This window comes from Typopeltis vanoorti, chromosome 21 (genome assembly GCF_054136105.1).
Source record: "Typopeltis vanoorti isolate ZY-2024b chromosome 21, IOZ_Tvanoo_1.0, whole genome shotgun sequence".
In the NCBI taxonomy this organism is placed as follows: Eukaryota; Metazoa; Arthropoda; class Arachnida; order Uropygi; family Thelyphonidae; genus Typopeltis; species Typopeltis vanoorti.
The window spans coordinates 78051195-78173090 of record NC_143569.1 but is presented as its reverse complement, the minus strand read 5'-3'; the positions used below and the strand labels follow the sequence as shown (position 1 = coordinate 78173090).

Sequence of the window (121896 nt, the reverse complement as noted above, 5' to 3'; positions counted from 1 at the left end):
ATGGCCAGAGGCCTTCAATGTTTTTTTTCCTGAAGAAACTGGAATAATCTCTTTTGTTTCTAATGCAACACTTTCTAGTGACATTAGCAGCATCGGATTTTGATCATCATATCGTATACTTTAAATCCTTTCAATAATTTATTCTTGAGAGACACTTGTGACATTAAATTAAGAATTATAAACACGTTAACACAAGAATATTTTAATGTTTGCCAAATATTTCAGTCTGAAACTAATAGACTATTCTCAGTAGCTTGATAGGAACAGTTTTTACAAGGTAGAATACAAACAACTGATCATTCAAAATAAATCGTTCTACTTTCGATTCTTGTGTTAACATGCTTATAATTCTTTCAATAATTTGACTCATGGGTATAAACGATGCCCTTTAGTTGGAAGGCCTTGGGTTGAATCCCATCCAGGATATGCAGAACCTTTATATGGGCTTTCGAATTGAAGGCAAGTAAGGCAGTCTTGTAAGAAGGTTGTACGTCCCTATCCCTTGAAATCAGCGTTGTTTTAATTTACAAAACAGGCAAACCGCCAGAAGAAAACAAGCAATTTACAGACTTAATTCACTGGCCTCATAGCCTTAATTGCTGCGACATCCAAAACAACTAAAACCAAAATTAAAAATCTGAGTTATGGATTTGGTTTGAATGGATTGAAGCACAAAACTGAGTATATTTAGTCTGCTATTTGTGTTTGGAGTATTTCGCATATTTTGTGGGATAAGAAATCTGAATTTCGATCCTGTCCATCCGCTTCACTATAATGGTAATAATATTACTTTATTTTTCTTCTTGGAAGCCGATTATTAAAAGAAAGGATATTCAATTATTGATTTTGTATATTTTTTATCACTGCGGGATTTACGGGAACAATGCTTCCTCACACATTTCAATTTTTGATTCTTATTTGTATTGGAGTCAATAAAAATCTACTTTTGTTTCGTAAAATTCCGCAAGGCGCTGACTGTATTAGTGTCAGTACAAAGATAATCATCGGCTGTTGTGTTTCAAATTTTTCACATTTAATATCTAGATGTCGGTATTATATTAGTGAATATGATGGAGTCAGGTGAGGAGGATTTACCGGATGTGAAACCTAATCTTCTTACTCTTCAAGATGCAAAGCCTCAGCTTCTTTCTTTACAGGATGTAAAACCTCAGCTTCTCTCTTTACAGGATATAAAACCTCAGCTGACAGATGAAACTGATCATGAGAAGTTTGATTATAATCGAATGAATAATATGAAATTCGAAATCAAAGTTGAAGTTGTAGAGACTGAGGGTGAAGGATCCAAATCCGAAAGCAACGAGATTATCGATCCTTATGAAAAGAAATATTACGCTCTGCTTAGACGATATGAAAATATCCAGCTGGTAAGGTATTTAAATTTATGGTCAAGTTCTTAAAGGAGGTGTACTAAAATCAAATTGCTATAAACAGTATGTATAACAATAAAACAAAATTTTTAAGCCTGTGAGATTTAATGTTTTTGCTGAGGTGTATGTTTACGTACTATTTGGATAAAATGGAGAATTTAAGTTACGTTAACTGGATATGCGGACTTGTTTGGTGCATTTCAGTTTTGAAAAGTGTTTAATCAAATGAAATCAAATATACCATATAAATGGGCATTGTGGGAGGATTTGTCATTGTAAAAAAATTATGGGAAGATTTGTCATTCAGTGATTTTTTTCATTACCATTAAATAGTTTATCATGTGATATATAGAGTTGGAGAGCCTTTTACTTATCATTATTTTTTTATTTTTATTAGAATGACACAAGTTGTCAAATGGGATTTAATCATTTTGCATGTTATTGTGGGTAGTGGAAATTATATTCTCAATAGAGAGTGATTTAGAAAATATAATTTTTTTCTGAAATATGATATTTGATAAATTTACTGACATATATAACTAAATTGCATGCATTTTGTCATTATCAAATATATATTTAAGGATTTTTTTAAAATATAATTAATACACCACTGAAAATCTGCAAGTAATGGAAACATTATATTAAAACCAGGAATATGAACATAATATATACATAAACTCAGAGTTTGCAAAATGTCAGTGCCAGGTGTGGACAAGTGTTTTAAGAAGGAAGGAAGAATTCCCCTATTAAGGAATCAGCTTGTTTCTTGAAGAGTGGCTGGAGTCCTTAAAAAAATGGGAAAACATAAAGTTTAGTTTGGTAGATTTAAATATATATATATGTGTGTGTGTGTGTGTGTGTGTGTGTGTTGACCCCCACACACGAGAGGGCCACAAGACCAATAACACAGCAGTACCATGTATGGGCAAGTGATTAAGGGGAAAGAATTTATTAACAAGTTTCTGGAAAAGCTGGGGATTGCAGCTATGGGAAAGGCTGTTCCAAAAAACAAAGGTGATGGAATGAAGGAAAATGAGATGTTGGTTTGCTTTGCTTGGAGTTGAACTGTTTGCAGATATTGACCAGTGTCTACTCTAGTGTTTACATGATCACAAGAAAGTGGAAGAATGATAGTGGAGCATGCACATTGAATTCCTAAAAGTAGAGAAACAGTACCTATGAGAAAGTGACTAGAGGAGTTTAATGAGATTATCTACTACTTGGTGTTGTCTTCTTCTTCTTCTGTATACATTAGGGAGGCTATGAGTGCCTACCCCAAATAGAACAATGTTCTAAGGTTGACTGGATTGGAGATTTCTAAAGTGTTAGGAGTTGAGAAGTAGAAAAGTAATGTTTAATTATTATTATTATTATTATTATTCAGGCCTCCATGGAGTCAAAAGACTCATCATGGGAGGTCCCTCATAGAAAACACAAAGTCTATCATACCACTCCTTGAACTCATTGGCCGTTCATGCACTCTGTCAGGCAATGCATTCCACTGTCCAACCACTCTCCATGCAAAGAAACCACTACTCACCCTCTTGCTCACTCGAGGGATGGCCCCTTGTCCTCGCTCCCCCCCCTGCAAAAGAACTCCACAGTGTCAATCCTGTATCTACCTCTCAACAGTTTGAAAGTCGCAATCATATCGCTTCTCCTTATTCTATCTAGAAATCTCTGCAGTCCACATTCTCTCATCCGATCCTCATAACTAACATTGCACAGTCCTGAAACTATCTTTGTTATCTGCCTCAGTATCCTTTCCACAGTTAATTTATCCCATTCAAATCCTGGAGACCAAATTTGAGAACAATAGTCCAAGTGTGGTCTGATCAGGGTCTTATACAATGGAATGATAACTGTTTATCTCTGCAGGTCAGCATCCTTCTCAGTATTGCAGCAGTCCTCTGGGTTACCTTCACCACCTTTGCAATATGTTCCTTGAATTTCAGGTTTCTATTAATCATCACCCCCAGATCTCTTGTCTCCTCCACGTCCTCCAGTACAGCTCCTGCATGCAGTCTCTCATCCATGTATCCCAAACCTCAAGACTACATTTTGCTGCATTAAACTGACACCCCCTATTCATTGCCCATCTGTCGAGTTTATTCAAATCCTCTTGCAGGGTTGCCACATCTGCACGATTACTAATAATCCTGCCTATCATCATCATCAAATTCCTGATTTATATACCCTCAAGGGATGTGCAGGATATGATAGTACTACATGAAAAACTACATCATTACTAACTTCCTATCTACAATCTACAATTTTCCTCCAAATCAGTCTGTAACCTGTCAACTCCAAAATTATCAGATCTTATATTTCTATCTTCTAAGACACTTTTTTATTATATCAATCCACCTATGTTTTGGTTTTCCTCTGGGTCTTTTCCTGCCAACCTAGCAGAGAACACTTGTTTTACTAATCTTTCCTCTCCCATTCTGTTTAAGTGACATTACCACTTGAGAATAGCTCTGCTAACGCATTCCCGGATGCTGACAGTGTCGAGTTGTTTCCTAATATCCTCTTTTTAAATATGATATTGCCATTGATGCCATCTGTTCATGCCCCTAATCTTTCTCAGGACTCTCATATCAGCATATCAGCAGTCTCTAGTCTTTGGTCAAGTGTTTTACTTCTGACCCAGCTCTCAGTTACATAAGTTAAAATTGGCTTGAATACTGTCTTGTATACAGCTAATTTAGTGTTTTGGCTAATTTCTCTCTTATTCCATATAAATTTATTCAGTTGACTTCCTACCATACCATATTTGTTGATTCTGTTGTCTATTTACATATTTAATTTAATATCTACAAGGGGGGTGATTATGAAGAGCTCAGGAGACAGCTTGCAGGTGTAGCATGGAATGAGGAGTTAGCTGGAAAAGAGATCAATGCAGCTTGGGGGATTTTCAAAAAATATTTAGTAGATGCAATGTCTAAATGTATACCATGGGTGAGAAGGTTAAATAAGGTAGGTGTGAGATGGATGAATAAAGAGATTAAGCATGCAATACAGAGAAAAAGGGCATTGTGGAGGCAGCATAAGAGAAGTGGAAGTAACCAATTTCATGAGGTCTACAAAGACCAGGCAAGGAGGGTGACTTGGTTGGTGAGAGTAGCTAAAGAGAGGTATGAACAGCAGTTAGCTAATGAAGCTAAAAAGAATCATAGGGAGTTCTTTCGATATGTAGCCAGCAAAAGAAAGAATGATTATGGAAGGATGACATTGATTGGCGAAAATGGTATAAAGACAGCTGTTGCAGAATGTGTGGTGGAGATACTTAATGAGCAGTTCATAAAGATCTTTCAATCTTGTGAATGTGACTTCATGGAGAGATTGAAAGCAGTTGATGATGGGGAGGAGAGACTGACTGTAAGTGAGAAAGAGGTGTTTGGGGAGTTGAGTAAACTAGATGTAAATAAGGCTTTGGGACTTGATAATATATCACCGCGTATTCTGAAGGAATGTGCCAGAGAGTTGACACCTGCCTTGACATATTTTTTTAATACGAGTCTTGCACTCAGTCAAGTCCCTAAAGAGTGGAAGGAGGGCAAGATTGTGCCACTTCATAAAGGAGGTGATCGAACTCAAGCATCAAACTATAGGCCTATCTGTGTGTCAGGTGTTGTGGTTAAGTTGTTGGAGAAGCTTGTGAGAACTAGGATCCAGAGTTGGGTTGACAACAATGGTATAATCTTTGATGGACAGCATGGATTTGCTAAAGGGAGGTCATGTTTTAGTAATCTACTTACTTATTACAATAAAGTGACTGCTTCCTTGGACAGAGGAGAAGGATATACAGTAATATACTTGGATTTCGCAAAAGCTTTTGATAGAGTACCTCATGATAAGTTGACAGTCAAACTAGAGCAGATGGGGTTGGATATTAGATTAGTGCATTGGATTGGAGACTGGCTATCTGATAGGTATCAACAAGTTGTGTATTGGGGGTGCAATATCCAGGAAAAGGAAAGTCACTAGTGGAGTGCCTCAGGGATCTGTTTTAGGGCCATTACTATTTAACTTGTATATTAATGATATTGGCGAAGATTTAGATGGAGATATTCAGTTGTTTGCAGATGATGCAAAGTTGGGACGAACCATAAAGAGTAATGAAGATGTTGTGGCCTTGCAAGAAGACTTGAATAAATTGAGTGATTGGGCAAGCAAATGGGGATGTGAGTTCAATGTTGCAAAATGTAAGGTTTTAAAATTTGGAAAACAAAGATGGGATGCAGAATTTATGCTTGGTGAGAATATATTGTTGGAAGTAGAGGAAATAAGAGATCTGGGGGTGATAGTGGATAAGGATCTAAAATTTAGGGGACACATCGCCAAAATTGTGAAGACAACAGAAAGACTTCTGGGAATGATGCGGAGGACACTGACGTGTAGAAGTAGGGAGATTCTTGTTCCATTGTATAAAGCTTTGATTAGGCCACAGATGGACTATTGTGCCCAGATTTGGTCACCTGGTTTTCAGAAGGATGAAGAGATGTTGGAAAGGGTCCAAAGGCGACTGACTAAGGTAGTTTCTGACCTCTGGAATGTCGAGTATGAGGAAAGATTGAAAAGATGTAATTTGCAGAGTCTAGTGGAGAGAAGGAAGAGGGGAGATATGATAGAGACCTACAAGTTGGTAAGGGGTTGTTATAGGATCAATGGTGGAGAAGTTCTACAGAGAATAGTGGGAGATCAGGGGAGAACCAGAGGTCATCCCTGGAAACTGTATAAAGAGGGTGTGAGTAGGGGAGTGAGAGGCAGGTTTTTTTCGTGCAGAGTTGTGAGTGATTGGAATGCCTTGCCTGAGAGTGTGGTGTCTGCAAGGAGTTTGAATGTTTAAGACGCGGTATGATGAGATGTGTGTGAGATAAAAGGACCTCCTAGATGAGTCTTTGACTCCATGAGGTCTTGTTTAATAATAATAATAATAATAATCTTCACTAAAAATCGTGCCTAAGTAGCTGGAATGTTTTACTTGTTCTATAGGTTCTCCATTCACAATGTAGTTGATAATTTCAATGTTTCTGCCTATTTTCTTTGTCTTTTTAATGCTGACCTTCATACCATATCTATTACAACAGTTATTCAATTTAGTCCGGTAATCTTGCAGACTTGCAGTGGATTTATTTAGAAGTATAACATCATCCACATAAAGTGAAGAGCTGAGATTAACATGTCCAATTTGTGATATCAGGTTTATTACCACTTTCTTTCATAATGTGATCCATATAGATAATGAATAACAGAGAGGATGATGTACATCTTTGTCTGACACCAGATTTAACATTTAACCACTTTCCTGTACTTCCTTGAATTCTAACTGCTGACTTACAACTCAAAGACTAAGTATTGCTTGATATAATGTCCCATTGACACTATATAACTTCTCTCGAATAGCTTCTCTCTTGGCACCTTGTCATAGGCCTTTTCCAGATCTACAGAACTTAAATACAGATCTTTGTTATATTCCCATGATTTCTCAACTATCTGTCGTAAAGTGAAAATCTGATCCTGAGAGCTTCTATTTGGCCTGAATCCAACTTGTTCTTCACCAAGCTTTCCATAATTCTTCTTAACTGTTTCTCAAGTATACTTACATATATCATACCAGGGACACTCAGTCGAGAAATACCTCTATAATTCTCATATTCAATTTTATTTCCCTTTTTATATATGGGTACTATGAGAGCTCTACTCCAATCATCTGGAATTTGTCCCTCTGTCCAGGCCTTCTGAACTATGTAGTGCAGCCACTGTAAGACTTTTATACCTCCATACTTGAGCATTTCTGATCGAATATCATCTGCTGCTGCTCTCTTTCCGCATTTCAGGCTTTTGATGGCTTTTTCTACTTCAAGTGTAGATATGTATTCCTGACTGCATGCCTGGTCAGTGTTTTTTACCACTGCTTGTTTCATTTAGCAATTTTTTTGAAGTAATTACCCCATACTTCAAGGATATCTTTTTCTCCTGTTTTCATGTCACCATTATCATCTCTAATTCCCTTTACCAGCACTCTTTCCTCCATTTCTGAGCTTTTTCAACAACCTCCAGAATATCCTAACTTCACATCATCTGGAAACAACTGAATATCCCCCTGCAATCCATTAACACTGTCATTGATATAAAGGTTAAATAATACAGGTCCCAGTACTGAACCCTGTGGGACCCCCCCACTTGTAATCTTTGCCTCCTTGATATTGCCACACCACACACAACTCTCTGATACCTATCAGATAGCCAATCCTGAATCCAGTTGACTAACCTGACATGTAAACCCATGTGCTGCAACTTAAATATCAGCTTATCATGTGGCACCCTGTCAAATGCCTTTGCAAAATCCCAAAAAATGGCAGAATATGCCTTTTCTCTTGTCAACTGCTCTTGTCACATTATTGTAAAAGGCAATCATATTATTAAAGCAAGAGTGCTCCTTAACAAATCCATGTTGACTCTCGCAGTTAACATTACCCTCATCTGCTCAACGCTGTATAAGGTCCCTCACTAATTTCTTCAAGATCTTAACAACTATTGTTGGATCGTCCATCCATAGTAGTAATAGTACATCCTGTCTTTTGATCTGCCATCTTGTTTTAATGTTGTTCTTAATAAGGTTAATTAATTGTATGTTGATTACTAATCCAAATATAGGGAAATTTCTATTATACTGCGCCACTCTATATTCAGATTAGTCTATGCAAAATAGTGGAATCAAGTATCAGTTAACTTTAGCAGTCTAATTTTTATATATAGGCCGAGTTTAACATCAACATTAAGGTTCCCGCTAGGTCCGATAATTTTATGAAACAGTACAGTGAAAAAGAATCAGGCTAACAACAAATTGAAATCAGTAAAACAAAACATTTAATGCAGGGTTATATAATATAAACATAAGCATACTTTGGATATAAGATAATGCAAAAATAACTCTGTTCAATAACTCATAACATTCACTCAACTCTTGGTATCAAACATTGAGTCTTTAAAATCTGATTTCTCCCTAACAAATAAAGATATTTCTAAAGTTCAATATCACTGAAATTCACAGCAAATATTTTCACAATTGTATTCTCTAATTATCCTTTAGTCAGAAATCACATAGTTCAGTCAAGAGGTAGTTATCACTTTAAGGGGGGAAGACTATTAATCTTCTAGCTTCGGTTAATTTCAGCATAAGCACCACAGTTAATATTAGGATTTAACAGGAGGAGTTAATTCTTATATCTTCATTCTAAAATGCTATAAATTACAACTGTTCTTACCAGAATAAATCCTTGCACATATTATTCACTGAGGCACACTTAAAACCTTAGTTAACTATCACACTGGAGCTACACATTTCAAAAGTAATCTTCTTTAAAATAACTTAATCATTAATCTCAGCACATCACAAATGCAGACACACTTGTACTAGAAAATTCACTTATTCCTAATATACTATTTTGCATTAGAATCAGCCTTCCACTAATCTTCCTTGGAAGCTCTGGATTTCAACATTAACTTCAGAATTCCTTATCAATATTCATCATCATCAAATTCCTGCCATGTACCCTCAAGGGGTGTACAGGATATGACAGTACTACATGAAAAATTTTCATCATTACTAACTTCCTATCTACAATTTTCCTCCATATCAGTCTGTTGCTTGTCAAGACTCCGACATTATCAGATCTTATATTTCTATTGTCTAAGGCACTTTGTACCGTATCAATCCACCTATACCTTGGTCTTCCTCTGGGTCGTTTTCCTGCCAACCTGGCAGGAAAACTTGTTTTGCTAATCTTTCCTCTCCCATTCTATTTAAGTGACCATACCACCTGAGATTAGCTCTGCTAACGCATTCCTGGATGCTGACAATGTCAAGTTCTTTCCTAATATCCTTATTTTTAATATGATATTGCCATTGATGACGTCTGTTCACGCCTCTAATCTTTCTCAGGACTCTCATATCTGCGGTCTCTAGTCTTTGGTCAAGTGTTTTACTTCTGACCCAGCTCTCAGATCGATAAGTTAAAACTGGTTTGAACACTGTCTTATACTAGAAAATTCACTTATTCCTCATATACTACTTAAGCTAATTTAGTGTTCCGACTAATTTCTCTCTTATTCCATATGAATTTATTCAATTGACTTCCCACCATACCAGTTTTGTTGATTCTGTTGTCTATTTCCATATTTAATTTACCATCTTCACTAAAAATCGTGCCTAAGTAGCTGAAATGTTTTACTTGTTCCACAGGTTCTCCGTTCACAACGCAGTTGACATTTTCAATGATTCTGCCTATTTTCATTGTCTTTGTCTTTTTATTGCTGACCTTCATACCATATCTATTACAACAGTTATTCAATTTAGTCAGAGAATCTTACAGACTTGTAGTGGATTTATTCAGAAGTATAACATCGTCCACATAAAGCAAAGTACTGACATTAACATCTCCAATTTTGATATCAGGTTTAATAGCACTTTCCTTCATAATGTGATCCATATAGATAATGAATAACAGAGGGGATAATGTACATCCTTGTCTCACACCAGATTTAACATTAAACCATCTTCCTGTACTTCCTTCAATTCTAACTGCTGATATACAACTCAAATAAAGACTAAGTATTGCTTGATATAATGCCCCATTGACACCATATAACTGCAGTGTTTTGAATAGCTTCTTTCTTGGCACCTTGTCATATGCCTTTTCCAAATCGACAAAACTTAAATACAAATCTTTGTTATATTCCCATTCTTTCTCGACTATTTGTTGTAAAGTGAAGATCTGATCCTGACAGCCTCTTTTTGGCCTGAATCCAGCTTGTTCTTCACCAAGCTTTTCTTCCGCAATTCTTCTCAACCATTTCTCAAGTATACTTGCATAGATCTTGCCAGGAACACTCAGAAGGGAAATACCTCTGTAATTCTCACATTCAGTTTTATTTCCCTTTTTATATATGGGTACTATGAGAGCTCTACTCCAATCATCGGGAATTCGGCCCTCTGTCCAGGCTTTGAACTATGCAGTGCAGCCACTGTAAGACTTTTATACCACCATACTTCAGCATTTCTGGTCGAATATCATCTACTCCTGCTGCCTTTCCACATTTCAAGCCTTTGATGGCTTTTTCTACTTCAAGTATGGATATGTATTCCTGACTGCATGCCTGGTCAGTGTTTTTTATCACTGTGCTGTCATCACTGCTTGTTTCATTTAGCAGTTTTTCAAAGTAATTACTCCATACTTCAAGGATATCTTTTTCTCCTGTTTTCATGTCACCTTTATCATCTCTAACTCCTTTTACAGCACTCTTTCCTCCATTCCTAAGCTTCTTCAACAACCTCCAGAATATTTTGCCACCTTCTTGATATTTATTTTCTATATTCTTGCCAAAGTCCTCCCATGACTTTTGTTTAGCTAGTTTTACACATTGTTTAGCTTTCTTACATTTGTCAATATCAATATTCTGAGTAGTCAATTTATATCTCGATCCTTCTTGATCTAATTACAGCACTTAATTCCTATTACTATAGCCTCTTACTTAACTCTGTGCTGCTAATAAATAATTTCCTCATTTATATTGTACTGTTCTGAGTTCCGTTGCTATGCTGAATGTACCAACTGCACTCAGTCCCTAGTTCCCCAGTTCTAGTGCTGACTCCTGATTGCTCGACTCTCCGACTCCCCTGTTTTTTCTGGCTTTCCATTTATATACCTTCACTCCTTTTTCCTGCCAAAACTTGTTCTCACCGTCTAGCTTATATCAATTCCATCCTACGTCCATATCTCATGCGCTACCACGCTCGCGCTTTCTACTTTTAACTCCGTCTCCATGACAACAATTAGAGCAGTACATAAGCATAAGCATTACATAACATTTTACCTGGCTTTTCAATTCAAATAATATACAATTAAATATGATGAACACAAATTCTTCTACTATATATATAGGAATAAATAAAATAATCTGAACGTTATTTTTATACAGAGTTCTTTTCATTATTTATACATATCCTAGATTAAATAATTAAATAAAAAAACTCAAAAGTAATTATGAATAATAGTTTATAACAAGAGATTTACATTAAATTATATCTACAAATGTAGTCTTTGATATGGTGGATTATGTTGGATTCTGAAGGGAGTATTAATAATTTTAATTTCTCTTCATTCAGAATCCAACACTATTGATGAAACACAAACTCATCTATACTTTGACACTTCCAGTCTGCTACTGCCCTTATGCAATGGCACTATCTTACCCTCCTTCCATTCCTTGGATACCTTTCCCATAGCAAGACTTTCATTGAAAAGCCAGGTGAATGGAGCTGTCAGTTCTTTAGCTCACTCTCTCAAACCCCATGACAAAATTCCATCCAGTCCCAAATTTATTAACATTCAGAGTACTCAGTATTTGAAACACGCTCTTCTCTTGCACCTCTAAACCTCGAACCTGCCCTATCCCTTCAGTATTAAAATCTACTTCTGCACAATGAAATACTCCAATAAAGTGTTCATTGGACATCTCCACTGAAAAAAAAAAATTTTTTTTTAGAGGCTGAGAGGTTTGTAATATGTGTATTCCAGGATAAGCTAGATGTGGAAGTTAGCTCAAGAAGGAGAAAACTGGTCTTTAAAGAAAATTGCAACATTATCAAAAGTATGAGGGACTAATGTAGGATCTGGGTAATATGACAGGACTGTGTTTTAATGGCATTGTCTATATTATCTTTACCCCATTTGAGAGGATAGTGAAGAGATTAGTATTTAAGTAATTGGTTATGGAAGATCTTAAGGTTTCTATTATTTCATGACAACAATGGTTTCTCAAATGAGAAAGAGGAATGAAGAGTACTGTCATCAAAATTATGAATAGTATTTGAACTCAGAGAGGTTATTGTTGATGCAAAGAAGTGCATGGGTGAGATTACAGAACCTGGGGTACTGCAGCATCGATAAAGAAATCTGATGAGAGGAAGCCATGCACCATGACATGCACTACACCGACCATTGAGGAAGCTGGAATTCTAATTGCAAAGTTCAGGAGGAAAACCTAAGATTGTAGCTTGTTTAAGAGGCCTCATTGCCAGCGATAGTTGAATGCTTTTGAAATATTAAGAATGACCAGATGTGTTTCTCCAAATCTTTCCACGTCCTATATCCAAAGGTGGGTGAGTTAGCAAGGTCAGTTATAGAATGAGAATGGCAGAATCCATATTGGTTTGCTAATTAATCGATGAGTCTCCAGGCAGTGAAGAAACTGATTATTCATAACCTTCTCCATCACTTTTGCAAATATTCAGATGAGAGCAATTATTATTGTTATTATTATATGGGCACTTTCATGGAGTCTGAAGACTCATTGCAGGAGAACAAATCTATCCCTACAATCTATCATACCTCTTCTTCAACCCATTAACAGACAGAACACTCATAACTGACTCTAGCAACCCATTCCACTCATTCACCACCCTCCAAGCAAAAAATCTAGTCCTCACATCCCTACTGACCATACCTTTATTCAACTTCCAGTGATGACCCCTTGTTCTGGTCTCTCTAACCAAGTACTGAAACATTTCCTCTGCATCTGTGCTATAAAATCCTTTAAACAACTTAAATGTTTTTGTCATATTCCCTCATTTTCTCCTATCAACTAACTTCTGCAATTCACACACCTTCGATTCTGCCCCTCCATATACCACTTTTTGATTTATGTCCAGTAGCCACCTTCTTATTCCTTTTAACACTTTCATTGCCAAGCTGAAAATTGGAATTTCGTGTGGTGGCCAAATTTTTAAAATTTTTTTATTTAGCGACGTCAATGCGATAACGCATGATTAGCCGTTTGGTGAGAACTTGCATCGCGCGATATCGCGTGATTGGCAATGAATGTGTTAACCAGTGCCATACCCATCCAGAACACGGGGGGGGGGGGGATGGGGGATGGAGTAGCATTTGTTTTGAATGTAAAGGTTAAAAATTCAGTCGAAAAAATAATATATAAATGTGGCAGGGTGATTATGATTAAACTGAAAGCAAAGCCTGTGGACCTAATGATTATACAGATATATATGCCCACAAGTGACCATGATGAAAATGAAGTAGAAGAGATATATAATCAAATAGAAGAGATAATGGAAGAAGACAGAACTAAAAGGTGTACCATCTGGATGGGATACTGGAATGCGATGGTAGATGAAAAGGTAGAGAAGGGAATAACAGGAAGATATGGCCTTGGAAAAAGGAATGAGAGAGGTGAAAGACTTATAGAGTTTTGTAAAAGACACAAACTAATCATTGGTAATGCGTGGTTTAAACTTCCAAAGAGAAGAAGATATACATGGAAAATGCCAGGTGATATCGCAAGATACCAAATTGATTATATGTTAATACAAAACAGGTATAGAAACAGTATAAAAAGGATATCAACATATCCAGGAGCTGATATTGACTCAGACCATAATTTGCTTGTTATGGAAAATTAAGAATATGATATAAGAAAATAAACAAAGGTAAAAGCAAGAAAAAGTGGAATCTAGAAAAACTCAAAGGAGATGCAGGTAGGAAATTCAGAGAAGAATTGGAAAATGAAATAAGGAACAAAGAGAATATATCTGAAGAAACTATGGATGTTAATGCAAAATGGAATCAACTGAAAAACTTGATATATGAAACAGCTGCTGAAGAGATAGGTTTTGTGGCAGGGAAAAGAATTAAAAAGCTATGGATTACAAATGAAATGATAAGAAGAATGGAAGAAAGAAGACTATAGAAAAATGTAAACACTGAAGGGGGAAGAAGAAAATACAAAGTATTAAATAATGAACTGAGAAGAGAAACTGATAAAGCAAGAGAGGAATGGTTAAAAACAGAATGTAAAGAAATTGAAGAAATGGAAAAAAGGGGGCGATATGATAAAATGTTTGAAAAAGCAAAAGAAATTACAAATATTAAAAAAAAAACATAAGAAATCTGCCATTAGAAGATAAGCAAGAAAAACTGATTTATGATATTGAAATACAGGGTGAAAGATGAAAGGAATGCATCGAAGAACTTTACACAAAAAATGAAAGACCAACAAAAATTGAATTGGAAGAGCAAAATGAAATCTCAACATAAGAAAGAGGTCCTGAAATACTAAAGAGAGAAGTAGAAACAGCAATTAAGGAATTAAAATGTGGAAAGATGGAAGGAGTGGATGGAATACCTAGTGAAATCCTAAAACAACTGGAGAACAAAGGTATAACAGAAACATGGAAACTCTGCAACCTCATTTCCAAAACAGGAGTATGGCCTAAAGATTTCACAAACAGTATTCTTATACTTTGAAAAGAAAAGCAATCCTGCTAATTGCAGTGACTACAGAACTATAAGCATACTCTCACATGCCTCCAAAGTACTGCTAAGAAGATTAAATCAAAGATTGTATAATAGAGTGGAGTATTTTCTGGGGGATGATCAATTTGGATTTAGAAAAGACAGAGGAACCAGAGCAATTGGAGTAATGAGGACCATATGCGAAAGGAATATTGAAGTAAATAAAGAAGATCATCAACACTAATGATGATGATGATCCATCCCCATTTGTTCTGATTTGTGCAACAGTGTTCCACGTGGTATTCTGTCAAATTCCTTTGCAAAATCATCGTGTAGCCATTTCCTTTATCAAACTCGGTTGTTATTCTGTTATAAAAAGTTAGTAAATTATTAAGGCATGACTGATCCTTCAGAAAGCCACATTATTCTTATTATTATTATTAAGAGGGAGGCTCATCGAGGGAGGCCACATACTGCACACACACACCAGTTGTCATACTTATTCTTGAATTCATTCACACTTGCACTCACAACATCCAATGACAGTGCAGTCCATTCCAATCGCACACCACCGTATGAGAGAAAAATCTAGCCCTCATCCCCCGCTTAATGGCATGACTGATTGTTTCAACCTAGCAACCCCTAGATCAGCTGATTTTGCTCTTTGCAATCACCCATCTTACTCTGTAAAATTTGAAAACTTTTGAAAAATGCAATTTACTACTACAAAACAATTATATGTGATAATAAAAATGCAGTAATCTGTCAGTTGCGTGGTACTAAATGGCTGAAGTAATGTGGCCATCGTGATGGGCTAGAATAATCAGAAGCTCAAGTGTAGAGAATGAAATGTAAGAAGACTTAATGGCAAGCAACCATTAAGGAGTTATTTGAATTATATAAAGAGTTAAGTTAGATGTCAATAAGGCAATGGGACTTGATGACATATTACCACGTGTCTAAAGGGAATGTTCCAATGAGATAGCATCAGCCTTGGCCTACCTGTTTAACAAGAGTCTTGCAACAGCACTAATTCCCAAAGGAGTGTAAAATTGTTCCACTTCACAAAGATGGTGATAGAGCTAAGGCTACAAATTATAGGCTGATCTGTGACAAAAGTGGGTTGATAACAGTGGTATTCTTTATGCTTGTCAGCATGGGTTTGTTAAAGGGAGGTCATGTTTTACCAACTTGCTTATGTACTATGACAAGGTGATGCGTGTATTGGACAAGGGAGATGCATTCATGGTGGTATACTTAGATTTTGCAAAGGCTTTTGATAGATTGTTTCATCACAAGTTGGTAACTAAACTGAAGCAGATGGGATTGGATGATAGGAAACTGGCTCTCAGATAGGTATCAGCAAGTTATATATGGGGATGCCGTGTCCCAGAAGAGGAGAGTCACTAGTGGTCACAGGGGTCCGTTTTGGGACTATTGTTATTTAATTTGTATATTAATGATATTGGTATGGGTTTAATTGGTGATATACAACTGTTTGCAGATGATTCAAAACTGGGGAGAGTGATGAGGAATTGAACAGATTGGGGCCTTATGGGAGGACTTGAATATGTTGTATGAGTAGGCAACAGTATGGAACTGTCACTTCAATGTTGAAAAGTGTAAGGTTCTGAAATTTGGTATGCAACAATAGGATGCAAAGTATACACTTGGAGGAAGTTGAGGAGACAAGAGACCTTGGAGTGGTCTCTTGTCTCCTGGGCAAGGATCTGAAGTTCAGAGATCACATTGCACAAGTTATGAAGTTGTCACATTTTGATAATAGCATTGATGTGGAGAATCTTGATGTGCAGAAATAGAGAGGTTCAACTTCCATTGTTTAAGGCCTTGCCAGGCCTCATATGGATTATTGTGCACAGATTTGGTAGTTTTCATATGATGAGGATATATATTGGAAAGGGTCCTTATGGGAAGATTTGAATATGTTATATGAGTGGGAAACAGTATGGAACTGTCACTTCAATGTTGAAAAGTGTAAGGTTGGGTAGGCAACATGAAATATGAGAAGAATGACTAAGATGGTAAATGGCGTTTGGGATTTGGGTATGAAGACAGATTAAGGGAATGAGTTTGCAGAGCCTGGTGAGTAGGAGGAAGAGAGAGGATATGATTGAGGCATTTAAATTTGATCAAGGGTTGTTACCAGGTTAATGTGAAAGAAATTTTTTATAAAATGGGGACATGGGATAGGACAAGGGGTATCCCTAGAAGCTGTATAAAGAGAACACAAGCAGGGCCATAAGAAGCAGTTTCTGTGCATGGAGTGTGATTGGTGAGTGGAATGCATTGCCTGACATTGAGGTCAATGTAGATTGAATGAGTTTAAAGCACGGTTTGATGGGCTTTGTGTTCTTGTGTTTCTGTCAGCTGCTTCTCTATCTCCATAAGATCTTCATTGGTTAATTCTTGTGGATGGGATTCTAGTAAGTCAGTGACATAATTTTCATTGATGTCCATTTGCAGTGCATTTCCACTATCCACCACAGCTTTTCTGGCTTTGGCGATGTCGTCTTCTGTGAAGCCACGAAAATCATCATAGAATTGTGGGCACAGTTTGTTCCACACACTCCTTTAATTGTTGATTGCTTCACTTCCTCCCAAGAATCAGCAATGTTTTTGATGGCATCACGGTTGTTATAATTCCTCCAGAACTCTCTCAAGGACATCACATCATCTTCTGTAGCCCTGACTGCTTGTGGGGAAGTGCACCATAAGTAATAAGCCTTAAATGCAGGAACAACTCCTTGGTCCATTGACTGTAGTAACGATATAGTGTTGGGTGGTAAAAATATGACCTTTACATTAGGGTAAAGGTCATCTAAAGATGTTGGATATCCAGGAGCATTGTCTAGCACAAGCAGAGTTTTAAAGGGAATTTTCTTTTCTGAACAGTAATGTTCCACAGCAGGAATAAAACAGTTCAAGAACCAATCTTCAAACATGGCAAGTGTGACCCAAGCCCTTAAATTTGACTTCCGAATAAGGAAGAGCTGCTTAAATAATATGGTGAAGTGTGGGTTTGTTTACATGCACGAAAGAAACTAGTTCCTGAATTATTAATTATCCTTGTGGGGAGCCTTAGGAACCCATTTGTAAGTACGGAATGCCGTGAGTCGGGTCGTCTGTGACCTGGAGACTGCCTATATATACAATGAAATATATACAACCCTAAATTATATAAGATTAAAAATATTGCGATTACAAAGCCAATAAGGGTGATCCGCTATTATCACAAATCAAGAGGATTACAACAAAAAAAAATGCATAATTTTCTAGATGACAATTCTAATTACCAAATCGCTGATCAAGTCCTCACTATATCTCAAAAGAAAAAAAACAGGTCGTAAATTACTGAAAAAAGTTACTCTTGGTCTAAAGAAATCATTGACAAATTAAAATTTATTCATAATTAAACCACCCTGTATTTATGGGACACCTGAAAATCATAAATCACCTATAAATCCAGTACTTTCCTGTGCCCTATAGTTAATATTATAGACAGTCCAATTTATGAACTTGCTCAACAGTTAATAAAATCACTTCCTCCCCCCCCCCCCTTTGCTGGTAACTCCTCTACTTTTATAAAAAATTCTGTCAGTTCAGGTGACTAGTAAAAAAAATCACATCCTTAAAAATTCTGAATTATTGTTAACTTTGATATCACTTCTTTAATTACTAAAGTACCACTAACAGATATTATTGATTTATAATATCTAACCCCCCCCCAACACACACACACACACACACACTGATATTTTTGAGTTATTCAGATTTATGGTGTATGTGTATTCAGGTTACTTTACTTGGCAGGAAAAATCTATCAGCAAATTGATGATACTGCATTGCCCCCCCCCCCCCCATCACCGAGCAAGCCTTTATGTGGAGCATTTTGAGAACAAAGTACTTACCAGATAATTTCATAGTCTGGTTACATTTTGTTACTGTTTTCTATTTGGTTCTATGGACAAGACACTTTGGATTCCTTTGTAATTTACTTTAACAACCAATATCCCAAAATTCATTTACATTACAAAAAAAAAATGAACATAATAAATGTTTGCCTTTTCTTGACACATTAATCACTTGCTTTTCAGATGGTTCACTATCTTTTCCATTTATGGAAAGTCAACACACACACACTAGAAAATATCTACATCATCAGCCAGTCCAACAGTATAGAATTCTCCAGGGCTATTTGTTCTAATGATGCATCCCTTTCCACAGAACTCAACTATCCTTGCCATTCTTTCTTGGGCAATAACTACAACTCCTTCAAAATAGATAAACTATTACATGACCTTCCTACTTCCTCCTCCTCATACATACAAGAACAAAATACCACTATTCCTATTCCATATATCTGGGATACATCTAAAAAGATAGCTATTTTCAAAAGTTATATAATGTGGTATAAACTGTGCTCTATTAATTGCTGTTTATAAAGCCTGCATAGTTACTGCGCCTTTGAAATACCATTATTCTAATTAACAGTGTGCACTTTCTCTCTCATAACCTTTCTTGCTTATACTATTGCATACAGTTTTTATCTACCTTTTGCACTACGAGTTTTATGCCTATGGATACTAGAAAATTTATTTTATTGAGACTGTGCCACTAATATCTTTTAATTGACATAAAACTCAGTAATACGGCCGGTTCTCTCTCTCTTTCTTTAACACAATTTCCTTCAGTAAAACTTTACACAAACAGTCGTGGTCTATTTGCACTTAACTGTACTCTTCGGCTATCTCACTTGGTTTCCCGCTCACAAGTCTGATAATTTTTTTTAGAAACAGTACATTGTAAAATAAGCGATTAGGTGGCACTCTATTGACATATAATTAAAACACATTTTATTTACATTAAAAATAAAGTACATTAAATAAGCGATAGAGAGGTTACTCTCTCTCTACCTATCCTTTTGGTATAAAGAAACACGCTTTCTCTTTTCAATATTAAATGACTAAACAATATATTTACTCTGTTACTTCTCTGCTTAAGAAAACCAAATTGATGAGACTAATTTACTCATAAAGAGATTAACTAGCTATGGCAAGTTATCTTACAATTAATATTCCAGTTAACAACAATTCAGAGGACTCTCTTATAATATTTCTTATTACTATTTCTTATCAGTCCATCTATGACATATCTCCTAGATTACAAAAAGAATGACATTAAAGGGTTGGAACACACTTACAGAGGCTCTTTGTCACAACATCTTCCAAAGGTCTTGCATCAAAGTCTCTATGGTTCTTCTTTCATCTTAGACCTTGCTTCAGGGGCATTTTGTCGGAGTATTAGCGGTTCTTGGACTGCAATTTTCCTGGTACTAAGAAGTTTCAGCATACATGCTTGAAGATTGTTCTGTGGCTTTTGGCTTCAGTTGACTTCCCAGTTTTTTTCGTCTGGTGTGGGTTCACCGTAAAGTCTGTTTCTCTGGGTCAGTATGCTTCTGGTTCTCCGCTGACTGCCTCTGGCTCTCTTCGGTAACAGCACTTCACCTCTCCTGCTTCAGTAACTGGACCTCGCCTCTGCTCTCTTGGCAGCTGGATTTTGCCTCCCCTCTGTCAGCAACTTGACCTCGCCTCCTCTCCACTGCCTCTGGTTCTCTGCCAGAAACTGCCCCTTGATGTTCGGCTCAGTCCTCTTTTATTTTTGCCTTCCCGGGACCTTGCACCAAGGGTTGTAAACCCAAAAGAAATCGGCAGTTCTCCTTGATCCTTTTGTTAAGGCCAACCCGTTCTTTCTTCTCCTCTGTGCACTCTTTTTTCCTTGTCTTGTCGGGCAGCGGAAACTTTTGATACTAGCTTTTGAAGGTGTTCATGCGCAGAGCTTACAAACAACTTTCTCGCACACTTAATCGTAAACAACTTTCTTGTGCTCTTATACATAGCTATTATACAAAGTTCCGATGGCAAAGCATTGCCTTTGTTTTTGACATTCTAGAAACTAGTTAAAGTGGTAAATACAGTCAATTCCCATAGGGTTATTTATATTAATAAAATACATAGAGACGAACAAGGTTATTTTTGTAACAGTTCTCATGAGACTTGATCTCTGTAAAAATCGATGTAAAGTGCTTTGGTATTTTTAAGCTACATCAAGTTTTACAGTAGTGTGAGGGTTGTGTTTTAATAGAACCTTCATACTACATTAAAATCACTGTCAAATTAGCAACTCTGATCCACTCTCCTAAGGATAAACTCCACCCTCTAGCACATCCTGGAGTGTGTGAAATTCCTTATGACTGTGACTTGGCCTACTATGGACAGACATGAGCTTTTACCATCCAGCTTGGAGAACATAAGAAATACATTTACTACAATTATTATGGAAAGTCAGGACCCACAGACCACACTTTGGATACCCAGGATTAGATGGAAGAAAAACAAATGTGCTACATAGCAGTCATTACAGGTCAGAGAAACTATTTTTAGAATCATCAGTGGCTATGAAGCATTCTCCTAACCTTAACAAGTATGATTGCATTGATCACCAAAAATTTTGGACATAATCATCTTAAGATCAACTTCTACACAGTTGTAATGACTTCTTTTTTATAACATTAGAGAGCACCAATTTAGTACTTTAGATCTTGTGTCTGTTGCAATTTGAATTATTTCAAATTATAATGCACTCATTGTTGCATATAAACGATGTTTTGTTTCAAACATACCAATTTGAAATCCAGCGAAATATAAGATTGTTATTAAACATTCGTTTATAAATTTAGAGTTGTGGTGTTCTAATACCATTAAAATTTATGAATAACGTCCAACACCTAATCCTGTCAACAAGATATGTGCTAAATATGTGACTGTAGGCAGGCAGGTGGTAAAGTGGTAAAAGAGAATACAAATCTTTTATTGCATTTATTAATTTTTTGTTACGATATTCAGGTACGCTTTTAAATGTCATATTATAGTGTATGCATCCAGAATGTAAGAATATATTATTTTATTTATATAGAGTAATGATCAACTTGTAAATAGAATCTACCATGTAAAAAAACTTCGAAGAAGACTTCAGAAAGAAAGGAAGTAAGTTCATTTATAGATTAATTCATACTCATAAATAATGGTGTAATAGTTCCATTTGAGAAGTTAAAACATATTGAAATATATATTTTAAAAATATTCCTAAGAAATTATTCTATTGATACAGTGACCTATTAGAAAATGACAGAAGCACATTAGAAGGAAAAAAGCTAATTTGTTTTTCAAAATGATGATGAAATGTTCTGAAATTAAAATAAATAATTGCTTTTATGCCTCCAAAGCATATCTGTCAAGAATGTTTTAAGAAGAGGACATAATTTCTAATTAGATGTTGAGGTGTAAATGTTCCTTAGAAATCTTTTAAGCTGTTACTGTTATATTGCTATTTATTGTAATGAATTGCATAGTTCTGTGACCATTCTGGTCTTATCCAGTTTTAGAAATTATTGTTGAAAGTATTAAGTTGCTCATCAACATTTTATAAATAATAAAATGCAGGGCCTCCGTAGTGCAATTGGAAGAATGATGGTACGTTGCGCCCTTCAATTGGAAAATGCCTAAGCTTGAGTCTCGTCATGATGGGAGGAATCTTTATATGGACCTTTTTCAATCGAAGGTGAGTTAACCAATCTCATATGGAGGTAGCAGGGTTTTTTCTCCCCGGAAACTCGGGTTTTTCATCCCGCATACAGACAAATCGGCCCTTCAGAACACACGCAATTTACAGACAAAAAATAGTAGCTGTGGTTGGTGGTGAGCAGTAGATGGCACTGATGTAGATGATTGGTAGCATATGTTAGGTGTAGTGGTAGAGACGGAGAGTTGTACAATAGGTGTCCTCCCGCGATGAGTCTTCGGACTCCTTGAAGGTGTCATGAATAATAATAATAATTAATGAGCAATAGTGGGCGAATATTTTAAAAACTTGTTAAATTTGTATATATTACTTTACAAATTAACACCCCTTAATGGCCTCGATTTGTTTACATGTCAATAATTACAAAGCCCATTGAAATAAATTTGGATATTATTAAAATAACATGAATATAAAGCATAAATTAATTGATATATTTCATCCATATGGCTGTTTTGGTGGTTCATAGAGATAAAGAAAAGCAAAGTATTGTTAAAGAGCATTTTAATATAGGAGATATTGAGTGGGAGAAGGAATCAGTGGATAATATGGTGGTTTGGTAAATTTTTGTAGCAACTTTGTGATAGTTATTTGAAGTAACATGTACATGAATCTACTGGCTATAAGATAAGATCTTGGATTTCCTAATAACATCAGAGGAATTGGTCATGGAAGCTGACTTATATCTCTGTCATCTCCTGATAAACATATAGCTTCTTTAGCCTCAAAGAAACTTTTCTTCTCTCAAGGCATTACTTCTCACTTTTATAACTTCTAACATTGGTTAAATCTAAAATCTTCTCAACCTTGAAATGCTGCTAACCCATTTGGAGGTGGTGCCTCAAACCTCCCTAATTGCTTGGTACTATCCAGAAGAGGGCATTCCAATTAATCATTGATATTTCACTGAGATGCACTACAGTCACACTCTTATGTAATTTGTTTCTACCTTATGATTCTTCTTTAAGTATCTCTATAGACAGTATTAGCTGAACTGACCACTATTTCTCCATTTTCCTCCAAGACTGTAAGAACACAAGCAGTTGCTAGACAACATCCATTTACTGTCCAACTTTAAATTTACAGAACCAGTAAATTTAGAGTAAATTCAGTAAATTAATACCCAAGTCTGAGACTTGGGGTGTTAGTTTTCCTCAGGATTTTTTTAGTATTTTTATTACAAACATGGATTGGTGAATGTTGTGTAACAATACACATCAGTTTGGCCACAATTCAGTCACAGTACATTGGTTTCTCCCTCATAAACATAAATCTGATCTCGAATACATTTGGTGGTAACTGTGTGGAAAGGCTTTTCCAGATGTTCTATGTAGAAGTTGACTAAGGGGGAGAAAGAGGGAATCCCATAGCTGTCCCATCTAATTGTTTGTATATTTTCCCTTTCCATGTAAAATAACCTGCCTGTATTGTGAATTTCAATAGCTGAAATATATCAGGGGGAAATTGTGAATTTAGTAAGTTAAGTGTTTCAATCAGTGGTACATTAGTGAATAATGAGGTGATATCAAAACTCACCATTAAGTCTGAACTATTAAAGGTGTGGTTTTCTAAAATACTTTTTAGGTGGGTAAATTTGGCACAGCAACTGAATAGGTTAGCCTTCTTAAAAAGGTGCCGAGATACCAATTTGATACCAAACTGTATAAAAATTAAGAATAAATTTCACTCGGCCAAAGCCCAACTTATTTATAAATGAGTGAGTTTAGCACTTTTATGGGAACAATTATACGCTACTCGCCGAGAACTTCATAAAATAAATTCTTCCATCAGTGCACTACGTGATATACTATCTAACATTTTGAACCCGGAGCTATGGGATATCCTGGATAGAATCTCCGACTCTACAGCCAACAAAGAATTCGCCAAGGTTAAAAACCGACACCAGAAAAAATTTGAAATCCTCCAGCAATGCATTGCTACATAGCTGCCGCAATTACATCAAGATGGCATCGTTGTGAATTTATCATCGGTAACCTTAACCAAAGAAGCCATGAGTGCCTTAAGTCAGGGACACAATTTTACCATTACTCCTAAAGAAGTTCCGAAAACCAAAATAATGGCTTCCGTTGAACGTGGGATATATGACCTGCCTCCAGCAATAGCCAATATTATTCGGTTAGATGTGGCTAATATCCTAATCCATTCTAAGTCTCCCAAAAATAATATCCCACATAAAGAAATAATGGCTCTAAAAGAGCTATGCAATAATAACCACATTACAATAACCAAATCAGACAAAGGAAATGCAACAGTAGTAATGGATACAACAGAATATGGAAGCAAAACGCAAGCACTTCACCAGTCAACATATCAAATTATAGATCGAGATTCCACCAACTCACAAAAAAAATAAGGTGTGCAAGTTATTGAACAAAGTCACTTCCTGGCCAAAAGAAGCAGTCAAGAAACTCAAACCCTTTCACATTAAAACACCCAGGATATATGGAGCTCCAAAAATCCATAAACAAGATACACCTTTACGCCCTATTGTAGATAGTATAAACAGTCCTACATATAAACTAGCTAAACATTTAGCCAAACTACTAGCCACTTGCACAAACAATTCTCCCTCTTTAGTTAAAAATTCTACCCACCCAAAAAGTATTTTAGAAAACCACACCTTAAATAGTTTGGACTTAATGGTGAGTTTTGATATCACCTCATTATTCAATAATGTACCATTCACTGAAACACTTAACTTACTAAATTCACAATTTCCCCCTGATATATTTCAGCTATTGAAATTCACAGTACAGGTAGGTTATTTTACATGGAAAGAGAAAATATACAATTAGATGGGACAGCTATGGGATTCCCTCTTTCTCCCCCTTAGTCAACTTCTACATAGAACATCTGGAAAAGCTAGCTATCAACACAGCCACTCTCAAACTTAGTCTCTGGCTACACTATGTTGATGATGTGTTTGCTATTTGGCTACATGGCCCAGACACGTGGAATACATTTTTAGCGGATCTAAATTGTTAGCACCCTAAAATCCAGTTTACAATGGAACTAAAATCCAATGCCCGCATGCCCTTCCTTCCAGAAGGTTCCCTATCATTCTCGGTTTATAGAAAACCCACACATACAGGGAAATATTTACAGAAACAATCACACCATCACCCTTCTCAATAATATGGTATCTTAAAAACACTAACCCATAGAGCTAGAACAATCTGTTCCAATGACATTGCTCTCACTGTTGAACTTTCTCGCCTGCATCACACCTTCCTGACCAATGGCTATAATCTCCATAAGGTAGATAAAATACTAAATGCTACCCAGAAATCCCCCCCTCCCCACTATCTAATCTACCACAGAAGACTACAACAAAACTATCATCCTCCCATACATTAAAGGCACATCTGAAAAGATATCTAGGGTGCTTAACAAACACCAGCTGTGCATCGTATTTAAACCTTATGTGAAATTGTCAACTCTCATCCATTCACCCAAGGACAGATTCACTCCTTTATTACATCCAAGAGTCTATGAAGTGCCCTGTTCATGTCATCAAGCCTACTACGGACAGACAGGAAGAACTGTGGACATCCGCCTCAGTGAACACAAAAAATATATCCAGCACTTTTGCTATGGTAAGTCGGGTCTGGCAGACCATGCTTTGGATACCCTAGCACACAGGATCAATTGGACAAAAACAAAAGTACTGCACAGAAGCTTTTACAAGTCATAGAGGTTGTTCCTGGAATCAACAGGAGCCTTAAAACATACTCCAAACCTTAACAAGTATGGCTGTATAAATCTACCAAAGATTTGGGAGACAGTCATCCTAAGAAATTAATATTTATTTATTTATTTTTTTCAAAACTTTGGACTACTACTTTTCAAAACTTTCAAAAACTATTTGGACTACTATGGTAGAACATGACAAAATTCCATGCCGGCTCGGGCATCGCCTGGTTAAACAAGGCCCCCGTTGTTTTCGTCAGGGAACCAGGGTGAACAGCGAAAAGTCAGCTACTGGAACAAATCTGAAAACACACCCCCAACTCAACATCACCAGAGTTAAAGATCGGTACTATCAACATAAGAAGCTTGAATAGCAAAGAAATGGAGCTAGCTGAGGAATTAGATAAGTACCAGATCGACATAATAGGGGTGACTGAAACAAAAAAGACAAAAACTGGTGAGATCTTTCTGAGAAATAAATACAAAATGTTATATACAGGCAATGACAATCAAGGAAAAGAAGGAGTAGCCATAGTATTCAACACAAAATATGAGGCTAATCTTCTTGAATGGCAGGCAGTCTCAAGTAGAGTAATGTGGGCAAATATGAGAATGGGGAACTGGACAATGAGACTTATTTGTGCCTATGGTCCCACAGAAGGTTCTACTAAAGTAGAAGTGGAGGAATTGTTTTGAGGCTTTAGAAAAAGCAACTGACACAATGAAAAAGGAAAAGTTGGTCCTTGTTGGGGATCTAAATAGCAGTGTAGGAAATGATTGTCAGACATACAAAAATATTTTGGGAAAATTTAGAGAAAAGAGCAAAGCTAATAAAAATCACAAATATCTGTTGGATTTCTGCTCAGGACATGGACTGGTCATTACTAATGTTCCAACATAAAAATGTCCACAAATTCAAATGGAGAGAAGGGGCAAGGAATAAGAAAAGTCTCATTGACTATGTTATTGTTGATAGTGATGTTTTTTTCTCCAGTGCAGGACACCAGAGTGTACAGAGAATTTGAAATTGGAAGTGATCACAATTTAGTCTTGAGCAGAATAAAATTGAATTTCACATGGAAAACAAGAACATGTAAAAAAATTTTAAAGCGAATAAAAGTTGAGCAGCTCTCAGATGTGAACTGTAGACTAAAATACACAAAGATTATTGAAGAAAAAATGAAAGAGTTTGAGAACAGGAACCAAACCTTGGAGATTCAGTGGGAAGTCTTGAAGAAAACCCTGATTGATTCAGCCAGAGAGGAATATGGTGAAGTTGTCTGCAAGGATAGGAAAATTAGAACTCCATGGTGGACACAGGAAGTTAAAGAGGCAGTGAAGGAAAAGAAGAAAGCATATGAAAAGTTCCTGGCAAATAAGTCAGTTTTTTGCTCTTAGAGAATACAGAGACAAATGTAAGAAAGCTAAACAGTGTGTAAAACTAGCTAAACAAAAGTCATGGGAGGACTTTGGCAAGAACATAGAAAATAAATATCAAGAAGGTGGCAAGATATTCTGGAGGTTGTTGAAAAAGCTTAGAAATGGAGGAAAGAGTGCTGTAAAAGGAGTTAGAGATGATAAAGGTGACATGAAAACGGGAGAAAAAGATATCCTTGAAGTATAGAGTAATTACTTTGGAAAACTGCTAAATGAAACAAGCAGTGATGGCAGCACAGTAGTAAAAAACACTGACCAGGCATGGTCAGGAATACATATCCATACATTATTATTATTCCTGAAACCTCCAAGGAGTCTGAAGACTCATCACGAGGGGACACCTACAACTTTTTCTACTTGAATTAGAAAAAGCCATCAAAGGCTTGAAATGTGGAAAGGCAACAGGAGTAGATGATATTCGACCAGAAATACTGAAGTATGGTGGTATAAAGGTTTTACGGTGGCCGCACTGCATAGTTCAGAAAGCTTGGACAGAGGGACGAATTCCCAATGTTTGGAGTAGAGCTTTCATAGTACCCATATATAAAAAGGGAAATAAAACTGAATATGAGAATTAGAGATATTTCTCTACTGAGTGTTCCTGGGAAGATATATGCAAGTATACTTGAGAAACGGTTGAGTAGAATTGTGGAAGAAAAGCTTGGTGAAGAACAAGCTGGATTCATGTCAAATAGAGACTGTCAGGTCAGATCTTCACTTTACGACAAATAGGTGAGAAAGCATGGGAATATAACAAGGATCTGTATTTAAGTTTTGTTGATCTGGAAAAGGCATATGACAAGGTGTCAAGAGAGGAGCTATTCAATACGCTACAGTTATATGGTGTCAATGGGGCATTATATCAAGCAGTACTTAGTCTGTATTTGAGTTGTAACTCAGAAGTTAGAATTGAAGGATGTACAGGAAGATGGTTTATTGTTAAGTCTGGTGTGAGACAAGGATGTACATTATCCCCTCTGTTATTCATTATCTATATGGATCACATTATGAAGGAAAGCTGTATTAAACATGATATCAGAATTGGCGATGTTAATGTCAGCTCTTTGCTTTATGCAGACGATGTTATACTTCTGAATAAATACGCTACATGTTTGCAAGATTCCCTGACTAAATTGAATAACTGTTGTAATAGATATGGTATGAAGGTCAGCAATAAAAAAGACAAAGACAGTGAAAATAGGCAGAATCATTGAAAATGTCAACTGCATTGTGAACAGAGAACCTGTGGAACAAGTAAAACATTTCAGCTACTTAGGCATGATTTTTAGTGAAGATAGTAAATTAAATATAGAAATAGATAACAGAATCAACAAAGCTGGTATGGTAGGAAGTCAATTGAATAAATTCATATGGAATAAGAAAGAAATTAGTCAGAATACTAAATTAGCTGTATACAAGACAGTGTTAAAACCAGTTTTAACTTATGGATCTGAGAGCTGGGTCAGAAGTAAAACACTTGACCAAAGACTAGAGACTGCAGATATGAGAGTCCTGAGAAAGATTAGTGGCTTGAACAGATGGCATCAATGGCAATATCATATTAAAAATGAGGATATTAGGAAAGAACTTGACGTTGTCAGCATCCAGGAATGTGTTAGCAGAGCTAATCTCAGGCGGTATTGTCACTTAAACAGAATGGGCGAGGAAAGATTAGCAAAACAAGTGGTCTCTGCCAGGTTGGCAGGAAAACGACCCAGATGAAGACTAAGATATAGGTGGATTGATACGGTACAAAGTGCCTTACACGATAGAAATATAAGATCTGATAATGTTGGAGTCTTGGCAAGTAACGGACTGGTTTGGAGGAAAATTGTAGATAGGAAGTTAGTAATGATGTAAATTTTTAATGTAGAACTATCATCCTGTACACCCCTTTGAGGGTACATGGCAGGAATTTGATGATGATGATTTTTTCAAAACTTTGGACTACTGTTTTATTTATTTATTTATTTATTTTTTAGATAACTTAGATGGCGCCTAATTATGACTTTAATTGTGTGTTGCACGCTGCAATTACTTATACTAGCCTCACTGTTACACCAGATTGTAGTTGTCTTGCTATTGTAACAAACTTTGTGTGCTCTGAGGATGCTGGATATAATACCAGTGCAATATTAGCTTTTAAGTTAATAAATAGTTATTTTCTTAACAATCTGTGTTCGTATCAATACCATTAATATCCAATTCAACATTTGGTGGTAGTTATATGTACTGTAAACATATGAAATTTAGTTAATAGTATTGCCATCCCAGAAGAACAGGTCTCTTAATAGAAGGTCAATAATAATACTGAAAGAATATATTATTATTCCCTTGTTTATATTATTACACATACTTTTCCGAATTTTTTTATTCTTCCATTTTACTAGCAATCCATTATCACGTGTCAAACAGTTATTGGCATCCGACTGTATTCCATAGTTGAGCCTTTGTAGTTAAGTCTCTATTAATGATATCCTTTGGTTGAAAAGATCTTGGAGTTTTTGAATTCCATCTAGAATTTTACCTGTTTTTGTTTTGGTATTACCAAAAAAAAAAAGGAAAAACAGGTGAGATTCTTCTAAATAACAGCAACAGTACTATCACAGAAAGGAAGATAGGAGTAATTATAATGTTCAACACTAAAAAACATGAAGGTAATAATCATTAATGGTAGGTAGTATCAAGCTAAGTGATGTGGAAGTAATACTTAATTGTGCCTGTGTTTCCACAGAAAGTTTAACTAGAGAAGTGGAGGAATTTTTGAGTCATTAGAAAAGTAGCTTACCTATATAAATAGACAAATTGAAAATCTAAACAGCAGAGTAGAAAATGAATTCCAGCCATATGGAAATATTTTGGAAAAATTTGAAAAAACAAGAGCAAAGCTAATAATAATGATAAGCATCTGCTGGATTTCTGTTCAAGTCTTGGATTAATTATAACTAACGTCATGATTCCAACATAAATGTGTGCACACGTTCACATAAAGAGAAGACACGATAAATATAGGAAATGGCTAAATATATGGTTCTTCCATTCAGAAAAAGATTACTTTTTTTTTTTTTTGTTCTATATATCAGTCCAACGTACGAGAGGTCTCAAGACCTATGACATAACATAGTACCAGTGTGGATAAGTGAGAGCTGGAAGAGGGGAATGCGTTGATGTGTTTTTTGAAAACCTAAACGTTGTAGTTGGGGAAGACTGTTTTAAAGAGCAGAGGTGTAGTAACTGAAGCAGAGGATGAAAAGTTGGTTTGGTAAATTTGGAATCAATACACTACACTACAGTCCCTACACAGGAAAGTGTAAGGATTGTAGTGGCCAGTTCAGAAGAGCAGTGCCCATGAAAATACCTGTAGAAGAGGCATAATGCAGCAACAACAGAATGTCTTTGGGAAAGTGGAGGGAGGCAGTGAGGGAGGGGTCATCAATTAAGCAAACTGCTTGCTTCTGTATATAGTCAAGCATCCTGAGAGGAGTTTTAGGCACACCACCGCAAATATTGGAACAGTATTTTAAGATTTGGGAGGGGTTGGCTTTATAAAGCGTCAGGAATTGAGCAGGAGAGAAGTACTATTTGGAACAGAAAGAATACAAAGTTTTTTGGAGGTTGAAGAATCTATGGACTTGATGTATTCGTGCCAAGATAGATTAGATGTGAGAGTTAGCTCAAGGAGAGAAAATTGGTCCTGGTTGGCAAGAGGAGTATTTTCTAAAATGAGGGAGAAAGAGTGGAATGGTCTTTCTTTCTAGAAATGAGACAGGACTTCATTTTGGTGGCATTCAAATTCACCAGGATATCCTCACTCTCCTTGAGAATGAAAAGGAGATCAGTGTTTAGGAGATTGGTTAAAGAAGATCTTGAAGAATTCATTATCTGAGCACTACAAGGTTTGGAAAATGAAAAAGAAGTGAAGAGAACTGTCATCAGCAAAACTATGAATAGAACTTGATGTCAGGAAGAGAAGATCATTAAGATCATTAGAAGATCTTTCTTGGTCATCTAATGTATAGGAGGAAGAGCATAGGTGACAGTACTGAGTCTCAGGGTACATAAGCATTAATTGAGAAATCCGATGAAAGGAAACCATCTACCATAACCTGCAGTGAGCAGCCAGAAAGGAAGCTGGCAACCCATTCTCGAAGGGAGGGTGGACTACCATAGAATATGAGGTCATGATGCTAGACTTAATCAAATGCCTCGGAAATATCAAGAGTGACCACTTGAGTTTCACCAAAATTTTCATGGCTTGCATTCAGAGATGGACGAGGTTAGCAAGGTGTGCTGTGGAATGAGAATTACAGAATCCATATTGATAATCATTAAGGTAACCAATGGGTCTCCAGTAGTGAAGCAGTTGGTTGTTAATGACCTTTTCCATTATTTTTAAGAATATTGAGCTCAGAACAATGGGGCAATATATTGATGGTTGACTTTTATTTCCTTTTTTTTTTTTTTTTTTTTTTTTTTTTTTTTTTGGAATAGGATGGTTTAGGATCAGTAGACATATTGTTATCGAGGCTACCAAGGATTTTTCTGATGTCCTTGTGGTGAAATTTCAGAGGAGGCATACTGTGGATAGTTTGTGGAATGGTAGGAGTTCTTTCTTGGTCATCTGTGCAAGAGTTGGAGGAAAAAACTGATGCCAAAAGGTCTGCTTTTTCTTTGAAGGTATTGCATTGTACCATCAAGATGTGAGAGAGAGAGTTGGAAACATGGAAGAGAAGTTGTATCCCATAGCCTTAGCAAGCAACTAGAAAGACTGCCATTAGGACAGAAGATAAGCTTATTGCACTTGGCCCTTACAAAGTCTGCTTTGGATTTGTTGATGATTTGTGGCTGAGTGAGAGAGGCTGAAGTTTTTGACTGGAACTGTTGACATATATCAAAATTTTGTTTAGACAGCTTTGGCACAGTTGTTGGAGAAACCAGGGTTTGGATAAAGGTCAAGAATTCTGAATGGAGTACGAAATAAAAGCACTCATTCCAGTGAGAATAATTTCTGTTATTAAATCAGAGTAGATGCTAGGATTGGAAGCAATAATCAGACCATGGAAACAATTCTTAAAAGTTCCAAACGTCATCTCAGTTGGCACTGTTGTAGTGCTGCAGGATACAAGGCTGTGAATGACTGGAAGACAATTGATCTGTAGCAAAGGAGATCTGGACAAGGTTATGGTAAGAGCATGGTCAGACTTGCCAAGAGGAGATTTAACATTGACGGTGTATTTCGAGGGGAGCTAGTTAAGAAAAGGTCTAAGATGTTAGAAGAATAAAGAGGATTGTCTGGAATTCTGCTGGGTTTATGGACAATTTGGGTTAGATCGTTGCTGATATCAAACAGTTATGGCTTCTTTATCAGCTTTCTCAGTGAAGTTGGAGAAGGGAAGCCAGTTGGAATTGCAGACATTGAAATTGCCAAGGAAGATTATCTCACTGTTGGGGTAGTCAGGTTGTATGTGATTGACTTTCAGGGATGGGTAGTCAAAGAGGTCAGTGCAATCATCGAAGTTTGAAGATCTGGTAGAGGCAGATCTAGAGAATACATGCTGAACTATGAGGAGCATTAAAAATATATTTAAATGATGCAGTATCACCATATGCCCCTAGAGTTCAAAGAATAAATAGGATAGAAGAAATAGATGTGCAGCCTTATTTAAGCAAGAGATTTTCAAGAAAAATATGTGGAAAGAATATTGTTTGCATAAATTAATGTCAGCCATGAAAATTATAAGGTACAGGCCAGAAGAGTTAAGAGTATGAAAAGAAACTGGCTCTTCAAGCTAAAGATAACCCAAAAGAGCATTCTGTCGCTATGCTACCGATAAAATAAAGAATGAATGTGAAAGAATAACTCCCCTGAATGCAAATGAAGATATTGTTCAACTAAGCCCATTTTGTTGACAGTTGTCAGCCTGGTGTGTGTGCAACATGAAGCTCAGTGCCAACTGTACATTGGATAAAGAAACTCAGTGTATGAAGTGGAGGCTATTGCATAAACTTGTAAGAATTTGGCAATAGGTCTGATGGAATATCAGTACTGATGCTAATAGTGTGCTCAGCGATCTAGCTGTGCCTTTGATCTGGCTCTATAATTTGGAAGATTTCACAGGAGAAAGACTGTATGGCGATCTTGTTGTCTGTTAGTATCTCTGGAGCAGTGGTAAATATTTTGGAAAAGTTGGTAAGACCTTACATGCAGATATGGGTTGACAGAGAATCTATACTTTGCAAATGAACAGCATGAGTCTATGGGAAAGTGATTTGAGTAACTTGCTCACATTTTATAATAATGTCTTGGTTGGGTTGCACAGGGGGAATGGATACATATATCTTTAGACTTTGCCGAGGCTTTTGACAGGATGAAGCATGGAAGACTGTTGCTTAAATTGGATGATATGGGATTGGATTGTAAAGTATTAGCTTAGATAAAAAGATGGATGGCTGACTGACAGATATCACAAAGTACTGTAGGGGATTCATAGTAAAAGTTTAATGGAGTGAAACAGTACTAGGAACGATTAAAAATAGTATTTAATGCTTCCAATATTTCACCTCAGTTACAGAGACATCATCAATCATTAGGGAGTACATAATGAGATGTAGTGTGTGTGCACACAAAGATAGCACAAAACTAATTGAAATGTGGACAGAAGATTATAATCCTAACTAGATGGGGTGTCTTCTATGGACACCTGTCAGTGGCCTAGGATGTACACTGGGATCTTGAAGTATTAGTGTTTCCCATATTTTGGGAAGTTTTATGTAACCATATTTATTTAAATTAGGCTGATTTTTAAGAACAGGAGCAGATTTTACAAAAAGTCTTTCTCTTCTAAATTTACTGTGATGGAGCATGATGGTCATTTTTCAATTGATTCTGTGAGCTGTTTCCAAAGCATGGTCTGTAAGGCCAGATTGACCATAGTCATGACTGCAGATGTATTTGTTATGTTCTTCCATTTGGATGGTAGCTGATCTTTCTGTCTGTCCACAGTAGCCATTTTGCAGGAACAAGGAACTCTATATACACCTGGAACTGAGAGGAGAAAGGGGTGGGGGAGTTTGTCTTTAGTGGAATGGAGTGGAGTGGTAGCTAGTTTTAAGTGGGACTTGAAGGTGGTGCAAATATTGCATTTCTGGGGGGGGAAGGGGGGTTGAGTCTGCAAGATTGAAGGTGACTAGTGATGTACCCTGGGGATTAGTCTTTGGACCATTATTGTTCAGTCTATACATTAATGATATTGGGATAGACCTGTTCCGTTATTTGCCAATGAAGTAAAGATAAACTGGGCAATCAGGAATATGACTGACATGCAACACTTACAGGCTAGAAATTTGGGTATGTGAAGTTAATTATCAGTTCATTGTTAGTAAATGTAACACTACATGCTTTGGTGTGACAAGATATCCAATAGCATATTATATTGGTAGGATTATGCTAGAAGAAACTGATCAAGCAGGAAATCTTGGAGTTTCAGCACATAGTAAATTGAAGTTCAGGGCCATATAGCAAAGATTGTGAATATAATTCAGGGGATAATTGCAATGCTTAAATGAACATTGACATGTAAGGATAAGGATGTCATTTTTTTCTTTATAAGGACTTGATACGACCTCATTTGCACTTTTGTGTACAGATCTGACTTATGAGATAATGCAGATAAACTGGAGAAAGTGCAAAGAGGAGTGTTAAAGATATTGGTATTGTGGAATCTAGATGACATGGATTGAGAACGTGTGGGTCACAAACACTAGCAAACTGGAGGAAGAGTGGTGGTATGATAGAGACCTACAAACTTCTGAAAAGGTCATATAGAATCTGGTAGATATTTTTATGGTTTATGTGAAGAGAACAGCAAGTCATCTGTAGAAGTTGAGAGTGAATGCAGTCATTTCACCTATTTAGGCACAATTTTTTAGTGAAAACGGCAGATTAAATATAGAAATAGATGACACTGGATAAGCATAACTAGTATGATGGGGAGTTAACTCAATAAACTTACATGGAATAAGAGAAAAATTATGAAAACACTAAAGTAGCTGTATGAGGGTGGTCTGAAAAGTTCTCGGCCTCGACCATAGATGGCAACACTATCTGAAAGAGTTTTTTTTTTTTTTTTTCCTAAGTTGGTACATCTGTCATAAGCATCTGTGTGAAATTGCAAGTCATTCTATCCAGTAGTTTGTTTTATACAGCTATCTGAAGCAAAAGTGTTGTCTATCCCTTGAAATGGATTAAATTATTGAGTATCGTGCAGTTATAAAATTCTTTGGTAAAAGAAGGTTTAATGCCAAAAGAGATTCATTCGAAGTTCATAAAAGTTTATGGGCACCTTTCTCCTTCATTTTCGGCAATTAAGAAATGAGCTGCCAAGTTTAAACGTGGCCATACCAGCCTTGAAAATGATCCATGGAAGGACGTCCAAAAAGTGTACACCAGAAATCATTGATCAAGTGCACGATATGGTATTGGATGATCGACGAGTCAAAGTGCATGAAATTGCTGAGACTATAGACATTTCAAAAGAATATGTAGGATAAATTTTGCATGAAGAATTGCATATGAAAAAGCTTTGCGCAAGCTGGATGCCATGCTTTATCACAGCATATTAAAAACGCACCTGCATGAAAATCTCTGAACAGTGCTTGGAGCATTTTAACAAGAATAAAACTGATTTTGTGCATTGATTATTACTATGGATGAGAATTGAATTCACCATTACACACCAGAAGCCGGTTGTCAGCGCCAAAGAAGACAAAGTCGGTTCCATCAGCAGGAAAGGTCATGGCATCGGTGTTTTGGGATACTAAAGGCATTTTGTTTATTAATTATCTTGAAAGGTGGGTAAAGCACTAACTGGGGAATATTATTCCGATCTTTTAACTAGACTAGATGAAAAAATTCATGAGAAAAGACCTGGTTTGCAGAAGAAAAAAATCATCTGTCAACAGGACAATGCACCTGCCTACAAAAGTGTTTTGGCAATGAGAAAATTAATGGATCTGCACTGTGAATTGTTGGAACATCCACCCTATTCCCCAGATTTGGCTCCCTCTGACTTCTATTTCTTCCCAAAACTAAAACTCTTCCTTGCTGGTCATCGTTTTTCTTCGAATCAAGAGGTGATTGCAGCTGTAGAGGGATATTTTGCAGATCTTACTGAGAACTATAGGGATGGAATAATGGAACTGGAGCATCGCTGGAATAAATGTATTATTCTTACGGGAGATTATGTTGAAAAATAAAAATAATTTTGAAATTATAATTTTTTTTTTTTTCATTGTAGAAAGTTTTTTAACTTGGGTATATTGTGTATTCAAGATACCAAGTAATTTTATATAAACTTGGTTTTTAATCCTATTTCCCAAGTGAGCAAACAGACAAGTAAGTGAAGTTTGCACCTGCATGTAGTGCAAGTCTGAGGCAACTCGTGGTAAAGGTGGATTAAGAACTGATCACTTTCCTTAGTATTTTTTCCTTAATGTAAAGCACATCCCTTTGCGGAGATGTAAGATGCTACGTATTAAAGGCAATGGTCACTACCCATACTGGTTTCAACCTTTATTGAGGTCTCATCAGTGGGAGCCAGACCAGACAATGCTCAGACTTGCACTACATGCAGGTGCAAACTTGACTTACTTGTTTGTTTGCTCACTTGGGAAATACGATTAAAAACCAAGTTTATATAAAATTACTTGGTATCTTGAATACATAATATACCCAAGTTAAAAAAACTTTCTACATCTATCTCTCATCCTGAGATTTTATTTAATAAGGTCAAAGCACCTTGTTGCAACTTGTTTAGGTAAAATTCATATAAGCTCTGCATTACTTCAACCTTAGCATTGTCTGGTCTTGCTCCGACTGACGAGACCTCAATAAAGGTCGAAACTGGTATGGGTAGTGACCATTGCCTTTAATGCATAGCATCATACATCTCTGCAAGGGGATGTGCTTTACATTAAGGGAAAAATACTAAGGAAAGTGATCAGAGCTTAAACAACCTTTACCACGAGTTGCCTAGAGTGGCACTATCCTTTTTTCGTTGTTAGGCCGAGAACTTTTCAGACCATCCTTGTATATAGAGCAATAGAGCTGTGTTAGAAACATAAAAAAAGTTGATTAAAGACTGGAGACCACAGATATGGGAGTTTTGTGGTCTCCAGTCCTTGTCTGAGAAGTGCACATGTAGCATCAATTGTAGAATTATATTAAAAATTAGGATATGTGGAAGGAACTTGATATTGTTAGCAGTTAAGAATGTGTGAGGAGGGCTAATCTCATGCAACATGGTCATTTAAACTGAATGGGAGAAGAAAGATTAGCAAAACAGGTGTTTGATGGCAGAGGGAAAAAAAATCAAGAATACCATGATCTAAGTGGATTCTTGCAGTTAGAAGCATCTCTGAAGACTGAAATGTGATATCTGACAATATTTAATCCCTGAGAGGCTAATTCGGAGGAAAATGTTTGACAGAGAGATAGTAATAATATAGGCTTTTCATGTAGAGCTATCGTAGCATCTTGCACGCTTCTTGAGGGATATATATATCAGGAATTCAATGATGATACTGATATATGAATGCCAAGAATCTTGGCATTCATATATCAGTATCAAGAAGTGCAAGAATTTTTATTTCCAGTTTAACATACTAGTAAAAATGTTACAATTTTATGAACAATAAGTGAGATCTTGTTGATAACCTAACAAAAATCATACATTAATTGACTTTTTTATATTAAAAGGTACTAAGTGTGATCTTGGTATAATCTATCACAAAGTCTCTTTGCATTAATGACTGTCATCATGTTTTCCTGAAATGTTCTTAAGAGACTGTGATATCATAGTATTCTGTTTAGAATACTCTGTTAGTCCAGTACAAATTTTGATTACTGTACTCTCTTCATATATTCAAAATAGTAATTATAAACCAAGTCATTCATGTAACTGATTTTCATACGTACTCTTTGTTGTTGTTGTTGTCATACTGTTACTAATGGATGGTCTACCTGCCAGGGAGGGGGGGAGAGAAAGAAAGTTATAGCAGTCACATGAATAATACTGCATGCCTTACTACAAAAAAACTTAGTTACATATTGGTAAATGAAAGCTTGAAGGAACCTTTCATTTCAGTTTTATCTCAGCTTTATCTTTTTATTGCTTTAGTGATCAGTCACATAATAGAAGTTATACGTGAATGCTTGGATGCCTTGACTACAAAAAGTTAATTACATCACTGGGAAATGAAAACTTGGTTAAAACTTTAATTTCACTTTCATCTCAACTCTTATCTTTTGATTGCTTTAGCTGGATAATCAACAAAGGAAGAATCTCTCTAATTATGGCTTCTGTTAATAACTGAAAGGCTTATTTGATGTCAAGCAAGCTTTAGTTGGTAGAAATTATCAAATTTTTACACTTTAGGAATGAACTTTAACAGCTGGCTGTATATTTTAGCACAAGAGAATGCAGGTATATTGACTTTTAACACAACATCTAACTTGCAACTGCAGAGCAGTATATAGACCCAAAAAGCTGTTTATCTAGTGAGCACATAAAACATTAGTAGAAGGGGATACCTAAAAATAACTGGAACCTAAACTTGCTGTGCATGCATTTTCTAGTTACGGATGATTCTGTTAGGTATCGTGAGTATGTAGTTTTCTGCCCCAGTCTTGCAAGTGGAGTCATCCTGTGTGAACTGGATGGGTCATTGTTCTGGCTGCTTTTTTGTTAGTGCTTACAAACAAGTTTGGCAATTTTGTGATGGCTGACCACAAGAAACAGAGTGTGCATGAAATTTTGTTTTCTTGTGCATAAAAATGCAGCTGAAACTATTGTTATGCTTCGGCAAGCCTTTAAGCACTAACGAAAAAGCACAAAACGCTAACAAAAATGGGGACATGTTAGTTGAAGACAACCATGATCTGGCCGACCTTTGACAAGCAGAAATGATGAAAATATCGAAAAGGTTTGCCAAGCAATCCATGAAGATCAATGAAGAACATGCATGGATCTGCAGTCAGAAATATATATATATATACTTAGTCCCTCATTAGGAGGGCTCAACCCATCCTAAGGAACAGGAGGAAAGGGGAAAACTCCATATGAAATAACTTCATTAACATGTAAGGTACAGGGAATTCTTTGCACCATTAAATTGTTGGCAAAATGTTTACCTTATGATAGGATTTTATACTGCAGTTAATAGCAAAAAAAAAAAAAAAAAAACCAATCCTTTAATTGCCTTTTATTCCCAAAGTGAGTCTTAACTTTTATCCATCAATGATAGTTGAACCCAAACAGATTATATATATATATATATATCTGAAACAGTGCAAGTTCTTTGGTCAATTTTCTTGATTTGTTCAGTTAAAAATCTGAAATTTCATGAGAAAGAACTCTGCTTGCCAGTGTCAAAGATTAGCTAATGGAACTTGCTGAGAGAAGGCCTAGAAAAAGCCAAGATCAAAAATAATAGCTATTTTAAAACCTGGGAAAGACCCATCTCTTGTTACAGGCTATCAATTCATTGCTTTGTTAAGCATCTGTCTGAAACTTCTTGAAAAATTAGATTTTTCAAGAAGAATTTGAAGTTGGATTTTTCCAATCATCTACAGCAAGATACCCATAGAGCAAGCTAGATTTAGGCCTAAGAAGTTGCTGTGATCGGGTGTGTTGGCCTTGGCCATTTACATTAAAAGTGGTTTTGATAAATGCCTGAAGACGTTTTTGTGGATCTTTTTACACTGTGTGGCAAGAGGAGCTAATTTTTAAATTTCCTGAAGTTATGCTTTCTCTCAAGATTGCTAATTGTATAAACAATATGTTGTCATATAAATAAATTCAGGTATATTCTAATGACTCAAAGTAAATTCCATATCCTAGGGAATGACCTTCCACAAGGATCTGTGTTAGCTCCATTGCTTTTTCAGTCTCTACACCTATGACATCTCCCCACCATCTCATGGAAATTTATGTATACAGATGACACTGCAACTCAGAACATCTCCTTTCAAGTTGCTGAGAATACACTATGAGAGGACTTATGAAAACTTGACAACTAATTTAAACAGTGCCACTTACAACCCAGTTTATAGTAAACTGAGGTCACTGCTTTCCATTAAATAACAACCAATCAAACTATGCCTGTAACGTCTATAGAGATAGCATGGTAAAATAAAAGAGAACCCCAAAATATCTTAGAGGGACTCTTGACAGATCCTTTACTTTCAAAGATCACTTGACAAGGATTGCTAGCAAATTAAAATCTCACAGTTCTTGTAGAAACTAGCAGACTTTCCATGGGGTGCAGACGCTAGTACATTATGAATGATACCTTTGGCATCAGTGTTTCCCACAGCAGAAAGTTTCTCCAGTATGGCTTAGCAGTTCTCACACTTCTCTGATTGATATCCATCTCAACTAAGCCATCTCTGGAACAGTAAGATCAACACCAATTTACTGGCTTTCAACACTTAGTAATATTGTCTCTCCTCCATTATGGTAACTTTTGGAATAAAATTATTGAGAACAGTGACTTGTCCATACATGAAGACATCTCCTACACAGCTACTCAGAGACTGGAATATTGATAGCCTGCCTTGAGAGTTGCTGTGCAAATGTTGCATGAAGCCTCTGATATCATATCAGCCTGGAAACTATACTGGCAAAAGCACACTTCTAATTTGCAGATCACTATTCCTGATCCAGTTTGAGAAGGTCAAAAACCCTTTACCAGAGTAAAGGGTTTTTGACCTTCCAAGACATTTACTACACTTAACTTAGATCAGGGCAGGACATGAGAGATGTTCCACAAATGGAAATGGACTGACTCTATACTGTGATTTTTAGCACTGTAGCCTAGACCATTAATCATTCATGGTTAATGGTCTGGGCTATTGTTAGTGAATGCTATGTTCTCTTATTCTAGAACTTATATGGACTTTTTTTTTTATGCTAAACCTGATCTGAATGTTAAACTATGATGTCTTTCCTGTTTAATATGATAGTTCCACCTGTTTATTTTCTTATCACTTTCTATTTGTACATCATTTTGCTAAATAAATAATGGAAAAGAAGTGGAAGAACTCACAGAAAAATTACCGAAGTACTAATCAGCATAAGTCTTTCTTTTAAGGTTAAACGGTGATCAGAATTCATATTTATAGATTTAGGGACACAAAAAACACACGTGTTGAAAAGATTATTTTATTAATTATTAATAAAATAACGCTTGACGTTTTGACCCCTGTATAGAGGTCATCATCATCAGGATTCATGCTCTAGCCTTGTATACCGTACACTGAATCTACGTTGTTAATTAATCTTTTTCCTAGCCTGACCTCTAGTGATAATTAAATAAAATAACATAAAAATAAATAAAATAAATAAAATAAAGATAAAAAAATAAAAAATTAAATTAAATTAAATACAACTACAATAAACTGCTGAAGTCCTCGTGTATTAATATTCTTCTGGATAATCAGCATAATGTATTACCAGTTATGTATCAAAAGTCAAATGCAATGAAAATAGGCATAAACTTAGAAAATATTAACTGAATTCTAATTCTCAGTGAAGAACCTATAGAACATGTAAAACATTTCAACACGCATTTAGTGAAAATGGTACATTAAATATGAAATAGATAACAGAATAAGCTAAGCTAGTATGATGAGGAGATAGTTGAATAAATTTATATATTCCATGTAAATTATTTATTTGGAATAAGAGGGAAATTAATCTAAATACTAAAACTAGCAGTATACAAGACAGTGTTTAGCCCAGTTTCAATTTATGAATTTGAGAGTTGAGAGTAAGATATAGAACAGTTGATCCAAGACTGGTTTCCTGCACATATGGGAGTTTTGAGGAAAATTAGTGAACAAAGTGTCAATAGCAGAATTGTGGTAAAAACGAAGGTACAATACTATCATATCCAGTATACCCCTTGAGGGTACATGGCAGGAATTTGATGATGATGATAGAAAGGAATTAAATGTTGTTAGCATTCAGGTATGTGAGAGTAGAGCTAATCAAGCATGATATGGCATGGCCACTTATACAAAATTGGAGAAGAAAAGTCAGGAAAAAAAAAAAGATGTTTTTTTGTAAAGAACCAAAAAAGAGAACTGAGATCTAGGTAGATTGATAAAGTTAGTAGTCACTTGAAAGACCAAAATGTAGGATTCTTTCTTTTAGGATTACACGGTGATCAGCATTCATTTTAAAATTTTATGGAATTTACAACCGTGTTAAAAAAACTTTTTTTATTATCCCGACGTTTCGATCTTCACATCAAGATCATCATCTGGAGCGTACATAAATATACAGGACAAGCTGAGTTACATCATTAACTGTAGGCTAGAGAAACAATGATTTGATCACATGTTATTCTACTGGCGTGACCTCTGGTGGAAAAAAAAATATATAAATAAAATAAAATAAAATAAAAACTTAAAAAAAAAATTTATTTTATTTTATTTATATATTTTTTTTCCACCAGAGGGCATGTCAGTAGAATAACATGTGATAAAATCATTGTTTCTCTAGCTTACAGTTAATGATGTAACTCAGCTTGTCCTGTATATTTATGTACGCTCCAGATGATGATCTTGATGTGAAGATCGAAACGTCGGGATAATAAAAAAGTTTTTTTCACGCGGTTGTAAATTCCATAAAATTTTTAAAATGAAAAATATAGGATTAGTTAATATTGGAGACCTAACAAGTGATTGATTTGGAAGAAACTTGTTGATAGAAAGTTGCTAATAATGAAATAATTTTGACACTCTCAATAAGCAAAAACTTGTATAATTTCTACAAATTAAAAACAAAAAAGAAAGAGAGAGGGAGAGGTTAAAACTATCCACGTTAGATCTTTAATATTCACTATTTCTATAAAAGATATCCAGTTTTCTTTATTTACTTATGCTGAAGTTTTGGTCATAAGTAGCATTTTTGATCACATTTTAGCCACCAAAAAGTCAAAATTTTTATTGCTAAAAATATATCGGTATATTTTTTTATTTTTATAGATTCCTAATAGAGAGGTTAGATCAGTATGGTGATGATTATAGAAATGTTCCTTTGACTCTCTTCACAGAAGTAAGTATTTGAATCAAGTATATGACAATATTGATTTTGTCTCTGTAATAATAACTTAAAATTTTAGTACAACATATTTTAAACTTGGCATAAAATTAATTTTTAGTATATTAGAATAACATCGATTTTTACAGAATCTCTCAAATGTTATATCACTTAACATTTCACTACCTCACGGTTTTTTTAATGATATGTACATCCATAATGCAAAAGATGGATGTTCATCTATTGTTGAGCTTCCCATACATAAACAGGTGCAAATCAAGTAATTATGTTATGCAGTAAATCACCAACAACTTGATAATGCAATATGTTATATTTCCTGCATTCGTGAGATATGCCCTCTGAGAAGGAAAGGGAAAGGCAGGAGTTTTCATCATAGGTATAGATAAAGGGATGGGGAGGTAGAGAAATAGTAGAAGAAATAGTGAAAAGGCTTCAGCATGTTTAATTCATCATATAGCCAAATACCATCTTCATTTTCTTTTCCCACGGTTCACATAGTGACTGACCAAGAAACCAGCAGAATCAGAAATCCAAAGATGATTAGCATCCAGGTAGTTCATCTTTTCTAGGTTAACCATTTCAAATTGACAGAACCTTAATGTGAATACATCTGTGGGATCGGATGGTATACCGGCACGGGTCTTGCGTGAAGTGGCTAAGGAATTATCAGTTCCCTTGACCATGTTGTTTAATCTGAGTCTCAGGTCTGGTTTAGTCCCAAAGGTGTGGAAAGAGGAGAAAATAGTTTCATTGCATCAAGGAGGATCCAAGACTATGGTTGCAAATTACCGACCGATCAGCATATCAGGAGTCGTTGTCAAGGTCTTGGAAAAAGTAGTCAAGGGAAAAATACAGGAATTGATTGATGAAAATGAGATACTGTATGGACAACAGCATGGCTTTGTGAAGGGTAGATCATGCCTCAGTAACTTGCTCAAGTTTTATAACAAGGTGACGGCTGAACTGGATAAGGGAAATGGGTTTACAGTGATACTGCTGGACCTGGCAAAGGCATTTGACAGGATACCATATGGAATTCTAATCCGTAAACTACAACATATGGGAATGGATATAGGGTTGGTGAGATGGATAGGTGGGTGGTTGATGGAGAGATATCAAAGAGTAGTTTATTCAGGAGTAGAGTCCAAAAAGACGGCCTGTGGATAGCAGTGTGCCGCAGGGTTCTGTTCTTGGACCACTGCTGTTTAATCTTTTCATTAATGATATAGGGAAGGATCTAAGAGGAACAGTTCATTTGTTTGCTGATGATGCCAAGTTTGGTAGGGCGATAGTGAATGCAGAAGATGTCAAAATCTTGCAGAATGACTTGGATAGATTGGAGTTCTGGGCTAAGGAGAATGGATGTCAATTTAATGTGACAAAATGTAAGGTTAAGCATTTTGGGATGAAAAGATTAACAGCAGTGGAACTGTACTCCAGGAGATTGATGAGGCCAGGAACTTGGGAGTGTTGATGGATAGGGAGATGAAGTTTAGGGGGCAAATTACCTAAACCTTTATCTTATGTGCAAGGTCTGCTGCCTTCCAACAAGATGAAACAAGGTAATGTTCAGGGACCTAAATCAATGAGCTGATTTAGCACATTGCAAAAGTAGCTAAATCAGCTCATCAACTCACTTGGTTGTTGAAAAATACCTTGACGAGCAGAGACAAGCAAGTTATTGTACCTCTGTACCGAGCCTTGATAAGACCTCATCTCGAGTACTGTGCCCAGATTTGGTCACCTAGGTTCCTTCTTGATGGTGGAGAGGATCCAGAGGCGAGTGACTAAGATGATAGCGGGTCTATGGAATGAACCATATGAGAACAGGTTGAAGATTTGTGGGTTACAGAAATTAGTTGATAGGCAGAAAAGGGGAGATATGATTGAGACATTCAAATTGCTAACGGGTTTCTATAAGATAAATTCAGAGGATATTTTGGAGATCCGGACTGGTGGTGGGAGAACTAGGGGACACCTATGGAAGCTGGGCAAGAGTGTGGTTAGCAGGGGTATTAGAGCTAGGTTCTTTATTTTTAGAGTGGTAAATGAGTGGAATAAGCTGCCAGAGTCTGTTGTGGGTGCTATGACGGTGAGTGAGTTCAAGGCAAGGTATGATAGATACTCTGAGAATGTCGTATAATTGTGTGGACATGATGTTTAGGGCCTCCCTCGATGAGTCTAAGGACTTCCTGGAGTCGCCTGTAATAATAATAATAATAAATTGGTCTTTGCTGCATGGGATTATCCTCCCGTCATCCCTGTGGCTAATCAAAAGACTCAATTAACATGAAGAAAAGAAATTGTCGTGTTAAGAAGAGAGAATTCAATCTTTCTTGGCAAATGTTGTATAAGGTGGGTGGTCTGTGCCACCTTTCCAGAAATTTGATATCTCCTATATGTTCCTTTCTCAGTTAGAATCTACATGCTGAGCAATATAATTTTCTTAGAATTATGCAAATTTGTAAATCATGATTTCATTGGGAAAGAAGAGAGTGGAATGCCAATATGTTTTGAGTTGAAATTAGTTTAATCTAAAAACCGTGTTTCTTTTTCTACAATTGTAGTTTATTGTTGACTGCTCAAAATGTTATCAGCTCTGAGTTTTGCATCAAACAAAAATGAATGGAATGATAATTCACTAGATAAACTTACCCCTTCAAACTTTGATCTTGTCTTAACTATACAAATGTGTAGAAACCTCTGAATAAAAAATTAGCTAGTATGTTGTTTCAACTTATTTCAACTTTAGCATATGTATTCTGTCTGGAATCATTGCATATGTTTTCTTAAATGCACCTTCACTGGATATCACATAAATACTCACAAAAACAAACAGCATAACTGCTTGGGCATAGGTGAGATCAAACCAAAATTTGATTTGTTGCAAAAAAAAAAAAAGAGAGAGCAGTAAAATAAATCCCATTAACAATTAAAAATAATGATATAAAAACTTTAAATGATCTTTGACTTCTTACTGCTCAATGTTATTTTTTCCTGTTAATATGCATATTTTACTTTATAATTTCTTTAAGTTTTTTTTTTGTTGTTGTTGAAATCAACATGAACAAATATGTTCATTTGTTTCTTGGCATAAACTTTTTCGTTGCATTGCTATCATATTAGCATCTTCAAGGTGAAAACCATTAATATTGCATTGTAGAAGTGTATATGCATATGAGAGCACAAAAAAAATAATAAATATAAAATACTGTGGATTGCTCAAGTGTTACTGCACACTCTTAATGTGCATTAGTTTACCTAGTCTAGTCATAAATACTGTTACAACTTGAACAGGGCATAAACCCTTAATCTATCAGTCAGTCATTTACAGCTTTCAGTACATACAAACCATATGTATAACGTGCATATAGCAGCACCCAATGTTCGAAATGTTCCCCTTGTGCCTTCACGCATGCCAAGAAGCCTGCAAGACCACATATCAGTAGTGGCATACACAACATCCAACGGAAATTGGATGTTGCAAGCAATGTCAAATGCTGCCATTGCTTGCTCCAAATCCACCTTCAGGCTGGGGATGCTGGGGTGTCGTTTCTTGCAGGCTACTCTCTTAAGCTTCGACCACAATAAGTTCAATGGATTCAGATCGGGATTTCCAGATGGTAATGTGTAGATGGGCATATTTGCCTCCACCCACTGTTGTGTGATCTTTACCTTGTGTGCAAGGTCTGCTGCCTTCCAACAAGATGAAACAAGGTAATGTTCAGGGGCCATAACACAGGTTCCAGCATGGTGTCTTGATACACTATAGTAGAGATTTTGACCCCATTCTCGCAGAAATGCATCTTAGGTTCCCTTGATACATCACCTCCCACCAAACCATCACTGATGCAAGATGATGACCTTTTTGAATCCTGGGTGCTTTGGCATATGCCTGATTGTTTTAGAGGTTAAACGACTCTTCAATGAATATCTTCTCATCTGTGAAGAGGATATCTCTGTGTCTGTTGTTTGCATACTGCCGGAGAAGTGCCTTTGATTTTTTTTATCACCCTCTGCCATGTAAGTTACAATGTTAGGAAGTGTCTAGTAGAACGACAATAAGCTCTCTCTCACCCAGGTCATCAGTGATATGATTGACATATGACATGATTCTCTGCCAAATGTTCATCTCTCTCTCTCTCTCACTACATTACTTTCTTACAAGATTATGACAGAGGCGGCCCTTCACAGCCCTCACAAGCTGTTGTGTCCTAATGCAGCATGGTCGACCTGTTTTTTGGCATTCAAATATGTCTGATACACAAACATCCTACTGATCCCAATTGTTTTTAGTATGTTGAAAATAATAGGTGGCTGGGCTGCATTCTAACTTTGTGAAGTGCTATTACAGCTTAAAGGTTCTCATAATCTCCCCATTGCATGTTAAACTATACAACTTGAAAACTCTCTCTCCCTCTACTGATGAATACGCAAATGTTGGCTGTGCACAGTACCACTAACAGAACTGGGCTCACACAATTCTGTGGGCAATGCAGTGGTGTGCAGAAGTTGTAACAATGTTTATGGCAGGATTGTGTAGATTTGACCTAAATAGATGTTCTCCTCTCACATGTTCCGATGCATTAATGTTTCAAATTAATGATAATTTAATTATAAACAAGTTGAGCCTCTGTGGCTCATTTGGTTTTGACAGAATCCAGGTCTTTCCAACTGAAGAGCTCTATTGAAACTAAATGAGTTAATGCCATCCAACTCAAAGGTGAGTTAACTGGTCTCATACAGAGATGGAGGGTTTTTCATCCCTCAAAACAGGCAAACCAGCCCTGTGAACACAGATATCTACAGACATGGAATACTTTTGGAAGGAAGAACATAGAATACAAGGAAGGAAGCGGGAAACAACCTTGTTCTGCAATAATTCTCTAGTAAAGCAGCTTTGCTACCCCACCAACCACGAGGTTAAGGAAAAACACAATTATAAACAGCTGTATTCAAATAGAAACACAGCTCATGGGGAAAATCCAGGCACACCGAACATTTTCCTAATATAATCTATACAGGAAATCATTATCAACATGTGATGTGCTTTTTTCAGCATTGCTAAGAAAATCTTTCTGTCCTTAGTTTTGTGATGTAATTTTGCATAATCAGCCACAGCTAATTATTGCAATTAGCCTTAGTTCATTAGGCCAGAGTAGTAATCTTCTCTGTGGTGTTTTGCTTAATGGCAGCCATCAGAATTAGCAGAAGGAACAGTTATTTAATTCATATTCCATGGAAAGAATGTGGAGAATGTGTATGCAGATTCAGCTAGGATGCATATATAATAGTGATATTAATGCCATTGAGCATTAAGTGTGTATGTGGGAAGAGAAAAGAGACAGTTGCCCAGTTGGGTCAAGCAGGCTGTAGATTTAAGTATAAGAAAAAGTAAGGAGGTAACTTATTATGTCTATACACAAATGTCAGGAGTATTAGAAACAAAGTAGTTGAGTTTATTTCTTTGGTGAATATGTTGTGGCCTAAAATTGTTGGCATTAGTGAAACCTAGCTCTCAGTCTCAGACTTCACATTAATCACCTCAGTGCAACAAGTAGCCCAGTTGTGAAATACAGATAAACAGCATCAAAAGAATAATGTGAAGATCGGTGAACAGAAGTTATAGTAAATGAGCTATAAATAATATAAACTAGAAAGTTCAACATACTTACATATCACATGCACAACTGGATATAAATATTCAATAATACGATGCCATACTGGTTGGCCATTGGATAGCATAACCGCTCTCCAACCAATAGGTCATGGGTTTGAGTCCCACTGCGGGCATGGGTATTTGCAAAAAAGCCTGCTCTTGATGAGCTTGATAGCTCCTTGAGTTTTTTTTTAAATTTAATTTATACTAAAATAAAAAAAAATAATATTCAAAGTGCATAGGTGTGTATATTGAAGTATATATTTTGACAGGCTATCACTTTTCCTTAATGAAATTTTATATTTTATGGAAGAAAAGATGTATATAAGAGAATAATTGCTAGCTGAAACAAACTAACAATGTAAAGATAAGAAGGCATTATGCCTCTTTACAAGGCCTTGATACAACCACACTTTGAATCACATGTTGATTTGGATTGCAGATAATGGTAAATAGGAGAATGAAGGATTATTATTATTTTATGGGCACCTCCATGGAGTTCAAAGACTCATCATGGGGGACCTAATCTATCCACACAATCTATCATACCTCTCCTTGAACCATTAACAGACAAAGCACTCTGGCAACCCATTCCACTCATTCACAACTTTCCAAGCAAAAAAATCTAGTCCTCACACCCCTACTAACCACACCTTTATTTAACTTCCAGGGATGACCCCCTTGTTCTGGTCCCTCTAGCCAAGTGCTAATTCAGAGGAAAAACATTTCCTCTGAATCCCCTTTTTTTTCTCCTGTCATCCAACTTTTGCAATCCACACCTTCAATCTATCATAGGGAACATTCTATAGGCCACTCACCATCTTAGTCACTCGCCTCTGAATCCTCTCCACCACTTCCTCATCCCCAAGAAACTCAGGGTACCAGACTTGAGTACAGTAATCCAGATGTGGGTGCCTTATAAAGATGAATAACAACTTCCTTAGATCTACTTGTTAATGTGTTTTTCAATAGCCAAGTAATCTTATTGGCTACCTTAGCAATAAGTCTTCTAAACTTTAACACTCTGTCTACAACCATCCCTAAATCTCTAGCTTCATCTATTTCCTGTAGTACAGGGCCATCAATGTAATACATGGCTTTTAGTCTATTTATCCCAAAATGCATAACTTGACATTTCTCGACATTAAACTGATACCCATTAACTTTTGCCCACATTGACAACCCATTCAAATTGTCCTGCAAGCTTTCCACATCACTTATTCTACCTAATTTTGCATATAGGTAGAATAAGTGATGTGGAATTTTGCATATTTGTACATAAATGTACAAATATGCAAAATTTGTACATAAATGATATAGGAAATAAACCTTTCAGGTTATTTCCTATATCATTTATGTACAAATTAAACAGCAACCACCCCAGCACTGAACCTTGCGGCACACCACTAATCACCTGTTTTCGCCTCGATTCTGCCCCTCCACATACCACTTTTTGATATCTGCCCATCTTCCCAGCAGCCACCCTTTTATCAATTAACCAGTGTCATTATCCATCACCATTTGTTCTTATTTGCATAACAGAGTTCCATGTGAAATTCTGTCAAATGTCTTTGCAAAATCATCATGTAGCCATTTCCTTTATCCAACTCAGCTGTTATCTATTATAAAAAGTTAGTAAATTACTAAGGCATGACTGACCCTTCACAAAGCCATGTTGATCCTCATACAGTATTATATTTTTATCTACCCATTCTTAAATTCTCGTTTTTCTTACCAATTTTTCTGGTACTTTTACCACCATGCCTGAGATACTGATTGGTCTATAATTTGCTATTGCAGTCTTAGAACCTCCCTTATGCAAAGGAATTATTTTGTCCTCTTTCTATTCCCTTGGAACTGTACCAAAGCTGAGACTTAAATCAGAGATCCCAGTCAAGGTCATTGACAAAGCCAGTTCCCTTTCATACCCTAGCTGATATCCCAATTAATCCCACAGCTGTATTTACATTGAGATTTTGCAATATCCTAAGAACCTCCAATTCATCCACCTCTGTTCCCACATTAGTATCTGTCACATAGGTTAAAGCAGTAATCTCACTAAGAAGATATGTGATTGCAAAGTGGTCATTCAATAACTCAACTATTTTATCTACTTCTGTCTCCTTGTAACCATCATCACTCATTAAGGTTAATCTTCCATAGTTATTCTTCCTCTTACTTGCCACATAACGAAACAACTCTTTAAGATTTCCTTTGGCCTGCTCGGCTAGGTTCTTCTCATAATCTGATTTTGTCTTCCTTGCTGTGCTGGTCACCTCTCTTGCCTGACATGAGTTTTTGTACCATTCACGAGTTTGCTGGTTACCTTTCTCTTTATATACCCTCCACAGCATTTTCTTCTTCTGAAGCTCATGCTTAATGATATTACTCATCCATCTAACTTCTACCTGATTAACCTCCTTACCCTAAGTATACAATTTAATACTGCTTTCTCTAGATGACCCTTAACTTATCTCATGCACTACTAACATCCTTACCAAGCAGTGTTTTATGCCATAGTACAGATTTAAGCTTCTTCCTAAGCATGTCATAATTGCCTACCTTGTAGTTTCACAAATACCCTTTCATGATAGAATATTCCTCATGTTTTACAATCTCCCAACTCAAGATCACATGATCACTTTCCCCAATTGGAGGCATGTTGTCTTCTGATCCTATGACCAGGTCCAGTACTCTCCCATCCTCAGTCCCCTCTATCACATGCTGCCTTAAGTAATTATCTTTTAGCAGGTGTATAAATTTTATTTCCTTGTCATGTGATCCTTCTTCCTTCCTGTCTATATCTCCATAGTTGAAATCCCCCATAATAATCACTTGACCTGTACTCGTTGTACTACTTTGGTAATCCATGGCTTCCAGTTCATCTGTGGAACTCCCTGGCCTATAGCAACAACCAACTGTATATTTTGTCTTACTTAATCTCACACCAGATTGCTTCAAATGAACCACCTTACCACCTGTCTCCTATTCTTTTTGATTTGTTCAACAAAAAAGTCGAACCTTTTGCCTATCATCAGCAGTACTCCTCCCCCAGTCATATCTTCTCTATCTTCCCAGAAAATACAAGACCCTTCACATTCAATCCCTGTAACTACATCATCTGCTGTTAACCAAGTCTCACTAATGTCTATAACTTTTGACAAGGTTGCACTAACCAATGCCATAAATTCTTCCCTCTTGTTCCTGATATTTCAGGCATTAGTATATAGAAATTGCAGCATCCCTTTAATCCCCAACCTACCTTTACTTTCTGAATTGACTAACCTATTCAATATTTTTGCTTGACAGACTAGATTCCTCAGTCATTCTCACACTCACTCGCTTCATGGGTGCCTTCATACAAGCTCACTTGCTTTCACCCTAATTGCTTAAGTTTCCCTGAATTTGTACTTCAACATGCTCAGTGAACAAAGCTTTCTTCATACACCTAACATCAAAACCATTTAGATGTAGTCTATCAGCATTGTACAAATTCTTCTTTCTGTCAAATAGAGACCACAGATCCACAAATTCTACATCATACCTTTTACACAATCTGCGTTTAGACTCATTAGCTGTCAATGCTCTCTTCCTCAGTTTGCCTCTATCATAGCTTGGTAGGAGACTTATAATCTTCACCTTCTTACTCTTCAGTTTTGCTCTTCTAACAACTCCTTTACCTCTTCTCTCATAGAATATTTCTTACCTCACAAATCATTTGTATCAACCAACACAATCGTTTCCTTAGACTTACCTTTTTGCATCCGGATGGCCTGGCTAATATCATCTCATCATATCATCCCATATGATTGGGATGATATGATAGAAGCCTATAAATATGAAAGGGTGTTATAGGATATGAATTGAATAATTTTTCATTATTTGGTGGTGAGAGGAGAAGGGGACATCCATGAATGTTAAATTTGTGTGCAGTTAAAAAAGGGATAAGAGCTAGATTTTTCTCTCATAGAACAGTGAGTGAGTTGAACCTTTTGCCTGTTGAAGTGGATCTAGCACATCCAAGAGTGAATGAGTTTAAAAGAAGGTATGACAGCTGATGTGGGTAATGTATAACCTCTCAGTTGACAAGTCCTTGACTTCATGGAGGTCTTTGATGATAATAAATATGAGGAAAAGATGGTTTTGCAGTTGAGAAGCTTTCTGATCAACTGTAGAATTAATTATATCGATTGGGAATGACCGACCAGTCACCCAAGTGAATTCTAATTGAGTAATTAGAAGTCATTCCTGTTGGTTAATCATATCATTTTTGAAGTGAAGAAATTTGTTTCAGACTAGTCCATTAAAATAGAAAAACAGTACATATATGCAACTATTTCTTAAGGTTTTTTGAGCTCATAATAGGATATTTGTGTCTGTTATGATCCTGTTTTGTAACTTATATGAGAATCATGTTATTTAATAACATTATAATAAGAATGTTTAAACAACTCAAAGTATTCTTTGAGTTGTTTAAACATTCTTATTGTTTAAACAATTCAAAGTAACAATAATTTTTACTGATCTTTTATGTAATATTACATCTAATGCTTTTAATAATATCACATTCAGTAATTATGCATGTATACAGAGGACCGATGTGCATGACTTAAAATGGAGTCTGAGTTATAGGTTTGTTTGGACTTTCATCTGTATCTAACATTTGTGTGAGCTTGTTCTAGATGTAAATTAAGCATTAAGCATTGCACAGTTTAGCAGTGTTCTTTTTATTCAGTAATAATTACTTTAAATCATAAAACATGATTGAAGATACTGAAAGATAACAAAAGTAATTAAAACTTTTGCATTACTTTATTCTTTGTTATTGTTATTGAACTCCTCATCTTCTTTCAGGAAGACAGTACATCTATAATTCCTACTGGATCTTTGTGTTTATCAAAGCTTTCTTCAAGTAGCACAGTTCCTTCTAAATCAAAACATATAGTAGCAGCAAGTACAGGACTAAACACAAAGAAGAAAATCCGTCAGGATAAAGAAAAAGATCCCAATGCACCAAAAAGGCCTGCAAATCCTTTCTTTTTGTTTTGTCAAGAACAAAGGAGTTCAGTAATGGAAAGATTTGGACAAGAACAGAAGGTAAAGAAATTGTATTTACAGTATATGGAAACCACAGGTAATTGCTGACGAAAATTAATTTATAGCAGTTATTTCTTTCTTGTTTACTTTTTAAAAATGAATTATAATTATGAATGGCTGGCATATATATATATATATATATATATATTTTTTTTTAGAAAACCAACACACACAGACAGATACCTTCATGCTTCTTCCCATCACTACTCTCTGCAGAAATTTGGAATTATTTCAACCCTGGGTTGAAATAATTCCAAATTTCTTTACTAACAGATGAAACAGAGATTGAAAATGAGCTTAATTTACTAAAAAGGACTTGTCAACAATGGTTTCTCTCTTAAGAAAATTGATAAATTTATCTCTCACCGTCGTTCTCCTACTATTGAAGATTCTTCTTCCCCAAGAGCATTCATATCTTTACCATACATCAGCTCTCTCTCCCCCCAAAACCAGCAAAAATTCTTAGGAAATTCAACATTAGAACTTGTTTCACTACGTTTCCAAACCTTCAATCAATACTAAGTAGACCTAAAATAAAACATGTCCCTCTCCAGCATCCAGGTGTCTATAAGATCTTGTGTGAATGTGGCAAACTATATTATGGTCAGACGGCTAAATCTATCCTTTTATGTATTGAGGAACACAGAAGAGACATATCCTACAATAAGACCAGGGCCAGTGCTCTATCAAACCACGTTCGCTTCTCTATTAACTCAGATGAAGGCCTTCAACACCTCATAGTCTGGCCGCAAACTTATAATATTCATAGGTGTTATGATGAGCTGGAAAGGAAGATAGTCGAATCTAAAGAAATATCCCTTGCTTCATCCCATATAAACAACAGCCTTAGCTGCAATCTTTCTGATGCACACATTGCCACTGTCCAATACTAGCGCTCCCGTGGCAACTCTCGCATGTAATCAACTTTAATTGGAATTCCAGCACGCATTCCTGTTTTAAACTGTACTTTGGTCTTTTATATTAGTTCTGTTGATGTAATTTTATTATGTCTGTTATTTTACATAATTCTTTGTCTTTGATACCTGAAGAAGTTGAATTTTGTTCAACGAAACTAGTAGTATCTCAGCATTAAACTGAGGTATTATAGTCATTCAAACTAATTTTTTCATAACATTATCTGCCGAGTAAATATGTACACCAATATATATATATAAAACCAAAATTTTCACATTAAGTAAAGGAGAAAAAGCCATGGAAGACACTCCTTTTGTGTGCAGGAAGATGGACATGACTACATATTATGCAATTTTTTTGGCCTATAAAGGAGAAGTAGTTCTCTCTCTCTCAAATAATTTCTTCTCTAATAAGTGATGAGTACAAAACATTAACATTTCATAGGAGAATATTAAGTGGTGATTGATAGATATTAACATAATGTAGTACATACTTAAATTCTATACTGTATTTGTTGATAAACAAAGCCTCTTGTTTTTCTTTCTTCTGCAGTATAGAGTCTGTTGAGGTTGGAATCTTTTTCATAGTATAGAAACATTTTTATTCCAGTCTCCAGAAACAACAGATGTAGTAAAAATTTATATGTTCCTGAATAAAAAACGAATACTTCTATGCATTAGAAGAAGCCATTGATCTACAGCAAAATATTATTATTTGTGAGATATCTATTATTGATAAGACAGAAGAGATAAAAAGTAATGAATATAGGATTCGTGAAAGTGTGGATAATTCTAATAATAATCTGATATTATGTATCCTATTACTGTGTAAAATGTATACTGATTTCAGTAAACAAAAGAAAATTTTTAGAAAATGAAGTGAAGTGTAGATAAAATAGAGATACACATAACAAGCAACAAATTTCACAAGATGATTTGCTGCTCCATGATTCCACATGTATTCCTGCCACTCCTAAATGAATCACCTGATCAACATTATTAGGTCATTGGATTAGCCCCTCCCTATAGTTATTTACTGAACTGCCAAATGTGTACAGCAGCTGTTTATTATTAGTTAGTTATTATACTTTGCAAACCTCTTTCCTTCTCCTTGTAAGTTTTTTAAAATTATGCCATCATCTAGAATTTATAGGATCACATCCTATTCGCTCCACCCAGCAACATACAACACACACATAACATCACAAATGTGAATTGTTAATAATTCGTTTGTCAGTAATGGAAGTATTTCTACTCACACTTGTTCTTTCCTTTACATTTCCCATTCTCACATGACTTAATAATGATGGTCACATATTTACCCACTTGAGTAATTCAAATATACCAACCAAATCTAGCATTCTCCTTCATTATTGTTTTTCAATATATCCAAAAACAAATACAATAATTCCCCCCTACCACCTTTATGCATATTTGGCTACAATTAAAGAACTGTTCTGATATGTAGCACATCCATCAAAACACAAGCATGAAACTTCCATGGGGCGCAGCGTTTTCTCTCGTGCTGTCAGATAGTTAGTGTGACAACGAGAGAGCTATGATTGCCCCAATGTGAACATGTTCAGATGTTATATTCAAGCAGTAATGATTGAGGAAAGGAAGAAGTAACTGTGGTATTCAACACAACATGATAAGTTTCTTGAATAGCAGGCAGTATCAAGCAGAGCGATGTGAGCAAACTGCACTCTGATGTGAATAGCAAATTTTTGAGACAATTTGCAGAAAACTGCCAACTTAATGACAATGGTAATCAGTTGGATTTCTGATAAGGACATTGACTAGTCGTTACTAACCATATTTTACATAAATGTGCACAAATTCACATCATTGACTATGTTTTCTCTTGAACCATATCTTCATGATGGTTCAAGAGAAAAGAGTATACATGGGATTTGAAATAGAAAGTGATCACCATTTAGTTTTGAGCAGGGTAACATTGAATATCATATTGAAAAGAAAAGTGTGTAAGAAAGGTTTAAAAAGAACCAAAGTTAAGCTGCTCAGAGGCCAACTGTAGACTCAGATATGCAAATATTCAAAAAAAAAATAAAGAAATGGCGAATCTGAAGAAAACATTCATTGATTCACCCAGAGCAACGTGATGAAGTTGTCTGGAAGGATAACAAAAAATTAGAACTTTATAATGGACTCAGGAAGTAAGAGGCAATTATGGAAAAGAAGAAAGTATATCAAAAGTTCTTAGCAAGTAAATCGGCATGTGCTTTGAGAGAATACAGAGAAAAATGTAAGAAAGCAATCAATCTGTGTAGAAGCAGCTAAATAAAAGTCATGGGAAGACGTTGATAAGAATATAGGAGATAAATATCAGGAGGGTGACAAAATGTTCTGAATGCTGTTGAAGAAGCTTAAAAACGGAGGAAAACGTATTGTAAAAGGAACTGGAGATGAGAAAGAAAACATGAAACTGAAGATACAGATATTCTAGATCATCATCATAATGCTAATTAAGCACCCCTCCAATATAAGACCATATTGGAGGGGGTGATTAATATAGCCTTTAAAGCAGTGTTTCTTTCCACATAGCCTTTAAAGCAGTGTTTCTGAATGTGGGGCAAAATATTCAAATTGTCCCCACAGGGGGACAATTTGAATATTTTGGAAGGCAATTAGAAAATGAGAAAAAGAGCTCTCATATAGCACCTATAATATAAAAAGAGGAAATAAACTTGCATGTGAGAATTAAAGAAGAATTTCCTTATTGAGTGTTTCAAATAAGATTTATGCAAGCAAATGAAAAAAGGCTGAGAAAAATTATCACAAATAATTGAGATATCATTAAGGGTCAAAGCTATATAACTGAGAGGAGACCTCCACATAGCCTTTAAAGCAGTGTTTCTCAACGTGGGGCATATGCCCCACGTCGAAAAAAAATTATCACAAATAATTGAGATATCATCAGAATGTAACAATGATTTGTATTTGAGTTTTACAAATCTAGAAAAGGCATATGACAAAGTGGCAACAGAAAAGTTGTTCTGAACGCTACAATCATATGAATGTAAATGGGACATTATGTTGAGTATTACATAAGTCTGTATTTGACCTCTAAGTCAGAGTTAGAATTGACTTATTGAATTAGAAAGATATACAGAAGGATGATTTGATGTTAAATGTGAGACAAGGGTGCATATTATCTCCACTGTTATTCATCATCTATGTGGATCACGTTATGAAGGAAAGCATTAGACCTGATATCAGAATTTGGAGATATTCAACAGTATATTATTCAATGTTTTTCAGTCTGCTCATACAATGGTGTAACGGCAACACAATAGGCAGTAAATTTCATGGATATTTTAGTCAGTTATGTTTAGATTTAACAGCAGACTGAAGTAAAGATTGTAACTTGATGAAGAGCATAAAGTTTGTTTTGATTTTGCTCTCTCTCTCTCTCTCTGAGGATTCTGGTTACATAATTTGTTAGTAATGGGAGCCAATACAGAGGAGAAATATATCCTCTGATTTCTTCCCTGTTAGATATGCTTTGAATCTGTTAATTGAAGAGGTCTTGAAATTTTCTGTTTATGACTTATTTTGTTAGGGAGGTATTAGTAAAGAAGGTATTAATTCTTTGTTCAAATTTTCCTCATCATTAATAAGACAGGAAGTGCATGTACTAAGGACTTAAAAGATGCCTTATTTCAGGGGTTAATAATGGTGTGAATTAGCATGAATCTAATTGTGTGAGTTGGCTTCTTGTAGATAGTTTTTCATTTATCAGATTATCTGGTGTCAGTTTTACATTCAGAAAAGGAAGTGAATCGTCTCTCTCTCACTCTCTCTTTTTCTTTACTTCATGTTGGTTGTTGAGGTTTAATAAATCTTTAATAAAGAAATTTCTTACCATGCGTCATATTATTATGATGTCGTCATTCAGTCTTTCCCATAATTTTCACTTAAGCAGATATTCTTCTAATGCTTCCATATAGATGTTAGCCAGAAACTTTTTAACACAACTTTTTAAAGTTACAAAATGTTGTAACTTTAAAAACAGTGCTTCCTATGCTAACCATGACTGGTTATGTATCATCTTTATATTTGAAGCATCTCAGTGTTATGTAATGTTTTACTAAGATCATGAGTTTTTTTGAGTCCATCCCATAGTAACGTTTCTTACTCAGTGTGTGTTCATCATCTTCCCTTTTCCCTTTGGCAAATTCAGTGGGCTGTTATAGCTAAGTACCTTAGTTCCATAGAAACTTAATTAATTCTATGATAAAGCAGTTAATCCTGTCTGTATGGCTTTCTGTTTTTCTGCCAATTGTGTACATATTTTCTGACAGGTTTATTTGTCTTTGTAGGATGAAAAACCCAATATTCTGGAAGGAAAAATACTTTCAGTTTCACATGAGACTAACTTAAGTGAAAGACGCTTATTAAAGTTCATCTTAGATGGGATTAAAATCCAAGACTATTCATCTAAAGGATATGGTCATTATTGACTGAGCTATGGGAGGCTCTATATATAGAGCCTCCATCTATCTATACCATCTATCTATATATAGATAGATGGTTAGATGTCACTATAGCAAACTTGTAGGGTCACAAGAATAGTTCGTTGTGGATAGATGTTTTACGGAAACATACATAATAGATATAATAATACTTGAAAAAACAGTTTAACATATGTAAGGAAAATTAGAATTTATTAACAATTATATTTCACTTACTGTAACATGAGCATCATTCAAGGAAAGAGCAAAAGAATTGCTTACAACATTTAAAATATGAACACAAGAATGTGTCAAACAGCATGATTATATTTCCACATGTCTTGGTTGTAGTTGAGACAGCTACTATTAAAGTTCCAGGGAACCAGGTATAGTTGTGTAATTCAAAATTAATTGAAAAAAAAAAAAAATATATATATATATATTAAAATAAGAATTTCAAAAAATAAAAAGACCAAAAAAAAAAAGTATGAACAATTTATGGCAATTACTTCCCAAAATTTGGAGGTAGGCATGCAATCTGTTTGATTAAGATTAGGGTGATGATGCACGGTTTTGCACGTTTCAAGGAATAGTCAATTGAATTTAAATCTGCTGTAGTGCTATCTTCTATTTGTTTATTCGATTTATTTTGCCATGTGAAGCATCCTGCATTGATGTAAAAACTGAAGAGTTTCTTGGAGCGATATGTTTGTAAATAGAGAAACCATGTCAAAAGAAACTGTAATTCCATAGTCCAGCAATAATATCTTTAATTTTCTTCCTAAAGTTAAAACTGTTTTGTATATAAGAGTTGGTTTAGCCTGTTAGGTTTTGAAGATTTGAATGATGTTTAGCTGAGATGATGCAGTCAATTATTGGACATAATGGATAACCAGATTTGTGCACCTTAGGAAGGCCATAGATATGTGAGAGATGAGCATGATGAATTCATAATTTTTCAACAGTGTGTATCTAAAGAATGTGTTTGGTCCAACATACCTGTTCAAAAAACTCTGAGTTTTTACAAGATCATTTCCCTGATGACATTGTTAAATTTCTTAAATTTACAAGCAGTGTGGGATAATTCACATGGCAGAATAAATTGAATAAGCAAATAGAAAGCACAGCCATGGGCAGTCCTACCTCACCTACTTTGGCTGATTACTTCATGTATCATTTGGAAAGCCAACTTTTTAACACAACTTTTTAAAGTTACAAAATGTCGATGATTTCTTTGCAGGTTGATACCACCCTGAACAGAATTACTTCAATTTTTGGACAGAATAAACTCTTTTATACACTTGCATCAAATTCCCTATTAAATGTGAATCTAACAACAGTCTTTCCTTCTTGGATACCTTAATAATCTGTAACTCTACAGGCAATATTAAATTTCCATCTACAGCAAGACTTCCTTCACTGGCAGGTATATCCACTAAGCTTCACATCATCATCCTTTACTAAAGACATTGATAAAGATAAAATTATCAAAAGTCTTGTACACGTTGCATGCACAATTTGTTCTTCAGACTCCCTTCTGTTAGAAGAATTGAACAAAATAAGAATTACATTGTTGTCTCATGGATATGAGAAACATCCAGAAAATAACTGATAGTTATCATCCTTCAACCAGACTACAATCGTGGTAAGAGGATGCCCATATCGTTCTCTGCAAATACAATCTGTACTCTATTATAGAATCACACATATACCTCAGTAAAAATTGATTTATTATATACATATTTCATCTTAAGTGTCAAAAGACATCATCAGTGTGGACAGAGAACAACTCAAATTCCTCACCCAAATGAGGAATTTGAGTGAAAGAAAAAGTAGAGTGCATGCATTACATTGGGATCCCTCTCTATATACAGTAGCATGTTCATTGATTTACACACTATTGGACTGAAAATAAAATTAGACAATTTTGAGTTTAAACATATATATAAATATATTGAGAATAAAATTTATTTAATACAGTATAGCTATAGTTAATAATAACATGGTTATCACCAGAGCCAACAAAGAAACACCACTGTAGTCTTAGACTCCAAATCTTATGCTTGGAAAATGAAATTACTTTTTCGTGATTGAAATACACGAAGTTTAATATGGATCCTTCAAAATTCAACTCAGTAAACACAACAAATTAATGGATAAAACAACATCCATAGATCAAGAAACTATCAAAAGACTCAGAACATACCATGCAACACCCCCCTCAAATATATGGCTAACCAAATTACATAAAAGTAACTGTCCACTTATACCTATTGTGGATTCTGTAGGCAGCCCCATGTATAAAATCTCAAGATTTTTGTCTAACCTTCTCCTCCACCTCTCATTGACTACTCAGCTTCCAGCTTCTTTGATAAAATTTCTGATAGAAATTTTTGATAGAATTTCTTGCAAGAATGAAAGACATGAAACTGGCATCTGTAGACTTGATGGTGAGCTTTGGTATTGTCTCTCTCTTCACAAATATTCCTCACAATGAGAGAATAGAAATTCTTACCCCAAAAATTTTAACCAGACATAGTGGACCTGTTTAAATTTTCAGTCACATCTGGTTACTTTTGTTGGAAGGATAAATTATAGAAACAAGTGAAAGGAATGTTGATGGGCTTTCCCTATTATCCTAGCCAACTTTTATCTTAAACAGCTGGAAGAAAGAATCTTCTCTCTCTTTATGCAAAACTGTCAATCTGGCTGTGGTACATAGATGACATCTTTACAGTTGCACAGAACCTGAACTTCATTCGTTTCTACATAAAATCAACATCCTACATCTGCATATTCATTTCATGCTAGAAAAAGAATCATCAAAAGGAATTTCCTTTTTAGATGTACACATCCACCAGAAACAAGATGGATCCATTTCCACTTTGGTTTACTGAAAACCAATTTTTACAGGATGTAGATCATTAGATGGATGTTGAGGATTTAATGATGTCATAAAAATATATCCCTAGTGTCTTGAGCACACAAAATTTGTTCCTCCAAACGATCCCTCTAACAAGAATTGGAAACTATCAAGCAACCAACCCTACTAAATGAATACAATCCAAGAATAACACAGAAAATAATTAGCAACTCTCGTATACCATATATTAAAGGCATCTCTGAATGAGTGGCAAAAATTATGAGAAAATATAAACTCATTAACCAAATTCATAACCTGTTACCCTCTCCAAAAGACAAGCTCTCACCATTGATGCTACCTAGTGCAGTGGTTCTTAACCTTTTAGTAGTTGCAGCCCCCTAAGTATTCTAAAATATTTTTGCGGCCCCCTAGTTTGTAGTAACATAATAATAATTAAACTTTTTTTTTTTTTTAAAATAGTGGTTTTACTTACAGATTGTAATGTCAAAAAAAAAACAGAAAACAGAAATCAACTTTACTTCAGTATTACTGTAAAAACTGTAGGAAATTTATTTGATTTAGGAAATCAAATAATGTTCTTTGTTGCTCATTTTATAAGGGGGTAAATTTTAAGAAATAACAAATCATTATTACAGCACTGAAAGTTTCGAAAAGTAATTGCACTAAAGTTACACTTAGCAACGTTAAGTTCTATGCATTCATACTAGTATTGTTTAAAACTTCAGAGAATCACTCCGTTCACACGTCCAGTAGGCAGTTGTCATGGCTTGCAGTGTTGCCAGCAGTGAAAAGTTGACTTGTGGTGCCACCACAAAAGAAACTATAGCATAATTCAGATTACTAATACAAAATGATACAAGTTTGAAACAAAGTAAAATAAAGAGCAAAAATAATTATTTTAAGAGATTTCAGAATTTTAAAAACTAGAAACATTCTATAAATTTTCTGTGGCCTACCAGTTAAGAATCACTGACCTAGTGTATACAAAGTACCATGTTTTGGCAACTTGTCTTATTATGGACAAACAGGAAGATCTGTCAACAAATACATCTCTGAACATCAAGGCCACATTTGGCTCATCAAATCTCACAAATCTGGCCTAGAATAACACGATTGAAAACACCAGTCACATAAAAATAGGACATCATTAAATCCCTAGTATCTTGAGCTCATAAAATAAAATTTCTTCAATGAGAAAATGCCAAACTGTTACATATATCCACTTATAAACACAAACGCTTATGAGGCTCTACTTCATTGACCTGATCTCAGTTGTAACAACTGTCTTACTACTCCTAGTGTGGGAATTATCATCCTTAACTTTATAAAATAAATTGTATTCCCAAGTTATTGTTGTTTTTTTTAAATCAAAATTATCTAATTTTAGGTTTATTTTCATCCCAATAGTTTGCAGCCAATGAACGCTTAACTATATATAGAGGTTCAATGTAACGCATGCACTCTACTGTTTCTTTTATTCAAATTCCTCATTGTTATTCTCTGTCCACACTTGGTGATACTTATGACAGATTCTATACTGAATATCCCACAGGTCTCATTGTACAAGAAATCTGTACACTGTTTTCAAACCAGCACATAAGTTATCTTCTTTCCTACCATATATTGAAGATAAATTGCTTCCACTATCCTTTTTCTGGTTTCTATCAGGTGGGTAACCCTGTTTGCTGTTTTGGGTCATTTGGCTGCTTTGCTGAGATCAGAATCCAAGAACGTCAAGATTACATAAGATTTCTAGAATCAGAAGATTTAGGCCTTGCTTCTCATTCCATTGATTCTAGATAAAGTTTATTGAATTCAGACAAATATGTTGCACTAAAGTGTATTTCAATTCAGTTGTCTATTCCTCAGAACATGCAAAACCCTGCATCATTACCCTGGTCTTAATTGAACAGAATTAAAGTTTTATTTTAATTTATTTTAATTTTTTCAATTAATTTTGAATTACACAACTATACCTGGTTACTTGGAACTTTAATAGTGTTTTCTTTTGTTCAGCTGTGACCAAGACATGTGGAAGTATACTCATGCTGCTTGACTCATATTTTGATTATTGTAACCAGTTCTTTTGCTCTCTTCTTGAATGATGCTCATGTTACAGCGAGTGAAATATAAAGAAATTGTTAATAAATTCTAATCTCCTTTGCATGTTAAACCAATTTCTCGAGTGTTATTATAGTGGATAGTTTGCTGTAGTGAATTTCTTTTAGCATGGCATTGTACCTGTGGTGATTTGGTGTGAACTTTTTTCCAGCAGTTCATATTAACGATTGAGTTATGTTAGTGTCTGCTGTAGTTTACACTGTGTGTGTGTCTACACATATAGAGTCACACTTCATGTACGCACACAAACAAAAGAAAAGAGCAGGTTAAAGAATAACATCTTGAAATGGTTCTAGGAAAATTCACCATAAACATTTTTGGCGTAAACATTTACACTGTAAGACATTTTGCATTAATTATTTGTAAATAATCAGTGGATGATAAAGGGTATTATAAATGCATTAAAAAGACAAATCTTTATTAAGGTGAATGTCAGTGATACATAATATAATGAAATCATTTAAAAATTGTGCAAATTAAAAGAGATGCTGTGTAAATAATTAACTTTTTGCTGTGGATCATCAATTCAACAAATCCATCAGTAACATCGCTGATTGGAAAATATTGGTCCTCTATTTGTTCTGTTGTATCCCTTCTTCAACATTCTTTTCTCCTGTACTAACTTCAGTGTTTCTTGTCTAATCCATTTCTTCTTGATCTTTTCTTTTTCTAGTACTGTTTCTTCAACTGCATCTTCTAGCTCCTTCATTACTCCTTTCACTCTTAGATTCGAATTTTTTTCTTTATCCATACTTTTAAGTTTCTCCTCTAACACTGTTCTGTACCTTCTTCCTATTTCTGCTTCACTTATTCTTGCTCTCTTCGTTTCTGATGATGGGGTTTATATTTCTTTTTTAATTTCAACTTGATGTTTGCAATCCCTAAACTATGATCCAAGTCTATATCTGCTCCTTTAAAAGTTCAACATTGCTGTGCTGATGTTATCCATCTTTTTTTAATCATATCAATCGTGTTTTTGGTTTTACCATCATTTGATCACCATGTCCATTTTCTACACTCCTTTTGCTGGAATCTTGTGTTACAGATCATCATATCATGATCCACAGCAAATTCTAGCATTTTTTTCATCTTGTTCATTTCTTTCTCTGAAATCATATTTTCTCATGAATCTTTCCACCATCATTATGTATTCCAACTTTGGCATTCCAATCTCCTTCAATAATTAGTATATCTTGCTTTGGTATTGTTTCTATTGTCTGTCAGATCTTTGTAAAATAAGTCAATATCCTCATCTGTGCTGTCAGATATGGGTGCATATATCTGGACTATTGATATATTAAATGGTTTTGTTTGAACTCTTGCTGCTATGATTTGTTCATTGACTGGTTTATAGCCTGAGTGATTTTCTTCTTTTTTGTTAAGAACGAAACCAACTCCTGCTTCATGTTTGGTGTCATGCCATGACCATATGACTTTGCATCTATTTATCTTTCCTGCTGATATCCATTGCAACTCTGCCAGTCCTAGTATATCACAGCGATATCTCTTCATTTCCTTGCAAAGTAATTCCAGTTTTCCTGCCATTCAAAGTGTCCGTACATCCAATATTCCTACTGATAATAGTTCTGTTTCCTTTCAGTATCCCAATTTTTGATCCAACCACCCAATCGCTTGTTTGGTATCGCAGACCTTGTTGATCCATTGACACTCATCTGACTGATCCTCCTCCTTTATCCAGGCTTGGGACTGGCATGAGACCCCCTAAGGATTCCATGGCGACTTTTTGCTTTGCTTCCTAGCAAATCAGAATTAACTTACAGCAGATTATTCATTGCCTTAAAGGACTTACGTTCATCATTAGATCCCGAAACATTAATGGTTGATTTCGAGAAAGCAACTATCAACGCTTTTTCTAACATATTTTTACATCAACTATAACAGGTTATTTATTTCATATGGCACAAAATCTTTATCGCAAAATTATTGCCATTGGTTTGAAGTTTCACTATCAAACAGATGCTGAATTCAACACGAAAATTAAATGCTTCACAGCATTAGCATTTTTTCCAATGAGTGATGTTACTGATGGATTTGTTGAATTGATGATCCGCAGCAAAAAGTTAATTATTTACGCAGCATCTCTTTTAATTTGCACAATTTTTAAATGATTTCATTATATTATGTATCACTGACATTCACCTTAATAAAGATTTGCCTTTTTAATGAATTTATAATACCCTTTATCATCCATTGATTATTTACAAAAATTAATGCAAAATATCTTACGGCATAATTGTTTACGGCGAATTTTCCGGTCACGGTTGAAATGCTCAAGCATTACTTGAGAAGTTTATATATGATGAGTGAATTTGCCCAGTAGCACATATATGGAAAATGGAGAAAAATCATTATTATGCATTTGTTTGTCTATTTCTGTTTCCTTCAGAAAACATGTTGGGGTTGTTTTGTTTAGTCTTTACTGGACAAAGTAATTATATTATCACTTTGTTGGAATATTGGAAATTACATGTTCGAACTGGCAATAATGTAGTTATTGAGCCTTGCCTTGCCATGAAGTAAGTGGAAATGGGAGGCACATTTGCCAACTATCTGTCAAAAAAATAGCCAAAATTTATGTTTGCAAAGATAAGCAGTTCCAATCTTTTGTAAAAAATTCTTAATGTCTTACAAAACATTGAAATTGCTTATAAGCTTGAATAAAAGTATCTGTTTTTTGGTGAAGCATTTATGAATTTGTGACTGACTTCTCAAATATGCTATTATTTTGAATCTCATGTGACAGACTTGGCAGAAACTCTTTGAATACCATGTCTGTGTTAAATATTTTATTTTAATATAAAAATTGTGTAATATATTTTAGATTTGAATTCCTAATGTAGGATATCTTTTTATACCTTGTTTAATTATCAAAATGTTCATTACATCTTAAAACATATTTGTGAATCTTGTTATTCATTCACTTTACTAACTCAATTTTACATTGCAATACAAAAATTTAATATTGTAATTAAAGAATTGTATTGCAAAATGTACTGCATGAGTTATATATACCTGTAACATTGCAATTGCAAGATTCATGTCTTATAATATATATTTCAAGTTTCTTGAGGCACTAGCTCAGCTAACTATATGGACAGTGAGTAAATGCATATATGAATATAATTATTATATGTTAGAAAATATTTTGTACATTGAGTACCAGCAGAAAAACTACTTTGAAGTGCATTATCCGTCTAGTAAAAGAGCCATAAATGAAGAAAAATGAACCATTTTTCTTCATTTATGGCTCTAAGAAACAGTCTTAATCCTCCCTTAAACATTGCTTCCAATTTCTTATTTCTAAGTTCATCATTAAGAGAGAGTAAAGATTTTGGGTGCTGGCAATGTGAAATATGCTGCAGGATACTCTTTTTGCCTTGAAGTATCTGGAAAAGTTAAGCATCTTGTCTGAGGATATGGTACTGGTCAATGAGAAGAATCCATTGTTTATTTTAATGTTAAAAAAAAAAAGAGAAGAATGCTATAAAACACATTACATGTACCTTACAGTTTTATTTTGTAATTAACATCTACTGAAGTTGTCTTATTTTATATTAAAGGTTTGTAACTTGACATCAGTCTCAAACTGGTTGCTGAGAAGGCTTGGGTTACGTGATTTTTTAATCACAAGCAGTAGTCAGTCCAAAGCATATTGTCAGTTGAAAGCCTTGACTGAATATACTCTGAATAAAACAGCTGAGCAATTAAAGTCTTCATATAAACACACCTGGATACTTTTGTTTTTTTTGCCCAAGGTATCTGGAAAAGTAAACCATCTTGCCTTATTTTAATGTAAGAAGAGAAGAATTATAAAACACATTACATTGCATGTATCTTACAGTTTTGATTTGTAATTCACATAGTAACTGTGTGCAGATTTGATTTCCTGCATTCTTGCGGGGATAAAGACACTGGAAACTGTACCAGAAAGAGTTATAAAGATGATATTAGGATCATCGAATGTAGATTATGAGGACAGATGAAGAATATGTGGAGTGCAGACACTGACAAATGGAAGAAAATGGAGTGATATGATACTGTCATGTGATGATAGTCTATAAACTTCTGAAATTATAGGATATCAATTGATGAAATTTTTCATTATATGGAAGATGGGGAGAGAATAAGGGGAACATCCATGTAAGTTTGTATATGGTTAAGAAAAGGATGAGAGCTAGATTTTTCTCTCACAGTCTGTGTGTTGAATAGTTTGCCTGTTGAAGTGGTGAGTATATCTAGCTTGAATGAATTTGTGAGAGTATGACAATTGGTATCTTTCAGTGAGTCCTTGACTCCTTGAAGGTCTCTGATGATAATACTAATAATTACTGTCTGACACACATATTATTTCCTTTGCAAGGAAAGGTATTTCTGAATCAGTTTTTTTGCCTGATTTCAAATATGTTTTTAAAAATTTTCTATCACATACCATTCCAGAGAAAAACAATAGGTCCTATATGTGATATTGTTGCCTATTAAAAATCTATAAGACATGACGCAATACATAACAATTCCATAAGATGATGCAACACATCTCATCATTTCACATTAGCCTATACAGTCCATTGGTGCACGAGTCTTGGATATAGTTTTTGTTGTATTCTTTTTGTGACAGAAAAATGCTCCATGTGTGTGTCAATTCTCCTAATTTAGTTTGCTATATGTGTGCAGGGAGTTCACCCTGAAGAAGAAGCAGTGACTATTTACAAAGTTAATTAAGGAAGCCTACAAATGTTATTTTAGTTGTAAAGTAGGTGATTAAGATAAGCTGGGCTCCACATGTATGTTGTGGAAGTTGTGTGGTTAATTTGTAGGCTTGGCTGAAAGGAACCAGACCCTACATGCCATTTGCTGTTCCAGTGATTTGGAGAGAGAGAGCCAACCAATCATTTTACTGACCATTATTTCTGCCTTACATAAGTTTCAGGATTTTCATCAAAAAATAAGTATATCCAAAAATAAGTGTATCCAAATGTTGCCTTGGCTTTGTGACCAGTTCCTCATTCTGTTGACTTGCCAGTACTGAAACACCTAACACCTGCAAACATTGAGGGTGGTGGTGGCGAAGAAACAGAGGAAATATCGGACACAGAACATGATTTTGGAATAACAAACAATGAACAACACTTAATTACTTAAGAGGAATTGAACGATCTTGTAAGAAATCTTAATCTTGCAAAGGATCACTCAGAACTGTTAGCATCACAGCTGCAGGGATGGAATCTCCTAACTGAAGGAACTAAGGTCACATATTTCAGACACTTTCAAAGCGAGTACATCAGTTATTTCAGTGAAGGTGATACTCTGACCTTTTGTACTAACATAGATAGGCTAATGAAGTATTATTGCATTGAACACATACACCATCTGAATGGAGACTTTTTATTGATTCATCAAAATCCAGTTTTAAAGCTTTTCTTCTTCACAATGGTGGCTTATATCCATCCATCCCAATAGCCCATTCAGTTACTATGAAGAAAACATACAAAAACATGAAAATAGTGCTGTCTAGAAGTGGTACATCTGTGCTAATCTTAAAGTCATTGCCATTTTGCTCAGGTTACAAATAGGATACACTAATTACTGTTGCATCCTATGTGAATGGGGCAGCAGGACCAGGAGTAATAATTTTGTTGTTAAACAGTGGCCTTTGCATACACATTTCACACCCGGAGAAAAGAATGTTAAACATCCACCATTGGTAGAGACAAAAAAAAATCCCTTTGCCACCACTTCACATCAAACTTGGACCATGAAAAACTTTGTGAAAGCAATGAATTGGAAGAAGCAGGGTTTCAGTATTTGAAACAAAAATTTCCAAAAATAAGTGACAATGTTAATGATAAGTGATAATGAACAATCCCAAATTTGAAAATAGTCCCAGGCTTGTTTTAAACCAAAAGGAATCTCATGCATGGGTTAGTTGCAGAAAACTTTTTGGGCAACCACAAATCTTTTCTTCTATGCTCAAAGCATATCATGACATGGGATGCAAGAAGTCTCTGAAAATATACTTTCTTAGGTTCCACATCTAGACATTTTTCCAAAATCTTGGGTCCATATGTGAAGAACATGATAAGAGGGTTCATCAGCAGATTATGAGGATGGAAGTGGAATCATGCTATGGTAGCTGATTACTGTTGGGGTCTGAAATAGGAAACATCAAATTCATCTGTTCATCTTATAAATGGGAGTCATTAGGACAGTCATTCTGATTGACTTTCATTCTACATGTATGATATTGATAATAGTGTTTATATCATAAAAATGTATAGACTTGTTTCTCAAAACCTATACATGATAGGAAAAAATTAAAAACATATTTGAAATCATCAGGATAAATTGAGTAAGAATCACATATAGCTGGAAAGGAAACAAAAGTCAGACTTTTATATATAAAATTCCATTTAATTATTAATATAATTAAATGGAATTTTATGTGACCATTTAAGCATTGATTTACAGGTAATTATGTAAAACATCTGAAAAGCTCTCTGCTCTCCCCCATTATGTATCTGACAAAATGCAAGAATGGCTGCCTTGTTTTAGGTTTGAGATAGTGTTTGAAATAAAAGAACAGGAATCACTTTAATATACTGACTTGTCTTACTTATTTTACATCAGTAATTATTTTTTGTCTAGCATTAATGACTGTTTATAAATGTTCTTTTAAGTATTCTAGTTTTCTTTTTTAAAGTTTACAATGATTAACTTATTTATTTTCAAAGGAAGAGATCTCTCATCAGGAATTAACAAAAACTTTAGCAAAAAACTGGAATAGCTTGTCAACAGAAGATAAAAAGGTATGATGCATGATATGTGATGCACTCATTTTAGAAAATTATCTTCACTGTTATTTTAATATTTATTATGATCAACTTCAAATTAAAAATACTTTTTTTTTAATCCACATTGTAGCCTGCAAGGATGTCTGTAAGTAAAATCATTAATACTTATTTATGCTTTTAGTACAGAATTAAGCCACAACTGCTATCCTGGGTTTCAGAGATATTTTGATGGAGTTGTTGAATGGGAGGGTAATCAGTTCATTTGCCATATTTTACTTCACTCGTTTATTCAATTTAATTGCAGTTTTATATGAATATTCAAATTACTTATCTATGGCAGAATTCTATATTTAAATATATGCTTAGTTTGTTTACATTATCCAGTGTAATAATTTGCAAAATGTAATTAAAAATAATTACAAATCAATATTTTTTTTTCCCACTCTTTTTAAAGGAGATAATTCTAAGATTTCCTTCCTACACTACAAATAGTCAAACTATTGTTCTGAAATAATTTTTTTTTCTTTTTCTTAGCTATTTTATTTGAATTGAAATGGTTGCAGTTGAATAGTCTGACTGTGTCTGTTGGGGAAAAAAGATTTCCCACTGTAAAGTTCATTTCAGTTTCAAAATGAATGCTACTGCTCCAAAATCTTTTCCCACTGGCACCCAGTCATATGTTTGAACATGTATGGAAAACACTGTTTCATATTTCAGGTCAAATATTGGGAACAAAAAGGACTTCTGTGGGTTCTCCCCTATCTCCAGCTCTGGCCAACCTCCACATGGAAAATTTCGAAATGAATGCTGTTAAAAACTATCACAAAAAACCAAAACCTTTATTGCATTACATTGATATTTTTATTATTTGGTCAGAAACAATGGATGACTTAATTCATTTTAAAGATTATCTGAACAGCTTGCATCCCAACATAAAATTCACTCTTGAACTAGAAGATTGCAAAAAATTACTGTTCCTGAATATCCTTTTTGAAGTAAATGAAGAAGAAAAAAAGTTGATCTCTTCGGTATACAGAAGTGGTCAATGTTGCTCTGTGAGTACAAAGTTAAAGTGGCTTTTTTTTTTTTGCCATCGTATAAAATTTCCAGGTTCTTACATTCACCAAAATCCCATAACTCCATGGTGGACTCTGGAAGTTAGGCAGTTAAGGAAAAGAAAGCATATCTAAAGTTTCTGGCAACATCATCCCATGAAAAAACTAGGCATTTAGGAGATTCGTTGCTCTTGTGGAATTTGCCGTGTATGGGGTCAGATAGAAAAGTTGGGGGTTATCCACATGTTTGAATACATAAAAAGACATCAAAAAAAGAATACAGCATAAATCAGGTTTGACATCCCATACAACTTACATAGACTATCAAGTAGTTTGGCAACAAACAAAAATTATTTTGTTTGTTGTTTAAGGAAGCCTCTGAAATGCTAAGGATCCCCACACAATGTAACAAAGATGAAGTCCTAATCCCATACCAAATTTGGTCCGCTTTCATTAGAAATCTATTATCGCAGACCTAGGATACAACACATGCCATTCTACAGAATGTGACATTCAGCTTTGTTTTTAATTATCTATTCTAGTTACTTCTTTGTATGCATCAGATGTGAAGTTCTCATAGCATACTGTGTGTAAGTAATTGTTTCTAGTCTTTTTCATGTATAACTTTTGTTAGTATCCCTGACAATGTAAGTCTGACAACTTGCAAAACTTGTAGGGTTATATTTGTTTATTAAACTCATTATTTATCTAAAAACATGTGGTCTCAAGAAGTGCTTAAGGGGCAAAGCTATAACTGAGAGGAGACCTCCATGCAGCCCCTAAAGGAATGTGGAGAACCGACCAGGGCTTCTGACCTAATGTCCAATCCTCACCTTCTTGTGGTGCACTCTGTTAGGTATCTACCTGGATACTGAACAAATGAGGATGGGCTGGCAATTTGGGATCTAGCCAACCAAATTGTATTCTTATTCGCTTAAACCAAAATAAAAAATGATGGTACAACATAACAGAATTTCATTTCAGCTGGGGCATCACCCAGTTAAACAAGTCCCCCCCATTGTTTTCAAATACAGATGAACAGCGAAAAGACAGCTACTGGAACAAATCCTAAAACCCACCTCAACTCAATATCACCAGAGTTTAAGATTGGTACTATCAGCATAAGAAGCTTGAATGGCAAAGAAATGGAGCTAGCTGAAGAATTAGATAAGTACCAGATCGACATAATAGGGGTGACTGAAACAAAAAAGACAAAAACTGGTGAGATCTTTCTGAGCAATCAATACAAAATGTTATATACAGGTAATGGCAATCAAGAAAAAGAAAGAGTAACCATAGTATTCAACACTAAATATGAGGCTAATCTTCTTGAATGGCAGGCAGTCTCAAGTAGAGTGATGTGGGCAGATATGAGAATGGGGGAACTGGACAATGAGACTTATTTGTGCCTATGGTCTCACAGAAGGTTCTACTGGAGGAATTTTTTGAGACTTTAGAGAAAGCACTGACACAATGAAAAATAAAAAGTTGGTTCTTGTTGGGGATCTAAATAGCAGTGTAGGAAATGATTGTCAGACATACAAAAATATATTGGGAAAATTTAAAGAAAAGAGCAAAGCTAATAATAATGGTAAATATCTGTTGGATTTCTGCTCAGGACATGGACTGGTTATTACTAACACAATGATCCAACATAAAAATGTGCACAAATTCACATGGAGAGAAGAGGCAAGGAATAAGAAAAGTCTCATTGACTATGTTATTGTTGATTCAGTGATGTTTTCTCCCTGGTGCAGGACACCAGAGTGTACAGAGAATTTGAAATTGGAAGTGATCACAATTTAGTCTTGAGCAGGATAAAATTGAATTTCACATTGAAAACAAGAACATGTAAAAAAGTTTTAAAGCGAATAAAAGTTGAGCAGCTCTCAGATGTGAACTGTAGACTAAAATACACAAAGATTATTGAAGAAAAAATGAAAGAGTTTGAAAACAGCAACCAGACTTTGTAGATTCAGTGGCAAGCCCTGAAGAAAACACTGATTGATTCAGCCAGAGAAGTACGTGGTGAGGTTGTCTGTAAGGATACAGAAATCAGAACTCCAAGGTGAACACAGGAAGTTAAAGATGCAGTAAAAGAAAAGAAGAAAGCATATCAAAAGTTCCTGGCAAATAAGTCAGCTTGTGCTCTTAGAGAATACAGAGACAAATGTAAGAAAGCTAAACAGTGTGTAAAACTAGCTAAACAAAAGTCATGGGAGGACTTTGGTAAGAACATAGAAAATAAATATCAAGAAGGTGGCAAGATATTCTGGAGGTTATTGAAGAAGCTCAGAAATGGAGGAAAGAGTACTGTAAAAGGAATTAGAGATGATAAAGGTGACATGAAATCAGGAGAAAAAGATATCCTTGAAGTATAAATGAACCAAGCAGTGATGACAGCACAGTGGTAAAAAACACTTACCAGGCATACAGTCAGGAATATATATATACTTGAAGTAGAAAAAGGCCATCAAAAGCATGAAATGTGGAAACAGCAGGAGTAGATGATCTTCGACCAGAAATGCTCAAGTATGAAGGTATAAAAGTCTTACAGTGGCTACACTGCATAGTTCAGAAGGCCTGGACAGAGGGACAAATTCCTGATGATTGGAGTAGAGCTCTAATAGTACCCATATATAAAAAGCGAAATAAAACTGAATGTGAGATTACAGCGGTATTTCGCTACTGAGTGTTCTTGGTAAGATATATGCAAGTATACTTGAGAAACGGTCGAGAAAAATTGTGGAAGAGAAGCTTGATGAAGAACAAGCTGGATTCAGGCCAAATAGAGGCTGTCAGGATCAGATCTTCACTTGACGACAAATAGTAGAGAAATCATGGGAATATAAAAGATCTGTATTTAAGTTTTGTCGATCTGGAAAAGGCGTATGACAAGGTGCCAAGAAAGAAGCTATTCAAAACGCTACAGTTATATGCTGTCAATGGGGCATTATATCAAGCAATACTTAGTCTTTATTTGAGTTGTAAGTCAGTAGTTAGAATTGAAGGAAGTACAGGAATGTGGTTTAATGTTAAATCTGGTGTGAAAAAAGGATGTACATTATCCCCTCTATTATTCATTATCTATATGGATTCATTATGAAGGAAAGTGGTATTAAACCTGATATCAAAATTGGACATGTTAATCTCAGCCCTTTGCTTTATGCGGTTGATCTTATACTTCTAAATAAATCCGCTACAGGTCTGCAAGATTCTCTGACTAAATTGAATAATTGTTGTAATAGATATGGTATGAAGGTCAGCATTTAAAAGACAAAGACAATGAAAATATCAACTGCATTATGAATGGAGAACCTATAGAACAAGTAAAACATTTAAGCTACTTAGGCATGATTTTTAGTGAAGATAGTATTAAATATGGAAATAGACAACAGAATCAACAAAGCTGGTATGGTAGGAAGTGAATAAATTTATATGGAATAAGATTGAAATTAGCCAACACACTAAATTATTTAAAATAAAGAGCCAAGAGGCTTCAACAAGTCAGCAGTTAGAATTGAAAGAAGTACATGAAGATGGTTTAATGTTAAATTTGGTGTCAGACAAGGATGTACATTATCCTCTCTGTTATTCATTATCTATATGGATCACATTATGAAGGAAAGTGGTATTAAATCTGATATCAAAATTGGACATATTAATCTCAGCTCTTTGCTTTATGCAGATGATCTTATTCTTCTAAATAAATCTGCTACAGGTCTGCAAGATTCTCTGACTAAATTGAATAATTGTTGTAATAGATATGGTACACTAAATTAGCTATATAACAAGACAGTGTTCAAACCAATTTTAACTTATGGATCTGAGAGCTGTGTCAGAAGTAAAACACTTGACCAAGGAATAGAGACTGCAGATATGAGAGTCCTGAGAAAGATTAGGGGCATGAACAGATGGCATCAATGGCAATATCATATTAAAAACGAGGATATATTTTAAAGAACTTGACATTATCAGTATCCAAGAATGCGTTAGCAGAGCTAATCTCAGGTGGTATGGTCACTTAAACCGAATGTGGGAGGAAAGATTAGCAAAACAAGTGTTCTCTGCCAGGTTGGCAGGAAAAAGACCCATAGGAAGACCAAGATATATGTAGATTGATACAGTAAAAAGTGCCTTAGAAGATAGAAATATAAGATCTGATAATGTTGGAGTCTTGACAGGTAACAGACTAATTTAAAGGAAAATTGTAGATATGAAGTTAGTAATGATGTAATTTATTCATGTAGTAGTATTATATCCTGTACACCCCTTGCAGGTATATATCAGGAATTTGATGATGATGAAATTATATTCATGTTTAATCCTTTATCTGAGTTATAGATGGCCAACAGCTGTCCTGCAGACCGCATGTGGCCCCTAACGTGATTTTGTGCGGTCTGCGGCAAGATATAAACTATATTACATTATATGTATTATCAATTTAACTATTAGTTTTGACTGCAGATTTTCTGCTTGATATACTAGTTATATTCATTATTTCTGATGACGGAAACAATTTATATTCTCAATACGGAATCAAAATTGCTTTAAAAATATTACTCAATTTATGAAATCTAATGCTTCTCTGTGCGAGTTGTAGTAGTGGTAGATTTCTATACGCTCCAGAGTAATGCATCATTGAAAGTCACTTGCTCTGCTCTCGTTACAGTGATCAGTTTCAGAGACTCAGTTTCACAGTTAACAGTGTTATTGTTCTTACTCGCCTTTCTAACAGACATCACACACTACATGAATGAACTCAATGTGAAGTTACAGGGATGTAACCAAACAATTTCAGATTTAGTTGGACACCTAGATGGGTTCATAAGTCGACTGAAGGTTTTTAAATTCACCCTAGCAGAGGAAACTTTGTACATTTCCCTTCCTGCAGGGAGTTGATGGAGGAGAGCCATGACATTGACTTAAAGTTTTCTGTGCCAATGTTAGACCAACTTTTGGAGCAATTCAGTAAGCGATTTTCTGACTTCGTTGACATGCAGCCACAACTGACATTAGTTAACAACCCAATGAAATGGGACATTTCAAAGCAGCATGACACTATTCAATTGGAGTTGTGTGACCTTCAAAGTGACCCCTTTTTCCAGTCAAGGGTGGAGATAGGCATTGACTTTTGGAAACTGGTACCAAAGGAAAAATATCTTGCATTGAGTGATTTCAACTTGAGAATTGCATATATGTTTGGAAGCACATACATATGTGAATGCACTTTCTCAACTATGAGGGAGGTTAAATCGTCACAAAGAAGCTGACTGACTGACTGATGACTACCTTCAGGATTTGTTAGAAATATCGTCATCATCTTTGAAAATCGACTTTGATGAACTTGTTGCCGCATGAACGCCCACAGTGTTCTCATTAAGTTGTGTTACAAGTAAAAAAACCAGAAATATGTAATAAAATTTAATTTAACAACTTATATTTAAATCAATCAAGTATTTTATATTCTCCCGGTAGGGATGATTTAACAAATATAGTAATTCAATACCTATAACTATTGCCTTGAAAAAATGCAGAGTTTATTTTTATTTAAGTTCTGTCTAAAAGTGTGCGGCCTGTGACTCTACCACTCATCGTATATTGGCCCTCATATAGAATGAAGTTGGCCATGCCTGATCTAAGTGATGTATCCAAGGAAACATATGACTTTTACATTTATTCAACCTTGGTTTCTGGGTCTGGTTTCCATTGATGAGATCTCAATAAAGGTTGAAACCAGTCTGGGTAATGGCACTTCCCATAATGCATAGCATTATACACATTCAAAAGGGGATGTTCTTTGCATTATGGGATACGAAGGCAATTGATGTGAAGCTATTTGCCTCTATATATAGAAGTAGCCTAGTTGTGAAGTTATTTCATGTGCAAACTTTGTTGCTTACACTTGGATAAAAGATAAACTATATAGCTCAGGAGACTTGTGGGTGTAGCATGGAATGAGGAGTTAGCTGGAAATGAGATCAATACAGCTTGGGGATTTTCAAGAACTATCTAGGTAGAAGCAATGTGTAAATGTATTGCAAGGGTCAGAAGGTTAAATAGGGTAGGTATGAAATGGATGAATAAAGAGATTAAGCATGCGATACAGAGAAAAAGGGCATTATGGAGGCAGCATAAGAGAAGTGGTAATAACCATTTCCATGAGTATTACAAAGACCAGGCAAGGCGGGTGACTTGGTTGGTAAGGGTAGCAAAAGTGAGGTATGAGAGCTAATGAAGTCAAAAACAATCCTAAGGAGTTCTTTCGATATGTAGCCAGCAAAAAAAAAAAAAAAAAGAATGATTATAGAAGGATGACATTTGGGGAAAATGGTATAAAGACAGGTGTGTGGAAGATATAGTGGAGATACTTAATGAGAAGTTCATAAATGTCTTTCAGTCTTGTGAATGTTACTTCATGGAGAGATTGAGAGCAGTTGATGATGGGGAGGAGAGACTGACTGTAAGTGAACCAGAGGTGTATGGGGAGTTGAGCAAACTAGATGTTAATAAGGCTGTGGGACTTGATAATATATCACCACGTATTCTGAAGGAATGTGTCAGGGAGTTGACACCTGCCTTGACATATTTTTTTTAATATGAGTCTTGCATTGGGTCAGGTTTTCCAAAGGAGTGGAAGGAGGGAAAGATTGTGCCACTTCATAAGGGAGATGATAGAACTCAAGCATCAAATTATAGGCCTATCTGTGTGTCAGGTGGTGTGGTTAAGTTGTTGGAGAAGCTAGAACTAGGATCCAGAATTGAATTGACAACAATGGTATTATCTTTGAGATAGCATGGATTTGCTAAAGGGAGGTCATGTTTTAGTAATCTACTTACTTATTACATAAGATGACTGCTTCCTTAGACAGAGGAGAGGGATACATAATAATATACTTCGATTTCGCAAAGGCTTTTGATAGATTACCACATGATCAGTTGACAGTCAAACTAGAGCAGATGGGGTTGGATATTAGATTAGTGCATTGGATTGAAGACTGGCTATCTGATAGGGTATCAACAAGTTGTGTATGGTGGAGCAATATCTAGGAAAAGGAAAGTTACTGGTGGTGTGCCTCAGGAGTCTGTTTTAGGGCCATTGCTGTTTAACTTGTATATTAATGATATTGGCGAAGATTTGGATGGAGATATTCAGTTGTTTGCAGATGATGCAAAGTTGGGATGAACCATGAAGAGTAGGGAAGATGTTGTGGCCTTATGAGAAGACTTGAATAAATTGAGTGATTGGGCACGGGAATGGGGATGCGAGTTCAATGTTGCAAAATGTAAGGTTTTAAAATTTGGGAAACAAAGATGGGATGCAGAATTTATGCTTGGTGAGAATATATTGTCGGAGGTGGAGGAAATAAAAGATCTTGGGGTAATAGTGGATAAGGATCTGAAATTTAGGGGACAGATTGCCAAAATTGTGAAGACGACATAAAGACTTCTGGGAATGATGTGGAGGACACTGACTTGTAGAAGTAGGGAGATTCTTGTCGATCTGAAATATGACAGAATTTCTCGCGCAATATCAGTTAATATTGGGAATTTTTCATGTGCATACTTCCAAATGACTTTATTGTTTATTGATTTTAAATGTAAACTATTTTGAATGTTTATTATCTCAAGTTCTACTTCAGCTTGGTTTATATCAAACAGTCCACTAATTTTATTTGAAATTTCTGTGATGTTCAAGTTTTCTTGAAATGGATTATTGATAAAAGATACAATCATTTCAGTTTTATTAAAATCTTTAAATCTTGAATTTATTTCTTCCTCAACTAATTCTATTTCATGAATAAATTCTTTTAAATCATAGAGAAGCATTTCTTGATTTTGTTCAAAAAACTTTAATAAATATGGGAGATATCTAAATTTGCGGTAATTTATATTTTTCTTTAATAAGAGTAAGTATTGTTGAAAAGTTTTTATTGAACTTAACATGTCAATTAAATTTTTATCTCTACCTTGTAACTCTAAATTTAAATTGCTTAATTTCGTACAGAAATCTACTAAATATAATAAGTGTAACAACCATCATTAATCCAGAGCAAAACTTGATCATCGTGCCAAAGTTTTCCATGCAGCAGACATGCACTTCTTTACAGCTGCCATTTTCAGAAAGCAAAAGCCATAGGAACAAATGAATAAAATTATAACAGTAAACACTACTGAAGAGAACACTTGTATCCACCTTGAAAAGATAATTTTTTTCATGCTGATATGAAAAAAGCCACACTATACACTATTTAAAACACTTTTCTTAGCACAGCTCAAATATACTGCTACATTATTCATAGCACCAGCAACACTTATGTTGATATATTTGTCATTTGTCCACATGGGGTTCAAATTACTAATATTTTCCTTAGCCACTTGAGGAAACAATATAAATTAATAAATTTCATGTATGAACTTGAACAGCAAGGTTTCTTCCTTTCTTGAACACTAGTTAAACATCTTTCATTAAGTGGTCTTTTTTTCATTTTTCAGAAACCAATGTACACCAGAACAATTATTCACATGTAAACTTGCACACCATCACCACACAGTCATGAACTTGGTAATTAACTCCTTATCAAAAAGACCATGATCAGTGAAAGAACCATCTACAAAGTCGTCCATGACTTATCCAAAAGAAACATGGGCTGTAGCAATCCCATACACCAAAGGGATTTCAGAAAAAAAAATTTGGAAAGATCTTTGAAAGTACAATCTCAGAGTGAGTTTTAACGGAGGTTTGAAAGTCACTCTGAGATTGTACTTTCAAAGACTTCCTTAGAAATTTCTTTTTTTCCTTAGAAATCCTCCTTTAGAAATTCTTCAGTTTTTCTAAAGGAGGATCTTTTTTACAGTTATCCCATTCAGTAGTCTAAGATCTGTTGCACTTTTTACATTGACTATATTGGCAAAACAGGAGATGCTATCCTAATTAGACAAGAGGAGTTCAAGAGCCATATCAAATATCTATCATCATCATCAAATTCCTGACATGTACCCTCAAGGGGTGTACAGGATATGATAGTACTACATGAAAAATTTACATCATTACTAACTTCCTATCTACAATTTTCCTCCAAATCAGTCTGTTACTTGTCAAGACTCCAATATTATCAGATCTTATATTTCTATCGTCTAAAGCACTTTGTACCATATTAATCCACCTATATCTTGGGCTTCCTTTGGGTCATTATCCTGCCAACATGGCAGAGAACATTTGTTTTGCTAATCTTTCCTCACCCATTCTGTTTAAGTGAGCATACCACCCGAGATTAGCTCTGCTAACACATTCCTGGATGCCAACAATGTCAAGTTCTTTTCTAATATCCTCGTTCTTAATATGATATTGCCATTGATGCTATCTGTTCATGCCTCTAATCTTTCTCAGGACTCTCATATCTGCGGTCTCTAGTCTTTGGTCAAGTGTTTTACTTCTGACCCAGCTCTCAGATACATATGTTAAAACTGGTTTGAACACTGTCTTGTATACAGCTAATTTAGTGTTCCGACTAATTTCTCTTTTATTCCATATGAATTTATTCAATTGACTTCCTACCATACTAGCTTTGTTGATTCTATTGTCTATTTCCATATTTAATTTACCATCTTCACAAAAAATCATGCCTAAGTAGCAGAAATGTTTTACTTGTTCCACATGTTCCCCATTCACAAGACAGTTGACATTTTCAACAATTCTACCTGTTTTCATTGTCTTTGTCTTTTTAATGCTGACCTTCATACCATATCTATTACAACAGTTATTCAATTTAGTCAGGGAATCTTGCAAACTTGTAGCGGATTTATTTAGAAGTATAACATCGTCCGCATAAAGCAAAGAGCTGACATTAACATGTCCAATTTTGATATCAGGTTTAATACCACTTTCCTTCATAATGTGATCCATATAGATAATGAATAACAGAGGGGATAATGTACATTCTTGTCTCACACCAGATTTAATATTAAACCATCTTCCTGTACTTCCTTCAATTCTAACTGCTGACTTACAACTCAAATAAAGACTAAGTATTGCTTGATATAATGCCCCATTGACAACATATAACTGTAGCGTATTGAATAGCTTCTCTCTCTCTTGGCACCTTGTCATATACCTTTTCCAGATCGACAAAACTTAAATACAGATCTCTGTTATATTCCCATGCTTTCTCAACTATTTGTCATAAAGTGAAGATCTGATCCTGACAGCCTCTATTTGGCCTGAATCCAGCTTGTTCTTCATCAAGCTTCTCTTCCACAATTTTTCTTGACCGTTTCTCAAGTATACTTGCATTTATCTTGCCAAGATCACTCAGTAGGGAAATACCTCTGTAATTCTTGCATTCACTTTTATTTCCCTTTTTATATATGGGTACTATTAGAGCTCTACTCCAATCATCGAGAATTCGTCCCTCTGTCCAGGCTTTCTGAACTATGCAGTGCAGCCACTGTAAGACTTTTATACAACCATACTTCAGCATTTCTGGTCGAATATCATCTACTCCTGCTGTTTCCACATTTCAAGCCTTTGATGGTTTTTTCTACTTCAAGTATGGATATGTATTCCTGGCTGTATACCTGTTGAGTGTTTTTTACCACTGTGCTGTCATTACTGCTTGTTTCATTTAGCAGTTTTTCGAAGTAATTACCCCATACTTCAAGGATATCTTTTCCTCCTGTTTTCATGTCACCTTTATCATCTCTAACTCCTTTTACAGTACTCTTACCTCCATTTCTAAGCTTCTTCAACAACCTCCAGAATATCTTACCACCTTCTTGATATTTATTTTCTTCTTGCCAAAGTCCTCCCATGACTTTTGTTTAACTAGTTTTACACAGTGTTTCACTTTCTTACATTTGTCTCTGTGTTTTCCAAGAGCAAAAGCTGACTTATTTGCCAGGAACTTTTGATATGCTTTCTTCTTTTCCTTCACTGTGTCTTTAACTTCGTGTGTCCACCATGGAGTTCTGATTTTTCTATCCTTGCAGACTACCTCACCACATGCCTGTCTGGCTGAATCAATCAGGGTAATCAGAATCAATTTTCTCCTTTCTTCAAGGTTTGCCACTGAATCTCCAAGGATTGGTTCCTGTTCTCAAACTCTTTCATTTTTTTTCTTCAATAAACTTTGTGTATTTTAGTCTACAGTTCACATCTGGGAGCTGCTCAACTTTTATTCGCTTTAAAACTTTCTTATATGTTCTTCTTTTCAATATGAAATTCAATTTTATCCTACTCAAGACTAAATTGTGATCACTTCCAATTTCAAATCCTCTGTACACTCTGGTGTCCTGCACCAGGGAGAAAACATCACTAACAACAATAACATAGTCAATGAGACTTTTCTTATTCCTTGCTTCTTCTCTCCGTGTGATATTTGTGCATATTTTTATGTTTGGAACATGGTGTTAGTAATAACTAGTCCATGTCCCGAGCAGAAATCCAACAGGTATTTGCCATTGTTATTAGCTTTGCTCTTTTCTCCAAATTTTCACAAAATATTTTTTTTATGTCTGACAATCATTTCCTACTCTGCTATTTAGATCCCCAACAAGGACCAACTTTTCCTTTTTGATTTTGCCAGTTGCTTTTTCTAAAGCATCAAAAAATTCTTCCACTTCTACCTTAGTAGAACCTTCTGTGGGAGGCACAAATAAGTCTCATTGTCCAATTCCCCATCCTGATATTAGCCCACATCACTCTACTTGAGACTGCCTGCCATTCAAGAAGATTAGCTCGTATTTTGTGTTGAATACTGTGGCTACTCTTTCTTTTCCTTGATTGTCATTTCCAGAATATAACATTTTATATTTAATGCTCAAAAAGATATACATAAATATACAAATATCTATGTTATGGTAAATTAGGTCTGTTTTACCATACCATGCCACTGATCATAGAACTGACAGGCAAGGAATCCACTCATTACATCATACCAAGTTTTATGTGATATGAATTTGGTTTGCTGTTGTCAGACTTCATCCTCCTCCACCATTGCTCCATAATTTTCCAATTCAGCAAATGTAATAACCAAAAAAAATGTGCCCTGAATAGCATAGGGATACCATTACGCTAGCAAATGCCTTCTTCAGTTGTATACACCACCACTGAAAGATTATTGAGTAATATCTTCCTTCCAGACATTCAGGACTTAAGACTTACCAAAGTGTCCCTGTTTTTCAGCTTCTTACCACCAATCAGCTCCAATCATCAAGTTGCTACATCAGTTGGAATGTGTTCAAGCCCTCAGTCACATAATCATAATTCTGCAAATTAACTCAGGATTGAATTATTTAAGTGATATATATATATAGTATATAGACACAAGGTTTGCTCATTTCTGTAGGTATTTAACTCAGGAATGAATTATTTAAGTGATATACAGTGTGTGACACATACACAAGAAAGTTTGCTAATTTCCTTGGGAAATTAGCAAATTTTCTACTACTACAAACTATTTCTTCAAAGTTTGATATAGTGAAATTCCTTTAGAACAGGGCTTTTTGCTATTTTAGTTAAAAGGAGCAAATCAATTATAATGTTTGCTAAGCTGTAAATGTATTTTATATTGACAATTTATTTGCTATTTTTAAAGTGTGCCAGTAATCATTCACCAAAGTGGACTTCATCTTCTTCTTTTCAGGCTTATAGGCTAAGTGGCTTGTTCCAGACTTAATTTCATATTTTTAAGGGTCTTCCTTCTTCTGCATTGAGTACCTTTTGGGTGATAATTTAGAATTTGTTTATGTATTCTACTTCTATTCATTCTCATTATGTGTTCTTTCATTTTTCTGTATAGCAAGTAACTGTTTCATTTAGGAAATCTGTAATTCTAAGTTTATTTCTGATTTTGCTACTTTTCATTTTATCCCTTATTATGACCCCTTCAGTTATGATCAAAAATTTCATTTCGAATGATTCATTTTTGTGGACTTCATTTATGAAAAAATTCAGACTTCAATTGATAGTAATTTAAATTTAGAAATTCTTATAAAACAGTGGTGTATATAATACCATTGCTAATATATAAATTAATTTGAAATGTATTTAAAGTAAATTATTGTCTGTTCTGCTAATCAGTTTTTGTTTTACTTTAGATTTATTATGATATGTATGAGAAAGAAAAAGAAAGGTATGATCAAGAAATGAAGGTCTATGCAAGCAAAGAAAGTGTTGGCGGTGATTAAGACTAGTGCAATTTTTTTTTTTTAACACTTGTATATTTCCCATTTTGTTGCACAATAAAATTAAGTTATGAAAGCTTTTTAATACTTCATCTAATTACACTTTTAAGATGAGTGCATGTTGCAGCATACATGATGTTATGGAAAGCCAATTAATAAACTACAAAATTTATATATATATATATATATTTATTTATTTATTTATTTTTCTTTTTTTCACTGTCTTTTTCAACAAATAACACTGAATATTAATTTCAAATTTCATGAAAAGAAGCCTTTATAGACCACTTTTGTAAAGTGTTCTATAAAGCTGGCCTGTTTGGCCAAGTAGTTAGCATATCCACTCTCCAACCAAAAGGCTGCAGGTTCGAATCCCGCCAAGAGCATGAATGTTTGTGATTGTCTGTGAAAATACTAGTGACGGCAGTCGATGGTAGATGGCATTGATGTAGCTGTGATTCGTTGTAGTTGGTGGAGACAGAGTTGTTGAGCAAGTGACTCATCCATAGACTCATCAAGACCCTCCCTTGATGTGATATTATGTGATACCTCCAGGGAGTCCATAGACTCCCTGGAGGTATCACATAATAATAATAATAATAATAATAATAATACTGACTTTATTACTATTATTATTATTACTATTATTACGTAACACCTCCAGGGAGTTCAGTGACTCATGGAGGAAGGGCACCTACTCTACAACCCTTCATCAACTACAACTAACCGCAACTACACGAACGCCATCTACTGCCTACCACCACCACTAGTATTTCCACAGACAATCACAAACATTCATGCCTACGGCTGGATTCGAACCTGCAGCCTTTTGGCTGGAGAGTGGATTCGCTAGCCACTCGGCCAACCAGGCCAAACACCTTTCTTTGGTAATTGTAAATAGGAATTTTGGTGGTTTGTAGAGGTCATAATCTTATCACCTTAGATGGATTTACTGTGGAAGGCTGATGTTAATAATAATAATGTTTGTTTTATTTTTGTTATTCCCTAAAAGTATCACTAAATATGTGAAAACATGCCTAGTTAATAAATTTTTACTGTTTCAAGAAAGCTTCTAAGGATGTGATATACTAAACTACTATGAGAGTTTAGTACAGGATATGGATAGGTAGCCTAGGATATGGACAGGTGCAGTCTTGGATAGTCTAGACACATTTATTGATGAATCACTATAAATTTAAAGTGAAACTAAAGTTTTTTCATACCTTAATCCAGTGGTTCTTAACCTTTTAGTAGTCATGGCCCCCTAAGTATCCTGAAATATTTTCGCTGGCCCCTATTTCTAGTAACATAATTAAACTTTTTTTTAAAAAAAAGAAAATAGTGGTTTTACTTACTGATTATAATAACAAAAAAAATCAGAAAACAGAAATCAACTTCACTTAAATATTACTGTAAAAACTTCATGAAATTTATTTGATTTAGGAAATCAAATAATATTCTTTGTTTGCTCATTTTATAAGAGGGTAAATTTTAAGAAATAACAAATCATTATTACAACACCGAAAGTTTCGAAAACTAATTGCACTCAATAGCACTTAACAACATTAAGTTCTATGCGTTCATACTAGTATTGTTTAAAACTTCAAAGAAACACTTCTATCAGAGGTTCACATGTCCAGTAGGCAGATGTCATGACTTGCAGTGTTGCAAGCAGCGAAAAGTCGACTTGTGGCACCGCCACAAAAGAAACTACTGCATTAAACTGCATAATTCAGATTACTAATACAAAATGATACAAGTTTGAAACAAAGTAAAATAAAGAGCAAAAAATAATTATTTTAAGAGATTTCAAAATTTTAGAAAGTAGAAACGTTCTATAAATTTTCCATGGCTCCCCGGTTAAGAATCACTGCCTTAATCAGTATAAATGCTTGGATCTGAAAACTACAGACTAACCAAAGAAATGAAGAATAGAAATTATAAAGTTCAACCCATCTGACATTCTTAAAATGCCAGGCAACACAGGCCATGTGTGCTCTGTAATTTAATCATGATTTCCTAGGCCACTGTATAGGGCATACTTAGAGATTGCTGGTAAGGAAAGAGTTTGAGAGCAGTTAAAATTATCTACGATTCTAGAAGGTATGCAAACAGTTTGAGATTGTTAATGAAAGCAAGTGTCTTGATATCATTTGAATCAGTGCATTTGGAAAGGAGTCATCAGAGAAAGTAGCTGACACAAAGAAAAAGGAACAGTTGGTCCTTCCAAAGCAGAGTAAGAATTGCATATCAGACATTCAGAAATGTTTTGAGAGGGTATTAAAAATAGTAAGCACCTGCTCTGTTCAGGACATGCACTTGTCATTACTAATGCGTTTTCAAAATAAAAATGTGCACAAATTCATGCGAAGAGAAGACAAGAAACAAGTCTGATTTTTTATGTTATTGTTGATAGAAATGTTGTCATACTGGTTCAGCATGCAAGAGTATAACAGGGAATTCAAATAGGAAGTGATTACCATTTGGTTATGAGCAGGATAAAATTGAATATCATATTGAAAAGAAAAGTATATATAACAAAGTTTTAAAAAGAATCAAAGCAGAGTCGCTTTCAGGGATGAACTGTAGACTCAAATATACAAATAATGTTTAAGAAAAAGTGAATGAGTTTGAAGATGAGAATTATTCAAACCTTGGAGATTCATTGGGAAAATCTGAAGAAAATAGTTATTGATTCAGCCAGAGAAACATGTGGTGAAGTTGTCTGATAGAAAAATCTGAACTCCATAGTGGATTCAGGAAGCTGAAGATGCAGTTAGCATGTGCTTCGAGAGAGAATAGAGATAAAACTAAGAAAGCAAAGCATTGGGTAAAACCACCTAAACAAAAGTCATGGGAAGACTTGGTTAAGAATATAAAAGATAATATCAGGAAGATGGCAGTGTTCTAGAGGCTATTGAAGCATAGAAATGGAGAACGAGAGCTGTAAAAGGAATCGGAGATGGTAAAGATGACATGAAAACTGAAATTTTCATATCAGAAAACTGACATGAAAACATTGATATTTTAGATGTCTGGAGTAATTACTGTGAAAGATTTCCAAATGAAACAAGCAGTGACAGCACAGTGGTAGAATATAGTCAAGAAGAATGCAATTAGGAATACATGTATCAATATGGGCATAGAAAAGGTCATTGAAACGTGGAAAGGTAGCTGTAGTAGAAGACGTTCTATTGGAAATGCTCAAATATAATCCAGATGACGAATAGAGCTCTCATAGTAAAATCTATAAAAAGGAAAGTAAAACTGACTGCTTTATTTTCCTTTTTAATAAAACTGAGCAGGTCTGAGCACTCCAGGTAAGATTTATATGAGCATACTTGAGAAAAGTCTAAGAAAAATTGTGGAAGTGAAACTCAGAAAGAACATGCTGGATCCAAGCCAAATGGAGGTTATTAGGATGAGATTTTCACTTTGAGACAAATAGTTGAGAAATCATTGTAATATAACAAGGATCTGTACATTTTGCACTTCTAGAAAAGATATATATGGTAAGGTGGCAAAAGAAAAGCTGTTCAGAATGTTACGATTATATGTGTAAATGTGATATTATATCAAGCAGTAGTCTATATTTGAGTTGTAAGTCATCAGTTAGAACTGAAGGAGGTACAGAAAGATGGTTTAATGGGTGCACATTATTTCCATTGTCATCCATCATCTGTATGGATCATATTATGAAGGAAAGTGTCATTAGGAGTGATGTCAATATTGGAGATATTTAACTCAGCTCTACTTTATACAGATGATATTATACTCCCAAACAAATCCAGTAGAATTCAGCAGAATTCTCTAACTAAATTGAATAACAGTGTAAAAAGTATGTAAATCAGCAGTGAAAAGCTAGACTATGAAATAGGAAGAACACTGAAAACATTAACGGCATCCTGATTGAAGAGCCTATAAAACAAGTAAAAATTACATCTATTTAAGTATAATTTTTAGTAAAGATGGGCAAACTAACTATGGAAATAGACAACAGAATTAGCATAGCTGGTATAATGGGGAGTTAACTGAGTAAATTTATATCGAATAAGAAAAAAATTAGGTTAAAAAAACGTGTTTTTTTCACTAAGATGGAAGGGAAAATACCCAGAGGAAGATGGTCTAAGTAGACCTATACAGTAAGAAGCGTCTTAGATATGGCCAAAACATAAGATTATGTATAATTAGATTACGGGGTGCTTAAGGGTCAAAGCTATATAACTAAGAGGAGACCTCCACATAGCCTATAAAGGAATGCAGAAAACCAACCAGGATTTCTGACCTAATGTCCAATCTTCACATCTCGTAGATACTTAACACCCTGTTGGGTATCTACCTGGATACTGAACGAACAAGGATGAGCTGACAATTTGGGATTTAGCCGACCAAATTGACTTCTTATTGGCTTAAACCAATATAGAAAATGATGGTACAACATGACAAAATTTCATGCCTGCTGGGGCGTTGCCCGGTTAAACAAGGCCCTTGTTCTTTTCACCTGGGAACCAGGGTGAACAGCAAAAAGTCACCTACTGGAACAAATCCTAAAACCCACCATAACTCAACATCACCAGAGTTAAAGATCGGTACTATCAACATAAGAAGTGAATGAATGAAAAAGAAATAGAGCTAGCTGAAGAATTAGATAAGTACAAGATTGACATAATAGGGATGACTGAAACAAAAAAGACAAAAATTGGTGAGATCTTTCTGAGCAATAAATACAAAATGTTATATTCAGGAAATGACAATCAAGAAAAAGAAGGAGTAGCTATAGTATTCAACACAAAATACGAGCTAATCTTCTTGAATGGCAGTCAGTCTCAAGTAGAGTGATGTGGGCAAATATCAGAATGGGAATTGGACAATGAGACTTATTTGTGCCTATGGTCCCACAGAAGGTTTTTTTTTGAAAAAGGAAAAGTTGGTCCTTGTTGGGGATCTAAATAGCAGAGTAGGAAATGATTGTCAGACATACAAAAATATTTTGGGGAAATTTGGAGAAAAGAGCAAAGCTAATAATAATGGAAAATACCTGTTGGATTTCTGCTCAGGACATGGACTAGTTATTACTAACACCATGTTCCAACATAAAAATGTGCACAAAATTTCTTCTCAGGACATGGAATAGTTATTACTAACACCATGTTCCAACATAAAAATGTGCACAAATTCACATGGAGAGAAGAAGCAAGGAATAAGAAAAGTCTCATTGACTATGTTATTGTTGATAGTGATGTTTTCTCCCTGGTGCAGGACACCAGAGTGTACAGAGGATTTGAAATTGGAAGCAATCACTATTTAGTATTGAGCAGGATAAAATTGAATTTCATATTGAAAAGAATAACATGTCAGAAAGTTTTAAAGTGAATAAAAGTTGAGCAGCTCTCAGATGTGAATTGTAGACTAAAATACACAAAGATTATTGAAGAAAAAATGAAAGAGTTTGAGAACAGGAACCAAACCTTGGAGATTCAGTGGGAAGTCTTGAAGAAAACCCTGATTGATTCAGCCAGAGAGGCATATGGTGAGGTTGTCTGCAAGGATAGAAAAATCAGAACTCCATGGTGGACACAGGAAGTTAAAAAGGCAGTGAAGGAAAAGAAGAAAGCATATCAAAAGTTCCTGGCAAATAAGTCAGTTTTTGCTCTTAGAGAATATAGAGACAAATGTAAGAAAGCTAAACACTGTGTAAAACTAGATAAACAAAAGTCATGGGAGGACTTTGGCAAGAACATAGAAAATAAATATCAAGAAGGTGATAAGATATTCTGGAGGTTGTTGAAGAAACTTAGAAATGGAGGAAAGAGTGCTGTAAAATGGGTTAGGGATGATAAAGGTGACATGAAAACAGGAGAAAAAGATATCCTTGAAGTATGGAGTAATTACTTTGAAAAATTGTTAAATGAAACAAGCAGTAATGACAGCACAGTGGTAAAAAACACTCAACAGGCATACAATCAGGAATACATATCCATTCTTGAAGTAGAAAAAGCTATCAAAGGCTTGAAATGAGGAAAGGCAGCAGGAGTAGATGATATTCGACCAGAAATGCTGCAGTATGGTGGTATAAAAGTCTTACAGTGGCTGCACTGCATAGTTCAGAAAGGCTGGACAGAGCGATGAATTCCCGATGATTGGAGTAGAGCTCTAATAGTACCCATATGTAAAAAGGGAAATAAAACTAAATGTGAGAATTACAGAAGTATTTCCCTACTGAGTGTTCCTGGCAAGATCTATGCAAGTATATTTGAGAAACCGCTGAGAAGTATTGTGGAAGAAAAGCTTGGTGAAGAGCAAGCTGGATTCAGGCCAAATAGAGGCTGTCAGGATCAGATCTTCACTTTATGACAAATAGTTGAGAAATCATGGGAATATAACAAAGATCTGTATTTAAGTTTTGTCGATCTGGAAAAGGCATATGACAAGGTGCCAAGAGAGAAGCTATTCAATACGCTACAGTTATATGGTGTCAATGGGGCATAATATCAAGCAATACTTAGTCTTTATTTGAGTAAGTCAGCAGTTAGAATTGAAGGAAGTACAGGAAGATGGTTTAATGTTAAATCTGGTGTGAGACAAGGATGTACATTATCCCCTCTATTATCTCTATTATTCATTATCTATATGGATCACATTATGAAGGAAAGTGGTATTAAACATGATATCAAAATTGGAGATGTTAATGTCAGCTCTTTGCTTTATGCAAACGATGTTGTACTTCTAAATAAATCCGCTACAAGTTTGCAAAATTCCCTTACTAAATTGAATAACTGTTGTAATAGATATGGTATGAAGGTCAGCATTAAAAAGACAAAGACAATGAAAATAGGTATAATTGTTGAAAATGTCAACTGTGTTGTGAACGGGGAACCTGTGGAACAAGTAAAACATTTCAGCTACTTAGGCAAGATTTTTAGTGAAGATGGCAAATTAAATACAGAAATAGACAACAGAATCAACAAAGCTGGTATGGTAGGCAGTCAATTGAATAAATTCAGATGGAATAAGAGAGAAATTAGTCGGAACACTAAATTAGCTGTATACAAGACAGTGTTGAAACCAGTTTTAACTTATGGATCTGAGAGCTGGGTCAGAAGTAAAACACTTGACCAAAGACTAGAGACCGCAGATATGAGAGTCCTGAGAAAGATTAGAGGCATGAACAGATGGCATCAATGGCAATATCATATTAAAAATGAGGATATTAGGAAAGAACTTGTCATTGTCAGCATTCAGGAATGCATTAGCAGAGGTAATCTCAGGTGGTATGGTCACTTAAACAGAATCGGAGTGGAAAGATTAGTAAAACAAGTGTTCTCTGCCGGTTTGGCAAGGAAAAGACCCAGAGGAAGATCAAGATGTAGGTAGATCGATAAAAAATGCCTTAGAAAATAGAAATATAAGATCTGATAATGTCGGAGTCTTGACAGGTAACAGACTGATTTGGAGGAAAATTATAGATAGGAAGTTAGTACTACATGAAAAATTACATCATTACTATCATATCCTGTACACCCCTAGAGGGTATATATCAGGAATTTGATGATGATGATAATTAGATTACGTATAATGGGAAGGGTCACTATCCAGACTGGCTTTGAACATATTGCATTATATTCATATTTGTAAATTTAGGGGACACGAAAACACGTGTTGAAGAGATTTTTTTTATTAATTACTAATAAAATAAAACCTGATGTTTCGACCCCTGTATCGAGGTCATCATCAGAAGAATACAAGTGTATACGGAACCAAGCTACATGCTCATACCCTGTATACTGGTAAACTAAATCTACGTAGTTAGTTAATCCTTTTCCCTAGACTGACCTCTAGTGATAAAAAAAAAATTAAAATAAAAAAATAAAATAAATAAATAAATACAACTACAATAAACTGCTAAAGTCCTAATGTATTAATATTCTTTTGGATAGTTCTGATTGTTATAATATGATTTCTTTCAGTTGCTGGTGAATGTTACAAACACTTCACCAGGTTGTCTTCTTGTGGTGGGATTTTTCTATCTAGTTTAGGTTGTTATACAGGTTGTAGATGGGCCTCCACATTCTTGAAATGGTTAGGCCATCATTTTTGGTTGAGATTTGGGTTGTGTTTGAACATTTCACATGACTCTTTAAATTTTCTCTCAAACCAGGTTTTAGTGCTTTGTAGGGACTTGGTATTTTTCTAATCAGTTCTGTGGTATGTTTGGAGTGCGTGGTCAGAAAGGCCGGTTTTACCAAAATGGAAGTATTTAATGTGTCGTTTGTGTTCGTCTTGTCTGATTGGGATAGTTCGCCCTGTTTCCCCTATGTATGGTATGTTGCATGTGCATTGTATTTTGTATACCCCTGGGTGGGCTAGGTCCCTCTTCCACACCTAGCCCACCCAGGGGTATACAAAATACAATGCACATGCAACATACCATACATAGGGGGAAATAGGGCGAACTATCCCAATCAGACAAGACGAACACAAACGACACATTAAATACTTCCATTTTGGTAAAACCGGCCTTTCTGACCACGCACTCCAAACATACCACAGAACTGATTAGAAAAATACCAAGTCCCTACAAAGCACTAAAACCTGGTTTGAGAGAAAATTTAAAGAGTCATGTGAAATGTTCAAACACAACCCAAATCTCAACCAAAAATAATTGCCTAACCATTTCAAGAATGTGGAGGTCCATCTACAACCTGTATAACAACCTAAACTAGATAGAAAAATTCCACCACAAGAAGACAACCTGGTGAAGTGTTTGTAACATTCACCAGCAACTGAAAGAAATCATATTATAACAATCAGAACTATCCAGAAGAATATTAATACATTAGGACTTTAGCAGTTTATTGTAGTTGTATTTATTTTATTTTTTATTTATTTATTTTTTTTTTTTATCACTAGAGATCAGGCTAGGGAAAAGGATTAACTAACTACGTAGATTTAGTTTACCGGTATACAGGGCATGAGCATGTAGCTTGGTTCCGTATACACTTGTATTCTTCTGATGATGACCTCGATACATTTTTTATTTATTTCGAAACGGCAAGTTTTATTTTATTAGTAATTAATAAAATAATCTGTTCAACAAGTGTGTTTTTGTGTCCCTAAATTTACAAATATGAGTGCTGATCACCGTGTAACCTTAAAAGAAAGAATATTGCATTATATACTTTCAAAAGGATGTGTGCTTTGCATTATGGGATACTAAGGCAATTGATGTGAAGTTATCATCCCTATATACAAGTAGCCTAGTCATGAAAATACTTCACATGCAAACTTTGTTTGCATGCGCATGGATAAATGATTAAATAATAGTATAATTTCATGACAACTTTAATTTAACTTGTAACCAAGTAAAAAAACTTGCTACAATTGGAAGCTTTGTAGCTCAGTGTAAGTGGTGTTTACGCTCCTGTACACTATAAACATGCAGAAAGAGCATCGTGAGTTCGATACTAGTGACTAGAGGAAATTTTTCTAAGCCTTTTCCAACTTGTTCCAAAGTTAATCAGTGTCTGGCATGGACAAACGGGTTTTTTCTCCCTGAAATTTGGGTTTTTTTATCACGTATACTTAAGAAAATTGACCGTAGAACCCATACATTTGCCAGCCTGGTTAGCCGAGTGGTTAGCATATCTGTTCTACTGCCAAAAGGCTGTGGATTCGAATCCCACCATGGGCATGGATGTTTGTGATTGTCTGTGAAAATACTAGTGGTGGTGGTGATGGGTAAATGGCATTGGTGTAGATCAGGAGTGTCAAACTGGCAATCCTCGGGCCGCATGTAGCCCCAAATCAATTTCTTGCAGCCCATGGGGAAAGATACAAAAAAAAGGATGGTTGCTTTTTATAATAAAACAGAAATATCGATTTAAAGATTCGATTTATTCGTTTTCATACGACATTTATAGTTACAATATGGATGCAACGACCTGCTATAATATAATTGCAATAATAAAAATTTATATCGCAATTTCAAAAATGTATCCAGACATTCCAAAACTGTAATCTTTCCGCTGCATTATTCATCAGCAGGTCCTGTGCTCTAAAGCATTGGAAATGAGTGGCATACTCAAGCCTGTGACAAATGCTGTGAACTTCATCCTATCCAGAGGCCTCAATCATTGCACAATTTCTTAAAGACTTGGAGAGTGAATTTAAAGGACTACCTTATTACACAGAGATTCATTGGTATATCTTGTCATAAAGTGTTAAAAAGCTTTTTTTTTTACTTTTAGAGGCGATCAAATTGTTCCTAGAAACTAAAAATCATGATGTTGCATTTCTTAACGATCAGACATGGGTACAAGATCTAGCATTCTTAGTTGATATTACAGGACATTTGAATGATTTAAATGTCAAACTTCAGGGGAAAGATCAGTTAATAATGCACATGTATGATGCACTGGCAAGTTTTAGATGTAAATTGGTTTTGTTTCAAAATCATTTAAAAGACAATATTCTAAATTACTTTTGTATGTGTGAACAGTTGAACAATAAGAATCAAAGTTTTACCTTTTCTCAATATTGTTCCAAAGCCGAAAAGTTTAAAGAAGAACTGGCAATTTAAAGATTTTAAGGAGCAATAAGTTTTCGCTTTTTACAGGTCCATTTTTCTTTAATTTCGAAAAAGCTCCTATTTGTATTCAAATGTAACTTATTGATTTCCAAAATGATTCCATTCTAAAAGAGAAATACCAAGAAGTCAGTGTTTCAAAAATATACACTTATTTAGGTCAAAAATATCCAGAAATAAAAAAGTTTGCTGCAAATATTCTATGATATTTTGGAAGCACCTATTTATGTGAACAATTATTCTCATGTATGAAAGGTAACAAAACAGTCCACAGATCAAGACTAACCAACGTCAATCTTTCTGCCATAATGAAGATCATATGCTCACAATCTTTGAGTCCAAATTTTAGCAAGCTGGTTAACGATAAACATTGTCAGTTGTCGGGAAAAAATAAAATACTACAATAAAATTACTATAATTATATTATGCAAGTATATATATATATATTTATTTTTTTTTATCCCAAAATATAGACATTCCCCCCTCAAAAAAAATATATGTTTTATTTCAACACAAACACGAAAAAATTCTAACTAATAGGAGGCTCTGTAAATTTTTGCGATTATTAATGAGACTTTATACTATTTTAGACTGTATAAATATTTGATTTGTTGAAATATTTTAATTTCAGTTTAATTTTGGTTTAAATGCTATATATTATTATTATTACATCACACCTCCAGGGAGTCCAAAGACTCATCGAGGGAGGGCATCTACTCTACAACTCCTTGTCTCACTACTCCACCAACCTTCATCATATAACACCAACGCCATCTACCGCCAACTACCACCACTAGTACTTTCACAGACAATCGCAAACATCCATGCCTACGGCGGCATTCGAACTCACAGCCTTTTGGCTGGAGGGCAGATATGCTAAGCACTTGGTTAACCATGCATTTGTAAATATTAATATAATAAAAAAATATTCTTTCTTTCTTTTTTTTTGGAGTTGTCATAATCATTATACTATTATTTTGTCTTGTAATGACTTAGAATTAAAGTTTCATTATTAATTTTCCAGTTTATTCTTACTCATTCTTTCATTTCTCTTTGAATCTAATTAGTGCGGCTTTTTTTTTTAGTCGAAAAAAATGTTTGCGGCCTGCTCAAGATACACTTTTATGGCAGATAGCTCGCAGTCCATTGAGTTTGACATTGCTGGTGTAGATGATGGTAGGTGCGGTTCATTGTAGTCAATGGATTGAGGTGGTGGAGGCAGTGAGTTGTAGAGTAGGTGTCCTCCCTCGACTCCTTGGAGGTGTCACGTAATAATAATAATAATAATATGCCTTGCGTTATGGGATACTAAGGCAATTGATGTGACGTCATTAGCCTCTATATACGAATTGCCTTGTAATAAAGTTACTTCATGTATAAACTTTGTTTGCTTACACTTGGATAAAGGATGAAACCAAGAATAAAATTTCTTGGCATCTTTAATTTATAATATAACCAAGTGGAAAAACTTTCACCCCCCCATAAATGGATCATTATTTAAGTTTGAAGCTCTTTATGTATGAATTTAAAGAAATCAAACTTCTTTTGAGAAAAATAAAGAGTTTTGTTAAACATTTAATTATATAAATATTAAATATTGACGATATTTATGAGTATATAATTAAAGAAAGAAAATTGATTAAGTCTAAAATATTATATTTTGTGTAATATATATTTACTAACAGAGGAAGATTTTAATCACATTATAGATAGAATCGCTTCAAATTTGTCCATGAAATGATTTGTTACTATGATAATGGACTACCCGTTGTCAAGTTATAATAACTGCTGATATAGAATTGGCCATTCCATGTGAAAAATTTAATTGGAGACAGAGTTTAAATAATTCTGTTAAATCTGGAGAAAAAAATATTTCTAACGAGAGCAATAACTACTTCTATATGAGTAAATAATAAAACAGTGTCTAGGTTAGTTAGAATATCTAATGAAAAAATGCTTAATAATTTCCTGGTTTCAGGTAAACAAGGAAATTATGGTATATCAAGAGAACAGCATTTTTTTTACTGTTCAACAATAATGCACCCTTTTGGAATTATGGAATTAGGAAAAAATCTTTTTTGATGAAATTTATGTTGATGTTTTTAATTTGTTTAATTTATTAATATTTAATAAGTCAAAAAATGTTTTAATGATTAAAAAAAAAAAGTTGATACTTCTATTACTAAGATGAATTCTCAACTTGGTTATAAATAAACCTTCTGCAGAAAAGGCTCTTTCTAATTCAACAAAATTTGCATAATGGTTTACAGTGCATTAAATAATTGCAGTATTTGAAAGTTCTGTTCCCAATTATCTCAAATAATAGCAATTTTTGCTTCAGATGCTTAACTTCTGAGTCTGACTAGCCTTTTGCCATAGTAATGCAGAACTACACTTTTACATTTTGCACTTTCTTCACTGCAGTCTTAATAAAGAAGGAACTGTTGATATGGCTTTTGAACTGAAGGTTGTAATTTTTAAGGAAAACTTGAATGAGTGGGACGTTTGAAAACACAGAGATAGATTGAATGAAAAAGAGATCAGAAATTGGTTTGGTTTTCTTGGAAAGCAAAGTAATCTAATGTGAACAAATATTAAAAAGTTGTTCATGTTCTTGGGCTTGAGGGAAAGTGGAGGAATGATGGCAGCCAGTGCAGCAGAACAGTGTCTGAAAATGCCTATAGTAGTAGAAGAAGAAAAGAAACACAAGGTGAAAACAAAATGTCTATGATAAAGTGACTAGAAAGAGGTTTGCAAATTAATCAGATCCTTTCCTTCTGCAGAGCAAGCATTTTTAGAGAGATTTTTGCTGCACCACCACCACCACCCCATCTCAACAGTATGGTATCCTCAAAACACTTATACGCAGAACCAGGGCTATTTGTTCACATGACAGTCATTGAAGCTTAGGTACCTTTGCAACACTTTTAGCAAATTTCTACAACCCAACTTGCTACAAATTTCTATAGAATACTACATCCAAAAATATAAGATCGTGCAAAACCATTCCCATCTCTTATATTCAGGGTGCATTAGAAAAGACAGCTAAAGTGCCCTGCAAATATGCCACTTTGAAACCACTCATTCAGCCAGCTATCTTCATCTGTTCTAAAGATTAGTTTCATCCTTTTGCATATTCTGGAGTGTATAAAGTTCCTTGTGCCTGCAGTTTAGCTTACTTTGGACAGACTGATAAATCACTAAACATCCTTCTTTAAGAACAAAAATTTCATCTGCAATCATCTGTACGACAAGTCGAGACTGGCAGACCACATTCTGGCCACTCCATTTAGGATTAAATGGAATAAGATATTGGTATTACATAGAAGTTGCTTTAGATCTGAGAGATTATTTTTAGAATCAGCAATAACTATTATTGCACAGGCACCTCCATGGAGTCGTGAGACCCAAACTATCAACACAATATCTATCATACCCATCTCTTTGAAACTGTTAATGGACACAGCACTTACAACTGACTCAGGCAACACATTCCATTCATTCTCCAAGCAAAAAAATCTAGTCCTCATGCCTTGCTAACTACACTCTTATCCAACTTCCAGGGATGACCTCTTATTCTGCTACCTCTAGCCAAGTGTTGAAACATTTCCCCTTCATCAATCCTATAAAAGCCTTTAAGTAACTTAAATGTTTCTATCATATCCCCCCCCTTTTTTTTGCCTATCAACCGACTTTTGTATTCCACGAACCCTCAATCTATCCTTTTTATGGAGCATTCCACAGACCACTTGCCCACTCGTCTATGGATCCCCTCCACCACTTCCTCATCCTCAAGAAACCTAGGTGACCTGAGCAATCTAATCCAAGTGTGGTCGTATCAAGGCTTTATAGCAGTGATTCTCAACCTATGGGACATGCCCCTTTTTTGAGGGGTGGGGGGCAGAAAATACCTGAGGAGGGGGGGGAGGCTAAGAAAGTGGGAAATCAATGGAAAAACTACTTTATTGAAACAAAAGTATTTCATGAAACTATTTATTGACACAAAAACAATATAAAAACATAAAATACACTGAAAATAAAATAAATGTATAAAATCCACTGTATTGAATAAACTAGTTATGCTTATGGGAACATATTAGTATTGCAAAATATGAGCAACTAATTAAAACTAAACAATAACAATGAATTTGTTTATTGAAACAAAAGTATTTCATGAAACTATTTATTGACACAAAAACAATATAAAAACATAAAATACACTGAAAATAAAATAAATGTATAAAATCCACTGTATTGAATAAACTAGTTATGCTTATGGGAACATATTAGTATTGCAAAATATGAGCAACTAATTAAAACTAAACAATAACAATGAATCTAAAAATTAATGGCTTCCTTGGGCCTGTGTTGTGGAGCAAAGCTTTTCATATGATGGTGATACATTGGAATTTGACACTCTTAGTTTTCTTTCTATATTTAACTGAGATCTATATTTTGTTTTTAAGGCAGCCACTGCAGAAAACCCAATTTCACAAAGATAAGATGTTGGAAATGGCAAACGTGCACGAAAAGCTCTTGACTTCAGTGCAGAAAATTCATCAACACCAGTCCAAAATTCAAACAGCAATTTAGGTGCAAATTGTCTTTTGATTTTGTCGCTTGACGTCCTCTTCTTCCATTGAGAAACCTTCAGGAGTAATTTGAAATGGGTTTCTAACCCACTTGTACATTGCCATAATGTTGTCGTCGGTTATAAATTAGTTTCTAAAAGTCTTCATCAACATTGTTAAATGACTTTTAATAGTTGCAAATAAAACTTTGATGTGTTGCTCTTCTGCCTTGTAGGTTTTGATAAATTCATCCACATTTGCAAACATTTCTAATTTTTGTTGCTTTACCTTTTTGTTCCATAACTCTAGTTTTTTACAAAAAAGCATTAACTTTGTCACTCATCTCTAAGATATGTGTATTTTTTTCCTTGGAGTTGCAGGTTTAATATATTTAGTTTCTCGAATATGTCCACCAAGTAGCTCAATTTCATTACAAATAAGTGGTCTCTAAACTTCTCTGTGTCTTCGTGAATTTCCTCTTCCAAGAAGATTGCTATTTCGTCTCTTAATTCATAAACACATTGTAAACATTTTCCCTGTGATAACCATCTTGTCTTGCAGTAAAATAGTAACGCTGAATGTTCTGCTCCAGCCATGTCTTTGCAAAGTTCAGAAAACTATCTTGATTTTAAGAGTCTCATTTTTATATAATTCACCACGATTATAGCTATTGTTAATACAATGTTTAGACCAGGACTCATTTTCTTTGCAGCAAGAGCTTCTCTATGAATCATGCAATGTGTCCAAATACATTGTGGGGATTTTTCCCTCACAAGGGCTTGTAAACTTTTAAACCTTCCAGACATAACCCAAGCACCCTCGATGCAAATTCCAACACGATTTTTCCACTGTATATTTGCCTTGCATATAAAATTGTCCAATAATATGAGCCACAATTCAGGTGCTGTGGCTCTTCTTTCTATTGGTTTACAAAACAATAACTCTTCAACTGCTGATAATCCATCACAAAATCGAACATAAGCAATTAAATGACACTCCTTGTTGCTATCTGTTGTCTCATGAAACTAAATTGAAAATAATTGGTCACAAAGCTTCCACAAAAGTTGTTGCTTACATACCACCAATTCACCAATCAACAGTATCATTTGATACGTTGATTGGTGAGTTGGTGGTATGCAAGTAGTAGAACTGTAGTTGTTTAGTAAAACATTCTTCAAGCATAGTTTCCACAATATCAATCGCAGCTAGCAGAATTAGGTCTTCTCCGATAGTGTGGGGCTTTTTGCACCTGGCATATTTTATATGCAACTTTGTAAGAAGGCTAGTAAAGCCTTTTTCATGCCAGATTACTAGTCTGTATGAAAAAGGCTAGTAAAGCCTTTTTCATACAGACAAAGCTTTTTTAATGCTAGATTTTTGCTTTTCAAAACGTTTCAGTTTTACAGCAAAGACCTCTCGAGATTTGTTAACATACTCCTTATGAAGTGTTTCTAAATGTTTTAAGTTTATTTAAATTAAGGGGATATTAAATCCCACATTGTTTTAAAACCGAATAAGAAACTCAAAGATCGGAATCAAAGAGTTTCATGCCGAATATAAGTAACTATAAACTAGTCGCCAATACGTTTATAGTTACTATATTCGTCATGAAACTCTGATTCCGATCTTTGAGTTTCTTATTCGGTTTTAAAACAATGTGGGATTTAATATCCCCTTAATTTAAATAATGTTTTACATCGCCGAAATGAAGCCTATTGGCTCTTTACTTTAAATAATTTATGGGTGCACCTTTTTGACAACTCGTATAGCAGAGTATATAAGTTCTTTTCTCTATACCCTTAGTATTATACTTTGGTCTAGCTACTCACTGATGAGATCTCAATAAAGATCGAAACCGGTCTGGGTAGTGACCTCCCACCATAATGTATAACATCATACATCTCCTAAGAGATGGGTTTTACATTATGGAAAATACTAAGAATAGCGATCAGAACTTTTTCCACCTTTGCAACGAGTTGCCCTAGTTTGTACTATGTACTTGAACCATGTGCTTTAGCTTACGCTAGTAGTCACTGATACGTTTATAGTTACTATATTCGGCATGAAACTCTTTGATTCCAATCTTTGAGTTTCTTATTCGGTTTTAAAACAATGTGGGATTTAATATCCCTTTAATTTAAATAATGTTTTACATCACCGAAATGAAGTCTATTGGCTCTTTACTTTAAATAATGTCTTAAGTTTATTTGATTTTATGCTAACAGCTGCCAAAATTGTTGAACTAACAGTGGTCTTTCTTCATCATTTACTTCAGTCTTTGTAAAATCAAAATCTAAATATTCTTCTGCATATTTTCTTGATTTTAATTTCAGAGTGATCCTGAATTTGTTGATCGATGCTCCACAGTTGTCAGATGGCCGCGTACATCTAGTTAAAAATTTATCCATTTTTCTATACTAGAAATGGTTGTTTTTATACCATGTATCACAGTCGTTGCGAAAAGGAGTAAAATAGCACTGACCATCGACTTCTCACTGTTGCAGTGTTACTGCCATCTTGCCATTTCAAGACTTATTTATACTCACAGAAACATTTCCAGAACATTCGAGACTTCCTGTGATGAAATTGAGAATGTTTCCGAAAGGCTCATATGATTCAACGGTCTGTGCAGTGATGCTAGATCTATACAATTTTTAAAGGATTTGATGACGTATTTACATTTGTATGAATATTTAAAATTTTTAATTAATTCTTAGTTGTTGTTTTTTTTTGCTAGCTTTTATGGGTTTTGTCCGTGTCTCAACACAAGAATTGCAAGGGGGAAGGTGGGGGGCACCAAAAACTAATATTTAAAAATGGGGCACACGTGAAAGGCTGAGAAACACTACTTTATAGAGAGGAATGATAACTCCCTTATCTCTGCTTGTTAGTTTTTCAATAACTGAGTAATCCTGTGAGCTACCCTGGATATTTTAGCAATATGCTCTTTAAACTTCAATTCTCCATTTACTGCTGTCTCCAAATCCCTGGTTTCAGTTTCCTGGAGTTCAGATCCCTCAATGTGGTGCACAGCTTGTCAGTGGCGCACCCAGAGAGGGGGGGGCCAAGAGGCCCGGGCACCCCCCAAAGAAAAGGAAAAAACACTAGAAAAATTTCCAAAAATCTTTTCCTAATTAAAATTAATTTTTTTTATTTATGTTGTGTGCTACTTATGAATTAGCGATCACTGCTGATGCTCAGTTATAGAGTGTATGCGATGTGTAGTGTGTATTTGCAAAACGTCTACTCAACTCGCCCCCCCCCCCCCAAAAGTTAAATCCTGAGCGCTTGGCCCCCTCCAAGATTAAATCCTGAGTGCGCCACTGCAGCTTGTAATCTCAGTTTCCTGGAGTTCAGATCCCTCAATGTGGTACACAGCTTGTAATCCTCCAAAATGCACAACCTCACACTTTTCCACATTAAATTAACATCCATTATGTTTTGTGCATACTTTTTCCCAAAGAAAAGGAAAAAACACTAGAAAAATTTCCAAAAATCTTTTCCTAATTAAAATTAATTTTTTTTATTTATGTTGTGTGCTACTTATGAATTAGCGATCACTGCTGATGCTCAGTTATAGAGCGTATGCGATGTGTAGTGTGTATTTGCAAAACGTCTACTCAACTCGCCCCCCCCCCCCCAAAGGTTAAATCCTGAGTGCTTGGCCCCCTCCAAGATTAAATCCTGAGTGTGCCACTGCAGCTTGTAATCTCAGTTTCCTGGAGTTCAGATCCCTCAATGTGGTACACAGCTTGTAATCCTCCAAAATGCATAACCTCACACTTTTCCACATTAAATTAACATCCATTATGTTTTGTGCATACTGTCAGCCATTTCAAAACATCCTGCAAGCTCTCTAAATCACCTTGATTAAGTATTATTCTACCCAACTTTGCATCATCAGCAAACAATTGAATATTTCCCTTCTAATTATTTCCTATATCATTTGTGTACAAATTAAACAGCAGTGGTCCAAGCACATAAGCCTGTGGCACACTACTAGTCACCTGTCCTCTCCTGGATTCTATTTCTCCATATACTACTTTTTGGTATCTGTCCATCAGCCACCCATTTATCCATATCACCAGTTTCATATCCATCCCCATTTGTTGTAGTTTGCATAATAGAGTTCCATGTGCTTTCTTTTCAAATGCCTTTGCAAAATCCAGCAATATCACGTTGTAGCAATTCCCTGTATCCAAACACTCCCCCAACCTCAACAAATATGACTACATTAATCTGAATTGTTTCTGCAGTCTGCAGAGATGTAGTTGAGTGTTTGTCATAGTTGTAATTTTTTTGATCTGAAGATGCCGGATAGAAAAACCAGTAAAATATTAGCAAGTTCAATAAATTAATTTTTATTTTTTATTTTGTGTATTTTATACCATGAAGCGCAATTATTAATTTCATATATATTGTGAAACAATAATAATATAAAGGTGGCCAAGAATTAATGTAAATTATTTACTTCACATGTGAGCAACATTAGGGCTTACTCTTGTTGATATCACAGCAGTAGTAGGTATACCATCAATAAATCATTTAGAGAGGAGGGATTAATTTATGACTCCATCATGCTGATTGGGATCATTTGACTAAACCTGCACATTCACATGACGAAGTGCTTGTTGATATAACAGCTACAATTTCTAGCAGGTTTTAACACCCCAACTGGCTAAGATGTCTATAGGCAGCCAGCATATGATTCTGGATGCATATAGACTGGATATGATTCTGTAACATCTATTCAATAACATGGATAAGAAGTGCAATTTAGTCTCACTATTTCATCCACCATGGCCAGTAGAGAGGTTAAGAGAAATGAAAACCTGTCCTTATTACTCACTGTTCATTCAGAGATTTTGTGTGTTTAAATAATTTCTATACAATAGTGAACCCATACCACTCCACAAATTTATTGGAACTGTTTCATTTAACCAAAATCTTAATTTCTCATCATCAAATTCCTGATATGTACTCTCAAGAGATGTACAAGATATTATGATAGCACTACATGAAAAATTTACATTATTAATTTACTGTTTGGTCTTCCTCTGGGTCTTTTTCAGCTGTCCTGTCAAAACACACACACACACACGTTTTGATAAGTGTTTTTTTTTTCTTTCTCAATTTTTATCTTCCATAAATCTTCCAGATCTTCAGGCTAGATAAATATATCAACCAAGATAGCTTTAGCAGTTTCTGATTGTATTCACCTGATAATTTTATTGAATATATTATTCCTTCATCTACAGTGTTTGTTTGTTTGTTTTTTTTTCATTTGATCTGAATAGCTGTCTGCAAGCATTACCTGAATACTATTGCATTCATCCAGATTATTTACATGACAAAATTTCCACTCAAAATGTTGTAGAGTTTCTCTCAGGTATTGGAGAGATTACAACAGGGTACTATCCATATTTTGTTAGCCTAAGTAGCTTTTGAAAAATCAGTGATATTTACTTCAGTAAAGTCAGTGCTTGCCTGGTTGGCCGAGTGGTTAGCGTATCCGCTCTCCAGCCAAAAGGCTGTGGGTTTGAATCTCACCATGGGCATGGATGTTTGTGATTGTCTGTGAAAATACTGGTGATGGTAGGTGGTAGATGACGTTGGCGTAAATTACAATTGTAGTTGAAGAATTGGATGGAGACAGAATTGTAGAGTAGGTGCCCTTCCTCGATGAGTTTTTGGACTCCTTGGAGGTGTCACGTAATAATAATAATAATAAGGTAAAAAAAAAAATTAGAAAATGAATTCTCATTGTTTCATTTTCTTTAACAAGTATAATCAGTGTCCCCATTCTTTTAGATACTTACTTCACAGAATGCAGATACTCGCATTGGTAAGATGTCTTGCAGAAAGGGTGGATTTTTGTTTGTAACATGGCTGATACCTTCCAATTGTTTCTTTTTTTTTTTTTGGCAAATGCTGGTAAAAGGTGTACATATATTTTTTCATCACCATTTCAATTGACACGATTTCAGCTATAAAAAAAAATGTCTTTAATGGAATTCAAAACAACCAGGTTCAAATTACGTGCAACAGTGTTGACATAAGATCTCATGTCACTAATTTTGCCACTAGGCCATTGTTTTTAGTCAGTATTTTACATGCTCCATTTGTTATAGTATCTGCTAACCAATTACCATTATTCCATGGGAAGAAAACTGAAAAGTTATTCATTTCACTCTGTAATGTATCAAAAGTACCCTGGCACTGTTGTGTTTTGGAGAGGAATTTTGGAAATAAATGTCCCTTCAGTTTCCAGATTTTATCTATATAATGGACCACTGCCTCATTTTAAATATAGTCGAGTCTCCATATTTGCAGTACTTGTGTTAGCATGTCCCTCAAAATTCCATACTCTCTCCCAAGTAGCCACAGATGTTTACTACATATGTCTAAACAATTATGCAACCATTTACAATTAATGGAAAAATATTTAAATGGCTTTGTGTTTTACAATAATGAGTAACATTTTAGACCCATGTTTCAAAATATTCTATCAAAATTTTATTGCATAGAACAAGGCATGAGCTTCATTGCACAAATAATGTTGGTGTCATGTTCATTGAAGTCCACAAGGCATTTGGTATCAATGTCTGTGCTAGGTCTTCGATGTTGAACTTCTCTTAGTGTGGTTCATCCTCAGAATTGAAACAAATAAGCTCCTTGAATTCATCTGTTAGTGCTGTGGCATATCCATCAGTTAAATCATTGATATCCTCCTCTAAGTCAATGAAACCCACACACCTTTATTCTCCTGGCCAACTCTTTTATTTCTGCAATGGTTTCCTTGAACTATTTTTCTGGACTGAAGTCATACACAATCCTAGGCCATATGTCCTTCCAACAGGCTTGTCCTTGATGTATGACATTTTTTTTTTATTATTATTATTAAGAGGAGACTGTCATCTATGGAGAAGATCTTCCAAAACAATAATGTTGAGGTTATCATCACTATCTATGGCCTCAATGATTTGGTCCATACACCACCTTATGTAGTTGGCCTTAAAGACCTTGATTACCCCAAGCCAAGTGGCTGAATAAGGGAGGTAGTGTTAGGGGAAAAGAAAGACCACCTCCGTGTCTTCATTTCCAGTCTTGTGTATCACTTGTCCTAGGGCATTGTCCAGCATGAAAAGGACTTTAAATGGAAGCCAATTTTTTTAATTATTCGTGACAACTCCAAGGAGTCCGAAGACTCATAACGGGAGGACACCCAATACACATCTGTCTCCACCACTACACTGAATCTCTACTACCAATCATCTCCATCAACGCCATCTACTGCCCACCATCACGACTAGTATTTTTGTCTGTAAATTCCATGTATTCTGAAGGACCAATTTGTCTGTATGCAGGATGAAAACCCGATTTTCCGGGAGAAAAAACCCTGCTACCTCCGTGTGAGATCGGCTAACTCACCTTCGATTGAAAAAGTCCACATAAAGATTCCTCCCGTCACGATGAGAATCGAACTCAGGCCTATTCCAATCAATGGGCACAATGTACTGTCATTCTTCCAATTACGCTCTGGAGGCGCTTTTCTTCCAAGTATTCCTTGATTTCAGAGATTAAGCAGTGGTGGAACCAGTTCAAGATGTTCTTTGTCAACCAAGCTTTTATGCTCCACATCCAGTGCACAGGCAGTGTATTCTTGTTGCATTCTATAAGGATTCTGTGCACAGCAAATTATGCCAGTCTTTGTCATGTCATATGGCCTACTGCAAACTAGCAGTGTAACCCGATCTCATGCCACCTTGAATCCTAGGACCTAATCAATAATCCATGTTCAACATCTATATGGGTACATTGAGGCATCTCTTTGAGAATAATGCCAGAAAAACTGTTCAGGTTGATATTCCTTCTCAATAAGCTTCTTCAGTTGTACAGGGTAGACCTTTGCAGCCTTGTGAACTGCTGAAGCAGATTCATCAATAATCTTTATATTATAGAGTGAATAATGTTATTTGAATTTCTACAACAAACCTTTCCTAGCAAAGCTGTTTCTGCAGTGCTGCTACTGGGAAAGGGGTTTGCTGCTTAAATCTGCTGTAAAGAATGAGGGCTTAGCTGAAAATATACCAATACTCAGAAGCAAGTTTTTCATGAGCTTGTCTCTGATCCAAATGAAGTGCATTCTCCATTTTTAACATCACCTTATCACTTACATAACCTTTGTATTTACAACGGTAAGAATTTTACCAGTTTTCATTGTCCCTCTGATCTCAATTCCTTTCCTTACATATTGTACAGTACTTTAGTTGATACTAAAAATGCGATCTAAGGCAGTGTATGTGAGCCCTTTTCTACATGAAAAAGGGCTCAAATAATTAATCCATATTTTCTTTTGTCCTTTTAGGTTTGTATGTCACTAGATTCACTTCGTAGGGAACTCATGGGTACTCACATAGGCAACCTAATATTTTAAGTACAATTAACCTAACACATACAAACACTCAACGGTTACAAGCTACGCTCCAGATTCGTACACCTTCCACCCACTTATGGAAGGCGTGCGATTTCGCGCCAATGGTAAAATAAATATCCTGCAAATATGAAGATCTTGTTTCACCATCCAATGCCTGTGTAGCTCAGTGGATGGGGCGTTTGCATACCACGGCGCTTGGTCACACGAAGGAAGACTTGGTTTCGAGTCTAGTCGGCGACTAGAGGAAATTTTTCTAAGCCTTTTTTTCGGCCGGTTCCCGAGTTAGTCGATCTCTTGCACAGGCAAGCGGGTTTTTCGTCCCGTAAACTCAAGAAAATCGCCCGTAGAACCCACATTATTTCAAACATTTAATATGAGTGTTATTTAAGGTAGGGACCACGATATGACGGCAACTGTAGAGCCATCTCTTTTCACTGCGTGCTGCTTAATTAGTGATAGCCTAGGGCCAGCTATCTCTGATTGGGTACCAGTAGAGATTGAACTGCCCACTCAGTCTCCAAAAAGTTAGATAGGGCTAAAAACGGCCTCGCCTACTCCCTGTATATACGGGAATAAAAAGGTGTCGCTGATTTTGTTTTTTTTTTTTCAATATTGGAATACAGTGAGTTGGCATAATAAACTATAAAAACAGGGAAAAACTCGCGTAATTTGTAGAATTTTCGCCTAAGTTTCATAGGCATCGTCTGTACCCAATTACAGAATGGCAATATCAGAAAAATTCTAAAAAGCACCATGCTAGTAGCCAATGCAAAACTAAAACAGTCAATATGTAAGCAAAGGTTTTTTTCTGTGGGTAAGCAGTTCTGGAGATAGTTTTCGGTATTGAGACAACATGTTTATTAAACACTAAAAAATAAAAGAATAAAAAACCTGGCAGGTTTCGTTCGTCGTAAGACTTGCATCATCAGGGATAATGGTGTATAAAAGTTTAACAAAACCAAAGATTAATTAATAGTCCATTGGATGTTTTTTTGACTTCACAACTGTTCATTAATTGAGAACCCGAGTACAAAATGATACATTCATTACTCGTTGGAACAATGCTAGTTGTTTTCACGTTCTGTGGTTCACGTGTGTTATGTCTGAGGTAGTTAAATTTTTGATCAAGGCAGGCAACACGATGTAAAATCAAGTCTTGATTTTTATTGCACTGTGTAGGGATTCTAAGCATTTCTGCAGCTTCTTTAAATTTTCTTGTGAAACAGTTCTTATCAACATATGACATGTTTGTTTGTTGCCAGAGTACTTGATGACTAGTAGTAATTGTGTGGAATGCTAAGCCTGATTTGTGTTCCCTTCTTTTTTCGAAGTCTTTTATGTTCATCCATGCGTATTTCTCCTGACTTTCTCATCTGGCCTACGTGACATACCACAAGAACAGTGAATCTGATAGACGCCTGGTTTTTTCATGGGATGATGCAGAGGTTTTGGTAGATGTAGGAATCTTGATTTTTGGCTTTTATGAGTCTTCTTCCTAAAAATTGGAAAGTTGCCATCTGATTGATGAAGCATTAGTAAATCTAAAAAAGGCTATTTGTTTATTGGGTTAGTTGGATCCCTGTAACGGATCCAACTGTTTATTTTCTAAAGTTAGTTGGATCCTAGGAAAAAGTGCGTTTATTTTTGGAAGAAACTGCAATTCAGGGGAAGAACCATTCCAAATTGCAAAAACAGTAGTATCCAAAATATCTGTACCAATGTGTAGGTCTAGGTGAAATATTATCAGAGCCAGAGAAATAGGACTGCTTTGATGTCCATCAGTCTGTTGATATAATTTATTTTTAAGTGTGAAATAACCAGAATGTATAATAAAATTAAATAGTTTAACAACATCTTAAGGAAATTTCCCATCTTGACTACTGTGCATAGATATGGTCACCTGGGTTTCTTGGGAATGAGGAAGAGATGGAGAGGATCTAAAGGTGAGTAACCAAGATGGCAGTAGGTCTGTGGAATGCACCTTATGAAGATAGGTTGAAGAAATATGTTGCCAGCCGAATAGGGGGTGGGAGGGATTCGATCGAGACATACAAATTGGTAAAGGGTTTTTACAAGATTAATACAGAGGAAAATTTTCAGAACAGGTCAGGTGATGGGAGAACTAGGGGCTATCCTTTGAGCCAAGAATATAGTTAGTAGGGATGTCACGGATCGATTTTTTGGAGAGTAGTGAATGAGTGGAATAGGTTGTCAGACTCCGTTACAGGGACCATGAGTGAATAAATTCCAAGTATGATAGATGCTGCACAAATGATTGATAGTGCTTGGCATAATGTTTAGGGACTCCCACAATGAGGTTGACTCCTTGGAATTGCCCGTATAATATTACTAAAAAAAAATAAAAATATATGTGTACTAGATAAATATTTTTAGATTTTTTATTTATCTGCTAAAGGTTCCGATAATGCCTTCATCTCTTATAGAGAGAAGGTGAAGCCATTTCAGTTCTAAGTTTGGAAGATTGATGGAGCAATTTAACCTCCCAGTAACTAACAAGAAATAGCTGTTCCAAAACTAACTAATAAACGGCATCCAGTGAAGAGACAACTGATAAGTGCTGCCATCTTGTGATCTCTAATGCTATGCGTTATTGTCTGAAATACTGTGGGTTCTACGATCGATTTTCTTGATTATATGGAACGAAAAGCCAGCAGAAAAAAACAATTGCCCATACCAGAGATCGACTAACTCAGAAACTGATCGAAGAAAGGCTCAGAGGAAGTTCAAGTCAGCAACTGGAATTGAACATGCAGCTTTCTTCAGGCAGTCTAGTGCTATACAAAAACCTATTACACAGCTACACAAGCTTTTTTTATACACATTTATACCACAATTAAATTTAATAAAATTATAATATATAATGAACTTATTAACGTTTATTAATAATAATTTGTAAATGAATGCATTTATTTATAATACAGGGTGTGATCAAAATTAAAGTATCTCTGTTCAAGACCTTGTGGAGCGCCATCTACTGGTCCAAATGCTGCAAAACTTTGCAGAATAGATTATACGTTAGAAGTGATATCTGAGGGAAAAAAGTACTTTCAGTATTCGCCACCAGGTGAGTTGAAAACACAGGTACATGGAATTTGCACACTTGGTAGGTGCCAGGAGGATTTAAAAAGATGTACACAGGATTTTTCCCTTCAGTCTGGTTTTAATACCATCCACAGTGATTGCACTAACCTTTCCCTAATGTGCTTTGCTCATGTAGCTGTACTGCTTAACCAATTACAATTCTGTTGCTGCTTTCAGTGAATTTCATCGAACGAGATCCACTACTCATGGAGTAGTGTGCTCTGCAACGAATGATTAGACGCTTTGAAGAAATGAGATCCTTGATAGATCTGGCAGAGGTTGCAAACCAGTTAGTTCACAACAAGTGAATGAAGTTGTTACTGCAGTTGTGGAGCAGATCAGAATAACAATATTGGTTCCTGCAGTGCATATGCTGTATCAAGATACATGGATGTGCCTTACACTAACTGTATGGAAAATTCTGCAGAAGATTTTGCATTTCTACTCATTCAAGATAATCCTGACACATGAATTGCTCCCGCAGGACTTTAAGTCGACTGGTATTCACCTTAACATGCCTTGCTCGAATGGAGGTGGACAATGCGTGGCTGTGGATGATTTTATGGGATATGAGGCTCACTTTCACCTGCAGAGCTGAGGAAACCTACAATTGTCCAGTATGGGCTATGCAAAACCCACATGCAATCCAACAAATTCCTTTGCATTCACCTGCTTGGTTCAGGTTTACAGCTATTTTTATTCATTGGACATTCTTCTTTTGAGGGCATTCGTCAGTTGGGTCCGGTGACCTGCTTAGTTACTGCCGAGAGGTATCGCGATATGATAAACAGTTTTGTTGTGCCACAGATACAGCAGCACTTATGCATGGATTCAGTCATTTTCATTCAGGACGAGGCCTCTCCACACATCGGACGATCTCTACAGGAGGTTTTTAGAGAATATTTCACTGAAACCAGAGTGATCAGGGATGCGTTTTCCACTGTATGGCCACCTCGTTCATCTGATCTGATCCCTGTGATTTCTGGTTCTGGAAATTTCTCAAAGAGTGGGTTTATTGGGATCATCCTAATAACTTTGTCAGTGCTGAAAGATAACGCAGTATTGGCCTCAACCAGCTGTGTTCTGCTGTTTAACACATTGTGCAAAGAATGCAGTTTGTGGCTTTCCGGGAAGAGCAGCACACTGAACAGTACAGGCAGTGAATGCATAATGGAAGTAAATAAAAATGTGTTATTTATGTCTCTGTCGCTTTTCTTCTTGCACATAGAAAAATACTACATCTTCATTCAGCCCATCATACAGTGCCCCCTGGGTGGTGAATTTTGGACCTACTTTTTTTCTCAGATATCGATTCCGCATGACATTTGGATCAATGGATGACGCTCTGCATAATTTTTGAGTAATTCCGTAATTTTTCAATTTATTCCCCTTTAAGAGCAAAAACTCATCATGAGATTGGATATCGTTGCATTGGCTTTCGTGGAGTGAGGATATATTAGAAATGTGTTTGGGGATATTCATCCACATAGGGATATGGAAATAATTTATGGATTACTCAATTAGTTTCGTGAAAATTTCTGATTTTACAGGAGACCAACAAACTTGGCTCAGAAAATGGGCATTATTCGTTCCCTACGTGATAGAATTTACAAAATCTCCACTAGTATTGGAGATTTAACCTGTGAAAGAATGTTTACAACAGAACATAGGTCAACCTCAGAGGGTCACATGAACATGAAAAACAAGACTGCAGAGGATCAGTAATTCTTCTCTATATGAAGTCTGGCACAGATGAGATATCAAGGATACTACGTCAACAAAATACATAGGTTGTATCTAACTACAAGATGTGTAACCTTCTGAAACTTCCAAAACCCTCCCAGCCACCTCTCAAAAAACCTGGTGTTTACAAGATCAACTGTGCCTGTGGTTTTGTGCTACATAAGACAGAACAGGCAGGTCGGGAGAGGCCGTAATCCAAACATATCAAGGACGAAAAAACGGAGTTTCGAGAAGAAAAATCATGCTACCCCAATCATCTGAGACTGATTCAGCCTTAGTTGAAAACACTCTAGAAAACTGTCCCTTCCCATTCTTTATGAGATTCGAACAAATTTCTTACAAACAAGGGGTGCTTATCAATCTTTTAAGTATATATACACACACACACACACGCACACTTCTCTACAGCATTGGCTAAACGGTAACGACTGTTGGTTTATCTTTTCCTTTGTTTACGTCTTGATCTCGTTTTATCCCAGCATTTATTCGAGGAAACCAAATTGAGGCTTGACCAGAACAGTTTCCTCCCCCCCCCCTCAATGGGCAAATATTTGCTGCACTCGTGTTCCCCATCACACATTCTCAAGATCTATTATTCCGCCTCATTTTCTTGCCCAGGCTTTTCCTTATGTGAACTCCATCATTACACCATTGATAAGCTTTCTGTATGATGGATGTGCCAGGTTCAAATACACAGCTTCCTATGTAGGAATAGTGGTGTACTTCCTCCAGTCCTTGCATTCATTTACTCTCTTCTGCAGTGTGCTGCTTAGTTAAAATCCAATGTGCTCACCCAGAAATACTTAAGTGATACTAATACACATGTAAACGAAAACCTGAACATGACTGGTAATTCAAAAATTGCCAGATTGGTAATTCAAAATCTCATTTATTCGATCGAAGTCTTCTTCAGTCTAACTGTAAATTTTTATTTTACATATAGGCATAAAACTAGCCAATACCGATCCTCTTCAATTCCCTGGACATACTTCGGTGATATATAGGTCAGGAACAGCCTCCATTAAATGCTTTGATCAACTGTTGCACCTGCACACAGGAATTCTGTGTCTATTCAAGCCTCCTCAGACGACGGCGATCTCGTTATTAAGCAGCGACGTTTAAGTACATCTGCATAAAAATTTCTAATTCAGTGGCCAGTATGCATTGAAAAACTTTGTAACTTTCACCCAAGATGTATTCTTTTTTCATAAGCCTGTGTAGCTCAGTGGAAGCGGCGTTTGCATCCTGTACGCTTCGAAGAACGAAGATAGACTTATAAGTTCGAGTCTAGTCAATCTCTGGCACGTTCAAGCGGGAAACTCGGGTTTTTTATCCCGTAAACTCAAGAAAATCGACCGTAGAACCCACATTATTTTAGACAGTAGCATATTCAGTTAGAGTTAGGTACCTAGAGATGGCAGCACTTGTTTGCTCGTCTCCTCATCGGTGCTCTTACAATTAGTGATAGACATGAGCCAGCTATCTCTGATTGGCTACCGGTGGAAATTGAACTGCCGACTCAGTCTCCAAAAGCTAGATAGGGTTTAAAGGCCTCGCGTACTCCCAATAAGGGGATAAAATGCGTTAACTTCTTTTTTTTATTTTTCCTTTTTTTCTCCTTTTTCAATGATAAAAACACATTATAAACTGCAGCAGGTATACAAGCTTGTCCAGAGCATGCTATGTTCACAGAAAGTTTTCCTTTCCAGTAATGAAATAGTTACTGCTTCCTTTTTGCTGAATATCTATGACGTTTCCTGAACAGAGTTCACTGCTTTCTTTTTCGCACTTAACAAATTTTACATTAAACCCAACACACCAATTGCTAGGATCAATTTAAGACAACTGATAAATCAAAAACAGTATATATTTGTTTTCTTTTACACTTTCTATGATGAATCCCACATTTTAGTGGTAATCCTATAAAGAAGAGATTCTTCAACATACGAAGGTGGTCTGAAACGTTCTCGGCCTAATAATGAAAATATTTTTTTTTTCTTCAAAAATTCTGAATTGCACAAAAATGATCAGAATTAAGTTAGTTGTTTCCATAATTTTCCAAAATGTATTCTGATCACCGTGTAAGGCTAAAAGAAAGAATCAGAATTAAGTATTTTCTCATTAGATATTCTAACTAACCTAAACACTGTTTCATTATTTATATACGAGGGTGGTCTGAAACATTCTCGGCCAAACAATGAAAAAACGAATTTATAATTCCAAAATTTTTTCCCCCAACATTTTATTCTTTAAGACTAATACATTTATTCCAGCGATGCTCCAGCGCCATTATTCCGTCCCTGTAGTGTTTCTCAACAAGATCTGCAAAATATCCCTCTACAGCTGCAATCACCTCTTGATTCTAAAAAAAAACGCTGACCAGCGAGGAAGAGTTTTAGTTTTGGGAAGAGATAGAAGTCATAGGGAGCCAAATCTGAGGAATAGGGTGGATGTTCCAACAATTCATAGTGCAGATCCCTTAATTTTTCCATTGCCAAAACACCTTTATGGGCAGGTGCATTTTCCTGATGAAAGATGATTCCCCCCCCCCCCCTACAAACCGGGTCTTTTCTCACGAATTTTTTCGTCTAGTCAGGTTGAAAGATCGGAATAATATTCGCGGTTATTGTTTTACCCTTTTCAAGATAATTAATAAACAAAATCCCAAAACATCGATGCCATGACCTTTCCTGCTGATGGAACCGACTTTGTTCTCTTTGGCGCTGAACAACCAGCTTCTGTCCACTGTGTTGACTGCTGTTTGAATTCTGGTGTGTGTAACGGTGAATCCGAGTCTCATCCTTAGTAATAAATCGACGCACAAAATCAGTTTTATTCTTGTTAAAACGTCTCCAAGCACTGTTCAGAGATTTTCATTCGAGTGCGTTTTTAATCTGCTGTGAGCAGGTGCGAACCCATTTTGCGCAAAGCTTTTTCATATGCAATTCTTCATGCAAAATATATCCTACACGTTCTTTTGAAATGCCTATAGTCTCAGTTTCACGCACTTTGACTCGCCGGTCATCCAATACCATATCGTGCACTTGATCAATGATTTCTGGTGGTGTTACACTTTTTCGCCATCCTTCACGTGGATCATTTTCAAGGCTGGTACGGCCATGTTTAAACTCGGCAGCCCATTTCTTAATTGTCGAAAACGAAGGAAAAGAGTACCCATAAACTTTTATGAACCTCGATGAATTTCTTTTGGCGTTAAACCTTCTACAAAGAAAGAATTTTTTAACCGCACGATACTCAATTTTATCTATTTCAAGGAATACAGACAACACTTTTACTTCAGACAGCTGTATAAAAGAAACGTCTTGATAGAATGACTTGCAATTTTACATGGATGCTTATGACAGATGTACCAACTTTGAAAAAAAAAAAAATCCGCTAGTGTTGTCATGTATGATCGGGGATGAGAACTTTTCGGGCCACCTGCATATGCTATATCAGCAAGGTGGATGGGTAGAATTGAAGGGGAGGGACAAAAAAACATGTTAATATTAGATTTCAAGACGCGTCAATTGCGTACATTGTACTCTTTAGAAAATAGCTAAGGGGGAGAGTGTTCCAAAAGACACCAGTAAGAGGATGAGGAATAAATGAAAATGGGAAAAAACATTCCGAGATTTTAAAGTTGAACTATGAAGGAATGTTCAATAATACATACACATTTAACAGATTAAAAGAGAGTGAAGAAAGCATGCAAAATCTCATGAGCAGTGACTGTGGAAATATTTTTGCAGAAAATACAAGCAACAGAAACTGGACATCTGTGTGAAAAAAGTGAGGAATAAATTGGTAAGTGGGAATCATTAATGTTTAATAGCGCTCTTCTGCACCGATTCAAGTGATTTTGGATATCTTTTCCAAGCAAGAAAGAAGTCAACAGACACAATAGTGTGAAAAACAAACATCAATGGCATCCACCTTAATAAGATGTAGGACCTCCTTTTGCTGTATTAACTGCAGCAATTCGACGAGGTATACTTTCTATAAGCATACGATGTCGATCAATGAGAATTTTTGACGATTCTTGCTGTAGGAATGAGGTCCTGAATAGTTGTGGAGTGGCCATCCCTTGACTTCACCCAGCATTCCAATTCATCCCAAAAATGTTCAGTAGGGTTGAGATCAGGACTCTGTGGAGGTCAGTAAAGTATAGCGATGTTCATATCCACAAACCAGTTACAGCAGCAGCAACCTTATGACACAGTGCATTGTCTTGCTGAGACAATGGTCAGTTCTGTATTGACGCCACAAAGTAGGAAGCATTGCATTGTCCAGAATGTTCCAATACCTCTCATATTTCAATGTTCGTGGCACCAGACAGACAGAGATCTGAGACCAAACCCGTGGAGTGGGAAGCACCTAAAAGTTCCCTCAAAATGCTTGACTCAATACAGAGGAGAGCAATTACTTATTAACAGTACCGTTGACAGGGTGTAGCATAGAAGTAGCCTGCCTCACGGCGCGGCTTAATGACGCTCGTTTAGGCCATATTGCAGTAGACGCAGGCGCCACGCTAACAGGAATTGTTAGCGTAGCAAGTGCGGAAAGTTTTTCCAAGCTTAAACTGATTAAAAATTATTTGCAAACAGCAATGACCCAAGAAAGATTGGTTGGTCTAGCAACTATATTGATAGAGGTGGACATAGCTTATAATTTAAATTTAGAAGAGCTTATAAAGTTTTATTGTGCGATACCCCGTAGAGCAAACATTTAATTAATATTATGTAATCGTTTTGCATTAATGTTTCTCTTGTAATAAAAACAAAATAGTAACTGGAGATATTCTATTTTTGTCTTATAATCCATCAGGGCGATATTTAATTGTTTGCCTCAGGGCGCGATCTAATCTGGCGACTGCCCTACTTATTAATCTCTTACCAACTTACTCCTCCCACTTACGAGGGTGGTTTGAAAAGTTCCCGGCCTCGACCATAGATGAAAACATTATCGGCAAGATTTTTTTTTCTAAGTTGGTACATCTGTCATAAGCATCCATGTAAAATTGCAAGTCATTCTATCAAGACGTTTCTTTTATACATCTGTCTGAAGTAAAAGTGTTGTCTGTATTCCTTGAAATAGATAAAATTGAGTATCGTGCGGTTAAAAAATTCTTTCTTTGTAGAAGAAGGTTTAACGCCAAAAGAAATTCATCGAGGTTCATAAAAGTTTATGGGTACTCTTTTCCTTCGTTTTCGACAATTAAGAAATGGGCTGCCGAGTTTAAACATGGCCGTACCAGCCTTGAAAATGATCCACGTGAAGGATGTCGAAAAAGTGTAACACCACCAGAAATCATTGATCAAGTGCACGATATGGTATTGGATGACCGACGAGTCAAAGTGCGTGAAATTGCTGAGACTATAGGCATTTCAAAACAACGTGTAGAATATATTTTGAATGAAGAATTGCAAATGAAAAAGCTTTTTTCATTTGCAATTACAAGATAGGTGCCCCGCTTGCTCACAGCAGATCAAAAACGCACTCGCATGAAAATCTCTGAACAGTGCTTGGAGCGTTTTAAAAAGAATAAAACTGATTTTGTGCGTCGATTTATTACTAAGGATGAGACTTGGATTCACCATCACACACCAGAATCCAATCAGTGGACAGAAGCCAGTTGTTCAGCGCCAGAGAAAACAAAAGTCGGTACCATTAGCAAGAAACGTCATGACATTGGTGTTTTGGGATGCTAAAGGCATTGTTTATTAATTATCTTGAAAAGGATAAAACAATAACCGGGGAATATTATTCCGATCTTTTAACCAAAATAGTCGAAAAAAATTCGTGAGAAAAGACCCGGTGTGCAGAAGAAAAAAATCATCTTTCATCAGGACAATGCACCTGCCCACAAAGGTGTTTTGGCAATGGGAAAATTAAGGGATCTGCACTATGAATTGTTAGAACATCCATCCTATTCCCCAGATTTGGCTCCCTCTGACTTCTATCTCTTCCCAAAATTAAGACTCTTCCTCGTTGGTCAGAGTTTTTCTTAGAATCAAGAGGTGATTGCAACTGTAGAGAGGTATTTTGTAGATCCTACTGGGAACAACTATAGGGACAGGATAATGGATGGAATAAATGTATTAGTCTTAAGGGAGATTATGTTGAAAAATAAAAATAATTTAGAAATTATAAATTCGTTCTTTCATTCTTAGGCTGATGTTTGGTTTCTGCAGTATGTATATTCTACAAATATTTCCATGGAAAATTCTCATCTGAAATAACATCAATTCCCCCACTTAGTACTAAGCTCGTTGGAAGACATGCAACTGCTGTTCAACATACCTTCACAGTGCACCTTGAAACCTACAGAAGTTTCTTTTCCTCCTGCTTCATCCCTGCTGCTGCTGTATTTTGGAATAGTCTTTCACCTGATGTATTTCCCAAGGAATACAATATAGTCTTTAAAATCAAGTGTAAACAAGTTCCTCCTTTCCCAACTCACTACTCATTGGTATTAATGTATTATAGGTTGATCAACCTATAATGGGTGAACATTTTAAAATATATATATACACAACTACACACACACACACACACACATATATATACAGGTATCCCTCGATTAACACGGTTAATTAATCCCTCGATGTTACCGTGTATATCAAAATCGCGTTAATCAAATCTAATAATCAATAGTAAAAATTACAATTCGTCCATGATCGATTACTGTATTAATAATTCGTATTATATGGCACTCTTTTAGGAAAGATAAAAAATGAATGCAAAGTAAATGTTTAATAAATACTTGTACCTACATTATTTACTGCAATTTTTTTATCAAAAGAAGTTATCAAGAGTCGTTTGAACAGTTTTAGTTTCTTCCTTATCGGCATAAATTCTACGATAACAAGCAAAATGACTCTCCAGACCTTGGCAAACAACAATAAAACAAAGAAAAAACACTGCAAATATAATACATGATGGTACAAATTAAGTCGATATTGAATCCAACATTATTTCAGCCGAATATAAAAACTACAAGAGTTTCATGCCGAATATATAGAAACTAAATGTTTCAGCAGATGCAAGCATAACCAACCTTATGGGCAACTCGTAGTAAAGGTGGAGTAAGCTCCAGATCACTTTCCTTAGTATTTTCCATAATGCATAATGTAAAGCACATCTCTTAGAGGACATGTATGATAAATGAGCCTTTGGCTCTCTATTTCAGTAATACACGATGGTTTATTTATTTGCAGTTACAATCTTGAAATTATTGAACAAAGAATAAAAAAAAAACTAAACCATACTATACTGACATCGGAAGTCGGAGTATCTCTCAGATACAATTTACTGTCAAATATCACAAACCTTTACATGTGTTAAACCAAACTGACAGCAAAAAAACAGTGCGGAATATCAGTCGTAACATATGAATACACAGTTACTCATGACCTCCAAGCTAACGCACGTCATAAGACAGAACTGGGTTTTACTAACGTTATAATTGATGAGGTTATCTGAGCCCCATTGGAGGATGGCTTGAAGGTCAGACTTAAGGGTAGTGGTGGATGATGTTCTGTGAGTTGAAGTGGGTTGTGTAGAGTAGGATTTGTCAAATGAATTCAAATATAAATTCATCTTATTTTTATATTACACTTGG

At 35.4% G+C, this 121896-nt stretch overlaps 1 protein-coding gene across 2 annotated transcripts; it reads left to right on the top strand.

Moving 5' to 3' along the window:
• The first annotated feature begins 1006 nt into the window (after positions 1-1006).
• On the top strand, positions 1007-85911 carry LOC150095014 (uncharacterized). 2 transcript variants are annotated; one of them, XM_090411460.1, is made up of 6 exons: positions 1007-1385; positions 21698-21768; positions 43560-43629; positions 54149-54391; positions 71535-71609; positions 85748-85911. In XM_090411460.1, the coding sequence occupies exons 1-6, from the start codon at positions 1068-1070 to the stop codon at positions 85835-85837; spliced, it is 867 nt and encodes a 288-aa protein (XP_090267586.1). In that variant the 5' UTR covers positions 1007-1067; the 3' UTR covers positions 85838-85911. The 2 variants fall into 2 exon arrangements, with proteins under 2 accessions (XP_090267586.1, XP_090267587.1); XM_090411461.1 differs by having other exon boundaries at positions 54149-54428.
• The last annotated feature ends 35985 nt before the right edge of the window (positions 85912-121896 follow it).

What these genes read in the sequence shown, in the direction of transcription:
- LOC150095014 (XM_090411460.1), top strand. Translation starts at nt 1,068, where the DNA reads ATGATGGAGTCAGGTGAGGAGGATTTACCGGATGTGAAACCTAATCTT. An exon ending in GATATGAAAATATCCAGCTG is followed by an intron (nt 1,386 to 21,697) that starts GTAAGGTATTTA and finishes TTATTTATATAG; the next exon opens with AGTAATGATCAACTTGTAAA. An exon ending in TGTCAACAGAAGATAAAAAG is followed by an intron (nt 71,610 to 85,747) that starts GTATGATGCATG and finishes GTTTTACTTTAG; the next exon opens with ATTTATTATGATATGTATGA.